This window comes from Peromyscus eremicus, chromosome 18 (genome assembly GCF_949786415.1).
Source record: "Peromyscus eremicus chromosome 18, PerEre_H2_v1, whole genome shotgun sequence".
NCBI lineage: Eukaryota > Metazoa > Chordata > Mammalia > Rodentia > Cricetidae > Peromyscus > Peromyscus eremicus.
In genome coordinates, this window is record NC_081434.1 from 3128661 (window position 1) to 3267713 (window position 139053).

Here is a 139053-nt window from a genome sequence, read left to right on the forward strand (position 1 = left end):
ATAATAATAATAATACAAAGGAGGTTTTTGTTTTTTCTTTTTTGCAAAGTATGTAAGTTTGGAGATTCTGTCTTTGGATAGAATGAAGGTTAAGCACACACTCTGAATCCCAAGCTGACTCATCCTCTTTTGGGTACCTTTATGGTCAGCAGCCACTTACTGCTTTGAGCCACAGAATCCTCCAGTTCAGTGGCTGGAGAGATGGCTCAGTAGTTAAGAGCACTGGCTGCTCTTACAGAGGAGCAGGGTTTGGTTCCCAGCACCCACATGGCAGCTCACAACCATCTGTAACTCCAGTTCCAGGGAACCAATTCCCTTTTCTGGCCTCCAAGGGCTCAGGCACGAGTGTGGAGCACATACCCATACAGAGGCAAATACTCATAAAATAAAAATAATTAAAAAACAGTATTGCAGTTTAGCTCCCTGCTCCTCTGCCTTCCCCCTCCTCCCTCCCTCCCTTTCCCCATCAGGCACTATGCCAGTCAGTCAGCTTGGAGATTCTGGAATCAAAGGTCAACACGGTAAAGGCAAGGGTGTCTGCCCTCTTGCCCTCAGCACTACAAGGACAATGGTGGCAGCCCAGATGGTCAAGGTCAGATCATACACAGGGAGAAGATGGGAGGAGGCATGTGATACACACTCGCCTTCCTGGGAAGAGCAGCATGGGCACGTGGGCACACACATTATCCCCAGGACTGCAAAGTAAACATAACGGGGGGGGGGGGGGGGGGGTAGGGGACGGGACGGACACCTGAGCCAAACCCAGAGCTTAGACAGTAGGTCACTGCACTCTTCACTCCAGCTGCTGAGGGAGAACAAATCCCCACACCCCTCCAAATATACCCTCTGGTCCAAGGTCCTCTGACCTCCTCAGTCAGCTTCTTTTGCTTTCTTCTGACAGTGGAGGGTCAAGAAAGCAGTAAGTCAGTGACGGGTAAGAAGGCAGGCTGCACCGTCTCAGGGAGATTGTGGCCTCTGCCCCACCAGTCTCGGAAGGCCTGGAATGGGGAGCTGATCTTTCTTCCAGTCACTAGTAGAGCGAGTCCAGCTAAGGCAGGGTAAGAAGTCAGTGGTCAGGCAGCGTGGGGTTGGGGGTCACCACCTGGAGGATGGGGTCCTGTATTCTTCGGAAGATGGCTGGGAAATTCTTCCCTCCATTGCGCAGAACTTTCTTTCCTTCCTCAGTTGACGTGCCTAGATGTTCCACGATGGGATCTTCACTCTGCAGAAAGAGTCCGGCATGTCCCTCTCTGCCCACCTTTCACACTGTCCTGGGTCTCTAGACTCCCATTTTCCTGGCCCTAAGCTAAGTTCAAGGACTATAGGACCACTCTGAATAGGGCTGGATTCTTACAACTTCCCTGGGGCATCTCACTTACTAGCTCTTCCAGAGACACACGCTCAAACAGTGGGTGCTCTTCGAAATGGGCGCACATCCACTGGTGCAGTTCCAGCACATCGGTGACGGTGTACACCAGGCCCTGTGTAGACAACATCGTCCTAGATACGGGCGGCACACCACTGAGCAGCAGAGCATGAGTGCCTAATGTGCCCCCCATCAATTCTTGGTGAAGATCCCCTGGGCAGGCCACCGGCACATCTTCCCTCCCAGCTCACCCCAACTTGCAGCACGTAGGCATACTCCGCCAGGAGCGTGGTGCTGATGATTCGCCATTTATGCTTTGTTCGCTTAAAATGCGGGTCGGGGAAGAGGAAGAACATCTTCTTCAGCTGTGGGACCGACCAAAAAAAGGGCCTGTGAGCGCCTGGCTGCCATGTTCCACCAGCCCCCACCCCCACCCCCACCCGGGCAGCTCCCCAGGCCGCACCTGGCCCTTGCGGAAGAAGTTGGGAAGGTGCTTCATGGCATTACTGCGCAGACAGGCGATGTTCTGGAATCCACCTCCGGGATTCGCACGGAGAGCCCGAATCCTGTCTTGCACGTAGTCTGACACCTTTACCCGGATCTCCAGACCCAGGATCAGGGTGTTTGGGAAGAGTGGTGACAGTGCCACTGGGGACAGAGACAGCGATGGGGTCGTAGTGTCAGATTTAAGGAAGTACAAAGAGGTTAACCCAAGAAAGAAAGTTTCTGTCTGTGGATGTCTAAGTCAGGAGTAAGGCAGAGATGCCCATTCCTGCAGAGTTCTCTGCAGAGGACAGAGAAGACACAAAACTGTCACGCTGTCACGGGAGCAGGGTATGGCCGCTCATGCCTTTAATCCTAAGCTTTGGAAATAGGGGAAGGGGGACAGAGGCAGGCAGGATCTCTGTGAGTTCAAAGCCAGCCTGCTCTATATAGCAAGTTCCAGACCAGACAGGGCTACATAGCGAGACCCTGTCTCAAAAAAATAAAATAAAATCAACAAAAAAAATCTGTTATATAGACTAGAATAAAAGGGCAGAAACTACAGTTTACATTTGCTTTAGCGCAGTGGTCCTCAACTTTCCCGATGCTGTGCCCCTTTAATACGGTTCCTCATGGTGTGGTGACCCCCAACCATAAAATTACTTCACTGCCACTTCATAATTGTAATTTTGCTACTGTTATGAGTCGTAATGTAAATGTCTGATATGTTACCCCCCAAAGAGTGATGACTCACAGGTTGAGAACCACTGCTGTAGAGTTTCCACGACAAAGTCTTATTTAATCCTTTTCACACTCTCTGCTAGACTGTGAAGGTTGGTTAACTGAGGGTCAGAAATGCTCAAGATCATAGATTTAAAGCAGGAGAAAGCTCGGACATGAGGCAACATTTTCAGTCTCTACCACGCTCTTCCTCTCTCTTATACTGTTATCTGTCTACGGGGCAAGTGGTTTGGCATACATGCTCTGGAAAACAAAGACAATATAACAGGAACCCCCAAACATGAGAGAGCGGGGCAGAATGTGTTCTGGTGAGGACAGGGGTAGGAGGGGGAAGCTGGTGGACTCCCCGAGAAAGAAGGTTCGGGATCAGTGGCCACAGTAGCTGATCTCTGACGCTTGTGCTGACCGGCTCACTGACCCAGCACAGGGCAGGTGATACGGCTCATGCAGGGACTGGAGCCAGACAGAACAGCCCAGCTTCTAAGACACATTTGAGGCGGCCCCCTCCCTTCTCCAGGGCGAAGGCCGCAGACCCAGAGGAGAAGGGAGATGGAGGCCCTGCACACTGATGTCATTGCTGTCTGGTGGCAGGAGGAAAGGTCAATTAACCCTGCCTCTAACCTGCTGAGACGGCAGAACCCAGGCCTCTCCTTGTCCCCGGGAAAGGGCCAGCACGTTACCTAACAAACCACCATAGCCACAGCCTATGTCTGCAAACTCCACTTGGGCCCCGGACTGCTGGTCTTTCTTATCCTTTGGATCATCATGGCTCTTATTTTGAGTTAGCGGAGCAAAGAACTCTGGGTAAAGCTCAGACCAGTCCATCTCCTCTGGCTTCACAGGGCTATTGGAAAGAAGACAGGAGACATGAGACTGTTGGACACATCATTGCAGATGTGCTTCTGTAGGCATGGAAGGCGGGTGGTAGATTTCGCAAAAAATCTACAGTCATGGGCCATGTGGTATCTAGAAGGCATAGTGGAAAGTCCCCTGGCTCCCAGGGTGTCAATCACAGTCCCTTCGTGAGGCTACGACTGCTGACGTGCCAGTCTCTACTTCTGGGTATTGACGTGTCAGGGAGCTCTCCTTTCTGGGACTCAAGGTTCTTTTTCCCAGAGACTGACTGACTGCCTAAGGCACTGGAACACTACTCTGTTTATGTGTTTTCTGTGGAGAGGATGAAGCAAGGAGTGTGTGTACGTTTATCGTTTTATAAATAAATAAAAGCAAATCGGAGCCCGGCGTGGTGGCGCACGCGTTTAATCCCAGCACTCAGGAGGCAGAGGCGGGTGGATCTCTGTGAGTTCGAGGGCAGTCTGGTCTACAGAGCGAGTGCCAGGACAGCCAGGGCTGTTAAAAAGAGAAACCCTGTCTCAAAAAAACAAAAATGAAAAAAAAAAAAAAAGTCGGGAGATGGACATGACAACTTGCTTCTTCATTTTAGTTCCAGCAATATTTTTTTTTTCTCTTCTCAGACTTGGTTGGCAAGTTCACCCAGACTCGATCCACAGCACCCCGACCCCTCCCAGGCCGGCCAACTCCGCCTTCCGCCGCATCCTCAACTGACGTGTCATCCGGACCGTGCTCCCGGGTCTCCAGCCCCAGCGCGGCTGCCGTCCCGGGCTGCCTGCGGCTCCCGCCCGCCCGCCCGGCCCCCGCCCGGCCCGCTCACTAGCACAGCGTGTGGTCCGCCATGGGGTTGGAGTGCGCGCGCTGCCGGTAATAGCGCTTCTGCGGCTGGGGGGCCTCGGCTCCCGCCATGATGCCACCGAGTCCACGTGGAGAGCCCGGGGCCGCGGGCGCAGGTTGATGACGCAGCCCGCGGGCCGCCAGCAGGCCCCGCCCCTTAAAGCACCAAGGACCAATTCCGCTGCCCCCGCGATGGGAGGACCCCGAAGGGAGCGGGCGCGGGGGATGGAGAGCGGGCGCGCTGCTCGTCTCTCAGCTGGCGGGAAGGCCAGCTCCAGGCACCCCGCCTTTCCTCTTTGGCATGCTTCTGCCTGAGTCTGAGCTCCCCAGTGCCCACAGGCACCTGTGCGCCCCACAGGTGAGCGCGCTGGGAGGGACCCGCCTCTGACAAGTCGCACCAAGCATCCTTTCTTCTCTCTCCTGGCGGTCTCAAACCAAGGCAGCCGGGTCTGACCCGTGTGGCGCTGCGTGGGTCCTGTTCTGTGTGCGCCAGTGGCCCGAGCTCGGGGGTCGTTCCCCGTCCATCTCCAGGAAGTCCAGCTGGAGGAAGGAGGGCGAAGTGGGGAGGCGGGGCCCGGTGCCTGGGAGCAGCCCATATGGCTGGCAGTCCCCAGCCTCAACGCAGCCAGGGAGGGACTCGGATCCCAGCGCTGGCCGAGGTGCTCGGGGGTGCTCTCTCTGCCTGATGGCCAGCTCCCGCCCGGATCCTGAACCCGAGCCCGAATCCGTGTTCCCACGCGAGGTCCGGCTCTTCACCGACTCTTACTCGGAGAGCAGCCGGTTCTGCTTCTGTGGGCACGAGCTGAGCATCACGCAAAACTTTGGGTCGCGCCTTGGGGTGGCGGCACGCGTGTGGGATGCGGTGAGGAAGGGGCTGCCCTAAGTGAGGGTCCCTGAGAAGTCCAGTCCCCGGACCCCGCCTCTCCCATATGGAGCCGTGACAGCGTCCCTCTCTCTTCCTTTCCTTCCCCTCGTAGGCTCTGAGCCTGTGTAGCTACTTCGAGAGTCAGAATGTGGATTTTCGAGGCAAGAAGGTGATCGAATTGGGCGCTGGGACGGGCATCGTGGGAATCCTGGCGGCGCTGCAGGGTGCGTGAGCTGGCATTGCGGGAGCGGGGCGGGGGTGGGGTGGGGTGGGCTGGAGTGTGGAGAAGTTAATACGTGGATTCCTTGGGGGTGGGCAGGGCTTTTGAACTCAGCTCACTTCTTCCGTTTTAGCAAACCCCTACTTTTCTGTGAGGGAGAACACCCAAGATAGTTGGTTCGAGGGAGGGTAAAGCAAATCAGATAGGGATTCCGTGAAAAATGCTGGAGACGCTCTTCCGTTAAAATGCATATGGGTGTTCTGAAGGGAGAAGAGACCTGGGGCGCAAAGCTTTGTAGCTTCCTTATGTTAGAGTCTCTTGAATTTTTCTTCTTTTCTTTCTTTCTTTCTTTCTTTCTTTCTTTCTTTCTTTCTTTCTTTCTTTCTTTCTTTCTTTCTTTCTTTCTTTCTTTCTTTCTTCCTCTCTTTCTTTCTCTTTTTTCCTCTCTCTCTTCCTCTCTTTCTTTCTCCCCTCCCCCTTACTTTTTGTGGAGAAGTGCAGTGGAGTGTGTCCGGTTGAGACAGGTTCTCTTGTTGCCCAGGCTGGCCTAAAACTCATTATATAGAGGAGATTAGCCTTAAATTCCTAGTCCTCATGCCTTAATTTTCCAAGTGCTGGGATTACAGGTGTGTACCACCATACCGAATATGGCCTTAGATTTTTATTGCTAGAACAAACAAGGTTATGAATTTTGGAGGGCTAGGGTGTGATGATTATGTATATATTCATTTTAGGTGTAGGGGGTAATTAATCAGCTGAGACTTGGGAAAGGAAAGGGTCAGGGAAATTCTGCTTCGGTTTTGTAAAGAGCCAGAAACTAAAAAGGTTCCTTACCTGTGGTCTAAGTCATGCAAACTAGGATGTCCTTGTTCCTAGGGACAGAACTGGGTCACATTAAGGGAAGTCTTTGCAGAGGCAGACATTTATTCTTCTGTTCATTCAGTCAACGTGTTTTCTAAGTCCTCTGTGTGCCAAGAGATGTGCTGGGGGCTGAGGATTTGACATCGAATAAGAAGGATTTCCGCTCTCCAAGGAACTTGTAGTCTAGTGAGGGACAGTGTGAGAAGACGCTATGGTACATACTCGTTTGGGAGGTATGTGTGGCATGGGTGTGCTCTGGCCAGAGCTATCACTCCTGAAGGAGGTCCACCCAGGAGAGCTCTGACAGAGGAGGAGTTGCGGGTGGGTGGGTGGGTGAGAGTCAGAAAGTTACGTTAAAAGGAAAGAAGCCAAGGATTGGGGTTCGTGCCTGTAATCCCAGTACTCAGGCAGCAGAGGTGGGAAGGCTGCTGAGGCCAAGGGCCAGCCTGGGCTACAGCGTAAGACCCTGTCTTAGGTAGGAAGGGAGGGAGGGAGGCAAGGAGGAAATTGTGTGTGTGTGTGTGTGTGTGTGTGTGTGTGTGTAAGAGAGAGAATGTGTGTGTGAGAGAGAACGTGTGTGTGTGTGTGTGTGTGTGTGTGTGAGAGAGAGAATGTGTGTGTGAGAGAGAACGTGTGTGTGTGTGTGAGAGAGAACGTGTGTGTGTAAGAGAGAGAATGTGTGTGTGAGAGAGAACGTGTGTGTGTGTGTGTGTGTGTGTGTGTGTGTAAGAGAGAGAATGTGTGTGTGAGAGAGAACGTGTGTGTGTGTGTGTGTGTGTGTGTGTGTGTGTGTGTGTGAGAGAGAGAGAGAGAGAGAGAGAGAGAGAGAGAGGGAGAACACCTGTCTTTATTACTGGTAGACCAGCAGCTGCTTTTTCGTGCCCTGTTCAGTTTCCAAGTCCAAGTCCAAAATCTGGGTGTCATCTCCTATTTTCTCACTTTGTATCCCAGAGATCAGCCGGCCCTCCCTTCTCAATACTTGCACAGCTGTTTATTCCTTGTCCCACTGTATTTAGTTAGGACACTAACTGCTTCCTGCCCTGATTTTCGTAAGTATCTTCATGCTTCTGGATGGGAAAAGGCTGGCACTCCCAAACTGACCCTGTGATTCCCCCCATCAAACCTATTTCTCCCCCAGGCTCTCCCATCACGAAGCCACCATCCACCCAGTGTGGAACCTAGACATCACCTCTGTCATGTCCCCGCTTTTCATCATCAAACCTTTCGTGTCCTGTGGGTTTTAACTCCTACAAATCTCTTGGATTTTCTTGTGTTTTCTCGACTCCGCTCCGGGCTCCCCAGCCTGATCCACCACCATCACCTGCTCAGACTTATAATAAGTCGTCAGACTGGTTAGTCTTCTTGCTTCTGGCCCCCACCTAGATCCTGGCCCACACCACCCTACAATCAGAATGGCTTTTTCAAAATGCAGCTATCATCATCACACCCCACCAAATCGCCTACTGGCCCTGACTTCTTTCAGGGTGGAAGTGACCCCTTTAACCTGGCTACCAACATCCTGCCTCCCTCCCTCGCCTCTTTCTGTGCCTCTCCCTGGCCTCTTCTCCTTGTGCTCTCATTACTCTTCTGTCCCTTCTGCAAACCTGCTTTCATGTCTCCTTCCTTAGGAACCTCACGGGGGCTGAACTTTCTGCTTGAAACGGTTTTACTGCCTGGTTAATGCAGATGTATTCTTCATTGCTAGGCTCAAACAACCCTTCCAAGGGAAGGAAGGCTTCCTCCCTCCCCTCACCCCCAGCCCAGGCTGGGTTAGGCCCTCTTAGTGCCCACACAATTGTACTCCCTAGACTCATTTTAAACTTGTTTTCACTGAGCTCAGGTGGGTCCTTGTGCTACCCAGCTAGTTTGCCAAATTTCCTTTACCCATTTATTCTTCCACGATCCTAGACATCTATTCTCTCTCTCTCTCTCTCTGTCTCTCTGTCTCTGTCTCTCTGTCTCTCTCTGTCTCTCTCTCTCTCTCTCTCTCTGGTATGAGTGCTCTATGTATGTAAACCTGCATGCCAGAAGAGAGCATCAGATCCCATTACAGATGGTTGTGAGTCACCATGTGGATGCTGAGATTTGAACTCAGGCCCTCTGGAAGAGCTACCAGTGCTCTTAACCCCTGAGCCATCTCTCCAGCCCGACATCTGTTTCTTTTCTTTTCTTTCTTTTTTTTTCCCCCCGAGACAAAGTTTCTCTGTGTAGCCCTGACTATCCTGGATCTCTCTCTGTAGACCAGGCTGGCCTAGAACTCACAGAGATCTGCCTGTCTCTGCCTCCCGAGTGCTGGGATTAAAGGCGTGTGCCACCACTGCCCGGCTCGATATTTCGATATTTGTTTCTTAACCTTACTATTCTTCAAACTGTGAGTGCCTCCTCTGCATTATCACTCTTATCTGATGACTCTCTCTCTCTCTCTCTCTCTCTCTCTCTCTCTCTCTCTCTCTCTCTCTCTCTCTCCACACACACACACACACACACACACACACACACACACACATACACACACACACACTCTATATGCAGACTGTGTCTATATGGGGCATTGTATGTCTGTGTATATGATATGTATGTACATAACAATGCTGAAATTCCTATTGTCGGGGAGGGCAGTGGCTGATCCTCCATCTCCTGAGCCATTTCTCTGCTCAGGAGAGAACACATCCAAATGTTAAGGTCACTGTAGGCGCTGGAGAGATGGCTCAGCGGTTAAGAGCACTGGCTGCTCTTCCAGAGGACCTGGGTTCAATTCCCAGCAACTATATGGTAGCTCACAACCATCTGTAGTGAGATCAGATGCCCTCCTCTGGTGTGCAGGTGTACATGCAGACAGAGCACTCGTGTACATAAAGTAAAAAGTCACTGTGGTTCCTCTCCTTCTGTTCTTCCCTCAGTCCACTCAAGGTGGACTTTCACTCCCTCTGTGTCCCTGCTGGGGTTCTGAGCTTCACTTCTAACCCCATGGTTTGAACTCAGAAGTCAGTTTCTAGCCCACTCCAGTCGACTTAGCATTTGACAATGATACTCTTCTCTCCTTGAAAAGTCCTTTGCTTTCTGGGCCAACACACTTCTGGCTTCCACCTACATCGCTGGCACACTTTTCCATTCTTTTTTTTTTTTTTTATTGATTCCTTTTCATGCTTACGACAGGAACTGTGAGTGCCCAGAGCTCGGGAGTAGGCCCTTTTGACCCATTATTTCTTTCTGTCTGTGCCCCCTCCCGAGAAGTCACATCATTTTGTGGCTTTGAGTGTCCTTTTTATGGTGAGGACCAGGATTCCGTCATCTCTATATCCAGACTCGTTTACATAACCCACTGCCTTTTTTAATATTTTCATGTGCTTGTTTGATGGACGTTTCAAACTTTGCTCACCAATGAAATCCCAAGCCTGCCTCTCCCGAAGCCCTCTGCATTTACATAAATGGGCAACTTGGCCTGAGTTAGGACAGATGTTCAAAAGACACCCTTAGTCAAAATAAAGTCTCTCTGTGTGTGTGTGTGTGTGTGTGTGTGTGTGTGTGTGTGATGGGGGGGAATCAGTTTGTTGACACTGACAGCAGCTTCAGAATATGTTCAGGACTTGACTACTTCTCAGTCACTGTCACTGCCCGATTTCCAACCAACATCGTCTTTCCCTGACTAACCCTCCTGTTTCTGTTCTTGCCCTGCTGCTGTTTTCTGTGTGTGTGTGTGTGTGTGTGTGTGTGTGTGTGTGTGTGTTTTCTGCCTGCATGTGTGTACCACATGGGATCTTGGTGCCTGAAGAGGTCAGAAGGCACTGGATCCCCTGGAACTGGAGTTACAGACTGTTGTGAGCCACCACGTGGGTCACGTGATGGGAGTCAAACCTGGGTCCTCTGCAAGAGCAACAAGTGCTCTTAACTGCTGAGCCATCTCTCTGGTGGCCAGGTTGTTTGTGTGTTTTTAATCACAGCCTTAAGTGCTGAAGTGTAAACCCTGAGTCAGTGTGGGCTGTCCCTCTGCTTCAAACGCTCCCCTACCGTCCCTCACCGCGGGGTGTGGCCCCTCTGTCCCCTCTAACTCTGCTCCTGCTGCTGTGTGGCCCTGCTGCTAGATCTCCACACCTTGCCAGGTACAGTCCTGCCTCAAGCTCTCCTGTGCCGCTGATCTGGTGTTTGGTAGACTTCAGCCAGGGAGAGCTCCGTCCCTGCCTGCCTTCAGGTCTTTCCTAATAATGCTTAAGGAGGATTTCCCATGAAAGGTGTGCTCCGTGCCCTCACCCTCAAAGGATTCATACCTTTCCCTGCTCGGGCCTCACTGTAGCACATACTATTTGATGTATTGTGTGTCTTATTTCTTTCTTGGCTTTGTTTTTTTGAGACAAGGTCTGATGTAACCCTGGTTGACCTTAAACGCCTCATCTTCTGGCCTCTACTTCCCAAGTACTGGGATTATAGGTGTAAGTGAGCAACCAGGCCCTGTTTTTTTTTTTTTTTTGGTTTGTTGACAGTGTGTCTTGCCACGTAACCCCAGTCTAGGACTAACAGTCCTCCTGCCTCAGCCTCCCAAGTGCTCTGATTGCAAACAGGTGCCATTGTGCTTGGGGTCATTTCCATTGTTCCTGTCACCGTTTCTTGCCAGTTTTTGTCGTTGTGTTTTGAGACAGGGTTTCTCTGTGTAGCCTGGCTGTCCTGGACTCACTCTGTAGATAGACCAGGCTGGCCTCGAACTCAGAGATCCGCTGTCTCTGCCTCCCGAGTGCTGGGATTAAAGGTGTGCGGCACCACTGCCCAGCACCACTGTTCTTTTTTTAATTGAAAAAAGTTACATTTGTTTATCGAGAGGAGTGTACTTGTCATGGTGTGCATATGGAGGTCAAAAAGAACATTTTGTGGGAGTGAACAGTTCTCTTCTTCCACTATGTGGGATTCGGAGATGAAACTCAGATTGTCAGGCTTGATGGCAAGTATGTTTTGTTTTGTTTTTGTTTTTTTGTTTTGTTTTTGAGACAGGGTTTCTCTGTGTAGCTTTGCGCCTTTCCTGGAACTCACTCTGTAGACCAGGCTGGCCTCGAACTCACAGAGATTTACCTGCCTCTGCCTCCCGATTGCTGGAATTAAAGGCGTGTGCCACCACTGCCCGGCAGTGGCAAGCATCTTTATCTGCTGAGTTACCTTATTGCCCCATTCCCCTTTTTTTTGAAACAGGGTATCATGTAGTATAGGCTGGCCTCTAACTATGTAGCCAAGGATGACCTTGAACTTCTGATCTGGCTGCCTGTTCCTCTCTAGTGTTGGGATTACAGGCATGTACTATCACTTCCAGTCTAAAAAATTAATTACTTAATTTATTTATTTGGTGGAATAAAACCGAGGGCCTTTTGAATTCTACCAACTGAGCTACAACCTCAGCCTGCTCCCTTTTTAAAATTTATTTATTTTTAAACATGATTTTTATTATTTTGAATTATCTGTAGGTGTGTATGTCTGCATATAGGTTTGTGCCCATGAGTGTGGGTGCCATCAGAGGCCAGAGGCTCATATTCCCTGGAGTTATAGTTCGGACCATTGTGAGCTGCTTGATGTAGGTGCTGGTAACCGAACCTGGGTCCTCTAGAAGAGCAGCAAGTGCTCTTAGCCACTTACCCGTCTCTCCAGCCCTCTTCTATTTCTCTGAGTCAGGGTCTTGCTGCGTAGCCCCAGCTGGTCTCCAACTGATGACTGTTCTGACTCCGCTTCCCTAGTGCTAACGTCCCAGGCCTGTGTTGCTACCATCACACTCAGCCCTTGGCACTCTTCTGTAAACTCCATAAGGGGTGGATTCTTTCTTTTTTTTTTTTTTTTTTTTTTTTTTTTTGGTTTTTCGAGACAGGGTTTCTCTGTGTAGCTTTGCACCTTTTCCTGGAACTCACTTGGTAGCCCAGGCTGGCCTCGAACTCACAGAGATCTGCCTGGCTCTGCCTCCCGAGTGCTGGGATTAAAGGCGTGCGCCACCACTGCCCGGCTTTGAGGGGTGGATTCTTACCTGTCTTGCTCACTGAGGTATTCCAGACACCGCCTGGCATCCAGACCCATGGTGAGGATGAGTGAGATCTTATTATTTCTGCTTTTTATACTATTAATCATGCTTCTGCTTAAGTGGTTACTTTTGTGGTATTGTGAGTGTTTCCATGTCTAGAATGAGACTTTAGGGAGGCCGTTAGCTTTGCTTTGCTTCCTGTTGTATCCCTAGCATTTAGCAAGTACTCAGTACACATGTTCATTGTGTGACTATTCTGTAATACTGATCTGATTGTCTTTACCCCAAATTCTGCTCTTAAAACCTATTTCTTGGACTGGGAATGCAGCTCTGTGGCAGAGTGCTTGCTTAGCATGTGAACACACTCTATCTATCAAGCCTGACTCTCTTTAACATGTCAAAGTCCTCATTTTGGGTCTTGACATTTAGAGCAAGGGTTCTCAACCTTCCTAACGCTTCGACCCTTCAATACAGTTCCTCATGGTGTGCTGAACCCCAACCATAAAACTGTTATTTTTTTTTGTTGCTTCATAACTGTAATTTTGCACTGTTACGAATCGTTACGTAAATATCTGTTTTCCGATGGTCATTTGGGGGTCGAGACCCACAGGTTGAGAACCCCCTTCTGGACTCTAGCCTTTCTTGACTATGCTGTTCCCTTTTCTGCCAGGCGCTTGTACTCTATTCTCTGCTTGGAAAGCCTCACCTGACTGATTTGTCCTTTAGGGCTCAGCGGAGGTCACGTCTTCTGAGTTTGGGTGGGTAGATGGGTGGGGGTGCCCAGCTCACCCCCAGTTTAGTCTTGCCCAGGCTTTTGCTGACATCTGGTTGTTGTGTGCTGGCCAGAGAGGTTGAAGATTAGCCCGGAGAGAATGTTGATGTTGTAGAATGTAGAGTAACGAGAGTGGTATGGGTGAGGCTGAGGTTAGGGCAACTAGGAGCCAGTGAACTTCGGGCTGTCGACAAGATGTGAGGCCCCGAGGCCTCTGGACCCTCCAGGCAGGAGTCATGAGCCCTGTCACGGTCCCTCTGACTTGGATTTCTCCTGCTTGCTCTCCCTCAGGGGGGGATGTTACCATCACTGATTTACCACTGGTCCTAGAGCAGATCCAGGAGAATGTCCGCGCTAACGTGCTATCTGGAGGCCGGGCGAAGGTGTGTGCCTTGTCCTGGGGAATTGACCAGCATGGCTTTCCTGGAAACTATGACTTGGTGCTGGGGGCAGATATCGTGTACCTGGAACCTACCTTCCCACTGCTGCTGGGGACCCTCCAACACCTGTGTGGGCCCCATGGCACCATCTACCTGGCCTCCAAGATGAGAGAGGAGCATGGGACAGAGAGCTTCTTTCAACACTTCCTACCCCAGCACTTCCAACTGGAGCTGGCCCAGCGGGATGAGGATGTGAATGTTAACATCTATAGAGCCAGGCACAGGGAAGGGAGACCTGCCCGACATCACCCTTCCTGTTGACCTCAGCCCCTGTCTCAGTGGAGGAACGGGCCTGTCTTCAGAGCCGTAAACATCAGGACAAAAGGAAAGGATGGCTTACCTGTCTTCTTTCTCCCCCTCCTCCAACTTGTTCCCCTAGGCATTCTTGGGAAGATGCAGGAGGGGGAAGGCCCGTTAAAAACAGCAGAGTCCTAGAAGCATTGGGTTTAAAGCCCAAAGAAGGTGCCCAACACTTGTCTCCAGAGGAGGAGGGTGAGAAGGTAGTCAGGATATCTAGGGGTAAGGGAGGAATAGTGGCTGCAGAGAGACGGTCACTGGTCACTCCCAGTTCTTTAAACAGAATGGGCTCTTCTGTTTGTTTGTTTTTTGAGACAGGGTTTTTCTGTGTAGACTTGACTCACTGTGTAGACCAGGCTGGCCTCGAAATCAGAGATTTGCCTGCCTCAGCCTCCCGAGTCCTGGGATCAAAGGTGTGCGCCACCACTGCCCCGGCCTCAGAATGACCTTTTTTAAAAAGCACATTCTTAGCCAGGGGGTAGTGGCATATGCCTTTAACCCCAGTACTCCAGAGGCAGAGGCAGGTGGATCTCTGGGAGTTCGAGGCCAGCCAGAACTATATAGTGAGACCCTGTCTCAAAAACAAAAACAAAAACAAAAACAAAAAACAATGTTTGACTTTTTTTTTTTAAAGGGGGAAAATGAGCATTAGTGATCCTCTTCTGCATCCCCAAACATGTAGCTATTGAGAGAGAGAGAGAGCTGGTACCAAGACCCCTCAGAGCCCCTGCTTCTCGCCTGCTGTGATATGACTCTCACTAAGACAAGTTCTTCTAGACCCGAGCCTGGGGACGAGCAGCAGAGCTGTCCCTTTGGGCGCTCCTTCATCCTTTGCAAAGTTCAGGACCTGATCACAGACTATCATGTTGTACCCAACTCTGGATTGAGTTCTGGGTTCTTCTGATCTCTGTTTTTTTCCTTCTTAATTTGTTTTACCTTCACGTCTCGTCTCTGCCCTCTGGGGCAGTCTGGGTAGGGCTCTTCACACGTACTGTCTGGGCACACAGCCGCCGCCGCCATTCTCTTAACCTCCAAAACTACTTCAGATTCGTGCACTCTTTCCTGACCCCGCTGGATTGGCTTCTGCTGCGAGAAGCAGTGTCTCTGCTTGGTACTCAGGCTACACCCGCGGCTCCCGCGGGCTCACAAACTTTGTATTTCATTTCCTATCCCTTTTGTATTGCACTTTTAGACAAATTGCAAAAGCCCTACTCTTTGCTCCCTAACTCTACAGTGGCATTCTCTTACATCTCCACTCTTTACCCGAAGGGCCACTGCTTCAGATAAAACTCACTCTTTGCTTCTAAAACAAAAACAAACAAACAAACAAAAAACCTTCTTTTCCTGACTCCTCTATTTGGATGTGATTTCCTTCTTGGGAGATCTTTTAACTGTTTAGGGACCTTATCTTGTCTTACCTGATCCTCATTTCCTGGCCAATAGATACCTCGGAGGACAGGGCTGTGGTACAACTCCGGGCACACAGGTGTTCAGCAGATATTTTGCTAATTCAGTAATTATTTATTCGGTTTGTTGAAGGAACTCCTTCACCTCTCCAGGTGACCTTGGAGAGTTTCCTGAGCCCACCTACCTACCTCCCGTTTGTCCTGAGTCCTAAATAAATGCTGAATATGAAAATTGGAAATAAAGAAACACAAACTGTTACCTACATGTCTTGTGTTGTTATTTTGTGACAACTTTATCGTGCCACTTCTCCGTGTCACCCAGTGAGGGGCTGGGTCTTTCGTGAAATGTGTTTTTTAAAAAAAAAAAGCCAAGCCAAAAAAAAAAAAAAAAAAAAGAAAGAAAAAAAAGAGGCGAGTATATTTCTCCAGCCTGCAGGTGGCAGCACCCCCGCGCGACACGTTCCGGGAGGAGTTTTGGCCCTCGCGCCACGCCGTAGGCCGCCGCCATCTCCCCTGCGCGCCGGGGCGGCCGGCGTGTCCGACTGCCGGAGAGGATGTCGCTGCTGCGGTCTCTGCGCCTCGTCCCGGTCGTGTGCACCGGCCGCTCGGTGAGGGATGCTGGCCCCGGGGCTGACCCGCGCGCGCTCCCGGGCGCCGTGTGCGTGCCCTGCCCGTCCCCCGACCCGGGCTCCGCTCCCTTCCCCGCCCTGCTCGCCCGCGGTCCCCCCGAGGTCTCGCCCTGCGGACGTGCTCCCTGCCTGGCCTGCTGTCCAGCCCCGGCCGCTCCCGGCTGCTCACCCCTCTCTCCTTGCTCCCTCCAGGCGAGGCCGGCCCTGCTGCAGCTGTCCCAGCCGTGGCACACGCGTGGTCTCGCGGGCCCCTCGGTGTCCTCGTCCGCCTCCAGCAAGGAGCTCCTTATGAAGCTGCGGCGGAAGACAGGCTACTCCTTTGTCAACTGCAAGAAGGCTCTGGAGACCTGCGACGGTGATCTCAAACAGGTGGGGGCAGGTGCCGCTCGGCCCGGGGCTCCGGCTCGACCTCGCACTTTCCTTCCGAGGGCCGTTCTGGGGGCCATAGACGCGACAGAGCCCAAAGAGAAGAACTTGGCTTCAACGATAGCTTTACCCTTCGATTTCGACTTCATTGGGAGCAGTTGACCCAGAATCCCAGAGTTAACTAACGGTGCTCCTTGTTAGAGGGCTGTGGGGTTTGCTGCTGTTTGGAGATCTGTGTTGGTGTAAATTTTTGAAGTTCAGCGCGCGCACGCGCGCGCGCACACACACACACACACACACACACACACACACACACCCCGTAACTTTATACATTGCAATTAATCCTTTAGAGCTGTGTCACTGTGTCTGTATAATGGAAACACTACTGTCTATCCCATAGTGGGGTTGTGAAGATTAAAGTCGTACAAACACTGGCTACATACAGTGCCAGGTGTAGAGCATTAAGTAGCCGACTGGTTTCTGTTATAGAATGCGGGAGTGAGGAAAGAATCAGTTGGTTTGGATATATTTGTTTGTTTGTTTTGTTTTTCCAGGCAGGGTTTCTCTTTGTAGTCCTGACTGCCCTGGAGCTCACTGTATAGACCAGGCTGGCTTCAAGATCCACCCGCCTCTGCCTCCCGAGTGCTGGGATCAAAGGCGTGCGTCACCACTGCCCGACTGGTTTGGATATATTTTATCTTTTTTTTTTTTTTAATATAGATTTATTTATTTATTATGGATAGTGTTCTGCCTGCATGTGTCCCTGCAGGCCAGAAGAGGGCACCAGCCCTCATTACAGATGGTTGTGAGCCACCATGTGGGTGCTGGGACCTCAAGACCTCTGGAAGAGCAGCAGCCAGTGCGCCATCTCTCCGGCCCAGATGTGTTTGAAAGGACCATTCATTTCTGATTTCTGTGACTGGCTCTCCTCTTCCTCTTCCGTTTGTAGGCAGAGGCCTGGCTGCACAAGCAGGCCCAGAAGGAGGGTTGGAGCAAAGCGGCCAAGCTCCACGGGAGGAAGACCAAAGAAGGCTTGATCGGGCTGCTGCAGGAGGGAAACGCAGCTGTCTTAGTAGAAGTGAGTAGTTGGGGTTCTGTATACGTGAAACAGCCGTGTCTTAGAATATAAGGTTTGTGGTAGACCCTTTGCATGCTTAAGGAACCTGTTTGAGACCACAGTGATATTTGGAGTTCAGTTCTCAAGGCCTATGTTTAAGTGTAGAAGTGCCCAGGTGTCTTGATGGGAAATGGCCTGGCCACCTAGATCATTTCTCCTCAGTGTGACTCCAGTGCAGCTTTGTTACCTGGAACAGATAGATTTAGAAACTAGCATCAGGGTGTGGTGGCTGTCACTTGTAAGTTCAACACTTGGGAGGCTGAGGCAGGAGGCTTACTGTGAGTTTGAAGGGCAGCTAGGCTACAATATGAAATTTTGACCCCTAAAACAAACTGATAAGAAAAGAAAAAAGATTTGTAAAGTCAGTAATTAACGTACTGCTGTGTATTGATGACCGATAAGTGGCGGATTTAGAGGAGGCTGGAGCGTCATGGCTGGTGAAAAAGCAGATGCAGATGAGGCTCCAGTAAAGGAATGAGATAAACAAGTGATACTAACGATGCTTTGGAGAGTGGACGTGGTGGTGCATTGGTGTAATTCTAGCACTTGGGAGGTAGAGGCAGGAAGATCAGTTCAGGGTCATCCACAGCTGCTTGCCGAGTTCAAGTCCAGCCTGAGACCCTTTCACAAAAAAAAAAAAAAAAAAAAAAAAAAAAAAAAAAAGGTTTGGAGCTGGAAGAGGTTAATGGACAAAGTGATTATGGTGTCTAGTACAGGCAAGTGGTGAACTTGTGGTGAGCCCTTCAGGCGTTCTGGGGTCCTCCTGGGGGTGCAGGTTGTTGCTGACTGGCTGCCACGGCAACAGTCGCTTCCCGGTTTCTGCCTCCCCAGAACAAGGAGCTGCCGCTTTGAAACCCGAGGTCACTTGTTTCTCTTGCGTCTGCAGCTTGTTCTGTGTCTCGGCTTGGTCTCCAACCTTCAGACACTCCTGAGAAACTTAGTCAACAGCTTACACAGCAATATCCGTTTGTTCCCACAGGTAAACTGTGAGACGGATTTTGTCTCTAGAAATTTAACGTTTCAACAGCTGGTCCAGCAAGTCGCCCTGGGAACCATGTCTCACTGTCAGAGCCTAAGGGATCAACTCTCCACATACACTAAAGTGAGTTTGAAGTCTCCTGCTGGCTGAATTTTTCACTCCCCATCTTAGGGGTCTGTTCTTCTTGGGGTGGCCATCTCTTTATGTGGGTGCTGGGGGGTCCAGCTCTCGCTGCCTTACTTGGTGACCCTGAAGAAACTCTTCCCAGAAGATTTCGCCTCAATGATGCTGATTTCTTACTAATCACAGCCCATTTCTCAGTCCTGGCCAGACGGCATCGATTGTCCCTGTAAAGCAAAGCTTTCACGGCAGTGGTCTTGGTCTCTTGTTAGTCACAAGCTGATGCTTCAGCCCCAGCTGATCAGAAAATCCCGTGAATGACTCTAATAGAGTCTTTAAAAGAACTCTTAGAAAAAAAGATAAGAGAAATCTTATTCACTGTTTTAAAGATATTTTTATTACATTATTCTTATTACTCTATACTTGTGTGTGTGTGTGTGTGTCTGAAGGTCAGAGGTCAGCCTGACAGGACTCTGTCCTTCAGCCATGGTGGTTCTGTGCAGCTCAGGTGGTCTACTTGGCCGCACAACTGAGCCGCATCACTGGTCCCGTCCTAATCCCTCCTGAAGCTCGTTATTTTTTCCTGCACAGAGTTTATTTTATGTTTGTTTGTATGCACCTGGGTGCCCACAAAGGTCAGAAGAGGATGTTAGATCCTGGAGCTGGAGTCACAGGTGGTTGTGAGCTGCCCAATATGGGTACTGGGAACTGAACTCAGGTCCTCCGGAAGAGCATTATGCCCTCGGAACCTCTGAGTTCCCTCTCCAGCTTTGAATCCCATTCTCCTTTCCTCTTTTAAGATTTATTTTTATTTTATGTGTATGAATGTTCTAACTATACAACCCACCACGTGTGTACAGTGCCCTTAGAGGCCAGGAAGGGCACTGGGTTCCCTGGAACTGGAGTTATCACCATGTGAGTGCTGGGAATTGAACCCGGGTCCTCTGGAAGAGCAGCCAGTGCTCTTAACCGCTGAGCCATCTTTCCAGCCCCCCATCACCCCACCCCACCCCCCACCCCCTATTCTTATCTACTTCTGTAGGTTGGCAGGCTCATTGGATCATGCTTTTACTTTTAAGTGATTTTTGTTGCAAAAGTAAGTGTAAATGTGCACTGATTTCTGGTACAGATGGTGACATGACTTGGTTTTTCATTTGTTGTGTGTCGTGGAAACAGTTCACAGCAGTTCATAAAGATCGTCCTTTGTTTGCGACGGTCTCGAGCAGGCTTGGCCAGCGTTAGCCACCCTGTGTAGCCCAGGCTAGCCACGAGCTTCTCGTCCTCCTGCCTCCTCCTCCCAAGTGCCGGGATTAAGGCATGCACCACCATATTCACTATTTCTTTGTCCTTTTCCTAACTGCATAGTATTCTGTTGTGTGGATGTGCCACGGATTATTCAGCCCGTCTCCGGCTGTTGCCAAAATTCAGTGACTAGAAATAATTGCCCAATGAATAATCTCATGTATATGTGCTTTAAGAAAAAAAAAACAAAACTCATACTCATCAAGCTGGTCGTGGTGATGCATATCTGTAATCCCAGCACTTGGGAGGCGGAGATGGGAAGATTTCCAGGAGTTCAGGGTCAGCCTGGGCTACAATGTGAGTTCCAAGCTTTTCAAGACTACAGAATGTGACTCTGTCCCCCCCAAATAGTAATAAAACAGAAAATGTGTCCTCACATCCTCAGCACTAGAGCCAGAGTCAAAAGCTGAGTGCTTAGCTGGACACTGCTCTGTCCCGCCTGCTTGGGCATCATCATGAGTTCCTGGCCACACGCCCCAAACCCGCTAGTGTCGATACTTTCTGATTGTGTAAAATCCCGGTCCCCGTTTCCAGGAAATCCTAAGAAGGTAGGCTAAGGATGAGGGTCCAGTGGAGTTGGGGGTAGTGCAGTAGAAAGTAAGATTTTTTTTTTTTTTTTTTTTTAAGATTTATTTATTATGTATACAGTGTTCTGTCTGCATGTATGCCTGCAGGCCAGAAGAGGGCACCAGATCTCATTATAGATGGTTGTGAGCCACCATGTGGTTGCTGGGAATTGAACTCAAGACCTCTGGAAGAACAGCCAGTGTTCTTAACCTCTGAGCCATCTCTCCAGCCCGAAAGTAAGATTTATAAGTGTGACGACGCTATCAATTTTTAACATCCTTGGCTTCGTGGAAGCTTTATCTATTTACAGATGGTCGTCTTTCTGCCTGTTCTCTGATTTCGGGGGTGCAGAGCCAGCTCACTTTTGTCTCCTGTACTTAGGGCTTCCTGAACTCCTCTGAGCTCTCTGAACTTGCGGCCGGGCCCAACCGAGAAGGCTCTCTCAAGGATCACTTGGCCTTAGCAATTGGTGAGTATCCGAGGGTTCTGGAAAGTGGACGTTAAGATCTGGTTTCCTTGGTGTCTTTGGTGTCCCTCCAAATGTCATTCATTGTGACCTCAGTTCAGGCGTTGGAGGCAGGTGGTGGGAGTGAATATGATGGAAACATGTCATACACATGTATGAAATTCTCAGTAATAATTAAAAAGAATTACAAGCTCATATGCCTCTGTGGGCAAGAGTATGTGAATATGGGTTGGCCTTTCTGGGGAGCAGTGGACACCCTGAAGAGCCAAAGGAGGCACCATCCCCAAGCTCTAACCTGTTAGTGTATTGAAGGAACTGTAGTTCCGGTATGGTCAGAATCCTGAATTACATAAAGGAGTTTAGGTTTATAAACTAACTCTCATGGTTCTTAGTGGTTTACAGCTGGTTAAAATGATTTTATCACTGTGCTGACTGAACAAAGGCAGAGACGACGTTCACTAAGGTGAAAAAGAACATTTAAGGGACTGGAAGGTGGCTCAGCAGTTAAGAACCCTGGCTGTTCGTCCAGGGGGCCCTGGTTCGATTCCCAGCAAATGGTGGCTAGCAACCACCTCTAATCCCTCCAGTCCCGAGGGGTTCTGGCTTCATGTGGTTTACAGACATACATGCAGTCAAAACACCATACACATAAAAAAAAGTAAATATTTTTTCTAAAGAAGTTTAAGATCATCTGTGTTCGGAATTAGATCGTGAGTCCTTGAGGTGTACATCTGTAGAAGCCACTGTCGGGGAACCACGCCCCAGTCACTGTGCTGGCCTCAGGGAGGATCTTGCTCTCTTTCCATGTCCAGAGGGAGGGAGGAAGGCAAGCTGGCTGTAATTGCTGGGAATTTTCTAGTCTTCTGCAGTGTCTAGTAAAGGCATAGTTCTGTCTAGTGAGTCATGGGTGAGCAGGCAGGCCAACAGCTGTGTTAAGAAATCCTGGAAGAAATGGGAGTTTTGGCCTTGTCAGCTTCTGGTAATTAACTGTTGGGTAGAGCTCTGCGCTGTTTTCATATTTACTCGATTTCTTGATCTTCCTCTTCATGACCTCTGGCTGTAAGTGTGGCTAACTCTGTGTCTTCTCAGACTCCACTGTTCAGCCTCTGTCCCTTCCTGTTCTTTATTTCAGCTTCTCTTGGGAGGGGATCCTGGGGGAGAAGGAGAAAAAGAGATCTGCTTTTGGTTCTCGTGAGGTTTTGGGAATGTTATCGTACTTTTGATGAGTGAGCGCAAGTTGAAACTGTCAGGTGACTGGGTTTGGCTCTCCTGGGGCTTTTGTTAGAGACCTTTCCAGATACTGTTGGTGATGGGAGTTGGGTGTGTTTGTTGTGGTTGTGTGTCGAGAGAGTGACTTGGTGGGGAGAAAATTCACTTAATTGCTTTGGGGTCCGTTTTGAGTTGTAATTCCAACTCTGCCACATATAGGTAGGTGGGTGAATCTCTTGAGTTCTCAGCCTGAGTTTAGTCTGATGAGAACAGCCAGGTTCTGAGTGCCCGCCATACATGAGAACCACAAGACATGCTGCTTGCATATGTCACCTTCTTTATTTCTCGCAGTAACCCTGACAGGTAGGTAGTGTCATTTCCATTGTATAGATGATAAATGCCCCAGGTCACAGAGCCAGGAAGAGGCAGAACCTGGAGGTGAGTCCGTGGCAGCCAGCCTCGCCTTAACTGGAGTGCTCTGCTCTTCTCCCTCCTCCCCTTCCTCCCTAAATACGGGCTGAGGCTGGGGTCTGTGTCTCATTGCAGATCTACTGCACGTACAGAAAGTTCGCCCTGCACGCCGGGCCCCATTTCTGCCACCGCGGCCATCGCAACCCTGTGGTCGTTTCTTGTTCTTTGCTCTTTTATAGGGAAACTGGGAGAAAACATGATTCTTAAGCGAGCTGCCTGGGTGAAGGTGCCGTCTGGGTTCTATGTTGGCTCCTACGTGCACGGAGCACTGCAGAGCCCCTCGCTCCACAACCTGGTGCTGGGGAAGTACGGGGCCCTGGTCGTCTGCGAGACCTGTGAGCAGAACAAAAACCTGCAGGACGTGGGCCGCCGCTTGGGGCAGCATGTGGTGGGCATGGCCCCGCTCTCCGTCGGCTCCCTGGATGATGAGCCTGGAGGAGAGACTGAGACCAGAATGCTGTCCCAGCCTTACCTGCTGGACCCTTCCATCACACTGGGACAGTACCTGCAGCCCCAGGGCGTGTCCGTAGTGGATTTCGTTCGCTTTGAGTGTGGGGAAGCCGAAGAGGCAGCGGAGGCCGAATAGGTTTTTGGCCTGGGTGGAGTATTTATTTTTACATCTGGGTTTCCTTATAAAAAGTTATTTTCTAAACCTCTTCAGCCCTCGAATTTGTTTTTTTCTTTTTATTTATAATGAAATTACAGACTCGCAGGTGAAGTTGTTAAGTAGTGGTGTAATAAAGTAGAAGTTTCTCGTTTAAACAATACTGGGTTTAACTACTTTTGAAATTTTAAAAAACTGTGTGTGAGTGCGCACACGCCAGGCTTGTGTCGTAAGCACTTTGACCCAGTAGGCCATCTCCTCAGTCCCCATCGTCAGTCTGTTACGTGGTCCCTAAGTTTCTTTTTTTTTTTTTTTTTTTTTTTTTTGGTTTTTCGAGACAGGGTTTCTCTGTGTAGCTTTGCGCCTTTCCTGGGACTCACTTGGTAGCCCAGGCTGGCCTCGAACTCACAGAGATCCGCCTGGCTCTGCCTCCCAAGTGCTGGGATTAAAGGCGTGCGCCACCACCGCCCGGCAGTCCCTAAGTTTCTTACACGCCCTGTCTTGTTCCTATGACTCTGCTTTCATGCTGTGATATCTTGGACATCTTCCCTGGAACGTGTCCTGCAGTGTTACTCCTGTGATCAGGACTTCATACGTTGCTGTGCGCTAGAGTTGTCCGGAGGATGTGGGTTCACTGCCTGATGACAACAGCAGGCCCTCTGAAGTGGTCCATACACTAGCGTGTGCCCTGAAATGCGTGTGGCTGCTGGGGCTGGGGGATTCCTGCATAGCTGTGAGGCAGGTTTTGACATTCCTGTGCCAGGACGGGAACGACAGTGGTTCAGTTAACTACACGGCTCTCAATGTTGCCGTTTATTGATTTGCTTTGGATGCTGGGGATTTACCTAGGACCTCAGGCGTACTGCCGAGATGAGTGTTTTACTGTTGTGTACTTTTTGTTTTTTAAAGATCTTTTTTTATTTTATGTGTATGAATGTTTTGCCTGCATGTATTCATATGTACCATGTACATGCCTGGTGCCTGCTTGAGGTCAGAAGAAGACATTGATTGGATCCCCTGGAATTGGAGTTACAGATGTTTGTGAACCACCATGTGGGGGCTGGGAGCTGGACCTGGGTCCTCTGCAGGAGCAGTTAGTGCTCTCAACCCCTGAGCCATCTTTCCCGCCCTACACTGTGCACTTTAAAAAAATTCTGAGACCGAGTCTTTGTAAGTCGCTCAGCTTGGCCTGGAATTCACCCTGTAGCCCTGGCAGGCCATGACGTCACTATGCGCCTGTCCCGGCTGAGCTGGTAGCTGTGATTACAGGTTTGTGAACCAGGCCCAGCTTCAGCATTGCCTCTGCACTTTGTCAGCACTGAAATGCCATTCCCACAGTAACTGAAGTCACCATAAGAAGGAACCTGGAAGACTAGAAAGGACGCCGATGTGCTCACGTGGCCTCTTTATTTGAAAAGTTGAACATGCTCTGGCATGTGGTAGACCTGGGTATTTGGAGTATGGCCTTTGAGTGAGTGTGCAAGTAATTCCAGTGCTTTGGGGGTAACAGGGTATAGTTTAAAAGCAAATGTGGGTCCTGACGCATTACACAGTTTAAGCTCAGCTTCTGGTTCTCTCTCTCAACCTGTCTACATTCATGCTTTCTGTAAAGGCCACGAAAGCCGAAAAGTGAGTAGTCAACATTTTCGTGTACAGTGACCAAGGAATGAAGGCAAGGCTGATGAGGAGGAAACGGGCGTGCTGGGATTTCAGATGGGTTGTAGCGAAAGCTGCCGGATGTCAGGCTCAGTGGGTGCGTGACGTCTCTGCTGATGTTGGCACCGTGTGCTTGCTCTCTCCTGTGGTCGGACAGCAGACATGCCTGGCTTTAGAAAAGCCCCCTTTCTTTCTTCAGCTGGAGCTGCTTCCAGCCAGGCAGAGCGGTAAATTGCCCTCTTGTGATGCCAAATACGGACACAAAGTCTTGTTCCGAGAGGTAATTCTAAGAGAAAACACAACTTGTAGTGAGAAGGCAGGCGGGCATTTCATGAGTGCCAACAGGGGAAGCGAGCGGGCAGGAGTGAGCCCTGGGGCCGGTGGAGGAGCTGCCCTGGGGCCGGTGGAGGAGCTGCCCTGGGGCAGATGGAGGAGCTGCCCTGGGGCAGGTGGAGGAGCTACGTAGCTCTGGGCTTGCTTACACGTAAGGGGTCCTGCCTGGCTTTGAGCCCTAGAGCCACAAACAGTGAACAAGTGGCTTAGGCAGGCCCTGGATGTTCGGGAAGACTGTAACAGACCTAAGTTGTTCATTGGCCATGGAGTCCCATCCGGGCCAGTGGGAGAAGCTGGCCGAGCTTACCACTCAGTCCTGGTTCCTTGCCCCGTAGGCAGTGAATGGATTTTTATGTTATGGATGAATTATAAACATCTGATTTTGGAAGGATGGAGAATTGAATGGAGTGTTCTTTGCTTCATGCTCTTAACTACCATTCTTATTGAATACTTTCGGTGCGAGGGAGTGAACCCAGGGGAACTCTGGGGAATCTGGGAATATGTTCCACCACTGCCCTGTACCCCTAAACCCCAAGAAGTCTTAAAGTGCAAGGTTGAGTAGATCATCCCAGCTTGGCGATCATGTTGAGATTATTTTTTTAAACAACCTCTCATCATAGCCCAGGCTGTCCTAGAACTCACTATATAGGCCATGCTGACCTGAAACCTGTAGTGACTCCCCAGCCTCAGGCCCCCTAGTGCTGGGATTACAGTCATGAGCCCCCAAGCCCAACCGACCTGTGGCCTCTGCTTCTAAGAACATTGGAGTCTAGATGCTGAAGACTCGGTCTCAACATCTCAAGACGTCACAGAATACCCTGAGTCCTTTAACCAGCTCTTTGAAGGGGAAAACCCATTCATTCATCTGTCCCTTCAACATGAATATATTGATTCACTTAACTAACACCTAAGACATGACAGTGAGTCCAAGTGTGTGCCGCAGGGAGGGAGTGGTCAGGGGAACGTCAGGGGAACTGGCCGTCAAGGAAGACCAACCAGAGCTGAACCCTGAATAGCAAGGGGCCGGCTCTGAGGTGTTTTAGGAGCAGTGAATTCTCACAGGAACACCAGTAAGCATAAAGACCCCATGGCCGGGTGAGCATGTTCAAGGGTTAGAAAAGCAGGCTCTGACTGAAGGGTGGTAAGTAAAGAGGGTATGTGAGACCCCCCCAAGGGGCAGGGCCAGACCGTGGAGGCCTTTGGGGTCTTCTGTAAGTACAGTGGGAGGTGTTTTAAAGTTTTCTATTACATTTATTTATTTAGTGTGTGTATGTGAGGGGCATGCATTTAGAGATAGAGGACAATTTGTGGGACTCAGTTATCTCCTCGCACTGTGTGGGTCCTGGGTGCCGAGCCTAGGTCATTAAGTTTGATGGCAAACACCTTTACCCTCTGAGTGGTCTCGCCAGCCCGTGAGGTGTCTTAAATAGAGCGGTATCATCTGCTTTTGAGCGATCCCTGGCTGTTAATGAGGATTATGCTTTGGGGAATAGTGGGGAAACAGATTAGTTCACAGTAGTGCACGGTGGCTGGACTGGACTAGCAGCAGAGAGGTGAAGGCCACAGAGAGGAAGACATTCACGGAGGAGGCTTCAGTTGACACAGTTGCGCAGATGCCCCCAGAGTGCCTGCAGTGTGCCCAGACTGCCCTAAGCCCTTTGTTGAGCGTGGCGCTTTAATCTATATGGACCCCCCCCCCCACGCAGTTCCACAGTCGCGTACCTCCTTTTTGGCAGGGTTCACATCCTCAGGCAGCTCCTGGTTCTGACTTTTCAGTAGAACTTCTATAGGGTAATACTTTGGCCCACTTTCATTAGAATTCAGGGAGAGGGTTGCATTTTTCATGTCCTAAGTAAGAATAATACAGACATGGGCAAAGATTGATGTCTGGCATGTCAGTTCTCTGCATGTATAAGGTTTACATTTTGGCTTACACCGCTTCACTCTTTGTCATCGTCTTTCAGACGGTGGTCCCCAAACTTGGATGCACGTCAGAACGGCCTCGGAAAGCTGATTCAGCAGGCCTCCTGTGAGTGTTTAGAGCCAGGTGGGCATACACACTGCACTTAGGTCTTTATGTAGCACTGGGATATGAACCCAGTCTCGTGTGTGCTTGGCAGGTGCTCTACCACTGAGCCGTACCTCCTGCTGCAAGTCTTCTGAACATTCTGACTCCATCCCTTTTCTTGGCATTTTTATTTAGGTCCTATGTTTCCAGTCGCTAAACACCTTGAGACTGAAGCCACGCTTAAGTACGGTTTAAAGACACTCACTGCAGCCCGTTAGCTCTAGGGTCTGACTTTGCAGAGCACAAAGGACAACATGATGTTGGAACGCCCTGTGCCACGCATCCTGTGGCACACAGGACAGGCCGCTGGCTGCAAGGTCCACCTCTTTTAGCTGTTAAAATAGGGGTCATCGGCCTGAGCTGCTGTGGGCACATTGTTGGAAACTATTCAGATATCATTTGGATTAGAGGTTTGTCTCTGAGAAATACTGACAATAATCTTAATCTCTCCTGAGAGGCAGAAAAAGCTGAATAATAAAGTTAGATTTCTCTCTCTCTCTCTCTCTCTCTCTCTCTCTCTCTCTCTCTCTCTCTCTCGGTTTGGTTTATGAGGCAGAGTATCTTGTATCCCAGGTTGGCCCTCCACTCAGTATGTAGCCAAGGATGACCTTAAACTCTTTCATTTATTCTGTAGATTATGTATATGGGGGGGTGGTATTTGTGCACACAAGTTCAGATGCTCTTGGAGTCCAGAGGAATATGTACTTCTGGAGATGTAGTTACAATCTCTTGTGAGCCACCCAACACAGGTGCTGGGGATCTGGGCGAGCAGCATGTGTTCTAACCGCTGAGCCGGGCTCTCCATGCCCTCTCCATATTCTGGAAGGCAGTAAATGAGCTTGGCTCTGAGACCTGCTTTTTTCTTCCCCCCTTCACTCCGCCCCACTCTTTTTTGAGATGGAGGTCTTGCCGTGGGTAGACTAGGTTGGCCTGGAACTCAGGATTCTCCCTCTCAAGTGCTTGAGCCCTGCTTTTCTAATGATTTAAAATACCTCCAAGGATGGGTGTGATTCAGCGGTAGAGCACCTCATTAGTTTGCACTTCAAACAAAACAAAAACCCCTTTGCATCCAAGGAGGGCGGGGTGCTTAAAGACTTGGGAGGGTTTGCCCTGTGGCATCTGCAGCCCCTGCTGTCTCAGACAAGGTCCTGGGGAGCCTTGTCTAAGGGTCAACCCCACTCACAGCGGTGATTCGCACGATCGCAGCAGCGTCTCCCAGCTCCTCCTTTAACTGCTCGTATGATTTTCCTGCCTGTGAAGAGAGAAACAACAGGGTGAGGTATTCACTGATAACAGGGAAGAGGCCTGGCGTGTATTTTCAGGAAAAGCAAAACGTGGTAGAATCATAAAGCATTTCGGTGTACTCGAGGTCCGCATAAGGTCCAAAGGTCTTTTACACATGATCAACAATCTCTGGTGGCAAGAAGCAGCAGGCGTCTGTCTGTCTGTCAGGAGCCCAACTTCTTCCTGCGAGCCCACTGTGACTCTGCACTGGCTGTCAGGGATGTGAATACGGTGTAGACAGGTACTCTCACTGCCTCCTGCCCACCAGCTTGGAATTATCTGACTAGACTCCCTGCCGTGTGGGTGAAGCCAAAGAGGAGGAATCAAGGCAAGGGATTCAGTGGGAGGGAGAGTGAGGCCTGGTTTTACTTGGCTCTTGAGTCAGTACCCCACCTCCCCCATCTGGGTTCCGAGCCCCCTGGCAGTCAGAGCGGCATCCCCAATTTCTTACGCTCCAAATGTGAGGGTCCCATGCCAGGAACCAGCCTGTGAAGGTAGGAGGCTCAAATCCCTGCTTGATGATCAGGATCGGTGTGTCGGGGTCTCGGCCACTGGGGTGAGTTACCAGGTACTCCTGGGCAGTTGAGAGGGCCCCCTCCTCCGTGGCGTTGGCCTCGACTCCTATCCACAGGAACACCTGTGGTGCCAGTTTTATATTGTCAGTGCGTTCACACCAAGGACTAAGGGCTGCTGTGCACGCTGCCCATCCCCTCAGCCAGTGAGAGCCACAGAAAATGCTCTCAGCTCTCATTTGTGCTCCGAAGAGGAAGGCTCTAGAAGCAGCTTGACTTTGTGATTTTAATTGCCGTGTGTATCTTCCAAGTCTTCGCCCCCTGACCTACGCTTCCTGAATTAACCGCCTACAAAACACCCATGCTGTCTCCGTGTACCTCGAACCTCAGCATGGCCAAACGTAGCCCTTCTTATTTAAGGGCCTGTCGGGATGTCCATTCTCGGTACACCTGAGCCTTCCAGACAGTCGCCTAGGCCAGAGCGTCCTGACAGTCAGGTCTATAGTCGATCTCCAGCGAGTCAGCGGACTCGCCAGCTTGACCAGAGCGGTCGTCCTGCCTGTCACCACCCCTCCCTTCCTATTCACTGTCTTCACGCAGCCAACAGCAGCTCCTTCTTGGCCCCCATCCTGCTCTCCAACGTGACAGGTTCTCAGCTGTCATCCCCAGGCTGTATCTTAGCTCTGTCTTACCATGTCTGCCTGCATGCTGTCCTGCTTCCCGCCATGATGATAATGGACTAAACCTCTGAACTGTAGGCTGCCACCCCAATTAAATGTTTTCTTTTATAAGAGTTGCCGTGGTCACGGTGTCTCTTCACAGCAATAGAAATCCTAACTAAGACAGCTGGTGAGTTTTGTTGTTTTGAGACAGAGTTTCTCTGTGTAGCCCTGGCTTTCCTGGAACTCTCTGTAGACCAGGCTGGCCTCAGTCTCAGAGATCAGGCTGCCCCTGCCTCCTGAGTGCTGGGATTAAAGGCATGTTCCACCACGCCTGGCCTTAGCTGGAGAGTTTTAAACATCATTCTATTCTGTGGTATACAGCAGTCTCTCTGGTAACTACTGAAGATGTTTCACTTAGAGAGTTGGTCCAGCACCAGCTCTCACCCTGGGTGGGGATGCCACATGGAAACCAGGCCAAACAGTGACCTTTGCAGCCATCCTGAACTCTGCGGCTGTGTCTTACCTGGTCCCAGGTATCCAGGAGCATCACGTCACCTGGGTTCAGGTCATCCTGGGTGAAGTCTGTGACCTCAGTAACAAGGAACCGGCCAGTCTTATTGGAACATTCGAAGAGCCGGACCTGGACGTCCAGAATTTCTTGCTGCAGCCTGCATATGAATCATATGAAAGGACAGAGGGCATAGGAATCACGTTGTGAGGGTCCCGTGAGCGTGCGCGTGTATGCACAAATGAGCACAGAGGGCGTGGGAATCACGTTGTGAGGGTGCCGTGTGCGTGCGCGTGTATGCACAAATGAGCACAGAGGGCGTAGGAATCACGTTGTGAGGGTCCCGTGTGCGTGCGCGTGTATGCACAAATGAGCACAGAGGGCATGGGAATCATGTTGTGAGGGTCCCGTGTGCGTGCGCGTGTATGCACAAATGAGCACAGAGGGCGTAGGAATCACATTGTGAGGGTGTCCATGTGTGTGTGTGTGTACATAGGAGCACAGAGGGCTTTGGGTGTTTTCCTCCATAGCTTCCACAGCCCCTGGAGTGTGTCAATTTGGCTAGACTAGCTGGCCATCAAGTCTGAGAGTTTCTCTTGTCTCCGCCTCCCCAGCAGCAGGTCTCAGGCCTGTGTTGCTGGTCTGTTTGTTTTGTAAGGTACATTCTGAGGGATGGAGCTCAGGTCCGCATGCTGCACCCCAAGGACTTTGCTGTGTCCCCAGCCCAGAAGTCATGTTTAAAACTGTGAAGGATACAGGGCTGATGTGTTCACGTACCTCTTGTCATTAGCATAGGGTGCTTTTCCTCCCAGAAGGTCCCAGAACTCAGGTGGCTCCTGGCCCTCAGCCACAGCGTCTGCGTTGCCGTCGCAGAGAAGCTCGACCAGCTCCTTAGCCATTGCCCGCTCGTCCCCACTAGACCCCTGAGTGGGTGAGGAGAGCATGGGTGTCAGAAACCCGGGGCGCTTTGAGAGGGGTGCCAGGCTTCTGAAACTGAACGGGGTCAGCTCTGGGCTGCAGCGCCCCAGGACAGGGAGAGGGAGGAAACAGGACTTGCAGGCAAAGGGTAGGCCTGCTCTGAAACCCACAGTGGTCCCAGACAGAAGTCACCTCTGTTTTCCCTTCACTTGGAATTTCAGCACACGAGTTCTCCCTCGTCATAAATACTGGGGTCTGGCACATGCGTCGTAGCAAACGCTCTGCCTCTAGAGCAAACACTATGTCCCCCAAACCTAGCATGTAATTTTCATTCTTCTTTTCCGGGGGAGGGGAGGATTTTCAAGACAGGGTTTCTCTGTATAGCCCTGGCCGTCCTAGAACTCACTCTGTAGACCAGGCTGGCCTCGAACTCACAGAGATCCACCTGCCTCTAGAGGCCTCCCGAGTGCTGGGATTAAAGGCATTCACCACCACCACTTGGCCTCATACTTTTTTAAAATTACAGTAAAATTGACTGTGTTGGGCTCCACAAGGCTTAAAAACAGAACCTTGTTGCCACAGTGCAGTTACAGTGACATCTCCTTAGTCTCCCATTTCCTGCCCCTTTGGAGTGAGTCCTGCGCTCCTGACCACTGCTACATCAAGCTGTTCTCCACTGGAATAATCTTCCGTCTCTGGGCTGTCTCAAGTGGAAGCAGGCAACATTCAACCTCAGCGTTTGCACACTTTCCCTTAGCATGAATTGGAGACTCTTCCACGCTGAGTGCATGAGTGGCTCTTCGTTTTTACCGCTGAGTAATATTCCATTGTGTGAACATACCTATGTTTACTCATTTTCCAGGTTACTTCTAATTTGAGAGGATTGTGAATAAATGTGCTGTACACGTGTGTACAACTCTTTGTGTACAGAGGTTTTTGTTTGTTGGTGTTTTTTTTTAAGATTTACTTTATGTATATGAGTGTTTTGTCCGTGTGTGTGTGTGTGTGTGTGTGTGTGTGTGTGTGCACAGTGCCTGTGGAGGTCAGAGAGGGCATTAGATCCCCAGAAACAAGGGTTACAGATGGTTGTGAGCCACATGAGGGAACTAAACCCAGGTCCTGTGCAAGAGGCATCTCTGCTGAGCCATCTCTCCAGCCCCTAAAGAGGTGGAATCTTTTGTTTGCATGTGTGTGTGTGTGTGTGTGTGTGTGTGTGTGTGTATGTATGTGTTTATGCGTGTATATGTTTGTGTTAGTATGTGTGTGTGTATATACGTATGTATGTGTATGTATGTGTGTGTGTGTGTGTGTGTACATGTGTGTTTTCACACTCACACCAGTGCCGGGTTATGGATAAGTACTCCCGCTCTCAGCCTTTCACGGTGCTGGGGCCAGGACCTGGATGCTTGTGCTGGTAGAGCGAAGCCCTTTACTGAGGGCGCCATCTCCCCGGCCGCTAAAGATGGCGTTTATCCTACTATAAATAAATACGCGGGGGAGCGTTGCTGGGTTGTGTGGCAAAGGTGGGTGTCATTTTATAGAGACTGTCAAACTGCTTTCTAAAGTGTGTCCCATTTTGCAGCCCTCCAAACGTGCGGGAAGTTCCTGCGTCTCATTTTTATATGGGGTGTGTGTGTGTGTGTGTGTGTGTGTGTGTGTGTGTGTGTGTGGTCAGCCAGTGCACGTGTGTACGCCTCACTGTGGCGTCCGCTGATGATGTCCTAATAATGATAGCAGGCGCTTTTCTTAGTCAACTCCCCCAGCCATTGGTTTTGTTTTTTGTTTGTTTGTTTGTTTTTTGATGACATGGGTCTTACTGTGCCAGGCTGTCCTTGAACTTGAGATGTTCCCACATCACCGTCCCAAGTAGCTAGAATTGCAGGTTTGTGTCACCACAGTCATTCCCTCCGATTTTAAAATTTAACTAATTGACTAATCCATTATGGGATGTGTTTTTATGCTGGAGGCATGCATGCTGGAGTACAGGCATTGGAGGGGCGCTCTTGGGAGTTAGATCCCTCCTCCCACCGTGGGATGCAGGGATCAAACTCACGTTGTTGACAAGTGTCTCTACCCCTCGAGCCACCTCGCTGGTACCCGCCTCACCCCGCCTTTTGGTGTTTTGAGATAGGCCCAGGCAGTCTGGCTTCAGACTCACAATCCTCCTGCCTCAGCCTCCCAAGGGCTGGGATTACAGCCACACGTCACCATACTTGACTTGAATTCTCTTTTAAAGCACTTTGTCCTTGTTGGCGCCTGACCTACCACAGGGGACACTGACCCAGCGTCCGCGCACCTGGGTGCGTGCCGTGTCTCGGGGCTGGCGGCACCGAGTTCTAATGGCGGTCTGACTAATGGGGAACGTAGATGCTTCCTCTGAAGACCCGGGACAGGGTCCACCGCTGGAGGACCGCACCGGCCCGCTCTTTAGTGCCTTTCACCTCGCCGACAGGCCCAGGGTGGAGCCAGGGCAAGCACACGAGCAAGCTCCAGGGCCCGGGACCCACCGGCCGCTTTACCTTGCCATACCACAGGTAGTGTTCTGTCTGAGTTCGCAGCAGAAAGACGTCGTTGGAGTTTAGCGAGGAAGCGAAGGCCGAGACCTCCACTGCTTTGGTATTGGATTTGTCGTTTCCTTGGATCTGGAAGAGTCTTACCGGAGGGTCAGGCTCTGCATTTCCCTTCCTGGAAGTCCCGCCCTAGGGAGAGAAAAGTGGAGGCCAGATCTGCAGAGCACCACATGAACAGGCTGTTGTGGACGGAGACGTTCTGGATACCATCTTTACCCCTCAGGGTCTCCTGGGCTGACAGGAAAGGATCTAAGTGAGAATGTCACCCTACGCCACTCGCTGATCTCAGAATAGATGCTGCTCCATCGTGTACGCTGAGATTGGGGGAACTTGACTTATCCATGGCAAGGGAAGGACCCCATGCCAGGCTCGTGTGGAACCCGACAGGTGACTGTGATGCCCGCCCATGCCTCCGCCGGGGCTCCATGGAAAAAGTGGGCCTTGGACTTGAAGAGGGGCACGTCCGGGGGGTAAGGAGGGGCAGCGTGGTGTTGGGAGGGCGCAGGGTGGGTAACTGAGGCTATGACACCTGTACAGGCGGCGTGGCTCAGACTGTGAGAGACGTGAGCACTGGCTACACGGGCTGGGGCTCAGAACCGTAGGCATTTGAGAGTCCCCTGGATGTCCCGTGCTAAACTCCTCTTTTGTCCTAACATCTAAGCTAAGCCTTGTGTTGTCCCCGCCCCCATCTCGCCCCGCCACACACACACACACACACACACACACACACACACACACACACACACACCAGCCCTGGCCTGGCCGGTAGCTCTTCACTGGCCCATCAGCCCCGAGCATCCCTGAACAGGCATGGTTTTGTCCGTAGGCCCTCACCTCATAGATAACCAGCTTTCCTCTGAAGATGGCCATGAAGTGGCGTGGCTCCTTCCCCATGCTCACCCGAACCTGCACTGGGGCCCCGTCAAACTGCCGGGACACCTCCACCGCCTGGTAAGCCGAGGCTGCCAGCTCATCCTGGGAGGCATGGCGGCCCTGCAGTGGAGAAAGGGGAATGATGGACCTGGGCCCAGTGCCCAGGGGGCATCTGGGTCCAACACCGAGAGCTGCCCGGCCTACCTGCCAGATGTACAGGATGTAATGGGGCTTCCCGTTCACCTCATACGTGTAGAAAACCAGATAGCAGTCTCCCCCGTAGAAGAAGCCATACCACTGCTGTTCCACGGGGACCAGCTCCAGGTTCTCAATTCTCCAGACCTGGGCACAAGAGGAGACACAGTCACCCAGAGAGGGGGCGTCCTGTTCAGAGAATTCCACCTCAACGCAACTGGGCAGTGTTTGACAGAACCCAAGTTGGGATGAAGTGCTAACAGCCATCCCAAGTACCCCCTCCCTCTCTGGGTCCTCTCTGCCTTGAAGGCTCATCGTATTGCATGATATGAATCCTGAGGATAGGGGTCATAGGTCACACTGGTCCAGTACCTCCCTTCATACAACCTAGGTCTTTGTAGACTTAAGTGATGGCTTAAATGTATCTTCCAGGTGATAGCCCATTGGGGGAATGTGTCTCTCACTTTCCTGAAGCGTTATGGGGAAACAGCCACCCCCACGCCTCTTAGAGAACACGGAAATGTGGAGTGGGGAGAGAGAAACCCGCAGAACGGGCTGCCCTCCTGCAGCAGGAACACCCCAGAGGCCGGTGTTGCCCTCACCAGACTCACCTCCATTTTCCCACTGCCGTCATCCACCATCCTCTCCTGGGCCGCCACTTCGGGCTTGGTGTGTAGGAGAGTCACATCAAACTTGTCCTGGAAAACTTTAGCTGCAGAGAAAGGAGTGGGAAAAGCCGAGTGAGCACGACACACGCGTGCCTCGGTCTAGGGTCCCCGGTGGAAGAACACACACGAGGGAGATCTCACCGATTTTACCAATGTTGAATATTTTCCCCAAGCCTGTGGTCTGGTTCTTCACTGACCATTTCTGGAACAGCTGTTTGAACATGGCTGACTCGGCACCATCGTTGACGGTCTCCACGTTGGTGCTGCTGGGGTAACCCTTCATCTTGATGAAGTCCTTCGGCCCCACCCCCAGATAAGAGACTGTCAGCCAGGGCATATACTGAGTGTTTTGCTCATCTCGTTATTCCTTCCTCCCTGCCCCTGGGAATCATAGCCAGTGTCTACCTCACTTCTGTCTAAGGTTCCGAGTAACCTGCCACCAGAAGCTGGGAACACGTTGGTATTTCTTCATTGGACTACCACGATTCTGACCATTATGGATCGACTTTGCAGACCTACCATGTAAGTCTCCTGATTTTTGTATCATAGTTATTGGTTCATTTATTGCACCTGGGTCATGTGGTATGTCTGCAGAATTTAGTAAATGCCCCTTGAAGACTGGTCCCCTAATCTGGACATGTGACATCCCCTTCAATGTGAACAGCACCTTCCAAAAGCAGGTTCTGTGTTCCAAGTATGGTTCTGAGTATTTTACACAATTTTTTGTTTTGTTTTGTTTTTTGAGACAGGGTTTCTCTGTGTAGTTTTGGTGCCTGTCCTGGAACTCACTCTGTAGCCCAGGCTGGCCTCGAACTCACAGAGATCCACCTGCCTCTGCCTCTGCTGGGATTAAAGGCGTGCACCACCACCTCCCGGCACGAATGGGTTTTATCTTCCAGTGGTTCTGGGAGACAGGGATTACCCCTTAGATATGGGGAACTGAAGCCCAGAACACTCGGCTGGAAAAGGTAAATCCTGCATTTGTAGCCCAGTTGGTCTGTGTACTTGGAAGTTCGTATGTGTCCCTGCTCTGTGCACATGTCCATGGTGCATGTCCATGGTGACACTGGCAGAATATTTGGGTGGTATCGCACGTGGACAGATCCTACCAGGGCTTTGGACATGGCTGCCTGTTTCTCCACCTTTGTGGCTCCTTTGCCTTTCCACACGTAGATCTTGGCTCCACTTTGGTCCAGAATGTAGCAGTCCTGAATCAACCAGGGATAAGCATGGTTACCGATCCGAGAGGCAGAGGGAGGGCTTTGCCCAGGGTCTGCCTTTGAAGTTACTTCTGGCTTCCTCAAGCAAAGTCCCCTCCAGTTCTACTTACATCATGGCTCAGTAGGTCCTGGACCAGGGGCCTTGTGGCCACCTCTGTGATCGCTAGCTGCCCAGCTGCATCCGAGACCCTGGTGAAGAAGGAGGTTAGCCTGTGCCTTCCCTCTGTAGAGCATCCTACAGCTAAGGTAATGCCGTAGTCGGCATTTCTGCACAGAGTCTGACTCTTTGAGACAGACATAGCTTGAATACAGAGAGGAAGACATACTCTGTTCTCTGGAGGTGATTGTGAGTCTCTCCCGAACTCTCTCCCATCCACATCCCTAGAGATGGATGCACTACAATACAGGAAGTCTCACCCAGAGGTCAGGAGGCTAACAAGAACTGAGGACAGCGGCCTCCTCAAGAGGGGCCGTACCTCAGAAGGATGGCCCAAGAGCAAAGGCAGACGCCTCCACCCGAGCTGAGAGCCTGGCTCTTCCAGGGGATGTCTCCCCACCCGCCGCCTCCAGCCCACAGCCAGGTTTGAGTACTCACTGATACAACATGATATTTGATTTCTGCTGCTGATCCATGATCTCATCAGGAACTGCAGGCTGGATGGTGGAGCGTCGGCCAAGGGCGTCCTGAAGGACCGTCATCAGCTCTGGGCTGGCTGCCTCCTTGTCTCCCTCAATCACTCCGATCTCAGCGCGGCCTCCCCGCTCCCTGTCCCGAATGTCCTTTGCCAGAAGCATAGCCTGCCAAAGAAGCCCAAGGACGCGCTCAGCTCACCCGGTGCCCTTTCCTTCCAGATGACTTCCTTCCGTGGGAGCCACCAGGATGGCAGACAAGCGACACACACACACACACCCCCCCCTGCTGCTGAGGAGCCCCAGGGCGAGGCACGCCCTTGGCCTGTCTGCGAAACAGGGTCTGCCACTCGGAGGCAGAAGGTGCCCAAAGAGCCCCGCTCAAGGCCCGGAGCCCGTGTGAGAGAGAGCGAGACCTTGAGTCGCTCCCCGCTGTTGCTCTCCGGGCCGTTCCACTGGATGATGACCAGCCCCAGGTCCAGCAAGAAGACGTCACCTCGGTTAAAACTGTCCCAGCTCATTTCCACCTGTACGGGAGAGGTCAGCGCCGTTTAGAGGGGTGGTCTTAGGCGCCGGGGCAGGGGCACCGGACCCAAGACAGTCACTGGGTGGGACTCACCTCAGTGGCCCTGATGTTTCTTTTCCCCTTTACGTGTAGCAGCCGCTTCACGTCATAGGCATTGGTCTCCACATGCTTCATCCCAGAGGCCACTCCCCCCTTTTTATAACTGAGGGAATATTAACCCGGTTACTTGTTGGGGAGACTATTGTGAATTAAATAGAGTGATAACATGCAGACGTCAGTCTCTACCCACGTGGGTTATGATAACAAATGTGCAAAGTCAATGCAGCTATGCCCCTGCTGCCGCAGGGGTCTGTCTTTTCTGAAGGGATGTTTGAGCTGAGATGTTATAACAAGGAGTCCCAGGAACCGCAAGAGCAGTGCTGCGGGCCGAGGGACCCTCACGAGTTTGGGTTACAGACATGTGCCACGCCCCTCATGTTAAGTCTGTGCACACCCACACCCACGTGCAAACCTCCTGGACCTCTCCCTGCCGAGACTCCTGCTCTGGCAGTTTAATGTCCCTTCTTCATTCTAGTAAAACGTGTCCCGCTGCCTGTGTGCGCGATTTTTACAAAGAAGAAGTTGGCATTCTGTGGTCCATCTCAGTCTGTGTCTTTGTTCGTGCATGCTTGGTGTGTACTCAATCTGCCGCGGCCAGTACACATTCTCTCCCCGTGGTGGACGCTTGCACTGACCACAGCCTACACACACACACACACACACACACACACACACACACACACACACACACATACACTCACTAACGCACTGTCAGAAACACTCTGGATCTCGGGGCCCTGGGTGTGTAAGGGGTTTAGAGCTCTGAGAAACGGGGCATTCACTTTAGCAGCCCCAGTTACGCTCCTAAACGCCGCTGTGCGGATCCTCACTCCCTGCAGCAGGTGTGAGGCCCACGCAGCTCTCGGCCCCACCCGACTCTGCTGGGGTACACGTGACTGCTTTGCATCTCTCGGGTTACTTCTTCAAAGGCCCCCCTGACCCTTGAGCTTCCTCCCTCAGAAACAGGCGTGCCCGGCTCCGTCCTGTGAGGGGCCACTCACATGATGCCCTGCTTGAAGTAGCCGCGGAAGGTGTCGGACTCGTGGTACTGGACCTCCCGGTGCTGCACGGGGCCGCCTCCCAGGTAGTCATCCAGCTGCGTGGTGTAGATGGCTGCACAACTCTGCTCGTCCTGGGAGGAGTCCTTCCCGATCCAAAAGTGAATGTCCTGGGAGAGGAGGCTGCCCACCTTCCGGGTCTAAGGAGGTAGCCAGGGAGGTGAGGCGAGGCCCACGATCACCTCTGTTTCCCGGTGTGGGAAGACCCCAGCACGCTTTCCTTCACACAAGCAGCCCTTCTCTATCTATAAGTGGGTGCTAGAACCAACCCCACCCATTTACAGGCCTGCTCGCCCATATTTGGGGACATCCACAGCCTGTTCCTAAAGTGGGGACTCTTCCCTTGTCTATAGGTCCCCTGCACCCACACAACAGTACAGCCAGCACTGTCCGTGTGTGGTAGTATTTCCTCTACTAGAAAGAGCACTTTTTAAAAAACAAAACGAAACAGGTTATCGTGTAGCCCAAGCTAGCCCAAACTTTCTGAGGCTGGCCCTAAACTCACAATCTTCTGGTTTCCCCCCCAGGTGTTAGAATTATAGGACTGGGCCATCATGCTCCACTGTTTTGGTTTTTGGAGACAGATGTTTGCATATAGCCCAGACTAGTCAAGCGCTCACTCTGTAGCCCAGGCTGACCTTGAAATTGTGGTCCTCTTGCCTTAGCTTCCCAAGTGCTATGATTATAGGACCATTTGTCTTGTCTAATTCTTTGACAACTTGACACAAGCTGGAGTTATCTGGGAAGAACATTGATTGAGAAAAAGTCTCCATCAGACTGCCTGTAGGCCAGTCTGTAGGGCATTTTCTTGATTGATGATTGATGGGGGAGGGCCCAGCCCATTGTGGGTGGTGCCAACCCTGGGCAGGTGGTCCTGGGATATGTAAAAATTAAAGCCACAAGAAAGCAAGCCAGTAAGCAGCATTCCTCTGTGTCTCTGCTTCAGCTCCTGCCTCTAGGTTCCTGCCATGAGCTTCTGCCCTGGCTTCCCTTGGTGGTGGGCTACAAGCTGTATGATAAAATAAAACTCTTCCCTTCCCAAGCTGTTTTTGGTCAGGGCATTTATCACAGCAATAAACACTAACTCCCCCCTCCCCCCAGACAGGGTTTCTCTGTGTAGCCCTGGCTGTCCTGGGACTCACTCTGCAGACCAGGCTGGCCTCGAACTCACAGAGATCCGCCTGGCTCTGCCTCCCAAGTGCTGGGATTAAAGGCGTGCGCCACCACCGCCCAGCAATAGACTCTATCTTACCTAGTTTACAGTGAGTACTTTGTGGCCAAAGGCAGACTGCGTATTTATCTAGCCTTCCCAGAACACTTTAGTGTGCTGCTTGGACCCTGGAAGGGGGAGTCGCTCTGTGTGTGTGTGTGTGTGCCTGGTGGTGGCCATTCTCAGTCAGCTTGGGGCTTTGCATGGCAGGAGGAAGAATCTAGACAGATACCGGGAACCCCACTTCTCTCTTGGTCAGAGCTTCCAACAGCCTGGGCACTGCCTGCTGAGGAAGGAGTGATGGACGAAGAAGACATTGCTCACCGAGAGGATGATGTAGCAGTCCCCCTCATAGAAGCTGCCGTGAGCACTCAGAGGCACCAGCACCAGCTCCATTTTCTAGAAGGATTAGAAGAGTATGTGGCTGTGCTCCCTCCTGCCTTTTCCCCAAAGCCTCCCTCTCCTGTCACTGGGCAGGGCCCCGGTGGAGGAGGAGCCGTCTCTGTAGGTCGCCAGCACAGCACAGGTCCGCTGCTCTGACTCTGGGAGCTCTCCCCTAATCTGGGTCTGGATCTGTTGGGGTGACTTCCTGTGTCCTCCCACCGTCCTTCTTGGTCTTGTCCCCAGTTCTCCGGAAAGGCCCGTGAGCCCCCAGGAGCCGATGGAAGGGGAAAGAGTTGGGGGCAACTGTCCAGGAAAAGTCCTCCTCTGGGCAATCCTGACAGGGCATCCAGCCCTCTGCTCCTGACTGACCGCCTAGAGCCACCGGGGGAGTCTGGGGAGCTGGGCAGGAGGGAGGCCAACAGCTCAGAGTGCCAGGGCATGGGCCACTGAGGCTGTGTGTTGGGGTCCTGATTTGCTCATCTTAGGGGGGCCACTTGCACAGCCTCACACGAAAATGGCACTGTCTCTTCCCAAGGAAGGCAAGCCATACTTGTGTATGCTTTATATATAAGATCTGGATGTTAAGTATGAAAAAGATTAGATATATAACTTTTTATGAGTCCAGTTTAGTGCCCCTTCCCCTCTCTCTCTCTCTCTCTCTCTCTCTCTCTCTCTCTCTCTCTCTCTCTCTCTCTCTCTCAACATTTATTTATCAGGTGTGTCCAAGAGCCACACGTACATGTGAGGATCAGAGAAACCTGAGGGAGTCGGTTCTCTTTCTCTTTATGTGAGTCCCAGGGCTTATACTCAGGTCCAGGCTTGGCTGCACATACCTATGTCCACTGAGCCACCTGGCCAGCCCTTATTCATTTTAAGTAAATAGGGAGTCTGAAACACTGGAGGTAGGCAGGGCTTCCCACAAGCCTCTAGAGGCTTGCCAGAAAGCAGTGACTCACACTCTGGAGTTGAGCGGAGCGAAGGGAAGTGTTACTTGTGGTGGTCAAGCTGCCGCCACTGACTGGGTAGAGGTGGCGTGTCCCGATATCCGGTAGGTGCACCCAGACCGGAGCTCAGAGCCACCCAGAGGAGACCAAGCCCACGGGGTAAAGGGATGAGCAATGGCCATCTGTACAGCATGCCCCCACCCCCGGAGCTGGGAGGGAAGGACCAGTGTTCCGACGATGATTATGTGATGATTATGTTCTGTTTCTCGGACCCGTCTTTCCGAGATGTTTACTGGAAGTGTAGACTCACCAAGCAGATGGCTGGATGAAGGGCAAGCTTGGTTCTGTGTGGGGACCTGCACTGAGCACAAGACTGGGAAAACCAGCCCTTGCTGCTGACCCTCGGTGGCCAAAGGCTCAGATCCCAGCGGTCAGGGTGGAAGGGACTCACCTCAATTCTCCAGGTGATGATCCCAGGGTCATTGCCCACAGCCCTGAAGGCACCGCTCAGAGACATAGTTTGTCCTCCTGGAACTGAAATATCACAGAGTGGGAGGTGGACGCCCCTCACAGCGGACAGGGACCCACCGCTTCTCCTAAGACTCTTCTGTTTCATCAGCCATTGCGCGGTGTGCCCTTTTGGTCTATCCCCCATCACCACACCATCTCACCAGCAGTTCAAGTCCACACAGTGACCTGGCTGGGTCATCCCTACCCCAAAGGTTTGTTTCCACTAGTTGAGAGAGCTCTGGCCGGTATGTTCTTTTTTTTTTTTTTTTTTTTTTAAATTATGTGTTTTGGTGGATATGTGTGTAGGACTGTGGGTGCCCTTGGAGGGCAGAGGTGTCAGATTCCTCGAAGCTGGAGGGACGGGATTGTGAGCCACCTGAAGCAGGTGCTGGGAATCAGAGCCAGGTTCTCTGCAAGGGCAGTGTGCCATCTCTCTGCTGGAAGCAGGGCAACACAGATTCCTGGAGGCGATGTCAGCCTGTGTTGATCCACTTTGCACACACTGTCTCATTCCCAGGCGGGGGCCCTGTCGCCTTGGAGGACAATGAGGTTTGAGGAGGTATGAAATACCTTGTCTATGGGCACACACTAGAATGAGAATCGTATCTGAGCTTTTTTTGTTGTTGTTTTATTTTATTAAAATAGGGTCTATCTACATAGCCCAGGCTGGTCACAGGCTCCTTCAGCTTCACCCCCGACTGCTGGGATTATGGGCTTCTACCACTAGACCAGCTCCATACCTTTTATTTTCCTATCTGACCTTAAAAGCCTGTGTCTTAGCCACTTTTTCATGCCTGCTACCCTTTCCCCAAACTAAGCTCAGTGGCTCCTAGAGAGGAAATCCAGTGAGAAAAAGTATTTCCAAATGAAGCCATGCCCTTCTAATCTCTGAACTCCTCTTCCCAGGTTCCTGGCAAGATCTTGTCACCCCAGACCTGCTCTCAGCTTTTATTTTTAATTTTGTAAACTGTCCTAGAACAATTAACATCCCTTTATCATGACTAAAACATTAGCTGCTCTTGCAGAAGACAAGGGAAGGTAGACCGGGCAGAGGCTGGGACAAAGGGCTTAGGGTGCCAACGGGAGGTGGGCGTGGTCTTCTCGCCCGTACCACACACGGCCCAGCTTCTCCAGAACTGTGCTCAGCGAACGTACAGGTTTCCAGCACCCACAGGGCTGAATAAGGCTGGGAGGGAAAAAGTGGTAGGAAGACCACGGGGACCGTTTTCTACGGTCAGAACGTGGCTTGGTTACTAACACACAGGGTTGCCCTACGGTAGTGTGTGTGCCTCCTCTCCAGTCCCACTCTCGGGGAGACTGTGCTCTGATAGCATGCCAAAGGACTTCGAGGCTGCTTTCTCCTAAAACTCAAAGTAGAGATGGGATGGATGGGTTTATGAAAGATTAAAAAGAAAAATCGCCTGGGGGATTGTGTGGATGTTTGCTGTTTGGTGATCGACTGGGCTGGTTAAGTAGAGCATGTCTGGGGGCGGGGTGCGGTTCAAATGGTAGACCATTTGTTATCCCTAGTACCGCCCCACCCCTTAAAAAAAAAAAAAAAAGGTCCGACCATTCTTTTTCTTGAGCCTTGATGTAAAACCAGGTTTGGAGAGGATGTGCGATTGCCACCAAAGACCAGGTCCCTTTGTGTGCAGCTGGCAGTAGACCCAAGCACAGCCATGATACGGAACTGCCAGTGTTGGATTTAATTTGATAAGTTGTGCTGCCCCACCCTGTGCTGCTCAGAGTCATCAGGAAATACTCGGGTTTTCTTCAGACCCCAGGTTTTGACTTGTAAGTCTAATGCAGGACCCACTCAGGAAAAAGAACCAGAGCCAACCTACTCCCGGTTAACCTGGTAACGCCTAACCAACTGGCATTAACATGGTGAGTCTCAGAGCCCCAGTACAGTCCCATTTCCGCCACGAACTTCAGAATCCAGGAGCTGACTAGGGACCCAAGATTCAGGAACTGCCACACCCAGAAATACCAATCAAATGCACCCACCACATCAAAGCCTCCCAAAACTTGATCTGTCTTCCCAAGTCCTAATCATCAGCACTTCAGGGTCCTTAGAGGGCTGTGACAATCACGGGCACAGGGCGTGGCTTGGGAATTCCAGGTTAAAAGCTAGTGTTTAAACTTCTCTCATGCCTCATGGAGGAACAGGCGGGCGAGGGGGTGTCTTTTCTCCCCCTCTCCCCCAACCCATCTTCCTCTGCCTTGAGAACGTGCTCAACTTACTCAGTGGGCTCTACAGGTTCTTCTCCCAGTAAGAAGTTTGCAAAGCTGGCCACAAACTCCTGGCTCAGTCTTTCAAAAGCTTCATCCCAGAAGATAAAAACAAAGCAAGGTCCGCTGACTCCTTTACTTTCTGCCCCACCTACTCAGCGCTGGACTAAAGGTATACGTACAACGGACCTACCTTGCCCTTTCTGTCCCGTCTTCGGCAAAGCAGCAGGTGAAGTACTGATGAGCTAACCCAAAGCAGACAGCTTCAGGTCCTGCAGCCTCTGTTCAGCAATGGCCGCACGGACACCGGGTTATATTTGCTTGTGTTTGCATCATAACCACATTTTCCTAGCTCCGGCCAATCATAGCCAGCCTAGCCCTGGGCTTGACTTATTCAAACCAGAGGGGAAAGCTCTATGCGCTCCTATTCAAAACAGCAGAAACAACAAGAGCCGAGTTTAAAGCTCCACGCCCTGGTCTATTGATTTTTTTAAAAAGTGCACAGCCCATCAATAATTCAGCGAGAGGAGATGAAATCTGCCATATTGTAGATATGAATGCATTATGCTGATACAGAGGACTGGCTGGGGCTGGCCACAGTGCCTGGACATCCAGGGTGGGGGCCGCCAGAGGGGGTTCTGGGTGTTTTTTAGGGATTCTTCAGTGTCACACCGTGTGCCTGGACATCCAGGGTGGGGGCCGCCAGAGGGGGTTCTGGGTGTTTTTCAGGGGTTCTGCAGTGTCTCACCGTGTGCCTGGACATCCAGGGTGGAAGACTCCCCGAGATGGTTCTGGGTGTTTTTCAGGGGTTCTGCAGTGTCAGAAAGGTTGTTTCTTGGAGTCTTTGCTTGTCATCCTACTATGTGCCAGCAAACCATGGCGGGCTCTGAATCTCAGGGCTCCTGGTTTGGCAGCATCAAGAGTGAACCCAGAAGCACCAAGTCTCCAATTCCCCTAGGGCTTTAGTTTATGCCCAGCAGTCGACAGGACACCAAGCATATGCTTGCTAAGCACTCGGGGACGACGGAGTCAGCCCCACATGGGGCTGGAGAGGAGCTAATGCAGTCCAACCTCTGTAACCTTGAAGAAACCCATTGTGTCCTGTGGGTCATGTGGGAAGGACAGTGGCCGTGGGGTAACAGCAGGGGCAGTGACAAGGAAGACAGACAGCTCCACTCCTGCACAGGTCTTAAGACCAGCCTTTATTAACTAACTGTAAGTAATACAAATAGTCCAAAAATATAAACAGACTCTTAATGGCATCCTACATTTCAAGTTTTTGAATACAACAAATGTATCAAATCATGAAGCAAGGTGGTCAAGGATCCCATAGCCCAGTCACAGTGGGACGCGGACCCCTCCCCTCCAAATGGCATCTTAGAAGGGTAAATAGGCAAACCTGGGGTAATTACAGGCAAAGAACATCACCAGCCTGAGAGGGGCCATCCCAGGCGCTGACCCTGCACTAGGGGAGCGGGGCAGGACAGGTGGCCGGACTTGTTACCTCTTCTCCCTGGGCATTTACTAACGGTGTTTTCTAAAACGAGAAAAGGGGCCCTGGGGATGGAGCTCAGTCGGCGGTGCTGGCCTAGCATGCATGCAGCCCTGGGTTGTCGCCAGCCCCCCATGAGCCAGCACGGTGGTCACACCTGTGATCCCAGCACTCGGGAGGTGGAGGCAGGAGATCAGAAGTTCAAGATCATCCTTGGCTAAACAGTGAGTTCAAACACCTGCCATTCATGAAACCCTGTCTGAAAAAAAAAGACAAAACTAAGGTATTAAAAACAAAAAAACAAGAACTGAAAAGTAGCCGTGGTTAAGTAATCGTTCTCACACTTAGCCAGGCTGACATACTGGATGCAGAACAGCCATGATCAGGCTGCACCGCTAAGAGGCCTCTGGAACAGAACAGGGCAGGGCATGGGATCGCAGGGGATCCATTTCCCAGGCACAGCTGCCTGGAGAGCCCCAGGCTTTTAGTACAAAGCTTTTTCTGAGCCACTGTTTACACATTTACACAGAAATCTTTGGGAGGCAAGAGGGAGTGAAACAGGTCCCCGGTTAAATGAAGGCAACTTCACTCAACCTCTTTAATTCGGGACCTCGGGCCTACAGTGTCCCCTCTACAATGTGCAGAGTGGAAACCCTTACCTGGCCCTTTATCAAACTGGTCCTGTGTCCAAGGCTCCCCCTATAAGAGGGACACGAACATCAGGCTTTTGATTTAGAAGCCCAATCAGAGAGACACACTGTGTCCCTGAAGAGGCACCGTAAGGAGCTGAACCTGGCAGGTGGGCAGATTCCTGGCATGGCTTGAGCAGGTGCTGGCACGAGGCCAGGTGGTCTATTGACTCCTGAAGACTCGCCTGTGGGAAGGCTGGTGGCAAGCCCGGTGACAGACTCCAGGATGAGCGGGCTCCCTCCAGCCTTGCCCTTCTCTATGCCTGCTTGAGCTCTCTGAGAGGCACCCCCAACCATCACTTGCCCCTAAGACATGGAACTCGTAAGCAGGACAGGTCCTGTTTAGGTTTGGAAAGAGCGGGTGGCATCTCTGTAGCAAGTACAGGTGGCAGGAGAGATTCTGGGGACAGACAGGCCCAGAAAGCTGCGGCTTCTGTAGAAGCAGCAGGGCTCTTCCATGAAGCCACACTGGGTTCTGGTCATGGATCAGACTCCAGCGAGGGCTGAGCACAGGCTCTTCCTCTACAAGGTAAAACGTGGGTGACGCAGAAAAGGACCTTGACGGTCAACTCCGAGGCTCTTATTGCTTAGTCAGGACTAGCCCTCAGAGCAGGCCTTGCGAGGACCCCTCCTGCAATATCAGGGTGGCAGTGAGACCAGGACCTGCACCTGAAGCCACAACCAAGCTCCAGTGTTCCTGGCTAGCACCTGGAGCCCTACCCCATCACCTTGGCAGAACCCCACAGGATGCTGGGGAAATGGCCTGAGCTGGGGAGCCTGTTCTGTGTGTCACCAAGCCAAAGCTCCACGGCCGGGACTACGGAGACTGCACAAGGCTGGATGGATGCCAGACAGGAAGCTCCCACTCAACCGAGCTCCACCACCAGGCTTCTTGAAACCTGTTAGCTCCTGAGGCAGGACCTAGTGTGTGGAAACTAAAAACTATTGTATGACTCCTGAGTGGGCGGTGACCACACCTGAAACAATTCACAAATGCTGGCGCACCTGCCTCCAGGGAAAGCAGGGATGGGGCGGAACTCCAACCAGCTCTGAGAGGGAGGAGAATCGCACCCGCCCTGGGGGCAGGACTCAATTAAGGCAGTAATGCTGAGGTGGGCGCCTCAGGGGCCTTGTGCTCCTAAGGACTGCAGCACTTCCCTTTTGTCTGCACTCTGGGGAACTTCCTTTCTGGACTCACTTTACAGCACTTAAGATTGAAAATTTAGAGACCCCCGAGTGCAGGTCTGTGAGGACCTCACTCAGGCCTACAGCCACCAGAGGCAGGGGCTATTTGCCCACTTGGCAAACCAGTGACAGCAAGACCTGCTTTTCCCCTCAGTCCTAGGGAAGCAGTTCTCCCAAAGCCCTGGGGAGGAAGAGAAACAGGCGGAAGGATGAAGGCTAGATGAGCAAGACCACAGGACAGGACACCAGGGAAGACACAATACGATAGAAAAGAGCTCTGCCGGGGAACCAGAGGACGGGGCAGCCTAGCAACCCTCCCCATCCTCTGGAGCTAGTGTCTGCATCAGCACCAGCAGCATCCCTGAAGAGCAGACTTTCAGATCTACCAGCAAGGAGCCACGCACTCTGCTCTGGACATTTGTGTTTCCCCATACCCTAGCACCTCCCGCATGCATCTGAGGCCCAGGACTGCTGCTCGGCCGGATACAAACCAGGCCCACCACTCCATGTTTAGAAAGAGAATTTTAAAGAGTTAGAAGAACAGCAATCAGCTCTCTGTCCTCTTCCAGGGCAGGGAGAAGACCTCCTTCCCCATGGGAGTCAGACTATGGCTAGGGAGTGACAAGGCTGGCTTGGTGCTGGGGCCTAGGAGACAGCAGGCCCACGCAGGCAGAGCCAGACGCAGCCTGGGGGCCACAGGACCTGGTGATTTTGAGTACTGGTTCTGCAAACACGCTCTCATCTTCCTGGGTATGTCTGCAGCTGCTGGCTAGTATTTTAAGTTTTCAGAAAGGCGTGTGCCTTGGGCATCCAAGACAGCCTCTGGCTTCTCCTTTCTCCTTGGCACGGGCCTTGTGAAGTTGAGGAAGGCCATGGTTTGGCAAGAGTGCCTGCGATAGTCTCCGCCACTGTAAAGCCCAACAGCTCGTGGTCAGCAGTAAAGGAGACAATCGACCAGCTTCTCCCCTACGGAACACTGGACACCCTGGGCCACAGTTCACTGGATGGGCGCACGCACGCACGCACGCACGCACGCACGCACGCACGCACTCACTCACTCACTCTCCTGGGAACCAAACACAGGGTGCAGACAGCTCTGGATAGGTCTGATTTGCCTGCTCTGCACCTAACCTGTCCTAAAGCTCGTCAACCGCTTTCCAGCTACTTCCAGACCCTTTGGGCAAGTGCTCCAGCGTCTCGGCTAGGTCAGTCAGGCTGATCAGAAAGGCACAGTGTAGCAAAGTCCCCTACTGGGATGGCCGTTTCTTGGAAGCAAGAGGGCTAGGGGGCCCGCAGCTGCCCGAGGCTGGTGTAGACGTCATCTGCTCCGCTCAGCTCCTCGAAGATGGGAATTAGGTTCAGCAACTCTGTATCTGCCATGTCATCAAACCAGGACTGCACAGGCACCTGGGACAGGAAAAGGCGATGTTAGTCTGACTTTTCCTTTCCTGGCCAGTGCACTGTGGAGAAGCCCCTCGTCCCAGCCCGAGGCCTTGGGGGCGGTCTGGACCACTTACTGCATTCTCTGGGTGGAAGATGTAAGATGCGGGCGAGTTGTCCAGGATAAGGGTTTTCCTCAGGTCCCTGCCTAGGCGGCTGAGGTCCTTGACGTAGCAGCCTTGGTGGAAAACACAAGACTCCCGGAACAGCCGGGCCCGGAACACCCCACAGCGGTCCAGGAGGTCTGTCACAGGGTCGGCATACTGGAAGAAGAAAAGAGGCCTTAGCGTGGATGGGGCGCTGGGTCCCCTGTGATGCCACATGGTCTCCTGTTTGCTCCCTCATCCTGCCGTCAGGTACCTTGGCCAGGCTGGCAGTGAAGAGAACACATTCAAAGAGCTCCCCCATCCGTCTCAGGAACTCATCAACGTAAGGCCTCTTGAGTACATATACCTGGAGAAGCAGAGAGGACGGTTGGAGGTGCCCCACGAGGCCAGAGGAGGCAGCACCAGCTACCTTCCCAACGACACAGACGCAATCAGGCCTGGGTGCTCATGCCAGGGCCCTGGGAACCTCTGCCCCACCAAGGATGGTTCCAACCAGACTTGGGCTGGCTCACCAGGCCCAATCCTAAAGTGCCAGCCAGGAGAGCACACCGTGTCCCAGGAGCCATCTTCACTCAGGGGTAGACCATTAGCTGCCTCCAGAAACAAGTAATCAAGAATAGGCCTCACAGATGGAAACAGCCTATCCTGGATTACTTGAATCCAGCCACAGCCTCCATAGCCGCTTCGGGTCTGGATTCCAGCAGGACAGCCTGTGCGGATCCCCATCTGGCAAGGACCCCAATACTTCCTGGAACACATGCCTCCCAGGGCTTCTGTGAACACCACACAGAAGGAAGGGCACCCCTTTGAGGACCTCGCTTGCATGGCTCTTTCAAGCTCCTCAGCTGCTCACACACACACCCCACCCCACCTGTCTACAACCTTCCCTTGCTGCCTCAGCCTCCATTAGTGCCCTCCCGTGCATTTCCTTAAAGTTCCTTCTGTCAACACGCAGCCCAGTACAGTATGCTGTCACGATTTCCTCCCAGCCTGAATTAGCCACCAGCTCACCAGGAGACCCCTCCCAGTTTAGCAGCAGGAACCCTTCATACAGCCACAAATTGTTCTAACCACCCTGCTATCCCTCCACTTCACTAACAAGCCCCGTCCTCAACCGTTACTCATCCAACATGGCCTCTCCTCCCCATCCTTTTCTCAGCCCCACACTGGGCAGGCTGCCCTCCTCCCCTTAAATTCCATCACTCATTAATTCACGCCTCTACTAACCAGGAGAGCCCCGCACGGATCTGCCTATTTGAGGGCACGTCCCATGAAGTCTGTACATTTCTACTTCCTTGACTAGACTGCAGGGGATGATGGGCCCAGCAGAGCACCCAGCTTTGTGGCTGTGGCACAGCAGCCTGCAACGGGAGATGGATTACGACGACAACCCACGAAGGCCTCAAGCTGTACTGTCCCTGTGCCTAACCAACTACGTGACCAGCCGGTGAAAACAGGTGTCATGCCCGCTGTGACATCAGCACCAATGGTCCCTGACCGTCAGGTCAGCTGTCTGGGCCATGGTTCTGAGCACGTGGTCTCTCACCACCAACGCTGCATGATCCCTAGCCCCAGACAGAGCTGGGCATGCACGGCTAGAGCCTGGTCTTGGGCTTCAGCAGATGCGTACTGAGGGCAGGAGGTCAGGGAAGGCGGCATCGGAGAGCCCTGGGCTGTGGGTGCATGGAGGAGCCTCCCAGGCAGGGAAGAGCAGCTCTTGGTTTCCTGCCTCTTACAGGCAGAGACACCGTGACCAAGGAACTTAAAGAGTAAATCCTAACAGTGCTGTATAAAAACGAGGCTTCTCTCCACTTGGCAGGGATGGGGATTAAGAAATGACGGCCATCGGGCTGGAGAGATGGCTCGGTGGTTAGAGCACTGGCTGCTCTTCCAGAGGACTTGGGTTCAATTCCTGGCACCTACATGGCAGTTCACAACTGTCTGTCACTTCAGTTCCAGGGGATCTGACACCCTCACACAGATATATAAGAAGGTAAAACACCAATGCATATTATAAAAAACAAACAAAAAAAAAAACATTAAGAAATGACAGCTATGATGACTATTATTTAAAAATGTAAACAGGCTGCCAACAGTGGCGCACGCCTTTAACTCCAGCACTTGGAGGTAGTGGCAGGTGGATCTCAGTGAGGTCGAGGCCAGCCGTTCCAGGACAGCCAAGACTAAATGAGAGACTCTGTCTCAAAGACCATTCTCACAGCCTGACTCACAGAGAAAGAGGAGCGTAGACTCGCTAGAGGGCGTTCAGATGAGAGCCGGAGTGTCAAGCCACTACTGAAACAGGAGCGGCTGAAGAAAAGGAAAGGAACAGGTCTCAAAGGCTGGGTGGCCTGGCAGACAGCTCACCTGGTGAGTGGTTCCCTCAATCTCCACAGGTACTATGAAGTCAGCGTTGTTGATTGGCTGGAAAGCAGAAGTTAACCGAGTTAGGATGGCAGCTGACAGGAAGGACCCCCCCACCCCCCAGCCCACTAAGCGGGTCCTAGCCAGCACCGGATGAAGTAGCCCCATCTGTCCAACCTGCTGAATTCCAGCAGAGATAAGGTTCAGGGGTCTGAGACAGGGTCTTGCTACACAGTCCAGGCTAGCCTCTAATTCATGTTCCCATGAGCCAAGGACTTACAGGCATGCACCACTGTATGCCTACCTAGCTTTTTTCAAGACAGCCTCTTACTCTGCAGCTCAGATTATTCCTGCCTCAGTTTCCCAAGTGGGATTGTAGAAGTGCCTCCATACCCCACTTAAGGCTCTCTTGAGTTAAGAAACATACTGGTGAGGAAAGCCGACATGCCAGAACCGATATGCTACTCTTTCCATGCTAAGGGGAGACGGTTGCGCGCGTGCACGTGTGTGTGTGTGTGTGTGTGTGTGTGTGTGTGTTTGGTAGGTTCTTAACACTCTTCGGTATGGCCTCTGGATATCTGACTCCAGGCCTGGCTCCTTCCCCCGTCACTTCCGCTTCCCCCTTCCCTGCAGACCACCTCACACACTTGTTATACAGTTCACAGACAGTCCTGGGGAAGGAGGGCCGCGTGCGGACTCACCTTAAAGGAACTATGCACAAGGGTTTCATCTAGGTCGATGACCACGCAGATTCTTCCTTGATCTTGCTCTGTCACCTCTGGGAGCAGGCGGGTCCCAGGGATCTAAAACCAGAGGCCGGCTGCTGAGACGTGCCCACCAAGAGGCAAGCCCATCATTCCCCTGAGCAGAAAGCTAGGAAGAACCAGGCTGTCTGGAGACACAATTACCACCCCAGGAAGGCCCTGCTTAAAGGCAGAAAACAGAGGCAGCAGGGTCGGTGTGTGCCTTAGGAGACTGTTAAAGCAGTGGGAGCGTTTGGTGTCGGTCAGGGTTGGTGTGGGATACACAGCAGAAACACGAAGAGAGCACGCGGCTTCCCCCACAGCGTTACGGGGCCCTCGGCAGATACTCAGCACGCACAGCTTCCCAGGGTGGGGAGGTGAGGGTCAGCCAGATTGACATACCTGATAAAACTGGTACTGGAGACATTGCAGCAGATCCGACTGGGGGAGAGAGGAGGTGGTTTAGTGCCCTCTGTCAACTCCACCCACTCTGTCAACTCCACCCACTCTGTCAACTCCACCCACTCTGTCAACTCCACCCACTCTGTCAACTCCACCTGCTACAACCCAGCCACTGCTCCTGCCTCTCCGAGACCCCAGCAGCTCCTCACGTCCAAAGATCCTTTCCTGGGAGCTGGGCAGGAAAGGGGAAGGCCTCCTCTCCACAAAGTGAAAACAGAACCGCAGGGACTCAATCTGAACTGCTCTGCGGTTGACCTCCACTTAGTCCCTTACACCTAGCTTCTGGCTAAGAATGTATGTCTCCTCTTGTTTCTGTGGGGCACAAGTCATGTGGGGTGCTGAAATGCTGAGCGCACCAGCATAAAGCACTACTGGGCTGCCTGAGAATATGAAGGGAGATTGGTAGAGATCGATCACAGAGACAGCATTACATATGTTATAAAGTGTACTAAGTGTTCCTAATGTAAATCTTGAAGGAAAAAAAAAAAAAAGTAAAATTCTGAACTTTGAAAAACCTAAGATTGTCTGTCATTTGAGCATGTTTCAAGTACAGGCTAGCATTCCCTATGGGAATATGTGATTTTACATTCTGATTTAACTGTGCAGGTAAGCATTTCTTTATTTATGTATTTTTTTAGGTATGAGTGCTCTGTCTGCATGTATGCCTGCAGGCTGGAAGAGGGCACCAGATCTCATTACAGATGGTTGTGAGCCACCCTGTGGTTGCTGGGAATTGAACGCAGGACCTCTGCAAGAACAGCCAGTGCTCTTAACCACTAAGCCACCTCACCAGACCCAGATAAGTATTTTTTTCTTTTTCTAGATTTATTTATTTATTATGTATACAGTGTTCTGCCTGCACCAGAAGAGGGCACCAGATTTCATTACAGAGGGTTGTGAGCCACCATGTGGTTGCTAGAAACTGAACTCAGGACCTCTGGAAGAGCAGCCAGTGCTCTTAACAACCGAGCCATCTCTCTAGTCCCTGTATTTCTTTTCTTTCTTTCTTTTTTTAAAAAATAATTTATTTTTATTTTATGTGCATTGGTGTTTTGCCTGTGTGAGCTGCCATGTGGGTGCTGGGAATTGAATCCAGGTCCTCTGGAAGAACAGCCAGTGTTCTTTGTTTTGTTTTGTTTTGAGACAGGGTTTCTCTGTGTAGCTTTGCACCTTTGCTGGAACCTGCTTTGGAGACCAGGCTGGCCTTGAACTCACAGAGATCCGCCTGCCTCTGCCTCCCGAGTGCTGGGATTAAAGGTGTGCGCCACCACCGCCCGGCCCCAGCCAGTGCTCTTAACCGCTGAGCCATCTCTCCAGCCCCATCCCAGTATATCTTAATGTTACTAAGAATGCACCATAAAAATTAACTGCTTAGTAACACTGTTGGGTTGTATTTATTCAACCATTCCTCAACTTAACAAAAGAGTTCTGCATGATGCTCATGTGTACAGCGTCACCACTGGCATTTCGAGGAGAATCCTATCTTGTTTCTTGGGGCTGGAACGCTAGCCTTCTAGTCATGTGAGATAAAAACTAGTCACACGTTTCCAAGTGGTCACAGGGCTGGCAGGGTTTGTTTGTTTGTTTTGTGTTGAGAAAGGGTCTCACTATGTAGCTCAGACTGGCCTGAAACTTGCTATGTAGATCAGGCTGGCTTTGAACTCAGGTCCACCTGTCTCTGCCTCCTGAGAGCTGGATGCTATCGTGGTTACTAATAGCATGAGCCTTTTTAATTCCTTGGTTTCTACAAAGGAACCCACTCAGAAGACAGTTTTCAGAGCCAGAGACTTAGTTCTAATCTCACCACTATCCATGGTTAACATGGGGTACACTTAGTACATCATGGACCTCAGTGTCTGTATCTGCAAGGCATCTTTCAGGGGTCCTGGAATCTGCAACATCTCGACAGCCCACCCCACAGATGAGAAGTATCAGAAAGGAGACAGGTTACCAAGGGAAGAGAGGAAGGGCCTTTGGGCCAGGGATCTTCATGGCTCCAGACCAGGCCAGAATGCCCACCCCAGCCCGCTACCTTAGCAATGGTGTTTGTCTCCTCCTTGTATGTGAGCTCAGTGGGAGAGCTTGACTGGACAACATGCTGCGTCTGAAAACAGCAGAAAAGGGCCTTGAAGATGTTCCGGCCACGTGGCTTCTTAGGAGAGGACTTGGAGACTAGGCCTAGAGAAGAAGAAGCAACAAGGCCATCAGCTACAGCGGCACCAGTCTCGGCCAGCAGCTGCCCAATGCCCACACACCCTCAAGTCCAGACTCTGCTGGAGCACAGTGCACACTGCTCACTCAACAGCCACATACAGTATCGATGAAATGTGTGCTTTCCAGCATCCTCCCTTTAATGAGGAGGCAGTAGTGCTCCCCACTCTGTTTGGGAATGGGAGACCTGAGCTGCACAGGGTTTATCTTCATACTATGGTGGGTCTCAAGGGTATCAAGATGGACTGGATATTCCATGATCCAGAGGCAACACACTGCCACCCAAACAAACCTGGGGCCCTAAGTTCTCCTGATCCAGCCTGTAGGAAAACTACCAGTTCTAGTAAAGAGAGTAACCCAGTCCCCTGGGAGTCGGTGGCGCCGTGATTCAGCTCCATGCTGGCTTCTTTAGACCCTGATCAGTGGCAACAGATCTGAGCCCAAGTTGCCTAGAACCTCAGAAGTTCCCCCAAACGAGTTGGTTGAGATGCCAGTGGGTAAGGTGCTTATCACGGAGCCTGATAACCTGAGTGACGATGCCACGTTGGGAAGAAAACACACACACACACACACACACACACACACACACACACACACACACAACAACAACAACAACAGAATTCCCTCCCCCAAGCTGCAGCTCAGGAAGAAGGCATGCTAGTTGTCTGTATCTGTTTCCTTTCCCTAATATTTCACTGCCCACCCACTCTCCTCTCCCACTCCAGGGAGCTGGTTGGAAAACAGGATTAAGACCCTAGGTCATGCACACCCTGCAACCTTCAGTCTTAGACTGAGGCCTCTGCTTCCCAGACCACAGCTGTTCTGCCCTACCTTGGCCATCTGGGCTTTGGAAATACAAAGCTGCTTTAATGAGAAGCTTGCCAATGCAGCCCCAGAAAGACCGAACTGATACAAAGCAAAGGCCATTACAGGGCCCAAATGGACGTCAGATTTTTCCTTTGCAAGTTCCCTGACTCCAGAAACTGCTCTGCTGTTACGCAAACAAGGAGCCGCTGTGCAGGGCACCGTGTCCAGGAGGTGGCGCTGTACAACCAGTTATGGAATAGTCCCCAGCCACAGGTCCTGGGCGCCTGAGTGTCCCAGAGCCTGGGGCCTCTGTGAGAGAAAGCACAACAAACCGTGAACCCTATGCTGAGTCCGTGAGTTTCAGCCAAGTCCATGAGTTTTTGGACTGAAACCCGTGAATTTCCCTATGCTGTTCTTAGGGAGGGGCAACATGGCGGCGCAGGCCACCCATGGGCTCCTCCTGCTCCCTCAGCTCCTGCGGGAGGACCCTTAGGGAGCAGGTGACGGCAGAGCCTGACCTGGCTGCCTGAGACCACGGCGAAGAGGAGAGAAAAACCAAGCCGTGCCCTGGACAACAGGCTATGGTGAAGTGGCAGCAGAGGGCTGTTCTCACCCGACTGCCAGGGCCTCCCTAGTGGGGACGCAGAGTTCTCCCCCCTTCTGGTTATGGCACTGAGGACCCTCTCTGAAAGCAACCGAGCCTTTCCAGGAAATGGCCTGGAAATCTGGGCATCACTTTTAAAAACTGTGAAGTTAGAGGACAAATGTTTATGGAGTTCCTCCCACGTGTGTGGACTCCAGGCTGTCAGGCCTGCAGGACAGCAAGCAGCCCCTGGACCATCTTGCTGACTGGCCCCTCTGGCATCACTTCCAACCTCTTGGCTACTTAGGAAGAACCAAGGTTTCTTGGGGCATTTTGTTGTGAAGTACTTCTGCCAAAACCTTCTCAAAGACCAAACTCAAAGCGAGGCCCAGTACTTAACGATGGTGGGGTAAGGAGTTTATTCCTCGGAAAGGACCACCCTCCAGACACCTCTTAGCCATCTCTGCCGAAACCAGAGGGAAGGGGCTGCTGACCCACCTGCCTGCTGGCCCACATGAAATCCCACTTTCAAGGACTCAGGATGACGCAGACACAAAGCCTTTGGTTATGGTTTCTTCACACACAACCACAATTGGAAGCTTAACCCAGGCACAGAGGCTTTCTTAAAAGGCCGCCCAACCCAGGCCTTTCCTGGAGAGGCCACATCAGAAATGTGCTCCACATCTTAGTGTGGTGACAGGGACTGTGAAGGCTGAGTGATCCCGAGAGGCAAGGGTAAAGGAGGCAGCTGGCTGGGGCCACAGAGAGGCCCAACAGACACCAGCTTCCCAGGCCTAAGCAGGGACCTTGAACTTCGCAGGGCAGAGGAGGGGCTTCTCCAGAGTGACCAACAGCCTCTGCATTTCAGGAGGTCACAAACACACTGACCCCGAGAGCAGGCTCTCAGAGCAAACGCCCCACACCCACACTGTGAGGCTGGCCTAGCCGCCCTTCCCTCACAGGCCCAGTTCACAGCAGCCTCACTCTTACAAGCACTACTCCTGAGGGTCATCGGGGCTGAATTCGGCTTCCCCAACATGGCTCTTCCCCTCAGGACTAACAAAGGCCTCGCCTGTTACAGTCCACTGCCTTTGGCCCCTGCCTGGCAGGTGTTTACTAATTCCACCGTCTGACTGACTACAAGGACCTGCTGCTCCCACAGAGCTGGGTCCTGGAGAAGCCCACACTCTTCTGTCATATCCCAGCGCACTAGAGACGGAGTGCCTCCCTGTGAGGCAAGAAGGTGGCTCCAAAGGAGCCTAGGGACTGAGGGAGGCTTTCCGGGCCACAGCCACGCTCACACAGCACAAGAGCCATGCATCACCACCTCACTGAATTCTCACTAGAAATTCCTTTGTAGGTCCTGCCTCCCAGTGTGCAGTTTCCCTCGGGGGGTGGGGGGGGGTGGGGTGACGACTAGGTGTGCGGTGTCACGTGGTGATACAGCAGCAGAGTCAGAATTTGAACCCAGAGCCAAGGCTCTCAGGCATTTCCCAGCAGTCCTTGCAGCACTACTAGGCTTTTCTGCCCCAGGATGAACTGGTGAGCGATCGCCTGGAGCCCACCCCCTGCTCTCTTCAGGGTCCTTGGGCATTCAGTGAGACCCGGAAGGAATCATTAGGCTGAGACTCAATTCCGATCCCTCCCAACCACGTATCCTTGGACTGAAAACTGTGTCAGAGAATCTTTCGTTGGCTCCTTATACTCCACACTCTGGGCTACATCCCTGACAGCCGGGTGCAGGCCATTCTCCCGACCAGTTAGTTCATCATGGGGTGGACACCAGTCCACCTCTCCAGGAGAGGAACACGGGCAGGCACAAGAATGCTCAGGGCTGAAGGGATTTTACAGTGCACAGTACCCGACAAGGAAGGTAGATTCCCACGGAACGCTGCTCATCCTCCTCCTCCACCCCACCCCTCTCTCCCTCTCCCAGCCACACCCTCTCTACGGATCCTGCCTGCTGATACACACCTGCTCCACGCGCCCCAAACCTCTGGATGTCCACAAAGGCCACCAAAGGCACAATGGGGGAGCCAGCCCTAAGCATAAGGAAGAGCAGGGGACTAGAAGCCAGCTCTTGCCCACCACCCCTCCAACTCCAGGCTAGCTCGTCTCCCTACTGAGGCAGACTCTGGAGAGAACCAGCCAGGGAGGTGTCCCTCCACTTGGGACAGGCTGGGCTCCAGGTTCTGCCAACTACTGATTCAACCATGCAGCCTTGGTTTCCTTATCCCTAAGTTGGGACAGCAGCAAGACCTCACTCAGGATAAACAAAATATATGAGTAAGGTCCTGGACAGCCTCTAAAACTAACAGCTACACTAACTGGCAATAGCCTGGGCCTTGTTTGTAGGTCTCAAGATGAATCACTAATCAGGGATGACATGGCTCTTGTTCCAGAATCCCAGCAACAGGGGATTTAGGGTCCTCCTACCCCCAACCCTATGGTTCAAGTTCAAGGTCAGATGAGGGATGAGTGCCTGGGAGAAATCCTCCCCCCACCTACTCCCCAATCCACCAAAACATTTCATTCCCACTCCAGCTCCCCTAAATGGTACCCTGAGCGTGACAAGCAACACCTGACATGAACACTGTCCTTGTGCACCCCACAGCCTCAGTAAGAAGCATGTGTCTGCACACATGCGTGCACACGTACACATGAACCCTGGCCTGACTGGGATGACATTATTTTTAACCTTCTGAAGGTCAGGTTCAGATATCACGGTTGCCAACAACACAGTTCTGTATCCCAGTAAAGGAATGCCTCACAGGAAATCCACACAGCCCTGCACTGGGCAGAAGGCAACTCCTTGAGCTATGGGAATTTAACAAGACCATTCACATACAGGATGCTCTCTTGGTCCACTCTCTCCAACACCCCCACATACCCCCCCCCCAGAGCAGGGGGCAGGGCTGGCTCTCACTATAAAATGGCCTCTCTGGGCGGCCTCCCTCCCTTGGCTGTCGGAGGAAGGAGAGATTTGGAGCATTTCCGGCCCTTCTTGGCCTGCTGCCTGGGCCCTGCAGCCAAGACACATCTGATTGGAGCTCCCTGTGGAGAGGAGTCCTCCCAGGTTGTCAGCAAGAGGCATCTGTGTCTTGGCTAAGGACAGGCTCTGAAGCACCAGGTGTATGGAAGGACTCCTTGGACCAGCAGGTGAGTGGGCAGGGAGACAGAAGAGGGTAAGAGATGCCCAGGCAGCCCCACAAGCAGAGAAGACCGCAGACATCGGGAGGGCACACTTCTCGACCCATGCTGCCCAACTACAGATGTGTTCTGCTAACAAGGCAGGCAGCACAGAAAGTCGATGTGTGAATCTCACTGCATGGGCAGGTTACGTCACAGGGCTTGGCTCACACTGGCATGGCCTACGCTGGGCTCCGGTAGTCCTTCATCCAACAGCTCTGTCCCTCATCCCTGGGCAGGAAGTCTCCTCTCTTCTTTCTTCTGTGTGTATGTATTTGAGGCATGTAGCTCAGGCTAGCTTCAAACTCAGCCTCTGGCTGTCTCAGGGAGGAGTCGGTCTTCTGCTACCATGCCTCACAGCCCTGCCTCAGCCTTGGTCCTCTCAGGTCTCTGATCTCAATTTTAGGGACCTTCCCTCAAGAAGATCTTGGTTTTGGGAACAAGGATTCCCAGGCAACTTGATTTCAGAAGGGGCCTCTAACTGAATTATTGGGCAAGAAATACAGGCAGCTTCAGTATTAAAAAAATCAGTTAGTAAAAAGTTTAAAGGTATGCTGGAGTGGGGGTCTCCAAAAGTTGCAGGTTCTGGGCCAGCAGGGACAAATGTGAAAGGTCATTCACAGAAACGCTAAGGGCTGGATCCCACCTTGCTGCACCCAGGGCCAGCTAGAGCAGGGGGGACACTGCCAGGTACCAGAGAGCAGCCGTGTTGGCCCCCTCCTCCTGAGGAGGGCCAGAGCAGGCTCATGGGAGGTGGGCTAGCTAACAGACCCGACAAGCAGGACAAACACCTCCTCAGTGGCCGTTCAGGGCTAATCTGGGATCTCTGCCCCAACTTCTGGAACTCCTGGGCTTTGTAGAGAACCAAGAAGAACCCAGTCCCCTGACTCCTTCACTGCTTTAGGCTGACAGACACAGCAGGGGAGCAGGCAGAAACAGGGTGGAGGCTCAGGATGGAGCAAGCGGCCTGTGGATCAGCAGTGGTTACCCAAGGTGCCACTGGCTCTGAGGGCAGGGGTGAAGTTCAGTGGGTTGGATCTCCACCAGCAAAAATCAAAATAATTCTGGCTTTGGCACAAGAACTACATGTGGTCAGGAGCCTCAGTTTTTCCATCTATAAAATGGGAAGAGTTAGTCCTCTTCTCAGAGGGTGAGGATTTTAAGGGCTTTAGAGTGTTCTGTTGTAGTGGATGCTGCCTGTCAGCTGCCAGGCATCAGGAACAGAGCACGTTCATACTTGTACCTCGGTCTCAGGATGTTCACATGACACCACTGAGATTTACTTCAGAGGCCACACAGCAGAACCAGCAGGACAGGGACAGGCCTGGGAAATGCCTTTCCTGGAACTCCAGAGGCTGGCCAACCTGCTCCTTCCTCAGGGTCTGGCCCCACAGTCGTGTTCTGCCTACGTCCAGGACCCTGCTCCTCCCCCACGCACCCCTGCTTCCCCTACTGGACCCAGCCAACAAGAACACACCCTTGTGTTCCTCAGCAGTTCTTCGCAGTAGCTCTGGGTTCCTCCGCAGGCCAACAGGAAAGGCCTCCCTTGCGAAAGTGACTTCAGAGCATTTCAACGACACCATAAACAAGAGCAGGGCCTGGGCAAGGGTGGCTTCCACAGCCCAGGCCAAGCAAGAGGCTTCAGCCCGCCTAAGGTTGCTGAGACAAAAACAGCCACAGGACCGTGCCCACAGTGGTGTTCTGTAAATACTGGCTGTGACTATCACTGAGTAAGCAAGGACAATTACTCTGTCCACTCACTCAGAAAACGCTAAGTTCACCTAGAAAAACCGCAGGCTTCCTAACAGTGACTCTGGACCCTGAGGGGAATCTGCTCGGGGCTGAGCGGCAGGCAGTTGGCGTCTCTGCCGAGCTTCCTGGCTCTTCTCCCAGGACACCTGTCAGGATCAGGGGGAGCATTTGGAACACACATGCCTGGCCCACCTGCCGCGCTCTGAGTCAGTGGGCCCCAGGTGTGTGTGTTGGGGGTGGGGGTCTGTATTTTTAGTAAGTGTCATAGGAGATTCTGATGTGTGTGTCCCTGGCTGAGAGCCAGAGAATTCTAAACCCCTTCCAGGGCAGTTCAGCCCCAACCCCGCCAGTCCCTCTCCACATCACGTCTGACGGGTTCAGACCCTGGCCTGGGAGGAGTTGGACTCGGCCGTTTGCCTCTAAGGCCACTTGTTTTACTCCAAGAACAAAAAACCAAACCAAACCCCAGTCAAGAGATCTGAGCTGGCAGCCTCCCGCACCTCTCAGCCACTAGGAGGAGGGGCCGCCTTCCACTGCTGGAGACTGACTGGAGCCATGTCTGCTCCCTGGGAACAGTGCAAGTGGGTAAGGGCAAACTCAACAGGCTGGACACAGTGGCCCTCCCTATGATCCCAGCATAGGTAAGAGGAGATGCTCACCACCACCACCACCACCAAGGATGAAGAAAAAACAGCGTGGGGTGTGTGTGTGTATGTTAAGAGCCACTGGAAGGGAAAGGAAATGTCAAGTCCACTCAGATCAAGTTCAAGGCTAACTGGTAGGAAAACTAACCAATAAAGAGAACATACACCCCTTCTGCCCAGAGGGAGGCTATGATGACCACAGGAGCCCTGCTGAAAGAGGTGTCCATGAAGGCTCACTCTAACCTGAAGGGCTGGATGCTCATCCGGGAACCTAGTCTACTTAGCCTCTGATTCTGAGTCTTCCAGTCTTCCATTTCAAAGAGATCCACGTCTCCCCTTTGATCTCTACTAGTTTCTTCCTAAGATCTGCCTGTTACATGTTCATCTACATCCCAGCTGGGCACCAGCTTTCAGTGCTGAACATGCGAGAAACCCATAATCAGAGACCCATCCACACATTTCCAGACATCTCAGAGCCGGCCAGCTTTAGACACGATGAAAAGCAGTTTAATGCTCTTCACGTGCTCTACGCTCAGACCAAAGCCATAAAGGCAAAGATTAGGAATATCTACTTCTTAGAGATGAGATGGCTCAGTGGTTAAGAGCACTGACTGATGTTCCAGAGGAACCGGGTTCAATTCCCAGGATGTCCAGTGTCTGATCACGCCAGGACTGAAAAAGAACATCTACTTCTTGCTGGGTGGTGGCGCACGCCTTTAATCCCAGCACTCAGGAGGCAGAAGCAGGCGGATCTCTGTGAGTTCAAGACCAACCTCATCTACAGAGCAGGTTCCAGGACAAGTACCTACTTCTCTACAAAACCTACCTTCTCATTCTTAAGAGTACCTAAAAGAAGTCCGAATCTCACTGAGGTCATTAACTCCCAAGGCAAATGGAGACAGTAGTGGCTACCGTTAGTCCCACTTCTAAGAAGCCAAACTGCTTCCAAGGTTTAGCAGGACTTCAGAGACTCAGGAGGCACAGGATTCCAGCCCCCCACCCCCACCCCCACCCCAGATGCTCAGGCACTGGCTGGAATGGCTGAGGCCTCACCGCAAGTCACACAGGCCAAGAGGCACTCTACGGGACGGCTGTGGAAGGCTCAGAGGCGCAAACCCCTCCACATCAGTGTCCCCTCTGACCCGGGGGCACCGGTCTGTTGCAGCAAAGCCCACATGACTGGGTACTGTTTACACAGTGTGTCCTTGGGGGAATGGAGAGGGAGGACAGACAGCAGACAAGCTGCATTCAGGAAAGACTGACATTTACCACTCATCTACGAAGTCTGCGTTAGACACGGGCTAACATTTATGGGTCGCGTTATTCCCATTTCACCAGTAAACTGCCAGGATCTAAAGTAACAGCTAGTCTCACTGCAAGTAAGAAGAGCAGGGATTTGAACCCAAGTCTGAAGCAACCAGTTTTGCTGCTGCAACACTAACAACAAATACCAACCTCCCTACATCACCACTGGTCCCACTTCCTCACCAATCCAAGAATCAGACATCCCAGACAGAAATAAAGGTAACATCCCACAGGTCCTCAGAGCCGGCAGAAGGCAGTGAAGGACATGCTCTGTCAGACTTCACACCCCACTCTCACTTTCATGGTGTCTGGTTTCCCTAGACTTAAAACATTCTACTCATTCTCCACAGAAAGCTTGGGAGCACCACTGTTCCTTTGTCTAGTACCCCCCCCCCCCTTTTCTCTTTAGACAGGGTTCTCCTTGTGACAATCCTGGCTGTCCTGAAACTCAGAGACCCGCCTGCCTCTGCCTCCCGAGTGCTGGGATTAAAGGCGGGCGTCACCACCGCCCGGCTCGTATTTCCCTTCTTAATAAAATTCACTACAAGACTGACTGGGAAGGCCCTCAGAGAGCTAGCTGCCACCTTGTTTAACTTTCCCTCCTTCTCTAGCTGGGAGGAAGGACACAGGCCTACCCACTCACCGCCTCTCCATCCCCAGGGACTTTACACTCAGACTCTCCAAGTCGGCTGCCCAGCCTCAGGGTCTGCACATTTACAGGGTCTGTTGTGGAGTGGAACCACCCTGGGGCTCTTCCAGTGGAAGCAAACACCAGCTTAAATGGTCTCAGTCCACCCAGCCCACCCAGCCTCGTTCTACCAGATGGGGGAAGTCCAAAGCCCAAGGCGACCCTCAGCATCGGCAGGAGCAGGGCTGAGGCTGTCACCTCCCAGCCTGCAGGCCGGCCGAGAAAGGCCCTACCCACCAGAGGTGCCAACAAAACTCCTTTCAAAGCTCCTCCTGTTAAAGGCTTAGCTGCATCTACAGGGGAATGTGTTTGCTTGGCCTCTTAAGGGAAAAGAGCAGAATTTCTCCTTTCTGTGGAGAGCAAGAAGAAAAACCTGTCACCATGGGGCTGGAGAGATGGCTCAGAGGATTGGCGCACTTCCGGCTCTTTCAGGGGACCTGGGTTCAATTCCCAGCACCTACATGGTGGTTCACAACTATCTAACTCCATCCAGTTTCAGGGGATCAGATGCCCTCTTCTGACCTCTGTGGGCACCAAGCCCCCACGTGGTACACACACACACACACACACACACACACACACACATACACGCAGGCCAAACACATACATAAAATAAATCTAATAAAAAGCTTGTCACCATTCCACATTTTAGGGACAGCAGTCTTCGAGAAGAATCCTCTGGATAACTAGCTACCAGACCCCGCCCAGTTCCAGATGTGAGGAGAGCAAGCCAAAGCTTAGGTCATTCTCCGAAGACTGGGCACAGGGTCTCTCCCAATGCAAGTCATTTCTGACTCCTCCTCAAAGTCCTGATAGGTTACTGAGCTGAGGAGGCCCCACCCCACTACCTCACATTGGCCTATCACAGGGCGGAGCCCTGCTTCCTTGGCTTCCCCCACCAAAGCCCAAAGCTGGGCACGACCTCCGTGGATCTGGGAGACATCCTTGCCCGAGGCTGCAGCCCGAGGCTGCAGCGGGTGCCCATTCTCGCCACACGGATCACAACCAGCCCTTGCTGTACCGGGGAGCCATTTCTCCTATCTGCCTGGAAAGATGATCCAATTCTGATGCTTTTATCATCAATGATTTCAGCAACTTGGTTCTACTTCCCCTCCTGTAATTACTTTTGAATCATCAACACACCAGGCAGCCTTAAAGCTCAGGGAACAGAGTGAAAAAAAAGAAAAAAACCTGCAATGGTAAACAACTTCACTAAGAGGAGGCCACTCCAGCTAGAAGCAGCTTGTTTCTGTCCAGAAATCAACTCACTAATAAACTGTTGTTCCACAGTCCTCCTTCACTCTTCCAAAGGTAGATGAGGAGGGGTGGGGGTGGGGGCGGGAGGGGCAGGAACTCCTAAAGGAGAGGAGGAGGACATTTGCTCCCTCCCACTCCTGTGTGTTTTCAGACGCAAGTTCTGTTTGTAAATGATGTGCAACTCAGTTGGCTGGGTGGCTGGGTGCCCCAGCAGCCCAGAAGCAGGCATGCCTTCCCCTGGAATGCAATCAAATTACAGGGGGAGGGGACGGAATGACCAGGAGGCTGCTGCTGGCTGGAGAATTCAGATTCCTCCAGGGAGAAGTCTGAAGGACACAAACCACACACAAAATAAAAAAGAAAAACAAAAACGTAACTCCAAGAAGATCAACCCACACTCAGCAACCTGACGCTGTCAGGAAACCAGCGGCTCCGCTCTCTGCTGCCTGTCACTCATCCTGCTGGACGAGACTTCGGCTCTGATTTGCTCCGCGCTGCTGCCTGCCACAGCATGGTCCAGATTCCTCCTACCCTGCCGAGGCCTCGGGACACCCACCGCAACGAGACCCCGAGTGGAAGGAAGCACACGCCGGTCCCGGTTCATCCCTATGCCCCCCTCCTCGTATGTCCTGGTCCATCCTGATCTCTTCACCCCTGTCTGAAGCTTGGGTCCTTCTCCTGGGATGGGGTTGTGAAGGGAGCTGGAGGGCTCCGGCCGTAAATTATCAACACAGGCAGCCGCCCTTTGCAGTCCCCGGCGCGAGCGGCAGAGCAGAGGCCAGCAGAGGCGGTAAAGTTGCTGCTGGATCGCACAGCTGGGTCAGCGACGACGCAGTGGAGAACAGGGGCCCTGGCAAGGAGGAGGGGCCTTCCTGGGGCTCAGATCTGAGCAAGCAGAGCTTCGTCTCTCCTCCAGGGCCGGCCGCTTCAGAGGACCAAGAAACGCGAACTGCTCCCCTCCCCCCCCCCCAATCCTACTAAGGAATGCCAGGGAGGCTGGGACACCACCGCGGCGGCTTTGCCCCTGGGCTACGCAAGTTGGGTAGACTCCCTGGAAAAGTGGACCCCAGGAAAAAGTGACCCGCTGATGAATATTAATCAACATACCCAGGCCCCACAGCTGGCAGCCTTCCAGGACCAAGGCCTCAGTCTACTCAACTGTGGCACAGGCCTTTCATGCCCCGTCGGAGAGGAAGAGCAGCCTGGGATGTGGTCCCAAGAGCGTGCTCTTCCCTCAGCCTCGGAGCCAAGTGACCGCAGTCCTGAGTTCTCTAGAAGGGGGAAGGGCGGGGGGGGGGGGGCAATGCTAGTCCTCGCACTCGGCGGAAATTTCTACCGGCTATTTTGGACACAATCCTCCAGGCCAGATGAACGTAGGGGAAGGGGAATAGTTTCAGGGGACCCCCCACTGCGATCATATCCAGAGCGATTCCATCTTCCCGGCCCCCAACCTCCTCCCCGCCCCCGCGGGAGGCCGAGGCCTCCGCTCCGGTCCCCAAGCGCACCCCAGAGAGAGAGGGCCTGCGACACCCCTGTTTTCTCCATCCCGACCCTCTCTCCCCCCCCGACCTCCCCAAGAAGGCAGGGGTCGCCAGCCTCTGCCCACAGACAACTCGCACTTTTTTTCGCTGCGCGATTCGGGGGAAAAAAACACGCCGGGTCCGACTGCCATCCGACGAATTATGTAACCAGGGACACCGCTCCCGGGCTAAACAAACGCGGCTGTGTGTGTGTGTGTGTGTGTGTGTGTGTGTGTGTGAGCGCAGCGGCGGCCCCCGGGGGAGCGCACCGGGCAGGGAGGGGCTCCGGGCAGGGTGTGGGGGGGTCGGGCTTGTTTGCTCCCGCCGAACCGCCCCAGAGTCCCGCGCCCAGCCGGGGGACCGCGGCCCGGCCCCTCCCCCACCGCCGCCCCCGCCTCGGGCCGGTGAACTTCGTCCCGAGTCCCCCCCCCCCCCCGCGCGCCACCGCCGCCCCGGCACCCCGGGGGCTCGCGCGGGCCTGCGTGGGAAGAACTCCGGTCCCGGCGGCGGCGGCGTTGCAGCTCGGGACCCCCCCCCCCCGCCCCGCCTCGTCCTCCCCTCCTCCCCGCGGGCCCCGGGACGGGCGCGCGGCGGTGGTGGCGGTGCTGGGGCGGGGGGAGAAAAAGTGACCACTCCATCTCGGCGGCGCGGGCGGGGGCGGCGCGGGTGGCCTGGCGCGCCGTGCGCCCCCCCCGGGGGGAGGGGAGGAGAGGGGTGGCCCGGCGGGTGACAGCTGCGCGGATGACACCCTCCCGCTGGGCGCTGGCAGCCCCGGGGCCTGGCTCGAGACCCCCCCCCCTACCCCACGGGGGTCGGAGTGCGGACGGGTGCGCCAGGACTGACCGACCTTCTCCCCCCCCCCCATCACCACCACCGCGCGCGCGCCACCCCCGGGTCCCGCCGGATTCTCCCGCCCCCTCCCCTCCTCCTCCTCCTCCTCCTCCTCCTCGCCCAGGGTGGAGGGGGGGGCGACGCAAAGTTTTGGGAAGTTGCGCCCCTACCTTGCTTGGTGAGCACCAGGGCGTCTTCCCTCCGCGCCTGGGTGATGATGGAGCCGTGTTCCATCTAACAATCCCGCGGGCCCCGGGCTGGCTGGCTGGGCGGGAGGACGCGCGGGCGGGCGGGCGAGCGGGCGAGCGCGCAGGCGGGCAGGGCTGGGGGGCCTGGGCGGGGGCCCGTCGGGCTCCGGCTCCCGAAGACTCCCGGCTCCCGCAGCTGTTCACATCCCTCCCCCACCACCACCACCACCACCACCTCCTCCTCGCGTTTCCTCCCCGGGCCGGGAAGGGAGGAGGCCTGCACGGAGGGCGGACGGGCCCAGGCAGCGGCTCTCCCGGTGCCCCCAGCCCCCGATCCCCCGGTGGCAGCTCCGGGCTCCTCAGTTTGGGTCCAACATGGAGAATCCGGAGCGAAAACAAGAGGAGGAAATGGGACACGGGGCGGTTTCCAGGCTCCCCCCTCCCCTCCGTACTCCAGATAAACAACCCGCGGCTGCGGCGCCCACCCCCGCGCTCCTCCCCGCGCTGGAACCGGCCTCTCCGCCGCCTGCCGGCGCGTCCCGCTCCCGGCCCGCGTCCTAGGCTCCGAGACCCTCCCGGGGCGAGCGGCGGGGGCTGCGGACCTCGCCGAGGTTTGCTATTTTGTTACGGAAAAAGCGAATCCCCGAGGGGGGTGGGGTGGCGGGCGGGCAGGCTGGCGGGGGAGACTTGAAACCGCTCCGGCGCTCCGATTGGTCCTCCCGCAGAAAGGGGGCGTGGCCCCTTCTTACTATGCGGTGCAAGGACCCAACAACATTCCAGCCGCCGCGGCCCCGCCCCCCGGGCCCCGCCCCGCCGGCTGGGCCGCCGCCTCCCGGTCCTCTCGGCCACACCCCCTTCCCAACTACTTAAAAGGCCGCTCCAGCGCTCCGCTTTCCCTGTTCGGTGCTGGGGTGTCGGCGTTTCCGGGCTCCGCTCGGGAAAGGCTCAGTGGTTCCGCCCTAGGAAACCTGGGCGAATGGAGAAGCCAGCCAGCCAGACCTGGGTTCGAGTCAGTTACGGTATTTCCTGGTTAGAACCCAGGGCCTTACATAAGAATACAGCTCATGAATCTTGGAAGTGTGCAGGGGGCGAAACCAGGACTCCAGAGTGCAAGACATGGAATTGACCTCGAGACTGGGTGACCTCCACACTAAAAATGACACTTTATGGGCAAGGCCGGCCACCTTCGGTGCCAGCCACTCCCAAACCTGCCATCCCATTCTCCTAGCCCAGCTCCCCACCACCATCCCATAGTTCCATCCTCGTTGTGAGGAGGATGGAGGGGACTAGTGGACCCAGACAGCCCTTCTCAGTCTTGAAGGCCCCAGGCCTGGGTTTGAACTGTCAAACGGCTCCGGGTTTCACGGGAACGGTTTCCACTTGTCTTCTAGGGGGAGCAGCTCCAAAGGAGCGTTTTCAACTCCTTATCAGGTTGTTTTAAGAATGATTGTGTGTTGTGTGCGCGCCCCACTGCGCTGGAGGCCGTCTGAGGACAACGTCTTTCCAGACCTTCCACAGTGGGCTCTGGAGATCAAACTCATGGAGGCTTTCATGGGGAGCGATCTTACTGGCTGAGCCATCTTGTGGCCCCATTTCAAGTGCTTTTTGGTCATCTGCCCTCCATGAGGTGCCTTGGGAGAAAGGGATCTGCCCAGGTCGGGGCTGATGAGACTGATAACGCAGTCATACAATGGATGACTGAAGTAGCTTCCTGTGAACTTCAGTGGAACTCACCCTGCTAAGGAAGGCCAAGACCTTAGTTCCTGGGGTGCAGCTGGTGTGGTCTCCCTACCCTACTTCTCATAGCCTGACATTTGTCTCTCTTAATCTTGTCCAAGGAGGTCAAAACCTACAAGGTACTATCATCGTGATGCGTATACACCTGTGTTCCTTAAGTGCGCATGCTTGCCTGTTCCTACACACACACACACAAAATACTTTTTTACATAACACCATTTTAATGAAAATGCTGTTTTTTCCAAAATGAAAGCCGCTGTTACAGAAGCTCTGAATGATGCTTATGTAACTCTAAACGTCTGGGTTCGGGTAGACTCTAATTCATTAACGGAAAAGAATTCTGACATATTTGCCGGAGGAGTTCTGACATATTTGCCTCCCACCGTTAAAACAATAGGATTGGTAAGGTGAATCTTAATGGGTTGCTAAGGGACCTTGTTGGACTTTGGCCCTGTCCTCTTGCGAGGTACTTCCGTGGCAGGGGGACAGTACAGGCAGGACTGAGTGCTCCGGGAGACCTGCTTTTCTGTGACGTTGGATGAAACCTCTCCTGTTCATTTCCTCGTCCATAGATACAGTCTCTCCCCTCTTGTATTTACAAAGTACTTCCATATATATCATCTGACTCACTTGATTTTTTTTTCAAGGTTAGCAGAATAGATATGTTCATCTTACAGAAGAAGAAGCATGGTCTGGAAAGGTTAATTGATTCGTCTGAGGTCTCCCCGCTTATGAAGAAGCAGCCACAGTGGGGTGTGGTGACATACACCAGTAGTCCCAGCCCTAGGGAAACTGAGGCAGGGGGGACAGGGGTGTCATGAGTTCAAGTCCTTCCACACACCTTATTTAGGAAGTGCTTGCCAATTAAAAGGCCCCCAGAGACTGGGAATTGTCCGGTTCATTATTGGCTCTCTTGTGTATAACCCTGACAGAACAAGAGGTATGTTTCCCTCACATGTGTCCACGCCAAGTGTCAGTCAGTGTTCTTTTGTCCAGGGGTGCAGTGCCTCAGCCAGAAATGCATGTGAGATGACTCGTCCTTGGCATGTGAATACAGTCTGATGTTTTCTATCGCGAGTGTTGTCTTCCATTTCTTTGAGTTTTGTTTTTTAAAGTAGGGTGTGGCCGTTAGCCCTCGTTGGCCTTGAACCTACATTGATTCTCCTGCCTCGGCCCCCCTGAATCGTGGGATTACAACTATGTCTCCGTGCTCAGCTTCTGTTTCCTCTTTCGAGGTGGTCTCTAAATGGAGGCCCTGATCCGTGTCTTCTATGTATTGAGGTCTGGACATCTCTGAAAGAAGCAGAGGAGGGGGCCTCGAGCACTCCTTGCTCAGAAGTTAAGGAAAGTTCGTGGATAACTAGTGAAACGAACCAAAACAAAGCCGGCGGGCACAGACTGTGCACACAGCAGGGAGGGAGGAGGTGAATGAGGGAAGGTCCCTGAGAGACCTGTCTGTCGGGACCCGTCTGCCCATGAGTCTAGAAAGGTAGTGGTAGCCTCACTGGAACCCCCAAACCCAGACAGAGAAAGTTTGGGTACCCTTCTGTTCATACATTTCCACTCCAGAAAGCCCTCCAGGGTTTCAGTGACGGGCCTCTTTTCTTAGTTACCATGGTGGGGGAGGTGGGAGGCAAGTGGGCATTCTAGCTTTTGTCTAACAGCCTTACAAATAATCTCCGGCCTACAAATCCCGGACCAGATGCCCAGGGTGTAACTTTCACTTAGTTCAAGAGTGACGGGTGGGGGCTGGAGAGATGGCTCCTCGGTATGAGCCCTTGTTCTTGCAGAGGACCAGGGTTTGATTCCCAGCACATGTGGGGTGTTCATAACCATCTGTAACTCCAGAGCCAGGGGCTCCAATGGAGGCCTCTTCTGGTCTCCGGGGCACTGCATGCGAGTGATGCACACACATATATGCAGGCACCCCCCACCACCACCACCACACACACACACAATGAGAAGTGAAGCTGGACTCTCTAGCCCCAAATACCCTCTCAAGAGGGGGCCTGTGGACTCTCTCCTGGTCACCTACCTGCTCCAATTTCCTGCCCTGACTCTGGAACCCGCATGTTGTTGAGAAGCAGCTTGGAACAGCGGTACTTCCCCCAATACTGAACAGAGGGATGGGGGGCGGGGGCGGAGGGGGGCTCACGTGGAGCGGCTGTCTTACCTCCTAAAGCGATTGAGATCCTGTAGGTGTTCTTGGGCCAAGACTGAACCAAGGGAGGTAGAGCTGGAAGGGGCTGAGAGCTTCCTCTGGACCTACGTGCTTACGATGATGCCCTTCTATAAAAAGCGAGCAGGAAGACCAACAGAGGCCTTCCATGGCCCTCTCTGAAGTCACCGGAATGTTTTATTTGCTTATTTTAAAGAGCTGGAAATGGAACTCAGGACCTCTGGAAGAGCAGCCAAGAGCTCTTAACTGCTGAGCCCAGTCCAATCTAGCCCAGAAATATTATATTCGGAGACAGTCTCTCATGTATCCAGGTTGTCCTCAAACTCACAAGGGTGGCTCAAGATGACCTTGAACTTTGTTCGTGTGTGTGTGTGTGTGTGTGTGTGTGTGTGTGTGTGTGTGTGTGATCTGATTGTCCCCAAGTCTCCATTCTGTTTTGTGTTGTTGCTGAGTCCTCAACACCAGGGATGCACAGCCCTGTGTTCTCTAGTCCTAAGGCTTGTGCCAAAGTGAGGTAGAGGGAGGGAGACCAGAGGTCGGGGAAATCAGACAACCGGGAGGGGGTAGGGGGGTGGGGCTGGTGTAGAGAGCATGGCTCCCCTGCAGTGCCGCCTGGGAAAGCGCCCAGGGCCTTCTGATTCTGGATGGTGCGGTCTGTGCCAAGCTGGAGGCTCATCACCCAACCCCTCCTCCCCCTTTCTCATATTCCAGGAAAGATAACACAGCCTCCCTCATGGCTGGTTGTGAGGATTTAGTCAGAGAACAGGTGAAGTGTGGGGCCCTGAAACACCACTAATAAAACCACTTCTTAATCCCAGCACTCGGGAGGCAGAGCCAGGCGGATCTTTGTGAGTTCGAGGCCAGCCTGGTCTACAGAGTGAGATCCAGGAAAGGCGCAAAGCTACACAGAGAAACCCTGTCTGGAAAAACCTAAATAAATAAATAAATAAATAAATAAATAAATAAATAAATAAAACCACTTCATCAACCTGTTCATCAGCCCAGGGGGGGCCCTCACACCGGAGACCTAAGTCACCCAGTTCACAGCAAGTCCGCCCCTCTCAGCTCACATCCACCTACAGTGAGTCCCCAACACCGGTGGCCCCTCCTCCTCCATTCACGCTGCTCTTCTGTCAGGGGAGGCTGGCAGCAGGTGCCTCGTCAGCCGTTTTCACTCCCAAATCCAAATCCATCCTGCTCTCCCGGATGCAAATCGGATGCTGTCTACATGGAGTGATGCAGCAGTTCACCCAAGGCTTCCGGGATGAAGCTGCTCAAAGGCTTGGCCGGGCACACGAGCCCCCACCCACCCACCCACCCACCCACCCACCCACTCACCCACTCACCCACGTGGCTTCCCCACCTCATCCCCTCCACTTTCTTACATTCCTGGAAGCACTCGGGACCTGGGGCACCCTGTGCCTCCATGCTTTAGCGAGCGAATGTCTGTCTGCCTGGAGGCCCTCCTCTCTTCGTGGTACCCGCTCACCGTAGATAAGGTTCAAATGCCAGCCCTCCAAATCCTCCCAGGTCGCTGGCTGTGTGACTTAGGTACTGGCCCACTACAGCCAAAGCTCAAGAGCTACCTTGTTTCCTATGCTCCCCTCAGACTGGCGGGGAGGCTGCTTTCCCACCCGGGACCAGAAGAACCCAGAGCCCCAGATCTGAGCATGCCAACAACAACCCTGCCTGCCACCTAGGTGTGGTGGTGCCAGTGGCACCAGAATCGGGTCTACCATCGAATTTCTGTATCTAGACTCAAACCAACTGAGGCTTTGCCCAAGCATTCAGAAAGGGCACATAGGCCGGGGAAAGCCAGGGCAGGCCAGACATGCCACCCTGGCACACTTCAATCAGTATGGGGGCAGAGGGAGTCAGTGTGAGCTAAATGCTGGACTTTTTGGTGGTGGTGGTGGTGGTGTGTGTGTGTGGGGGGGGCTGCACCTAACTCCCCTCCCCTGATCTGCACCCATCGGGAAGCAAAGGCTCGTCTATCTTCCCCTCCCAGATTCTGGGAGGCCCACGTGAGCTGGGCCCCCAGCAATGGGGGACCTAGCCTGATCTTAAATAAGGGAGCCAGAGATGGCAGATCAAGTTTCCCGGAGTCCAGTATTTACAGGTTCCCTGGACCAGACCAGTCCTCCTTCTCCTTAGCGGCTCTCGGCTTGCCCAGTGGGTAAAGAATAGCAGGGGCCCCTTCTGCGCCCACCCCCTCCCTCCCTCCCTCCTTGCGGCTCGCTGGCCTCTCTGGGAACACTGCTCTGGTCGCTGCATTCCAAAGCCCCGGCCGGCGGTTCTTTGAGGTCACGTGGTGCAATGGGGTGGGGTGGGGGGTGGGGGTGGGAAGGCAGGACGCCCCTGACCTGGCAGGCAGCCTTGACGCCACACGGTGATGCAGAATCTGGTCCCTCACCACCATCACCCCCCCACACCCCACCCCACCCCGACCTCCCCAGGGGTCAGCTTCGGTCTGCCCTCTGGCGCGTCCAGGGAGGCAGATTGGGTTTTTAACCCTCCCTGGCGCCTGCGGCGGGTCCTCGGGGGTCTGCGTCCCTTTCCAGTTCCAGGACCTCGGTGGGAGTCAGGAGGGTGCGCCCACCCACCGGAGGGCCTGGCCTCGAGGCCCTGGGCCTGCAAAATGGTCTGGGAAAGTGAGAAAACCGGATAGAGAAACCCGCTTAGCCGAGGCCACGATCTATCCTTGTCAAGCAAGGTCTAAATCGGTACCGTCTGTTTTTAAGTCTGGTTGGAGGTTTTCTGAAAGCTGTCTTTTGGGACGGGGGGAACCGAGGAATCCGAGAGGATCGATCGGTTTCCCTCCAGAATGGGCCGACAGATAACTCCCAAGCCACCGACTCGGAAGTAAACTTAGAAAAACCCTGCCCTGGAGTTGACCCTGGTCGCGGGAAGGGGCCCCGGCTTCCTCTCGGGGGCTCGAGGCTAGACAGGAATGGCTTGGGAGTGGACCACAGCCTACCGCCAACTGGCCCGGGATGCACGACCTTGCAGGAAGGAGGGAGGGTAGACAGCGGAATGCGGAGGGGAAACCAGGGCTCTCATGGTGAGAGGGGAGTACTCTCTTCGAGAATCATTAATTCACTCATTCGAATGTTTATGGAGCCCTTAGTAAAAACAAAACAAAACAAAACAAAAAACAAGGAGACATGCGTTCATCCAGGACTCCACCGAGCAGCAGCAGGCCTCCAAGGGATCTGGCCCCTTCGCACTTCAGAGTTCTGCGGTAGATGGAAATCGAGGGCGATTATTATCCTGTCTGCTAAAGGCCACAGCTGGAGGCAGGGAAGGGAAGAGGAGACTGGGGGAAAAGGCGATGGTTGGGAAGGAAATATTACCTGAGGCGTGAAAGGGAAGCCAGAGCCCATCCGCTGGGGTGAGAGTGGATGGGGGGAGATAAAGAGAGAGGCGGTTCTTAAGAAGCCCAGGGGCATGGGGACTTAAATAGTTCAGCCGGCAGCCGCGGATGGCCACCACTGGAATGGGAGGAGATGGGAAAATGGTATTGGAGAGAGAAGGATAAGCTGAGGAATGGTGCCCGCCCTGGAGGATGAGGGGGACATCCCCGCCCTCCCAACTCCACTGAATTCTGCAGGCATGCGGCAGGGAGGCTGTGATTTCAGCACTATAGCTGCTTTGCAAAATTAATATTTATCTTATCAAAATAGCGTGCTCGAAGCTTAAAAATCAAACAGTGCCAAAAGGCTTCCGACAGGATCAGAAATCCCCCTGGCTTTTCTCCTAGCCCCGATCCTCGTCCCCGGGGACCACCCCTTTTCATTTCTGAGCTGTCTCCCTCGCTGTTTTTGAATAATCTATGCACTGCCACTCCAGATTCGCCTCTAATTTGTTCCCTTCTTGTTTTGGTGGTGGTGGTGGGGCTTTGGCTCTCTGCTGGCTTCCTTCTCTGTGTCCATCCCCTTTATGACTTCCTGGTCATTGCTCCATCAACTTTGTTAAATATTGTTAGCTCTGGCGATGCAAGTGTTCCCGTTACATTTCCCTTTCTTTCTTTTTTTTTTTTTTTTTTTTTTTTTTGGTTTTTCGAGACAGGGTTTCTCTGTGTAGCTTTGCGCCTTTCCTGGGACTCACTTGGTAGTCCAGGCTGGCCTCGAACTCACAGAGATCCGCCTGGCTCTGCCTCCCGAGTGCTGGGATTAAAGGCGTGCGCCACCACTGCCCGGCACATTTCCCTTTCTAATGTGACTTTTTGTTATCCGCCGCGTTTACATCTCCTTCCCATTACAACTGTTTTCATTTTCATTTTTTTTTTTTAAGTCGGTTGTCTCATTTTGTATTTGCTTGGTTTCTTTGACTATCTGGCTCTGTCTTCCCACAGCCTTCAAGAGCTCTGAAAAAAAAAAAAAAAAAAAAAAAAAAAAAAAAAAAAAAAAAAAACACGCCCTCAGCACAATTCCACATATGGCCAAAGCTGTCAGAATTTTATCATGTTTTCCTCCCCTCACAGACGTGTGTCCCGGGACACTGCATCCTGGCAATTTTATTCTAGGCTTGCTTAGTAGGCCTGTGGCTCCCCTGTCTTTGTAGACTTCTCATTGCCATGACTGAACAATTGCGTGTTCTCTCCTCCTCTTGCTGTGGACGGACTCTAAGGCCTCACACATACTAGGCTAATGTGAACCACCTCACTGTGCCGAGTGACCTCACAAACGCATCTCTTTTCCCCGTTCTTGGACTCCGTGTTTTCTTCTTGCTGGTTTTACTCTCTTGTTTTACACATCCTCCGGTAGCTCCCTGAGAAAGACTGCCTAAGAGGTAACCTTTTTTTTTAATAAGACTTCTGAATATTTTAAATATTTAAATATTATTTTTGCATATTTAAAATTCCATTCTTGTACTTGAGTGATAGTTTTGGCTGGGTAAGGAATTTTAAGTTGAAAATTACTTTCCTTCAGAATTTTGAAGACATTGTTCCTTTATTTTTTCAGCTTCTGGCAGTTGAGTTCTTGCTATTTCCTTATTTTTGAGACTTTGAATTCATCAATTCCCCTCCTTTTACTTATTTATTTTGGTTTTTTCGAGACAGGGTTTCTCTGTGTAGTTTTGGAACCTGTCCTGGATCTCGCTCTGTAGACCAGGCTGGCCTTGAACTCACAGAGATCTGCCTGCCTCTGCTTCCCAAGTGCTGAGATTAAAGGCGTGTGCCACCACTGCCCAGCTTGTTCCCTTACTTTTATTCCCCACTTTCTTTTAAGATTTTTTTTTTTTTAATTTGAGGTGGGATTTCGCTATGTATCCCTGATTGTCCTAGAACTTGCTTGGTAGACCAGGCTGGCCTCAAACTCATAGAGATCCATCCGCCTCCGCCTTCAGAGTGCTGAGATATGAATGTGCCACCATACCCATACGTGGGAATTTTTGTCTTTTCATCTATAATATATTGAAAGGTCATTGACACAGCCCAGTTTTTCATTCACCTGTCTTGACATTTGGTGGCTCTCGTCCATCCAAAACTGTGCCTCAAACTGTGCTCTTCAGGACGGCAGCATCAAGATGGCCTGTGGGAACATGTTAGAAATGCAGATTCTAGGGCCACCGATCTGTCTCAGCAGGTAGAGGCCCTTACTACCAAGCCTGATGACCTGCATTGATCCCGGGACACACAGGGCAGAAGGAGATTCTCTGATCTCCACATGTGAGCTTCCCCAAACCCCTCCCCTCATGCAGCTTATGAAAACAAAACTCTGGCCCAAAGCCCGTACCTACTGGAAAGAAACTCCAGCATTTGGCCTCTGCAATCTGTGCTCCAATAAGCCCGCCTGACCCACACTGACATGTAAGCCCCTCTATTCTACAGTTTATGCTTCTTGATCCCAAGAACTTATTTATTTAAATATCTCCATTACTGTTTTCCTCTGTTCATTCCTTAACTTTTAAATTACATTTATTTATTTATTTATTTATTTATTTGTTTGTTTGTTTGTTTTGTTTTTTCGAGACAGGGTTTCTCTGTGTAGCTTTGCGCCTTTCCTGGAACTCACTCGGTAGCCCAGGCTGGCCCCGAACTCACAGAGATCCGCCTGGCTCTGCCTCCCGAGTGCTGGGATCAGAGGCGTGCGATTTGTTTTTTTATTGTCTCTGGGCTTGGCGGCCCATACCCTTTCTCTCTGAACTGTCTTATTAGCCCTTCATCCTTTTCTTTTTTGAAACAGGGTTCTCAGGTTGGACCTGGTGGCACACACTTTTAATCCCAGCACTTAGGAGGCAGAGGCAGGTGGATCTCTGAGAGTTCCAGGACAGCTAGGGCTATGTAGAGAGACCCCATCTTAAAAAAAGAAAGAAAGAGGGTCTCATGAGCTCTCTTTGTAGTCATAGATGACGTTGAACCCCAGATCCTCCTGCCTCCGCCTCCTCAGTGAGGGAAGAATGTAGGCGTAGGTACCCCCATACCCGGCTCTGCCCATTCTTTCTGTGACTTACATTATCTGGATCCTGCTTTCTCCAGATGGATCCTCTCATTTTCTCCTTCTCTTTTGTTAAAGGTGCCTTTGTTCTGTTTCCCGGGACACAGTTTCCATGTAATGTCCCAATCTCTTGACTCAGTATATTGTTATAACCTTTTTTTTCTTTTCTTTTAAATTTTATTGAGTGTTTTCATACTTTTTGGCTATATTTTTCTTTCTTTCTCTCTCTCTTTTTTAAATGGTTTCACGTTCTTTGGATACATCCATTCCTCTCTCTCTCTGAGGCTATGACTTTGACATTTTTTTCCTTTGGTCAGTGTTCCTCTTTCCTGTGGTTTCATGTTTTCTGCTTCTCCGATTTCTATCATGTGGACGACATGATAGTCCAGCAGTCTGGTACCTCTTTGCTGCCCGTTAATCTCTGAGAGGAGACCTAGAGCCAGGTGGAAACGACCCACACAGGTTCATGGCCCAACAGCCCAGTGCTTGGGGACTCCTCTCCCTGGGAAGCCCCATTAGCCCTATCAGTAGCCATTTTTCTCTGGCGCAGTTTGCTTTTCCCAGAAGACCTGTCAGTATCCTGCCCTGCTTAGGGAATCGATGGTAGAGCACTACCCAATATGCTCAAGGCCCTGGGTTTCATCCCGAAACACACACACACACACACACACACACACACACACACACACACACACACACACGAACACGTGCATACCCTTGCTCAGAGTCCTAGGGCTGGGATGTGAGTGATAGGCTTATTGTGTGTATCTGGGATTGGCGATCTGGTTCAGGATGCTGGCTTTCAGTTTTTGGTCCCACTCCTTTTTCTCTGGTTCCACATCTCCGACAGATCGCCCATCCTGTCTCCTATATGAATATTGACCGGGAACAGGGACACAGGAGGTCCCCCGATCATGCTGGATATGACTGGATTTCCTGACGCTCCAGCTACTCTTTAAACAGATCTTCAGGAAGTCCCCATGTTTGAGCGTCACTCCATCTGGAAGAGAACGGTCTGAAAAGGGCAGAGAGAAGGGACGACTAACCCAGGGAGAAGGAAGTGTCACTCAGTAAGCAAACACCGCTGTGTGGACACCCTGAAGTAGACTAGGACACAGTGGTGGACAATGAGGAACGCTCAGCCCGGGTGCAGTGGTGAACATGAAATAAACAGGAGAAGACACCGGAAGGCGATTTTAGGAGGCGGCTTTTTCTTCATTTATTCCCTCTCCTTTCTTACCGTCCCTTCCCATTCTGTTTTATTTCAGACAGGGTTTGGCTATGTAGCCCAGGCTGGTCCTGAACACATGACCATCCTGATTCAGTTCCCATACATTATGGTATCATTAATTTGCTAGCTTGTTTTTGAAACAGGGTCTCCCGTCGCCTCGGCCAGCCTCAAACTTGCTGTGCGTTTTAGGGTGACGTAGCTCCCTTTGCCTCTGCTCACTGAGTGCTGGGATTATGGGCGCGAGCTACCACATCCAGTTTGATTCAGTGGTTGGGATCAAACCCAGGGCTTCCTGAGTGCGAAGCAAGCACTGTACCAACGGAGCCATAGCCCCAGCCCTGGGTGGTTCATCTGGTTGCCAGGAAAGTCCCTCTAAGGAGACCCAAAAGATGGAAGTCGCTAGCCCACGAGGAACCACACAAAGACTGCATAAAGACATGTCAGGAAGCAGCTGGCTCCGTCCTGCCTAGGGCAGTTGAAGTCCAGTAGTCATTCAAGGATGGGGAAGAGATGTAGGGGGCCTGCCATGGAGGCTCCTGCAGGCAGGGGTGATAGCAACGGGAGACTCTAACTCCCGGACCTGTGTAAACATCACCCCCCTGAGATAGGTCAAGCTGGGGACCCAAGTGTCAGTAACTTTCTGGAGGCTGGGAAAGTCTGAATGGAATATGAGGAGGAGGAGGAGCCTTGGGCTTAGCAGATGACCCGTGTCTCTGGGACCCAAGCACCCAGCTGCCCCTTGTCCTCCCCACCTTCACATCCACCTGGCCACACAGCGCTTCTGAAATGTTGCTTCTTGAGCTACTTTTGCTGGTGTTTGTGTGGGGCAGGCACCATGACTCAAAGCCAAGAGCCGGCTTCAGGGCTCTTTGTAGGGCTGGAGAGATGACTTCAGTGGGTAGAAGTGCCTTCGGCCAAGCCAGATGACCTGAGTTCCATTCCCCATGACCCACATGGTAGAAATAGAGGACTGACCCCTGCAAGTTGTCTTCTGACTTCCACATGCTATCACACACGTACACACACGTGTACACACACACACACACACACACACACACACACAAATGAGCCTTCTACTCAAGATCCTAAGACACTACATCAGGAACAGAAGTTTGTCACCCTTGTGCGGTGGTCCCAGCATTTAAGAGGCAGAGGCAGGAGAGTCAGCAGTTCAAGATTATCCCCATTTACATATGTCCGAGGGTATACAAACCCTGTGCAGAGTTGTAGACTGTGGGTGGCCATCACACATTGCGTATTGTATACGTCTGCTGTCTACTGCATTGGTACAACCTTCCAGCCAGCTGCCCACAGCCCTTCCCTCCTCACCCACCACTCCTTTCTTCGGCCAGATCCCTTTGGTGGAATGGCAAAGTCTGGCACGTGATTTCTCTCATCCTGTGTGTCCTCCCTCTGGTTTCCTAGGGATGTGGAGGGACCAGTCAACCAGGCTGGGCTTTATCAGAGTCAGACGGTTTGAGGATCTTCCCAGCACAAGGCCCAAATTTTGGATGTTTCTGTAGCTGAACAGACAGGAAGAGTGTCTTTCTTGTGCTGGGCCCGCAGAAGGTAGAGAGCACCAACACTTGTATTATCCCATTAGGTTCACATACCAGTGTTCTGTGGTGGGATCTTTTAATTGTTTCAGTTTATAGTTGAGGCAGCTAAGGATCTGGGGTGGTTTGAATGAGGATGGACCCCATGGGTTCATATATTTGAATGTTTGGTTCCCAGTTGGTGGACTGTATGTTTAGGAAGCACGTGGCCTGGATGGAGGAGATGAGTCACTGGGGGCGGGCTTTGAGGTTTCAGAAGCCCACACCAGGCCCAGTCACGCTCTGTCTGCTTGCTGCTGGGATGTAAGTTCTCAGCGGCTGCTCCAGCACCACGCCTGCCTGCCTGTCACCGTGCTCCCCACCGTGATAGGGACTAACCCTCTGAAACTGTAAACAAGCCAGTGAGCTGAGCGGCACCCACCCACAGCCTCTGCATCTGCTCTTGCTGTCAGATTCCTGCCCTGACATCCTTCTATGATGAAGTGATGTGGAATTGTAAGCAAAACAAACTCTCTCTTTCCCAATTTGCTTTTGGTCATGATGTTTCATCACAGTAATAGAACCCCTGCACCGCACCGCCCCCTCCTAGACAGGCACATAGAGGTTAAAAAAAAAAAAAAAAAAATCTCTTGCCCTACTCAAACAAACCAGTAAGTGTTGGAGCCGACATCAAATGGAACCAGAGCGGAATGACTGCTGCATCCTGTCTGTCCACCGTGCACACGCCAAATGGCTTATTCTAGGAATTTCCCTTCTCTGTGCTTCAACGCATTAATAACTGAGCTGGGGGCCATTTTGAGCAAGGACCAACCCCTGCTCCCCACCGCGAGAGGGAGGAATTCCAGGAGAGATACTGCCGCTTGGGCTGTTTTTCTTGAAGGCTCCTCAGTCAGAGAGCTCTCGCCTTTCACATGCCAGGTGTTGGTCGTTGGGATGTTCAGCAGAGTCAGCCTGTAGCTGGAATCCGTGACCCTGCACTTGGAGGCCAGCCTCTCACAGAGGACATGGTTGGGGTGGAGTTCCCTGGGCCTCATCCATAAAAAGCTCCAGCGTGAGCTATCATCTTTCTGGTGAAGGCCAAGGAAGCAGCGTGCAGGAAGAGGAAGATCCAAGCTAAAACAGCTCCTCTTTGCCTCTCTGGATTTTCTTCCAAAATGCTGTCAGCGCTGCCAGTTGGAAAATATTCTTCTCCCTCTCTTTGTCTTCTTTCTTATTTAAAAAAAAAAAAAAAAAGCCATCTGGTGTCAGATTCACTCCTGGCACATCATAAAGGGTAGCACTAAAAATGTCCCTGAAAGACTAAAAGCAAAGCCACAGCCTTACACATGAATTTAATTGTGGCATCCCATAATTTCAGAGTTGCTAGGAGCCCAGAGATCAAACCCTTCCTGTACACAGGAAGAAACTGAGGCCGAGAACCATTAGGTCACTCAGAAGGGTTTATGGTGGCATCTACCATGTTCAGAACGCTCCAGGTATGAGAGATAAATATCAATCTCTGCTGCCTTGGAGTTCTCAGTGGGAGGGAGGTTCCTGGGCCTGAAACAGGAGCCAAGTCCTGGTCCAGTGGCAGCAGCAGTACATCTTCTGCGTGTGCCCCCTTGACTGCCATTAACTGACTCCTCTGGAGCCCGCTGCCTCTGAGCAGTCCCCTGTGAGGCCGGCCTGTCATTTCCCTGGCTTCCTCTGGTCTCAGCTTTGACTCCGCATTCCTCAAGGTTGAGCAACTTTCCCTCCCAAGGCTCTAGGCTGAAGCCAGGCTTGAGCCTTGTGCTGGGCCTCTCTCAGGATGCTTGGGCAGGAGAGCGCAGTCACCCAGCCCTCCCCAGCCAAAGCCTGCCTGTGTTCTAGGCACAGAGTTCCTGTGTGTTTGGGGGACCGTAGGGGGTAGGGGGGTGAGGACAAATGACATCCTCTCCTTCCTGTGGCTTTGGTAGGATGGCTGCCCAGACCAGTTGGTGTGTGGGTCTGACCTTGACCTTGACTGTGGAGTTCTAAATTGACTGAGGCCAAAGCCCGCCCATACCGGGGTGCTGGGTGAACCCAGAATGTGTATTTGTCTCAATTTTTGACTCCAGTCTCTCTGACAGACAACTGAGGAAGGTTTGTAGTAACGCCAGAAGGGGGCTGCCAGCTCAGTCCTTGGTTCCGAATCTAACCATTCGTTCCAGCCACATGACTACAACCATGTTGTCCTTTGAGCACGCTCTCAGGTCCACAGAACTTCAGCCTGTCTCTGGAAGAATGTTGGCTTCTAGTTGCTTTCTTTGTCAATGAGCCCTCTCTGACCCCTGGGAACTCAGAGGCACACTCTTCGCAAGCTCTGGAGCCCCCTCCAGCCGCCCGCTTCCCTTCCTGGCCCCACTTTCAGCTCCAGAAGCCGGGCTGTGGGGTCTGTGGGGTGGAACCGGGTTAGATAAGCCGATAAAGTGGAGACTGTTTGGCTGGGCCACTGCTGTATCCAAGGCCCCGGAAACAATGCTTGGTACCTAGTCGGGGTTCAACAAGGAGCTATTGAGAGGATGAATGGTTATAAAGGGGTCTTCAGATTCGTAAGAATGCAACCCCTGGGGCTGGAGAGATGGCTCTGAGGTTCAGAGCAGTTGCTGTTCTTACGAGGGTCTAGGTTTGGTTCTCAGCACCCCAATGTTGGTTCACGGCCATTGGTAACTCCAGTCCCAGGGGATCTGACACCCTCGTCTGGCCCCCAACGATACCAGGCATGCATGTGGTATACATACAGACATGCAGGCATATGAAATAAAAATAAATATTTTAAAAAGAAAAGAATTAGGTCTATAATCTCCTTCTTGCTCTTGACCCTTTATTTACCTATTATTTGTTTGTTTGTTTGTTTATTTATTTATTTATTTATTTATTTTTTGAGACAAGGTTTTTCTGTTTCACTCTGTAGACCAGCTGGTTTGAACTTAGAGATTGGCTCGCCTCTGCCTCCTGAGTGCTGGAATTAAAGATGTGTGCCACCACTGCCCAGTGACCTTTTATTTTAATTATTTATTGATTGATTCATTTTGTTTTTTTTTTTCGAGACAGGGTTTCTCTGTGTAACAGCTCTGGCTGTCCTGGAACTCACTCTGTAGACCAGGCTGGCCTTGAACTCCTGAGTGCTGGGATTAAAGACGTGAGCTACAACTCACTAGTTTGTCATGACTCTTTAAAAAATTTTTATTTTTATTTTTATGTGTGTGAGAGTGTTTTGCCTGCATGCATGTCTATGCCACTACCTGCATACTGTGCATCTGGAGACCTGAAGAGGGCATCAGATCCCCTGGAACTGAAGTTAACCAACAATTGTGAGCCTCCCCGTGGGTACTGGGAATCAAACCTGAGTCCTCTGGGAGAGCAGCCAGTGCTCTTAACCCCCTCCAGCCCCTGAAGTGTTATTTAAAGATGATTGATTAATTTTTGTTATTGTTATTTTGAGATACTGTCATGTAGCTTAGGCTGGGCCTCAGACTGGCGATGGAGGTGAGGATGACCTTCACCTTCTGGTCCTCTGCTTCCACCCCCTCCTGGGATTATAGGCTGCACTGGGATTATAGGCTGCATCACCACCCTGGCTCCCCCTCCGGTCTGTGCACTGGGATTATAGGCTGCATCACCACCCTGGGCTTCCACCCTCTCTGGTCTGTGCACTGGGATTATAGGCTGCATCACCACCCTGGGCTTCCACCCTCTCCGGTCTGTGCACTGGGATTATAGGCTGCATCACCACCCTGGGCTTCTGTGGTGCTAAGAATCAAACACAGGGCTCTCTGTACATGCTAAGCAAGCACTCTGCCAACAAAACTATATCCAAACCTCTCGTTTCAACGAACAACCTTTAGATTGTGTAGCGAAGGTCGTATACAGATTTCATGCAAGCTTTTAAGCCCGTTTCCTCAAAGTGAACATCTCCACGCAGCCATGGTACACTTGTCGAAATGGAGAACGTTGACATAGCGACCTACCACACTCCTAGCCGAACTGCAGCTCTTATTTGGATTTCGCATTTGCCCATCCGTGTCCGCGTGTGTCAGGATCCCTTCAGAGATACCCTCTTGCCTTAGGGAGCTAAGCCTTTCACTGTGTAATCTACTCTCCCTGGGTGGAGGGGGGCATTGTCCCTGGGGATGAGGCAGGAAGCCGAGTCATTGGCACAGACTGAGCTCCCCTGTCCTGAGGCCTAGGAAACACCTTGAGCCCAGGATTTCCTACTGGTGCTATTAAGGGATGCTGGCGCTGAGAGCCCCTGGTACAAATCCAGGTTCCCAGGGCCTCCCTGTCTCCTTCCTCCAAATAGATACACACCTGAAAGAGAACGGAGACGCTGTTCCAGCTTGCCGCCATTTTCGCTGGACCCGATTCATCTGTGCTGCTTCATCTGACTCCTGTTCCTTCCTCGGTCCTCACGAGGGGCAAGGCCCCATCCACACCTTCTCAGCTTCGCTCCTCTTTTCCTTGGTCCTGAGATCATCTTCTGACAGTTTCTGGGTGGTCCCAGCTTCCCAGGGAGTTAGCCTCAAAACTACAAATGAATGAAAGACAGCTCAGTCGGTCGCAAAGATGCACAGCTAGGGTCCCTGCTCTCCAGGAGCTCACGTCACAGAGCGAGTGACACGTGATGAGAATGAGTGATCGTGTGTGCCTTGTGGGACGGGCCCTGTTGGAGCGAATGTGCGGATGTAGTATACGCACACACACAGACAGCTCAGAGACAGAGCCGGAGGCTGGGACAGTGAGGGGTGGCTGGGACAGCTTCTCAGATGAAGTCATGCCGGAGTTGGGACTTAAAGAATGGTTGTTGGAGAGACAGGAAAGAAAGCCACCCCAGGCAGCATCATTAGCAGGTGCAAGGTGCAGGGGCCTTTGTGAGCTGCGTGGGGGAAGCAGGGCTGTGGGGAGAAGAGCTGCAGTCCTGTCTTTTTTTGGGGGGGTGGGGGAGGGCGGGTTTCGAGACAGGGTTTCTCTGTGTAGCTTTGCGCCTTTCCTGGAACTCACTATGTAGACCAGGCTGGCCTTGAACTCACAGAGTTCTGCCTGGCTCTGCCTCCCGAGTGCTGGGATTAAAGGTGTGCGCCACCACCGCCCGGCTGCAGTCCTGTCTTTAAGAGAACAATGGTCAGTGGCGGCCAGAAGCCACCAAGGGTCACGAGCCATGGAATTCTTAGCTTGGCCCTTTGGGAAGCCCTGTGGGTCGTGGACTGGAGGCTGGGGACAGCTGGTGGGCATCTGCATGGGAATCTAAGAAACAGTGTGACCTGGGCCAGAGCAGTAGGGTTGGGTGTGGGGGACAGACCAGGGGATGTAGAGGGTAGCGCTTAGAGAATGGAGTGGGGGCGGGGATGGGGGTGGAGGGGGAGGGGGAGGGGAGGCTGAAAGGAGGAGTCTAGTGATTTCTAAATTCTGCTTGCCTGGTAAAGAAAAGAGACCGAAGGAGAAGTGGAATGGGTGGCGTGGTCTTCCTCCAACACCCAGAAGAGCATCTGGAGTGGGTATGCAAATGAGCTGTGGAGAGACTGGGCTGGCCGCTGGGCCCTGCCTTCACTTCCAAAGGGGGTTGGTCCCAGGGTAGTGAGGGAGAAGCAACCTGGCTTTTGTTCCTGAGGTCCTGGAGGGGGTGGGATGGTGCATCCAGGGAAGAGGCATCTGGGAGCGACTGGGGTTGGAGATGGAGAAAGAGGCATAGTTTGGCCCTAGGGAATCAAGAGGAGGCATGAATTAGATCAGTTCAGGTGCAGGAGTCAGAGCGGAATCCAGTACCCTTCTCTAGCCTGGATGTAGACAGGGAAAATCATGGGATTTCCACGGGGACTCTGAGAGTCGAGGAGGTGAGCGGGCCCATGACGCCATCTTTAGACATTTCAAGACCTGCTATGTGTTATGTCCTGGAAATGGTCGTCTGGAACAAAAGACACTCGGAGGAGGTGGAAGAATGGCAGAGAACCATGGGAAATTTTCTCCCTCCCCCCAAAAAAAAAATACGGTCGTAGAGAACCAACATCACATTCCCCTATCCTTACTGCAGCTAGGTGTAGCGGCGTAATTAAGCCACTGTCTCTTAGCCTTTTCTTACACAGAAACTTCGGGGAAATCTCAATGGCTGTGTCCACGCCTGGAATGCGGATACGATGTTGGAGCTTCAGCAGCTATGTTGGGTCAAGGGTAATAACGCCCAGAACTAAGAACGGCAGAGGAGCAGCAGGTGGCCTAGGTGTCTGCCGGTGGTGGGAGTGACCAGCTAGTATACCAGCTAGGTACTGGTAACCTCTGGGCTGCTTTTCATGACAGAAAAATTTCCATCTTATTTCAAGTTTTAAAATTTATGCACATCAGGCTGGGTAGCAGTGGCCCATGCCTTTACTCCCAGCATTCAGGAGGCAGAGCCAGGCGGATCTCTGTGAGTTCTAGGCCAGCCTGGTCTACAGAGCGATATCCAGGACAGGCACCAAAACTACGCAGAGAAACCCTGTCAACAAAAACAAAAAACAACTATGCACATCAGAACTTCATCCTAGCTGATGCAGAGCTAAATCAAAGCGGGGGAGGGGAGGGATGAGGTTGTGGGGGTGGGGTTAAAGCCACCAGCAGAGAGAAGGGTCAGCAGGACACTCCCTCCCCAGCCCCCTCCCTTCCTGATAACCCATTCACGAGGGAGCCTGGCCGGCCCCACAGACCAGCAGCATCCATTTGAAGGCGGGCGAGCAACAAGCTGGCCCCATTCACAAACCCTGTCCTCCTTTGAAAGCCAATCAGCGCGCGAAGCGTGACTGGGTGGTGGCCAGCGTCGGCCCATCTGTCACGCCCTTTCATCGAGCCGGGCAACCGCCGCGGCCCGGGATGATGATGAGCCGGGCCACCCCACCCCCCACCCCCGTTTCCCTTTGTACCCCGGGGACACGCGGTGCGAGGACATCACAGCGCCTGCTGCATTATTCAGGACTGCCCTCCCCGCCAGTTTTTTTTTTTTTTTTTTATTACGAACATGCAGATCGCTCCAGGTCCCAAACTTCCCACCCAGGAGCCGGGGACCTCCCTCCAGGAGTCGCGCGGCTTTGTCCCTGTGATTTCCTGGGGGCTCCGTGGCCTGATTTGCCTTTTGAGTGGCTGCTGCTGGCTGCTGCTAGGCGCTAGGCCTGGGCTCCCTCTCCCCAGCGAGTCTTTGGGCCCTAGTTCTTGGTGGAGCAAGACCGTGGTCGTGACCCACCCCAGCCCGCCAGTCGGTGACATCAGCCTCTTGCAAGGGCGACTAAGTCTGCCCACTGTAGGCCTCCCAGGCTATAGCCCCATCTCAACTCCCTGTCCTCCACAAGCTCCTGACACACAGGCTATTGACTGCTCCCCTCCCCGGGGGTGGGGGGTGGGGAGGGTCTAGAGAGTCTCCCACCCCCCTCCCCAACCCCCAGCTGGTAAATGAAGGCATGATGGTAATGCACAGTTAAGAGTAATGGAATGTGGTGATATTTCGGGCCTGACAGACCTATTTCTGGAAGCCTCAGAAATTAAAGTGTGAAGCTTTGTGTTTGCAGCTGCTACTAGGAGCCTCGCAAGCTCTTCTAAAGCTATGAATAAAGCTTGGGGGGCCGCAGCTCGGATCACTGTGGCTATTTATCCCCGCCGCCGCTGATGCTGCTTTCATTTTTGCGCCCTTCTTTTATTTGAGATGTTAGAGCTTTTCAGATGAAGGGGACGCAGCAGCCAGCGCGGAGCACACAAGACATCCCAGTGGGGGAAAATGTCCCCGTTTTCCTCTCGATTGTCCCTGCGGCTATAGGGAGGAACCGCTTGCTCATGGGGAGCGTTGCCTCTGTCTCCCCTTTGAGTGGGCTCCTGGAGGCTGGCCACACTGCTGCAGGAGGACAAGGGGCTTTCTGAGAGAACATGCCACCCCCTCATGGCCTCTGTCTCTCTCTGTCTCTGTCTCTGTCTCTGTCTCTCTGTCTCTCTGTCTCTCTGTCTCTCTGTCTCTCTCTCTCTCTCTCTCTCTCTCTCTCTCTCTCTCTCTCTCTCGTGTGTGTGTGTGTGTGTGTGTGTGTGTGTGCATGGTAAGAGCTGAGCTTGGTTGGACCAGATGGCAGAAAGGGGTAGGCCATCCTGGGCCTGTTGCAAGCTCTCTCCTGTACCCCAGTGAGGAAAGACAGCTTGCTGGTTCCCATCTCCTGGTGCCGCCCCATCTACGGCTGCTGGCGGTTGGTGCCATGCGTGGGAAAGGGCTACGCAAGGGCAGTGGGGCAAAGCATGGGCTCCACCGTAAGAGTCACCTGGGTCCAGGTGAGGCCGGCGCTGCTCACCAGCTGCAGGGCGTGGGGACAGGATGCTTTCCCTTTCTGGACCTCGGTGTTCTCTCCTGAAAGGGGGGGCATTAGCACGCCCATTGTTTAGGTCAGGCGTGAGGTACCTGGCACACATAAAATCACAATGTCTATTAGAAAATTGAAGTTATCCGGGAACTCAGGAGAGCTAGGGCTTCCTTCCTGTGGCACTTGTTCTGGACCAGCGGAGGGCCTCAGAAAGACCAGGTTCCACTCTGTTATCTCCTGGTTTTGTGAGATGGGTGGGTTATGTCACATCACCAAGCCTCAGTTTCTTCATTTGTGATACATGCTTCCCTTGAAGGGTTGTTGGGAGGGAGGATCGAATCAATGTTTATAAACAACCCACATGAAGGGCTGCATGGGAGGGCTCACCGGAGAAAGCGTTTGATGTACAAGGATGGAGGTCTGAGCTCAGGTCTCCAGCACCTATGTGAAAAGCTGAGTGTGTGCTAACCACACTTCTGGGAGGAAGAGACTGGGGATCCTCGGAACTCTGGCCAGCCAGTTCCAGCCAGATCAGTGAGTTCTAGGTTCAGAAGAGACACTGTCTTAATTAAGCAGAGAGCTGGAGAGATGGCGCAGAGGTTAAGAGGGTGCCCTTCTAGAGGACCTGGGTTCAATTCCCAGCATCTACATGGCTGCTCTGTAATTCCAGTTCCAAGGGATCCCACGCCTTCTTCTGGCCTCTGAGGACATCAGGCATGTACAGAATGCATGATGCACAGGTGTACATGCAGGCAAAACACACACACACATTGAAAAAAAAAAAAAAGGTGGAGGGATGGAACCAAGTCCATCCTCCAGCCTCTGTACATGCAATCAGGAATGCTTGTACACATATACACAGTAATAATAAACAAATGAAAATTAAAAAAAAAGATTTATAAATAATTGTTCCTGAGGGGCTAGGAAGATGAATCAGTTGGTAAAGTGTTTGCCTGGAAAGCTTGAGAATCAGTCTTCAGTGTGTGTGTGTGTGTGTGTGTGTGTGTGTATGAATCTTTGGCAGTATCATGCATGCACTTGTGATTCCAGAGCTGAGAAGGCAGAGACAAGAAGGTCCCTGGAACTCACTGGCCAGACAGCCCAGCCTGCTTGGTAAGTTCCAGGCCAGTGAGAGATGCTATTTCAAAAAATAAAGTGGATGCCACTTGAGGAACACCAGCTGAGGTTGTCCCCTGCCTTCCACACACACAAAATAGGTGTAGGATTTTTATTTTTTTTAAGAGGGAAGTTTTGGGGCTGGAGAGATGGCTCAGTGGTTAAGAACACTTGACTGCTTTTCCAGAGGACCTGAGTTCAATTCCCAGCAACCACATGGTGGCTCACAACCATCTGTAATGGGATCAGATTCCCTCTTCTGGTGTGCGTGAAGACAGAGCACTCATACAAATAAAATACATGAATAAATAAATCTTTTTTTTTTTTTTAAAGAGGGAAGTCTTAGGTCCGGTTACCAGTTTACAGAAAATATTGGAAGAAGGTGAGCATGCTAACTGATACTAGGGGATTCAATCAGTAAGATTTTGTATTTGGGGAATTCTGTAGGACAAATGACCTCTAATCCTGGCGGCTGGGGTGAAATGTGAAGATTTTGTGTGCATGCTAGTTCAACAAACCGACTGTGACCATTAAAAAGACCACGGGGAATTTTATATTAATGGAATGTTTTTGATAACTCTGGCTGGCCTCGAACGCTCAGAGATTCATCTGCCTCTGTCTCCCCAGTGCTGGGATCAAAGGTGTGTGCCTGGCTTGGGGTCAGTTTTTATGTGCGATGACAGTAGACACTTTATGATTTAGACACATATTGAAGAAACTACAGTCTGAGGTGACAGATATGTGCTTTGTGAGGATCTCGTGGGGTGGTGGTGTAAGTAGATGCGTAGATGAGGCGGTATTAGTCACGTGTGCCTCAAGGCTGGCTGCCGTGATACTGGGGTTTGCTAAACTATCTCTCTACCCTTGTTCCTGTTCGAATATTTCCACAAAGGTGGAAAGGCGTGTGGGAGAGCAGTCCTCTTCGGGTGGGAAGGGCCCTCCTGTCTGTCTCCTCCCTGCTAGCCTGGACTACTACAACAGCTGTCGTCTCCCAGCCCTTGGTCTCTCCCCTGCTAACCTTCCCATTGTGCTGCCAAAATTATCTTCCTAAATTACAAGTCAGATTATATTATTTTCCTGCTTAAAGCTCCTCCGGTGGCTTTCCTGTTGCCAGGAATCTATTTAGAGTATAAAATGTTTCCTATGTAATTCAAAGTCCTTTCCCATCTAAGCTCACCTTTCCTGTCCGGTTCCGAACTCCAGCCCAGCCCCCAACTCCTTGTGAAGAAACTTTGGCCGGGTTTGCCAGGTATTGTGAAGTCTTGGTGACTCTTCCCTCACACGGTTCCGTCCAGTAGGCCCTCCTCCTGGCCCTTCACCTCATCTATTGAAGACAAATATTTGTCAAAGGTCAGTTCTCCATGATGGTCTCAGAAGGTTTTGCACTGTTAACCAAACATCCCCGCTTCCTTGCTTTCTGACATATGGTAGGATCTGTCTTTCTGGCCCTCTGTTGTTGGATGGAGCCATCTGGCCGGCTTTAACCAGTGGGCTGTAAGTGGAAGACATGCATATCGCTTCTGGGCCAGGAATTCAATTGCTAATTCAAAAATGCTTCCGAGCTCTCTTTTCCTCTGACTCAGCGATGGGCCATGTGCAGATAAAGACTGTTCCATCAGGCTGGGTTCTGGAGTGAGTACGGTGCCAGTCGGACCTCCTGGGCCTCTGCGCAGGCTGGGTCGCATGGGGTAAACCAATCTGGGTCATTGTTTCTCTAGCATAATCTAATCTATCTGAACTAAGTCTTCCTTGGAGTTGGAAGAGAGCAGGCTAGCCTCTGCTCTTTTACATGGGTATCAACTGTGCCTAGCCGGGCAGTGGTGGCGCACGCCTTTCATCCCAGCACTTGGGAGGCAGAGGCAGGCGGATCTCGGTGAGTTCGAGGCCAGCCTGGACTACAGAGTGAGATCCAGGAAAGGCGCAAAGCTACACAGAGAAACTCTGTCTTGAAAAACCAAGAAAAACCAAACCAAAACAAAACAAAAAACTGTGCCTAGATGACACCACCTTCAGCTTAGGATAGGTATATTGTATTCGTTCATTCTGTGCTCAGGCTCCAGTTCCTTTTGTGGTGCCAGATAGATGGAAATACAAACTGTATGTGTCCTAAGCCTTATGGTTATGTGCATGGGGTTGAAATTTTCTTTTTAATTATGTGTAGATGTGTTTCTCTGTATGTGGGTATGTGCATGTGAGTGCAGTACCTGCAGAGGCCAGGAGAGGGAGTCAAATCCCCTGGAACTGGAGTTAAGGTGGTTGTGAGCTGCCATGTGAGTGCTAGGAACCTCTCTCAGGTCCTCTGCAAGAGCAGGAAGTGCTCTTAACTTCTGAGTCATCTCTTCAGTCCAAAAAAAATGTTCCCTTCTTGCCAGAAGCTCCTACACTCATTAGTCCTGGTGATGATGGGCCTTGGGGGTGGAGTCGGCACCTAGCATGTTCCCTTCCGTGGATGGTAGCCTCACCCCAGGGGTGAAGCCTGACCCTCTAAGCCACTCATAATTCTTCCCCCCGTGACTGTAATCAAATTAGATCTGGGTATACCAGCCAACTCTGGGCAAGCTTCCTAAATGCCCCCTCCTCCTCCTCCTCCCCCCAGTACGAAAGAGTAAGAGATGAGAAACATAGTCAGCCATTTTTTTCCTTTTAAATTTAACTCCCCTCCCCCCATACAGTATATTTTGATCATGTTTTGATTTCCTGGCCGCCAAGTCTGAGACAGGAGTCATGTGTATCTTCTGTATGGGAAAGAGCCAGGAAGCAGGGGAGACAGAGCGGGGGACGGGGATAAGAAAGAACGAGGGAGGACAGAGGGAAAACCAAGACGGGGTGGACTTCGGATCTTGTCATTTCCTCCCAGGGACATCTGAATTGTCCCTCCAAATGGCAGAAGGTGGAACATTTATCCCACGGCTTTCACTGGGTGCCTGCCAAACCTCAGTTTGCTGGAACTGACTCTTCACTGGTGGCTTCCGAGTGACAGGAACCCAGTGGGTGTTTCTCTGCCTAATTCTGTCCTTGCTGGACCTGCCCGTGGCACCCTGCTTTCACACACTCATCTCTCCTGTTTCTCGGCCGCTCCTCCCTCCCGGGCTTGTCCTGTTCCTGGTTTCCTTCCCAGTCTCCTTTCCGAGACTCTCGGTGACGAGCTCTTGGATTCTGTTCTAGTCTTCCTCACTGCTACCCACTCTCCCTGGGCAGACCACTCCATGAAATTGTTCCTCCTTCTCAATCCTAGCTCTCTCCTGAGCCCTGTATGCTGTCATCCTGTCTGTCTATCTATCTATCTATCTATCTATCTATCTATCTATCTATCTATCTATCATCTATTCATCTATCTATCATCTCTCTCTATCTATCATCATTTCTATGTACCTATTATCTATCTATCTATCTATCTTCTGTCATATATCTATCTATTTATCTATCATCATCTATTATCATTTATCATCTATCTATTTACCTATTTGTCTATCTACCTACCGATTTATCTCTCCATCCAACATATCTTTTTTTTTTTCTTTTTTTTCTTTTTTTTTTTTTTGGTTTTTCGAGACAGGGTTTCTCTGTGTAGCTTTGCGCCTTTCCTGGGACTCACTTGGTAGTCCAGGCTGGCCTCGAACTCACAGAGATCCGCCTGGCTCTGCCTCCCGAGTGCTGGGATTAAAGGCGTGCGCCACCACCGCCCGGCTCCATCCAACATATCTTGATTGAGGAATATGCCGGGGTTGGGGAGAGAGAAAACAGGCGTTCGCCTTCTGTGAGTGGTAGCCAACTTGGAGCCAGGGGACAAGAGCCAAGGAAACAAATAAACCAGGTATTTTTAGAGAGTGGGAAGCATATGAAGCCAAAAAGCAGGTCAGTGTGATAGAGTGTGTGCACACGTGCAAGTTATCGGAATGACTGCTCGAGGAGGTGACGTTTGAACAGAGATCATGTCGTGGCATGCGTCAATCATTACCGTGCAAGAGTGGAAGTCACAGAAGTGTGGAGGACTTCCTAACATGTTTGTTTAAAGAAGAAAAAGAAGGCCAGTGTGGCTGGGGCAATGTGAGAGCGAAGGAATGTGGTTGGAGATAAAGTCAGAAAAATAGCAGGGACCTGGTCAAGCAGGGCAGGGAGTTTAATAAGATCGCCGGGTGGTGATTATGTAAGCCTCTGTACATTGGAGAGCCACTGGGTAGACAGAGAAGAGAAGAGTTGGTCTGTGCAAAAAGCTATTCTTAAAAACTATTTTGGAAAGTCTAAAACACACAGAAGGATAGAGCATGGCTCCAACCTCCTATGTACCCATCACCCGGCTTCAGTACCACCCACTGTATTTTACAAAGGAAACTGAAAATAGTAGCCAGGATGTGGGAGGAAACCCAGGGAAGTATTGTGTCAATAAAGGATGTCTAAGGGAGAGGGGTCAACAGGGGCGGATGGAGGCTGGAGGTTCTGTAGTTTGAGGAAAGGCCTCACCTCTGCCATCTTGCTGCGGAGGCTCGTGATAAGGACAGGTGACCACGGAAGCGTCCCCTCGGCCACATGGGAGGAGGTCTTGGGAAGGCAGAATGAGGGTCTAAGGGTGAGCAGGCAGGCGGCCAAGCAGGAGGGTTGTGGCGCTGAGTTCTGGGCAGCTGGGGCTTAGCTGGATGGACTGTGAGGAAGCGTCTCAGCTAATTCTGAAGAGCAGGAGGCTCGGGAGCCTAGCCCATGGTTCCTTACGCCATTTCTTAGGACTATGCTGAGCACAGTTGTGACTACGTTGTCCTGTGTGCAGGCTGGATGGTTTCCCAGGCTACATCCAAGGTTGCGGTCTGGCCGTGTGGCGTCCACGGAAGAGGGCTGCTGACCACATGGTGCTAGTGGTGATGTGGGCCGCCTTATGGCTGCATGTGGCTCTGTGGTGGGTGAAGATGGCGAATACAGGACTCTTACAGTGTTTCGTTTTGAGACGGGGACTCCCTACTTGCCCCTGGCTGAACTGGAACCCGGTATGTAGGCCAGGCTAGCTTCAAATTTGCAACAATCCTCCTGCCTCTGTCTTTCAAGTGCTGGAATTATAGATAGGCTCAGCAAGGCTTGTCATGTGTATACTAGGATCTAAACACTGAGTATCCCTCTATTGTCCAGGCCAGGAGCACAGAAATCATTCTAAATGCTTCTGCTCATCCGTCTCAGCTTATGTGGTCCTATCTGGAAGACACTTGAGATAGCCTCCTTATCTGGTGTTAAGTGACACACTTCCTCCAACAAGGCCACACCTCCTAATCCTTAAGTAGTGCCACTCACTAATGACTAAGCATCCAAATATATGAACCACCGCACTGGTGAAGAAGCCATTGAGAGACCGTGTGGGGAGGGAGGAGGGGTCTGAGTCTTTTGGGACACACTCTGAGCTCTCTGATCAAGCTTGAAGTCACCTCTTCCCCTCTACTCCACAGAAACATGAGGTGGTGAGTGTTTTGCATTGCTTAAGCCAGTTGAATTGGAGTTTTGTTTATTCTAGCCTAAATATTCCCAACTGATAGAGAAACTAGTTCATGAATAAAGCTAGGGCCCTAAAAGTGGAACTCGCTCCGTTAGAAGGGTCAGGATGGAGGGCTGTGAGGCCCTGCATCTGGAGCTGGAAGACTGCGGTTGATCAGAGCTGGCCACTCAGGCTCCCAGGCTCCTCTCTTACTTCTTGGGATGCGGGTCCTGTGCCTGTTGACTGTAGCAATAGCAACTCCGAGACCGTTGGACTGGATTGGCTGTTTCTTGTTACTGTTAGTAAACTGCTATAAATAGGTAACTTCATCATCAGACTAAACAGAAGAGAAGAAATACATCATGGAGAAGAGGATGTCTTGCTTTAAAAACACAAAACAAAACAAAACTGAACGGGGTGTGATGGCACACACCTTTAATCCCAGCACTCAGAAAGCAGAGGCAGGTGGATCTCTGCCGTGGGATGTTCTGTATGTTAAATGTGCTGCTCTGATTGGTTAATAAATAAAATACTGATTGGCCAGTAGCCAGGCAGGAAGTATAGGTCGGGACAAGCAGAGAAGAGAATTCAGGGAAGTGGAAGGCTGAGGAGAAAGACTGTGAGCTGCTGCCATGACAAGCAACATGTGAAGATGCCGGTAAGCCACGAGCCACGTGGCAAGGTATAGATTTATAGAAATGGGTTAATTTAAGATAGAAGAACTAGATAACAAGAAGCACGCTGCGGCCATACAGTTTGTAAATAATATAAGCGTCTTTGTGTTTATTTTATAAGTGGGCTGTCGGACTGCCAGGGCTTGGCGGGATACAGAGAGGAAACTCTAGTTACAGATCTTTGTGAATTTGAGGCCAGCCTGGTCTACATAGTTTTATTGTTTGAGATCAAGATACAACTACATCATTTCTCCCTTCCCATTCCTTCAAATGCTCCACTATACCCCTCTAGGCTCTCTTTCAAATCCACGCCTCTTTTCTCATTCACTGTTGTTACATGCATAGATGTATATGTACATACATATATATATATATATTCCTATATATACAAACCAGCTCGGTCTGTATCATATTACTTGTGTAGTTGTATCTTGATCTCAAAACAACAAAACAAAACCAAGCAGCATAGATTCCAGAGCCCAGAGAGTTGGGGGGAGCACACAGATCGAAATGCCAGGGGCTCACCAGCCCCCAGTCTCGGGTCTCCCAGCCTTTCATGCTACTTTGCTCTAAGGGGGCTGCTGGTCCAGCTACGGAGTGTGCAACAAGCGCGTCTGGGGTCTTCACTTGGTGTCCCTTGTACAAGCAAGAGAGGAGTTGTGTGTGTGTGTTTGTGTGTGTGTGTGTGTGTGTGTGTGTGTGTGTGTGTGTGTGTGTTAGGCATGCATGCATGCATGAGTGTGAACGATTTCCAGCCTTTTCTGTGTATGTATTCTTCTCTCCCCCACACTTGGTGAGAGAGTGTTCTGAGAGCCTCAGGGAAGCAGTTTTACTTTCTTGGCACCTTGGGTGGCTCCGTGTCAGCTTCACATGCCCTGGATCAAAGGCTCTAGGGTTGTCAAGGTCAGGATATTTTAAGTCACATTCTTGGGAGTGCTCTGGACACTGGGGGTGAGAAAAGTGCACAGGGCACGGCTGTCAGTGTCACAGCTGCTGTGGGCGGTCAAGTCCAACAGCACATGCCCGGCACAGGTGTAGCCTTGGGTTTTTGTTTTGTTTCCTTGTATTTTTGAGACAGGGTTTCTCTGTGTAGCCCTGGCTGTCCTGGAACCCACTCTGTAGACCAGGCTGGCCTCGAACTCACAGAGAGCCACCTGCCCCTCCCTCCTAAGTATTGGGGTTACAGGTATGCTCCACCACACTGGGCTTATTGTTGTTTCTAGCTGGTAGTGTCTAAGTGCCTACTTATTTCTCTTTATTTATTTTCCTAAATACTTAGTTCAGCAGCATTTTATTCATTTACGCACTTATTTTTGAGATAAGATATCTCATAGGTCGGCCTGGCTTCCACCTAACTATGTAACTGAGGATAACTATGAACTCTGATTCTCCTGCCTCTGCCTCCAGAGTTCTGGATGACAGGTGTGCACCATCGCGTCTGGCTTGGCACCTACTTTATGCCAGACATTAGGATACAAAGAAATATAAATGTGACCCTACCACCAGTGAATTCAGAATGGAAGATGGAGGTGGAGGGGGTGCGGTTACAGGGAAATCTTCCAAAAACAGGACCCTGACATGAAGACATATTTAAGTAGATATTACCCAGCCAATGTCTGTTTCTGCCTAAGATGGAATAACAGAAATGGAATTTACCCTCTATCCTCAAGTAATTAAAAAAGTTCTACAAAATAAGCAGGGTATGGCTGTTCGTATGTACAATCCCAGCACTTCTGAGGTTAAGGAAGGAGTATTTCCAGGAGTTCCCAGCCAGCCCTAGACTATAGGATGAGACACAGTTGTCTTGCTAGGGTTTCTATTGCTGCGAAGAGACAGCATGACCACATGGCCACGGCAACTCTTATAAAGGGAAACATTTAATTGGGGCGACTCGCTTACAGTTTCACAGGTTCAGTCCATTCTCATCATGGCGGGGAGTGTGGTGGCCTGCAGGCAGACATGGTGCTGGCTACATCTTGATCTGAAGAAGGCAACAGGAAGTGGACTGTGACACTGAGCAAGAGCTTAAGCAAAAGAGTCCTGGAAGCCCGCCCCCACAGTGACACACTTCCTTCAACAAGACCCCACTTCCCAAAGGTCCCACTTCCTGTGAACTTATGGGGCCAATGACATTCCAACCACCACATGATCTCAATAAACAAAACAACAACCAAACAAAACATGATGCACACAGAGTGTATGAAGCAGTGTCTCTGGTCAGGAGTAGTCCAGAGCACCCCCAAGAATGTGACTTGAACCTAATGGTGACAATCCCCAGGACTTTGATGGAGGGTGTGTGGAGCTGAGAAAAGAGGGCCCCAATGTAACAGGCAGTGGGCCTCATTTTGGCTCCCACTTGCTGCCTTCAGATAGTTTTCAGGACAGAACGCAGGCAGGAGGCAGATGTGCAGAGAGTCCAAGAGTCTCTCTGAGTTGAGGGAATAGATCAAGATGACCAGGGACCAGGGAGGCCAAAGCAGCTGAAGTCTGGAGGGAGGGAACCAAAGAGGAGAGAGCTGCAGAGAGGAAGGAGAATGATGGGGGTGGGGGAAGGGTCAGAAGCCTGCAGAGGGTCCGTCCCTCTGAGTCTTTAGCTGAGATTGACCAGAGCATGTATGTGAGAAAGTCAGGAAGAGGAAACAGTCCCTGGTGCTCACACAGACAAGGAATAGATTACGTTCTTACCCCATAAATCACAGAGTCAGCATACCCAGAGGGTGATGCAGTCACAGGCAAAATCGCCCTTAGACCAATGGATATCATTCCAAATAACAATGCATAAGAGAGAGCTTTGAAAACATCAAACTATTTCCAGATAACTGAACTCTGACCCACAATTTATTCCCAGAGCAGTCTGACGGGAGCTGGAGATGGCTCAGCAGTTAAGAGCACTTGTTGTTCTTCTAGAACACCCTAGTTTGATTCCCAGCATCCACAGAGAGGCTCATGACCCTCTATTATTCCAGTTTCAGGGGAGCCACGCTTTCTTCTGGTCTCCATGGTAACCAGGCATACAAGTGATGCGCAAATGTATTCAGTCAAAACACCCATACGTATAAAAATTTAAGAAGAGTGGGACATGGTGGTGCAAGTCTTTAATCCCAGCACTCAGGAGGCAGAGGCAGGCAGATCTCTGTGAGTTCGAGGCCAGCCTGGTCTACAGAGTGAGTTCTAGTACAACCAGAGCTGCACAGAGAAACCCTGTCTCAAAAAACAAAACAACAACAACAACAAAAATATTAGTCATACAAATAGCTGGGAAAAATGCAACCCACAATAGGAAATTAATCAGTAAAAACACCCATAAATGAGCCGGGCGGTAGTGGCACATGCCTTTAGTCCCAGCACTGGGGAGGCAAAGCCAGGTGGATCTCTGTGAATTCGCCTGGTCTACAGAGCGAGATCCAGGACAGGCACCAAAACTACACAGAGAAACCCCATCTCAAAGAAAACAAACAAACAAAAAACAACAACAACAAAAAACAAAACAAACAAAAACAAAAATCCATAAATGACATAGAGCTTAGAAAAAAGATATTAATAGACAAAGACATTAAAAGTAGTTGTTGGGGTTGGGGAGTTAGCTCTGAAAAAAAAAAGCAGTTGTTATATGCTCAGAAAAGGAAAGTGTTAAACCTATTAAATGCTAAAAAACCTAGGAAGGATCTCAATCAAGCTTCTAGATATGAAAAAATAACGGGAAAGTAAAAAAATACACTGGGTGAGATGGATAGCAGATTACACAATGCAGCAGGATGAACACATGAACTTGAAGCAGTAGCATAGAGACTTTTCAAAATGGAATCAAGCCTGGGGCTGTCGCTCAGTGGTAGGAGGCTTGCTCGGCATGCACAAGGCCATAGGTGTGAGCCTAAAGGCCGGGAAAACAGGCAGACGGGAGGTAAGAAGCCTGATAAACTGGGAAGGGTGGCACAGGCCTGCAATTCCAGAACTTGGGATGTAGAGGAAATCAGAAGTTCAAATCCAGCTCATCTAGAGAGAGGGAGAGGGAGAGAGAAGGGGAGAGAAAGAGAGTTTGAATTTGGTCTGGGTTGGAGACTTTGCCTCTTAAAATAACAATGAAAATCAGCCGGAGGAAAAAGGACCCCTTAGGATTAACAGGAATTTGTTTTCTGAGATAACAAAAGCCAGAAGACAATGGAACAGGGTACCTAAAGTACCAAAAGAAAATACCTGCCATACTAACGTTGTATATTCCATACAAACAGAAGGTGAAAGAGAAGAATTTTCAGGCCTGGCAGGATGGCATGTGCCTGTAAACCTCAGCATTTGTGAGGCTGAGACAGGAGGATTCCATGTTCAAAGTCAGCGCAAGATAATCTAGGGAGACCCTGATCTTAGAAAAAAGAAAAGGTCAGAACCAGAGCAAGTCTTTTCCAGACACCGGAAGTGTGGAGGAGTTCGCTGCCGACAGACCTGTGCTGACTGGGGTCTTCTGGGAGGACAGCCACCCGTCAATGAAGCCTGGGTGCTGGGGACTTAGTGGCTCAGACTCGTAACCTAGCTCCAGGTTCGGGAGAGACCATGTCTCAGTTGAATAGGGCGGAGAATGATAGAGAAGGATATCCCATGTCCTCTCCTGACTTCTGCACACACATACCCCATACTCCACACTACACCACACACACACACACACACACACACACACACACGCACGCACGCACGCATGCACACGCACACACACTCACAGGTGCACCCATACACACACACACCACTGGCTGAAACCAAACACGAACACATAGCCCTTGTAGCAGCATACTAAAAATGGGGAAAGTTGGCCGGGCGGTGGTGGCGCACGCCTTTAATCCCAGCACTCGGGAGGCAGAGCCAGGCGGATCTCTGTGAGTTCGAGGCCAGCCTGGTCTCCAAAGCGAGTTCCAGGAAAGGCGCAAAGCTACACAGAGAAACCCTGTCTTGAAAAACTAAAAAAAAAAAAAAAAAAAAAAAAAATGGGGAAAGTTGGATCTTGAGAAATGGCTCACAGTGGTTAAGATCACCTACTGCTTTCGCAGGGCACCAGGGTTTGGTTCCCAACACCCACGGTGGGCAGCTCACAACCGTTGGTAACTTTGGCTCCAGGGGGATCTCCTGACCCTTCCTTAGGCCGCTGCTCTCCTGTGCACATACCTACATGCATCCCCCACACATACAAGCAATTAAAAATAATAAGAGTAAACTCTTTAAAAGGGGGGAAATCTGGGACATTTAGAAAGCGTGACCACTGATAGACATTTAATAACATTAAATATTTCTTGGGGTAAATAAAGCTAGCCCACTCCAGAGGGCAGGAGGCCCATTGCAGGGTACAGGGGCCCTGGCTGCGGCTTCACCAGGGGTGGCTAGACTATGTGAAGTCGTGACTGGCTTGGCCTCCTAAACAGCAGGTGGAATACTGCCTCCTCAGCCCCAGGCCTACAGGCAATGCAGGAGGGAGAAAGAGAAGTTTGCTCGGGGACCATAGACCGAGCCAGGGAACTTGGCTTCCGGTTTACCCGGGACCACCCAACCCTGACCGTATCTGCTCTGTGCCGCCATCACTTGTGGTGCTCTGCTGTGTCAATATCGCCCGTCAGCTGAGGGGTCTCTGACCGAAAACAGGTCAAGTGCACCTACCCCTTAGTGCGCAAAGCTAATCACTGGCCTTCAACCCAGAGGCCTATGGCACTGCTAGCCACCCTTTGTGGCTGAACCGGCTGACTCCGTGTGTCTGCTTGACACAAGCTGGAGTCATCAGAGAGGAAGGAGCCTCAGCTGAGGAAATGCCTCCATGGGATCCAGCTGTAAGGCATTTTCTCAATTAGTGATCAATGGGGGAGGGCCCAGCCCAGTGGGGGTGGTGCCATCCCTGGGCAGGTGGTCCTGGGTTCTATAAGAAAGCAGGCTGAGCAAGTGTGGGAAAGCATCACCCCTCCATGGCCTCTGCATCAGCTCCTGCCTCCAGGATCCTGCCCTGTCTGAGTTCCTGTCCTGACGTCCTTCGGAACATGAACAACAATGTGGAAGTGTGAGCCAAATAAACCCTTTCCTCCCCCCGCTTGATTTGGTCATGGTGTTTCGTCACAGCGATAGAAACCCTAACTATGACAGTGGCCCTACAACTCAAAGCTATGCTCCGGAACTTGGACCTGTAGGGCTTCCGTACATAGCCTTGCTTCTTCACAGCCCTTTGCTCTCCGTAGTGTCTGCATCTAGCTGTTCTTGGAAACTCTATAGTCTCGTCTGGCTGCTGCTGGATGTGCCTGTGGCTGGTAGGTCGGGGGAGGGGGCTGCCTTCTTTTGGGGTGACCATCTCAGTCCAGACCACAAGCAGGCGATAAACACACCGGTGGACCTACACTGACGCTTGGGTTTTAGCACCAGGGAGGGCGGTGCGGGAGGCCAGTGAGAGGCGCTCTGTTGAGACACCTAGTCATGTATGCACTAGCTGTCACGGGGGCAGAGAGGCCGTTCCTTCCTGTCTAGACCGAGGATTGCTGTGAGGAGGTCTGGGATGGCCATGGGTGGGGCCATCTGAGTGGGTGCAGCTGGGATGGCCTCAGGTGTCCTTTGAAGCCATGGCCAAAGTGAAGTTTTCCTGAAGCAAAATCTGCCCGTGGAGTAGCGGCCGTGACAGGTGCCCTGGTGCCTGTGATCAGCCAAGACGTCTGAAATAGCCTCAGCGCTCAAGATGGCCACTCAAGAAAATGGCTGCTTGAGTGACAGGTCCCTTGCTGTCTGTGAAAACGGCGGTGTTAGAGTTGCGGCGGCCATCCATCACCCCAAGGGGTCTTTCAAGGGCGGCAGCGGCACCATTCACAGTCTCCAGAGACCTGGGAACTTTTGAGAGTAACCCGCAGCCAGTTAGCCTCCATTTCTTCTCAGCTGTGGCGCTGCTGCCCTTGCTTGCTGCTGGGTGTGGGACGGTCTGACCCCTGTCAATCAAGGGTCCAAGCTTCTCATGCATGACAACTTCAGTCATTAAAAAACAAAACAAAATAAAACACCACCAGCAGCTACAAAATCACAGGAGGGCCTTTCATAAAGATCTGTCACGAAATTAACATTTGTTTTGTTTTGCTTTTGAGACAGGGTTTCTCTGTGTAGCCCTGGTTGTCCTGGAACTCCATCTGTAGCCCAGGCTGGCCTTGATCTCACAGAGATCCTCCTGTCTCTGCCTCCTGAGGGCTGAGATTAAAGGCGTGCACCACCACGGCTCGAAAATATTAATAGTCTTTAAAATTTCATTTTTATCATTTAAAATTACACGTAGGGGTGTGTGTGTGTGTGTGTGTGTGCCTACATGTGGGTCTGCACACACGAGTGCAAGCGTTCACAAAGGTCAGAAGTGTCAGAGTTCTTGGAGCCAGCTGATAATTGTGAGCCACGTGCCTGGGTGCTGGAAACCCAGCTGGGGCCTCTGCAGAAGCAGGGGTTGAGGGTCCCCAAGCCCTCTAAGGAGTTTAGGATCACACAGGTTTATTAGGCGTCCTCTCTGTAATTGAGCATCCTCTTCACAACCGTGTGGCACGACAATGGTGCCAAGCTGATTGATCTCTTGCTCCCGAGAAGAGTTTTAATATGTACTGCCTCCAGCAACTGGGACCCAGGGCTGGAATGGATCTTCCTACAACGCAGGAAGAGACCCTGGGCCACACTAGCTTAAAAAAAGAAAGAAAGGAAGAAAAATTACTCTGTACGGGAAGGACCATTAGGGCCCCGAGGCCGGGGAAGAGTTAGCCAAAGGCAGCAGCATGTCTGTCCCAGACCGGTGTCCAGCTTCACGACCTGGAGGCCAGGCTGGGCTGCCCATGATTCTTATCCGTTCTCCAAGTTGTACATTCTGCAGTACCAGCCTTCCAGCCTCAGCCTGTGCCTAGGCATGGTCCCCAGCAGCACCCTGGCAGGGGGTGAGCTTGAGGACGCCCATATGTGAGTTCCAGCCTGGCTTTTGGTGGGCATCTGGGTCCCCTCCCCAGGTTCTGGCAGAACACCCTTGAACAGTTTAGCCTGAAATAGCGTAGGGGCTTCTTTCCTATTTTTTTTCCCCCTAGGCTTTTGGATGAAATTATATTTTACAAATGACTCATTATTATATTTATAGCTTCTCCCCAAATGATTCAAGTTGTGGTTTGTCACCTCCCTCCCCGTCTCTCGGTCTCTCGGCTCCCCCATCTCCACAGGAAGAAGTGCTGTTTACTGTATGGCCAGGTGTGGCTGGGGAGAGTGGCTTTGCCTCTCCCTGTAATTACGCTACGTTCCTTCGCCTAAGCCCTGACAAGCACCCCAGCACATTTAGTCAAGCAGCTTTTGTTCCAGCACGCTGTTGGGAGACAGTATCTGACATTAGCTCTGCTTAGAACCTGTTCCTGTAGGAAGCACATGTGTGGGGGTGGGGGGAGAGCGGGGGGGGGGGGGAGCCTTGTGGGGGCCTGTTCTCAGGGAGGCTGTGACGGAGGGGGCCTTTGTGAGGGCGGAGGCTGGAACTGCAGTTCTTCAAAGCTCCCTGTGAGAAGGCAGGGTGAGTCTCCACCAGCCAAGGGCCCCAGGGCCTCTGAGGGCCTCTGAGGGGACACTACTCCTCCTGAGGAGCAGAGAGGACAGCTGGTGTTAGAGGTGGCCGGGTGGAGGTGGCTGCACCCACATTCCAGGCTGCTAGTGTCTTGTTGTGGGCCCTTTGTAGCTCCTCCTGAGGAGACTTTCCCAGCCCTTTCAGGAATGGGAGAGCTCTGGAATTCCCCTGCCCCTTCCTCAGAGCTCAAGCTCCAGGGTCCTTGCAATTCCAGCTCCCAATGTGATAAAGTTGGGTGGGCACTGGCTTACCCTGACATAGGGCACCCCCGAGAGAGGGTGAGGAGGCTGTGGTGAGACCCAACTTACAGTAACATTTTATTCCACCAGGTGCCCATGGGTTCAAAGTCCTCTTGATCTGCCCTGCCTCCATGCCGAGAAAAGTGAAAAATCCTACACAACAGATAAGAAGGGCAATTTGGAATTAATAATGTGACATTCTCAGAGCCCCACAACAACCCTCTTCTGGGGGCCTTTGAATCTGGGATGTGGAGATCTGTAGATGCTCCCTGATGGTTGTGAATGGAGGACTGGAAGACCTGGCAAGAGCAGACCACCAAGAGTGTTCTGGGACAATGGAGGAAGGCTTCGTGGGAATCTCTCCACACTCTTCGTGGTTAAAGTGAAAGGCTGGCTACTGGATGTTACAGCTTTTGCTTCAGAGGTGAGGCAGCTGCGTGGGAGGCAATGCTGGACGAGGTAGGGGCCTGAAGTTGTTCATGGTCCAAGTCTTTGGCCCATGTTGTGTCCCCAGATCCCCTGCTGGGTTTCTGGGTTTCTGCATCTTGGCACAGCCTGGCTGAGTGGGAAAGGGACTCGGAAGGAGGTGATGTGGGAATGGGTGTGGACAAGTATAACGTAATTATTGGTGAAGTCAGAACAAGGCCTCAATCAGATGACTTCCATCTGCATGGAGTTGGGGCCCTGTGAGGTGTGGGACAAGTCCTGAGTATTGTGTGCTGAAACCAGGAGGCCCAGAACCTTTCTCTGGAAGGCTCCATGTTGACCGTTCTCTCCGATGGAGAGGACAAGAGGGGTCATGGTGATGCAGGAGTACCCGGGGAGAGAAATGATGTTTTGGCATTCACCTGGGTCATGGTGATCTGAACCTGTTCCTTAGCTCTGAAAGGAAGAACTTTTATTGAAGAGAAAAACTGCCTCCTACGTCCTGTGGAAAGAGCCAGGGCAGTAAACCCAGGCAGTGGGCAGACTGAAAGGACAATCAGCACTACCCACAGGAGGCACCTTTGGACCACCTTCTCGTGAGATTTTCGATCTGATGTGTGCCGGCATTTTTTTTCACTAGTTTGTTGACAGCATGTTAGGGTGCTCTGGGCATCACTGGGAGGTGTCATTTTTCTGAACATGAGTACTTGGGGTACGATTCCTCTTGGCCTGTTATTGTCATGGTCTACCCCGAGCCATGCTCCTGCTGAGAACCCTCTCAGTGCCTAATCAGAACGGTACGATGGGCAACCTGTGGGCAAAGCTGGACACTGGCTCAGAATAAAACTCAGTGTGGGGCTGGAGAGATGGTTCAGTGGTTAAGAGCACTGGGGACTCTTCCAGAGGACCCGGGCTCAGTTCCCAGCACCCACGTGGTGGCTCACAACCATCTGTAATTTGAGTGTCTGGGGCTCCAACACCCTCTTCTGGCTTCCACAGACACCAGGCACACATATGGTATACATACTTTGTGGTGATATATTGTGTACCTCAATAAAATTTGCCTGAGGATCAGAGAGACAAAGGAACAGGCCACCTCTTACCTCTAGGACTCCTCAGCCTGAAAAGCTTTACTCAGCCAAAAGACTTGAGTTCCTGTCTCCTCAGGCCTTATATACCTTCTCTGCCCACCATATCACTTCCTTTTCAGTGCTGATATTAAAGGAGTGTGACTTCCCAAGCAAAGACATGAGATCTCAAGTGCTGGGATTAAAGGTGTGTGCCACCACTGCCTGGCTCTGTTTCTCTCCTAGACTGAATCAATCTCATGTAGTCCAGGGTGGCTTTGAACTCACAGAGATCCAGATGGATCTCTGCTTCCTGAATGCTAGGATTAAAGGTGTGTGCCACCACTGCCTGGCAATTATGTTTAATCTAGTGGCTTGTTCTGTTCTCTGATCTTCACGCAAATTTATTAGGGTACACGACATATCACCACAGGACTTATACTGGCAAAGCACTCCTCCTCTTCCTCCTCCTCCTCATCATCATCATCATCAAATATATTTTAAAAACATCAAAAACAAAACACTCCATCATGAAGTGTCTTGGCAAAATGAGGGTTTTCACTTGGGAGGCAGAGGCAGGTGGACCTCTGTGAGTTCGAGGCCAGCCTGGTCTACAGAGTGAGTTCTAGGACAGCCCAGACTATATAGTGATAGCCTGTCTAAAAATAAGCAAATACATATAATTAAATTAAAAAAAAAATGAGGGTTTTCTGGTGCAGTCCAGGAGAGGGCATCCTTCCGTCTTTGCTAGGTTGATAGCTGAAGGATCCTGGCTGAAGTTGTCTTTACTGAACGTTGCAGGCTCTCTCTTTATTTTCAGGTAGCAGCTTCCTTCTTAGGTTTGAGATATTTCTTGTGTGATAAGACTCAGTGAGATGGTAAAACCAGTTTGCACACACTTCTCAAAGCACATTCACCTCCATTATCTTGATGGGGGCTGGCTATTATCTTCCTGCTTTCCTTTATAAGCATATTGAGGTAGATAAAAATCACGCAGCGAATTTTAATGACAGATCTAGGTATAGGACCAACAGCTAATGCTTCTTCTTCAGGTCTCACGGCTCTGTGGTGCTAAAGCTTCCCTTAGATTAAAAAAGGGACCTGTAGCTATAAGGGCAGGATTGTCAAAAAGGTGGTAGGCTACTGGGTCTGAGAGCAGGTGAGGTGTTCTTAGCTCAGGAACATGCACAGGGTTTTCAGGGCTGTGTTGTGACTGAAGGTCGAGAGGGAAAGCTGCTGGGGGGCTAACCCCAAGTCCCTCTTGAGGTCATGCTCAGGGTTAGTTTTTATTTATTTATTTTTAAATTATTTAACTTTATTTTATGTGCATTGGTATGAAGATCCTTTGGAACTGGAGTTAGAGACAGTTGAGAGCTGCCATGTGGTTGCTGGGAATTGAACCCAGTTCCTCTGGAAGAGCAACCAGTGCTCTTAACCCCTGAACCATCTCTCCAGCCCCCCAGGGTTAGTTTTTTTTTTTTTTTTTTTTTTTAAAGATTTATTTATTTATTATATATACAGTGTTCTGCCTGCATGTGCCCCTACACACCAGAAGAGGGCACCAGACCTCATGTGGTTGCTGGGAATTGAACTCAGGACCTCTGGAAGAGCAGCCAGTGCTCTTAACCACTGAGCCATCTCTCCAGCCCCGCAGGGTTAGTTTTTAAATTGTAGTCAAGTACACGTTATATAACACTTACCATTCCCAGTTCCAGCTTCGGTGACACATGCTGCCTGGCGTGACCGTCACCAGCACCCACCCTCTTCCTCACCCCACACAGAAACCGTCCACCCCGCTCCCCTTCATCCCACCTGTCCTGAGAACTTGAGTGCGCTAAGACTCCCCGGGAGGGAGTCGTTTACTGTCCTTTTGCGGCTTCTATGCTAACTCACTTTCACTGTCATTCTCTGCTACAGAGGGGATGCTGATTCTCGGACCCCACACGGCGGAAGGAGGGAACTGACGTCCATGAGTTGTCCTCTGACCTCTGACCTCCACCCACGGGATGTGGCACCTATGGGCACCTCCCACCCCTGGCTACTTAAATGCTGTTTTGTTTTATTATTTATTTTTCGATTGTTTGTTTGTTTGTTTTTAAAAGATTTATTTATTTTTTAAAAAAACCAACCAAACAAACAAACAAAAAAGATTTATTTATTTATTATATATACAGCATGTATGACCGCAGGCCAGAAGAGGGCACCAGATCTCATTACAGGTGGTTGTGTGAGCCAACATGTGGTTGCTCAGGACCTCTGGAAGAACAGTCAGTGCTCTTAACCGCTGAACCATCTCTCCAGCCCTTTTTTAAACCTTTTTTTTTTTTTTTTTTTTGGTTTTTTGGGACAGGGTTTCTCTGTGTAGTTTTGGAGCCTGTCCTGAATCTCACTCTGTAGCCCAGGCTGGCCTCGAACTCACAAGGAGGCTCTGCCTCCCGAGTGCTGGGATTAAAGGCGTGCGCCACCACCCATTTTTCTTGGTTTCTGTTTGTTTGTTTTTGTTTTTAATGTGTTAAAAAAAAATCACCAGGAGCAATTTGGGGTAGATCGCTTGACTATCAGGGGTACCAGATGTAAGAGCTGGGGTGAGGCAGATGGGAAAACAGCATTAGCTGGAACATAAAATGCCGAGCTTTGTCATTCCAGGGGAGAGGGCTACCACTCTCCAGGAGAACATGACTCTTTTGGGGGAGCAGGCTACGAAGAACCCCCTGAGGGAGGGCTGTTGGGAGGGAATGAGGACTCTGGGGTGCTGGAGGTGAGACAAAAATCCAGCAGGGGAGACCCGTAGGAACCGGAGTTTACCCTGGATCATCGGAAGGAGAAGAGAGAGAAAGAGGAAGAAAACTGAAGGTGGGGATCAGGGCCGGCCGGAGAGATGGCTCAGGGGTTAAGAGCACTGCCTTCCAGAGGACCCAGGTTCAATTCCCAGCACCCACGTTGTGGCTCAGTACCGTCCATATCTCCAGTTCCAGGGGATTCAATGCCCTCTTCTGGCCTTGGCAGGCAGTAGACATGCAAGCGGTAAATCGGACAAGCAGGCAAAGCACCTGGACACTTAACATGATAAAATTTAAAGAAAGAAAAGAACCGAAGATTGGACACAGAGGAGCCCCGGGAAGTTTTGGAGGTACGGAATCACTGATACATTTTCAGAAGAGTAATGTCTATGAGTAACTTCTTTTCTTAGGGACTGCAGACCTTGAGAAAAGTCTGCTGCTGTGTGAATTAGAGCAGCTTGGAGACTACACCAACAGGGCAGAGCCCGGGCTGGTGAGGTGCTGCTGGGAGACAGACAGACAGACAGCCACTGAGGGGGAAGGTGCTTGTGAAGGCTGGGGAGCAGAAAGGCAGGAAATCCGAGCCAGTGGGAGCCTAAACCCTCTGACAATCTTGGGGTGGTTGGTGAGGGCAAGTTTTGGAAGGGACTGTGAGGTTAGGGGGACATGATGATGGAGTTCCTGCAAGGTGGTGCTCTAAGCATTTACTAGGGTGTTTCTTGGCAGGCACGCAGTGGCTGGAGGGGCTCTTCTTGGAGGCCTTCTGACAAAATCTGGAGCAGGCACAGACTGGGCAGTTTAGGGGGGCCCTCAGCTGAGCTCCCTGCCTTCAGAATATCTATAAACACAGGGAAAGGTACTGGTTATGAGACAGAGATTAAGTTAGAACCAAAGCCCAGCCTAGAATGTACCCTGAGCATCCACAACAACTCTCTCCTTCTTTCTCTCTCTGTTTTGTTTTGTTTTTCAAGACAGGGTTTCTCTGTGTAATAGCCCTGGCTATCCTGGAACTCACTCTGTAGACCAAGCTGGCCTCAAACTCACAGAGATCCACCTGCCTCTGCCTCCTGAGTGCTGGGATTAAAGGCATGCCTTTTAAATCCGGCTCAGAACAACATTCTTTAAAACATCTGATCCCTCCTTAGCTATGGGGCTGTGGTCTTCTGCATTGGGGCCATGTGCTTTTCGGACTTCCCAGACATAGCAGGAACTCAGAGGGTCCACCCCTCCATGGGTTGAGGGTATATACAGCAGGCTGCATCCACCCAGAGACCTCAGAGGTTTCCTGGTTTGGAAAGTGACTGTGCCTTGAATTTTTGGGAATACTTGTTGATTCCTGGTCAGGACCTGGGCTAAGTGTGGGCTTGGGCGACAGAGCCCTTCCTGGAACTGTTGATTCATCCAAAGGTCTCTGGATTGGCTCGGCTCCTGTGATGGTGAGAGACATGGAGGCTAGCTGGGGACGTATCCTTCTGGTCCTCTCTAGCCTTGGCCCAGAGAACCAAGTCTCTGGGTTTGTCCAGTTGGATTCCTCCCACCCGCTGCCTTTTTGTCCCAGGATCATTCATTAGTTAGACCCTGGGAAAGAGGCCTGGTGGGGCTCATATTTGGGGAGGTGGTCAAATGTGCTAGTTGTCACTAAAAACTTGTAAATGGGGGTTCAGGACGCTGGGGCCTGGACTGGCTGAAGTATGCGCTGTTCAGAAAGTCCAAAAGTACTCCCCCCCCCACACCAGCTGGGAGGGAGGAATGTCTCCACAGAGTCAGAGGGAAGTCTGCACTGGGGCCTGGGCCAGCTTTCCCCTCTCCTGGGCCTCTCTGCTCTGGGGGAGTTGCAAGCTCACTCAGGCAGCTTGGGAAAGAGCAGGGGCCCTTTCAGGGAAGCAGGCCCGAGACGCTGTGAAAGCCGGATTCTTAGCTTCAGCTGCGGCCCCAGGCCTGAGCCCCCGATCCATTTTCCACTCTGTTGTGAGCATCTGTTGCTTTCTCAAAGGTTGTTTAGGGAAAGGCAGAGTTTCAGGGCTTTACTGCTTGGAGGACCCCGGAGGCCAGTCAGCACAGCACCCCCATTTTACTGGAAGTCTAATTTAAAACAGTTGGATTTGGCAGGGTCTAGGCTGCCTTTTTCTGCAGAGGCCCCATTTCCTGAAAGAGACAGTGTCCATGGTGAGCCGATTCCACTCATTCACCATCACCCTCCTTTGGAAAAAAAAAAAAAAAAAAAGCCTCTGAGGTTCCTTTTAAAGGTAACAGAGTTTCCAGGGTGTTTTCAGTTCAGGGCCTTAATTTGTTTGTTCATTTGAAATCTTGGCTCACTGCAGGCTCACAGCCTGGGTCTTCCTCTGAGCATCATCAGGCTGTGCCCAGGATGGGAGGAGGAAAGCTGGACATAGGGGAAATGTTTGAATATGGGAAATATTTCGATAACACCGAGAAGGCGGCAGGGGCTGATATGAGGTCTGGCAGGTGTGGTAGACAGACTCACAGTTATGATTTGGTGGAGCCCCTTCCGTGAGCGGTCCTTACAGCAACAGAGGAGACCGGACACTTCAGGTCCAGTGCGGTGCCACGGGGGCCCAACACCCTGGAGATAGGGTGCAGTTGAGCTGTATCGGTTAGGTGGTACCTGGTTCCCCAAGGAAGGCTCTGAGATGGGCAAGTCCTTGGCTTAGGACGCTTTGGAAAGAAGAACCCTGTAAGCTGGATGGGCACACCAAAAGGGGCGGGGGCCGGAGGAGGGAGGGGCGGGGGGGGGACATTGGGTAGAGAACACAAGCAGGTGGGGGAGATCCAAGTGGGGCCTGAACTAAATTATAATTTACTGGCTTGTATCCTTTTTTGGGAGTGCCTCAGGAGGCTGCCAACTTTGATCTCACTTTTTGGACAGATCTTTAGGTTACTTCTTATAGCCACCGCCCAAACCCTAGAGAGTTAGAGCCTTCTAGAAGCGGTTCTTGGCAAGAAACCATGAGGCATACACAGCCTGGGTCGGGGCAACACCTGCAGGGGGGTGGGTTGAGAGGAGACAGGCATGGCAGTGGAGGACAGAAACGTCTTTCTTTGCTTTTTCCTGTGATGCAGGATCCAGACTCAGGGAGCGGCTGTCCTTACATTGCACACACACACACACACACACACCTCCACTACCCAGCTCTGTGCCAAGCACTCACTAAATAACCCAGTAACTGGATGAATGGTGTTAGTATGTGAGTGCAGTGTGAGCCTCTAGAATCCTGTTAACCTACAATGTGTTTCTTTAGGGTTCGCAGAATAACCAAAAACATTCGCTCTCCGGGATGGGTCTGTTCTCTGTGGTGAGTCAGGACTCCAGGGGCCTCCCTGAGCACAGTGTGAAGAAAGACTCTTCAGGGCACACAGCAGGGGGGGGGGGCTGGGGGGGGCTCAGAGAAAGGCCCAGCAGGCCCTTAGCTGCACAGGGCAGGCTTGTCTGAGGTCATGGTCCGTTGATATGTTTACAACCTGTTCACTAGCATCAAGTTTTTCCTGCAGGAGAGGACACCCATCCTATACTTCATCTATCCCCTGAAGTGGAAAATTAAATAGAACCTAGATCAGTGGTTCTCAATTTGTGGGTCCCGACTTCTATGGAGGGGGGTGAAGCGATCCTTTCACAGGGGTCGCCAAAGACCATGGGAAAACATAGATATTTACATTACGATTCATAACAGTAGCAAAATTACAGTTATGAAATGAGAACGAAAATAACTTTATGGTTGGGGGTCATCACAACGTGTTAGGGACCACTGATCTAGATGGTGTCTCTGAGAGGCTGAGGTGTCTGTCAGGCCTTGGTTACTTTGCGAAGACCATGGCCATCTTTCTAGGGGTCTTTGGGACCCATCTTTGTGGTTTCTGGGCAGGATGAGGTGCTGAGAGATCCCTGTCTCTCCCGCTCTTCTCTCCTGAGAAAGCCCCTCTACTTCTCTCGGGCTTGGTTTTGGAAGAGTGTGTCTACCCTGTCCCGCCTGCGAGTGTGGCCTTGCCCACCCCTTTCCACCGGGGAGTGACGCCTTTCCCTTGCTCCTGGAGACCGAACTCCTGCGTGGGTGGGGGCTCCACGCAGAGACAACACCTCTTTTTTTTTTTAGGGTTGAAAACATCTCTGCCGGTTCTCAGGCCCTCCCAACCACACGTCCTTCTTCTTTGGTTCTGTCTGAAAGGGCCACATGAGGGTTTTGTTTTCTCCCCTAAAGCTGGTGGCCTGTACACTGTCACTCTCGACTATGGGAATGGCTAACTTTCATCATCTTGCCCTTCCCCAACCAGATTCTTTCCCCAAATGCTCTCCCCTCCTGCTGGGTGTTTTGGGACACAGAAGCCACCTTGTGGGGCCCCCGGTTGGTTGTCCTTTTTTCTGGGAGAAGTTGGGAACAGCCTGGGTGTCTCAAGCCATACTTGGGCCTGATGCGGGCAGGCCGAGTTGGCCGGGGCTGGGGGGTGGGGGGCAGGGGTGGGGCTGGACCAGGGTGGCTTTTGTGCGACCTCAGTGGCGGGTCGAGGAAACAGGGGCAGTGCCGGGGATCTGCACTCCCAAACCATGACAGCCCCGAGGCTGAGGACTAAACTCTGGGGTGCACCAGGGGCTGCCACCGCTGGACCTCCCCCTGGCCCCCCGCCCCGTGTCGGAGGCCGGGGCAGAGCTGCCCCGAGAGGCCCCCAGCGCCCCACCCGCACCCCGCGCCCAGCAGCCCAGCTCCCGGTCACGCCCCAGCCCTCTGGGCCGGGCTCACAGGCGGCAACGGGGCGGGGGCCGGGAGGAGGGAGCGTTCCTGCAAATCACATGATTTTCCCGCTTATATAAATCACAGCTTGTTTTTCTGAACTGGCTGTAGACTTAAAGGTGCAGTGTCTTCTTTCTCTCCCAAGGGCAGGGGCTCCCTGGGTGCCCTTGACCGCGGGCGGGCAAGCTGGGCAGGAGTGGCTTCAGCTAGGGATGTGACACACACAGTTCAGGGTTTATGCTTAGTTGGCTCTTCCTCCATGCTTGGAATATTTCCTTGTGCTGAGGACCAGAGTCAGGCAAGGAAACATTATCACCAAGTCAAGAAACCCTCAAGGGGTTGGGGCAGCCTCTCAGAGGTGGGTCAGCGGCCTCCGTGGACAAGCAGAATCCCAGAGCAATGGGCTGAAGCCCTGGGTGCCTGTTTGCGCCCTGAGCTGAGAGGGGGCCAGGAGGAAACTGGCCTGTGGGAGAATTCTGGAGTCAGGGTTATAAAGCAGGTGCTTACGGTTCTCATCAGCACGGGCTATTTTGAGACCAACGTATGTAGGAAGAGGAATCCATCTTCGCATATATCCAGCCGTCTACTGTCTACCTGCTAGGCACTGTGGGGGAGAAACGGCCCTTAGAGAAGCACTTGTCCAATGTTTATGATGAGGTATGCAGACAGAGGCAGGAGCTGGATCAGGCGGCAGTTTCCATGCTTGTTCCAGACTAAACAGCAGAGGGGATGAATAGTCTGGATAACGAGGTCCTGCAGGCTTTGGGAGGAGGGCACCTCTGGAGGCCTTGGCTGCTGGTGGGCATGAGCAGAAGGCAGAAGGGGGACGTCCTGCTGGGTGATTGGGGTGCCAGAGTGTGTTGGGGCGTGGGGAGGAGCATGGTGTTGGGAGATGAATAGAGTGGGCGACCTTTCTGTCAACCTGGGGAAATAGGAAGTGAGGACTGGGGGTTGGAACTCTGCAGGGTGGCCACTCCAAAGCGCTTCCAGAGTGGGCTGAGACTCAACGGTGATCCCATGAAGGTAGAGGGTGCAATACCCCACCCCCCTCCTCCACCCCCCCAGCCAAACAGGAATGCGCGTTCACAGTATTTCTGGGGACCAGCAAGCCCACAGCAATGTGTAGGGAGGCCCCTGGGGAGAGTGGAAGGAGGCCACCCTCAGGTCTCAGTCCTGGGATGTTGGGAGAAAAAGAACCAACCATGACGAGTAGGAGCTGCTTAGAAGAAAGAGTTAAGGTGATTGAATAAGTTGTGTGTTTGGGGAGGGAGGCCTCCAAGTGATGTTGACTGTTGGTGGGAGGTGGAGAGAGAGGGACAGCTTCTACGGAGGGGTGTGGGGGAGGGGAGGCCAGGCACCCTTTAGATGGTGTTTTTCTGGACACTGGGCTCAAACAGGAGTACCCGGAGGCCTGGAAGCCGGGGAAGAGAATCCGCATAGAAGATGCCATAGAGGGAGGATGTACTGTATGTCTTCTGGGGAGCCAAGAGAAAAGGAGAGAGAGCGAGGTTGGGGAACACCCAGGATGGCGAGGCTGTGCGGTCCTGTGTTCTTGGAGGTAGGCCAGGAGGCTGGCAGGGCTGCTGTCTGCCAAGCTGTTTCTTCTTTCTGAACCAGGGTGATCTCATCTGGAGAATGAGGCTTAGAGGAAATGATGGATCCATCATCTCCCAGGCTTCCGTCCTACTTGCCACAGCCAGGCTGGAAACAAGTGTCCTCCCCCTCCACACTGGCCTATCACCCACCGGCAGCTTCCACTTCTTGAAAAAAACTAAAATTAATTTTATGGCTAGGGGTGTTTTGCCTGCATGGATGTCTGTGCATCCCTGATGCCAGAGGATGCTGGAGAGGTACCCAGACCCTTAGAACTGGAGGGACAGCTGGTTGTGAGCGGCCCTGTGGTTGCTGGGAACCGAACAGGGTCCCCTGGAAGCACACAGTGGTGCGCTAACAGATGAGTCATCTCTCCAGCACGCAGCCTCCTCTTCAGCCTCTGGAGTTCAGCTACGCTTGCTCGGTTTTAACTGCAACTGTACTGCATGTCGGTTTCCTTTTTTATTATTCCTCCTCCTGGCTGTTCCCTCCTCCTCCTCCTCTTCCTTCTGGGGAGATGCAAAGCTGTCCTGTTTGTATGACGCCTGAACTGGAAATGCCCTCTGTTATAAAGGAAGGAAACATCAATTAGTTTCCTAAGGACCTGCTTATGAAGATCATTGTTGCTGCATTTGACTCTTCCGGCCCCGGGGCCCTGCCAGACTCAGGAGAGTGGGTATCATGGGATGGTCCACACAGTGCACAAAAGGGAAGAATGTTGTCAGAGTTCTACTGTTCTGTTGAAGAACCTGACGCCCATCGGCCTTTACTCTTGGAAGTTTTGTGTAGTAGTCAAAATACATTTGGTATAAGCAGTGCGGTTCTGGCTTCAGTGCGGTGGGACATTCTGGGTCACAATTACTTGCCTTTGCTTCTACTCCTGGCCCAGGGCCAGCTGGAAAAATGGGGCTTGGCTTCTGGGGTCATTCAGCACCCAGAGAGCCCTTGGCTCTGAAGGCAGCTTCCTGCCTTTCCTTTCAGCCACAAATTTGCTGACTGCGAACCCTGAGCTCAAGAAGGCCTTCACAGATCCTTATTGTGCCTGTGGTGTGAGCCCAGTGCCGGCTAGCTGCAATGCCAACAGTTCAGTCTCCTAGGCTGCAGTGGGGTGGACCCTGAACCAGCCGAGCAGGGCCAGCTGCAGCAGGCAGAGGAGAGGCTGGTCTCAGCTCAGTCGGATGAACCTTAGCAGGCCCGACAGTACTGGAGCCCTGGAACCTCCCTGGCTGGGCCACTCTGTGAACGTGTTTTGGGCCCCCATTTCCTGTTTGAATAAATGTCATTAAAAAATGAACTTCTTAGCTGGGGTGGTGGTGGTGGCGGCTCATGCCTTTAATCCCATCAGGATTAAAGAGGCAGACGAATCTCTGTGAGTTCAAAGCCAGGCTGGTCTACAGAGAGAGCTAGTTCAGCCAGAGCTGTCACACAGATAAACCTTGTCTCAAAACAACAAAACAAAACCAAAAAAGTTCTTTTTTAAAAAAAATTTCTTTATTTTTATTTTGTGTGCATTGGTCTTTTGCCTGTATGTATGTCTGTGTGAGGTTGCCAGATCCCCTGGAACTGGAGTTACAGATAGTTGTGAGCTGCCATGTGGGTGCCGGGACCTGAACCTGCGTCTTCTGGAAGAGCAGCCAGTGTTCCTAACCGCTGAGCCATCTCTCCAGCCACCCCCCCCCCAAAAAAAAAGAACTTTTTAGATGAAAAGAGCTTATGTCTGGGTTGAGGATGCAGCTCACTGGTAGAGTTCTTGCCTGGTGGCCTTGAGGTCCTGGATTTGATCCTCATCACCACCCCAGCTCACACCCCTGCCCCAGCTCACACCCCACATAGGAAAAATTCACGCCTTTAACAATTAGATTATTCAAAGTAAACAGCTAACATGATCTGCAAAGTAAACAGTTATCACATGTGCCAATACATATGTGAGAGAAATAGCTAGGAAATTGAGGGAAAGTTTATGTACATTAACTTTTTTTTTTTTTTTTTTGAGACAGGGTTTCTCTGTGTAGCTTTGCCCCTTTCCTGGAACTTTCTTTGGAGACCACACTGGCCTCGAACTCACAGAGATCCGCCTGGCTCTGCCTCCCGAGTGCTGGGATTAAAGGCGTGCGCCACCACCGCCTGGCCAGTACATTAACTTTTTAACTTTTTTTTTCTTCCTTTTTGCTGGTGGGGGTTGAACTCAGGGCCTTATTCATGTGGAACATGAAACTACCACTGAGCATGCCGGCCCCTGGCTCATTTTTTTTCTTTTTTTTTTTTTCTGAGATAGGGTCTCTTTGTGTAGCCCTGGCTGTCCTGGATCTCGCTCTGTAGACCAGGCTGGCCTGGAACTCACAGGGATCCACCTGCCTCTGCCTCTCGAGTGCTGGGATTAAAGGCATGCGCTAGCCACGGCCTGTCTTCCCCTAATTCATTTATTTATGAAATGGGGAGCATGGCCGAGCTGCTGCTTAGGGGCTCTGAACTCCTGCACTCAAGTAAGTAGCTGAGACTAGACACACATCACGGTATCTAACTTACACAGAAGTTATTCTGCACTGTTTAAGACACATGAAAGACTAAAGAAGGAAAACATGGATGGATGCTTGCTGCTGCTCTGGAGGCCCAGAAGCCAGGAAGGGTGGCTTACGGCCATCTGTACTCCAGCTTTAGGGGATCTGACACCCTCTTCCTGCTTAAGTGAGAAGGCACCCACACATGTGTGCACAAACATGCATATATGCATGCATACACAAAAATGGAAAATCTGGGACTGGAGAGATGGCTCAGAGGTTAAGAGCACTGACTGCTCTTCCAGAGGTCCTGAGTTCAATTCCCAGCAACCACATGGTGGCTTACAACCATCTGTAATGAGGTCTGGTGCCCTCTTCTGGCCTGCAGTCATATATGCTGTATACATAATAAATAAATAAATCTTTAAAAAAAAAAGGAAAATCTTTAAAAAATGAATAAAGACACCTTTGAAAAGCCACATTGTCAATCCTAAATGTCCCTCTAACAGGTAATCTCTCCCCCGAGATGCATGGGTCCTGAAGTTGGTGTTTATCTTTCTGATGCAATGTTTCAAATGTCTTTACTGGATGAGTTTTTCTGAAACTTGTGTGTGGCTCGTTCTGTCTCTCTGATCTTCCAGTGTTCACCCCAATACTTGGCTCCGGGTTTGTTTTATTAATAAAGACTCTTTAATATTCATGCTACATTTTCCTGCATGTGACATTTCAGAGTTTTCATGTTGATAGCTTTTCAGAGTCAACTGACTCTCTCTGCAAATTATTTTAATAGACCACAACTTAAGTATCCATTTTCTGGTCGGTGCACACTGAAGTTGGGCCAGATTCCCCCTGTTGCAAATACTGGGAACATCCCTCAAACACCTCTTGATGTTCTCACATAGGGATCTCTTAGGATTTCCTAACAGGGGCAGAATTGCTGGTTCATAGAATTTGGAAATCTTCCATAATTCTAGAATTATTCCTCAAAGTGGTTGTTCAAATTGACACCCTTACCCACAGTTACACCCACCAACCCGAGGTTCTGTCAGACCTTGTACTCTTGGTGACTTTGATGTGAACGGCTTTCTTGTGGTTTTGTTTCCCTTTCTCCGAGGATGCAGGTGAGATCAGCTTTTTTTTTTTTTTTTTTTTTTTTTTTGCCATGCAGGTTTCTCTTATGAGAATTGCTTTTATCCACGTTTTTTTTCCTGTTAGAATGCTTTGGGGTTGGGGATTTAGATCTAGCTCACAAGCACAAGGTCCCAGGTTCAGTCCTCAGCTGGGTGGGGTGGTCAGGGATTACAGAAAGACAGCAAGAAAACAAAAATCAAAGTCAAGACAACTGTTAGAAACAGTCAGAGTTTGTTCTTTTCTTAATAGACAATTCATGTTTCACAAATATCTCTTCCTCTCTATTTTTCTATATGTGTATGTGTATATATGTGTGTGTATGTGTGTATGTGTATGTATGTGTATGTGTCTGTGTGTGTGCATATGTGTGTGTGTATGTGTGTGTATATATGTGTGTGTATGTCTGTGTGTATGTGTATGTGTGTATATATGTGTATGTATATGTGTGTGTGTGTGTGTGTGTGTGTGTGTGTGTGTGTTTTGCAGGGGGTCCAGCTTAGCGCCTCACACAGCCAGACAAGCACTCTGCTACAGAGCTATCTATGTCTTTAATCTCTTCTCCCTTTCTCCACCTAGGCCAGGGATTGAACCTAGGGCCTTGCAGATGCTAAGAAGTCAACAGTCTGTCACTATACCCTAGCCATCTTCTTACTAAAAGAAAAAAATACTGGGGACAGGGCCCCTCCAAGTCAGTTAGGCTGGTTTGAACTTACTCTGTAGCCCAGCCAGGCCTTGAACTGGGGGTCACAAGCCTTTGCTAACGCTAAGGCCTGGCCTTTCCCTCTTTAAAAATAGATAGTACTGACTGATAGATGAAGTTGAATTTTGCACTTGAATGTTTTCTTTATTACGTTTATTTATTTGTGTGTGTGATGGCAGCTTGCAGCCATTGGCTCTTTCCTTCTATCTTGTGGGTCCCCAGGACTGAACTCAGGTGGTCAAGCGTGGCCGCCAGTACCTTTACCCACAGAGCATCTTCTGGTTCTTGTTTTTTCTTTTATTCTTTTCAGACAGGGTCTTTTTTTTTTTTTTTTGGTTTTGGTTTTGGTTTTGGTTTTTTGAGACAGGGTTTCTCTGTGTAGCTTTGCGCCTTTCCTGGGACTCACTTGGTAGCCCAGGCTGGCCTCGAACTCACAGAGATCTGCCTGCCTCTGCCTCCCGAGTGCTGGGATTAAAGGCGTGCGCCACCACTGCCTGGCTTCAGACAGGGTCTTAAGCAGGCCAGCCTGGCTTCAAACTGTAGCAGTAGCTGAGGGTGATGTTGAGCTTCTGGTCTTCGGTTGGCAACTCCTGAATGCTGGGATTCCAAGCCTGTAGCGCCACACCCAGTCTATACAGCACTGGGGATTGAACTCAGGGCTTTGTGATGCTAGACACACAACTGAGCTCAGTCATGTATTTAAATTTCTGATGCTGCTAGTTGCTCAGATCACCCTTCTGACCCTGGTGTACAAGGGTGGTTGATTCTCCACCCTCCTGCCGACCCTTGGCATTGCTGATTTTGATTTTTGTTAATCTGACAGATGAAATGGTGTCTCTTTGTTTTGATGCGCCTTCATAAGCAAGCCTGAGTATGCTTTCGCAGGTTATTGGCCTTTTACCTTTCTTTTTCTGTTTTTTTTTTTTTTAATTATCCATCTTTCTTTCTTTTTTCTTTTCTTTTTTTTTTTTTTTTTTTTTTTTTTGGGACGGGCTCTCTCTATACAATCCTGATTATCTTGGGAACTCACTCTGTAGATCAGGCTGGCCTCAAACTCACAGAGATCCGTCTGCCTCTGCCTCTGCCTCCCAAGTGCTGGGATAAAGGTGTGCATCACCATGCCTGGCTCATTCTCATTTCTTAAGTACAGTGTTAACTGTTTAAGCCTCATGTGTCTTGGGTAGACTGGAAGAAGGACAGCTCTGTTCCGAGGGTCCAGTATATATCTGGCACACACTTTATAGGCAGGTGCCAGTACAGAAAATGGAGGCTCCCATGCATGCCAGCTTGTTCCAGGTCACATGGGTGTGAGAGGCTAAGCTGGGACTCGGCTCTGGGAGTCCTCACTCTCTAGCCCTGCTCATTCCGGTACATGGTGGCTCTACCATAATTAAGTTGTATCAGGAGAGGGTTTGGCTTTCATAAAGATTTATCAGGAAGCCCTTCTAACAAGTTGCAATTAGGACATATTTAAACAGATTGCTATCTCAGCAGTGAAATTTTTCATTTCTATGTTTTAATGTCTGTAATTGGCATAAGTGGTCCTTCTTGGAGAACACAGGTAAATGAGCAGTAATTAGAATTGGGCTCTATTGAAAAAAAAAAAAAAGAATAGTCTTAATAGTCCTGCTTGTGTGTGAATGCTCAGCCCAGAAGCCAGGCAGAATTCCATTCCCCTTTCCTGCATTCATAGACCTGGGTGACATTAAACTTTCTCTTTGCTCATTTATTCATTTGATAACTATCTTTCTAAGTATGCATTTTGTTTAGAGCTGGGAGAGTGGTGCATAGACCCATGTACCGCCATCATGGAGTCTTTCGTCGAGGAGAATAACAGTCAATAAATAAGGGAACAAGCAAAATATTTAAGCACTTGCTGCAAACACCATGAAGTGCTGTGACAGGGCGGTGTGGGGGCAGATTTTAGTTGGCGAGGAGCAGTTAGGGAAGGTCCTATACATTTTGTGGGTGACTAGGCACTGACATACTTATTTTAAAAAATGTTGAGACAATGTCTCCTATAGCCTCAAACTTGTGATGTAGCCAAGGATAACCTTTTTCTCCTTCCTTTTGAAAAAGCTTTTTATTATTTTTACTATGTGTAGTTATTATGTGTAATATCTGTGTGTATGGGCATACCATGTGTGGATGCAGTGACCAAGGAAGCCAGAAGAGGGCACCAGATCCCCCGGAGCTGGAGTTAGAGGTGGTTGTGAGCCACCTGACATAGGCACTGGGAACTGAACTCGGGTCCTCAGGAAGAGCAGTATGTGCTGCTAACTACAGAGCCCCCCCCCCCTTGCATTTCCCATCTTCCTGCCTCTGCCTCCCAAATGCTGGAGCAACAGATGTACAGAGTGTTTATGTGGTGGTGTGTGTATTAGAAAAGTACTAACTGAGCTTCATCCGCTCACCTAACATTGTTGTTGTTGTTAAAAGACTTTCTATAACCATCCCCTGTGTAAACGGCTTTCTGCCAGAAGAGAAAGAGTGTCAGTATATGAAGAAGAACAGGAACAGGCTAGTCATGGTCTTCCCTCTGTCCATTGCTCTGTAGCTCACACTGGCCTGGGATTCCAGAGCCTGCTGCCCCTGCATCCCCCGCGCTGGGATTACGGGCGTGCACCACTGCACCTGGTTCTTTCCACATATTCGTATTTGTTATTTTGAAAATCAAAACACCGTGGACGTGCGCCTAAAAAAAGCGAACCTTGATTCTCCAGGTCTCCGAGATCATTTCCGGTCTCTTTCCTCTCCAGTTTTGTCCTAATGCTGCCCCTTTCTCTTTCCACATTTTCCTCTTCCCACGCAGAGCAGAAACTTAGTGGCATTTGGTCACCCGTGGGAGCGGTGTCATGTCACAAGGGGTGGGGAGAGAATAAAAGAAACGGATGTTGAAATGGCCCCAGAACCCGAGTGGAGACCCTGTCTTCTTTAAACTGGTATTTGGGTCCACCTGGTGGCCACGAGCGTCTTAACACAAACAAGGCCCTCGGTTTCCCCCTTGTGGCAAGAGCTGGGAAGACATCCTGGGAATCCCTGGCTCTTAGAATGGAAGAAGTGCGTTCACAGTTCCAGGCCGTGTCTCCGCAGACACGATACCCTCAGATTCCGCCGGCCGGTCATGGCAGACTTAGGATAATCCCAAATATGAACATCCAAGGTGGAGCGGAGCAGGGTAGAAACAGATTGCGTGTTCGCATTTCAAAGAGACGAGGCTTGGAAAGCAGCTCAGTAATAGTCTCTGCTTAGCTCCTGCAAGGCCCTGGTTCTGACCCCCAACACTGCGGAACAAAACTGAAAACAAGACAAACGATGAGAACAAAATAAGGAACAATTTTGATGCGGAGTCCCAAGCCTTCCAGAGATGGAGCCTGTGGAGTTACAGATGCTTGTTAGCTGCCGTGTGGGTGGTGGGAACCAAGCTCCTGTCCTCTCCAAGGGCAACAAGAGCTCGTGAGCACTGAGCCATCTCTCCAGCCTTTGTTTTTATTAATTTAAAGAATCATTTATCATGTATACAGTGTTCTGCCTGCAGGTATGCCTGCAGGCCAGAAGAGGGCGCCAGACCTCATTACAGAAGGTTGCGAACCACCATGTGGATGCTGGGAATTGAACTCAGGACCTTTGGAGTGCTCTTAACCACTGAGCCATCTCTCCAGAACTCACTATGTAGCCCAGCTTGGCCTCCAGCCTCCTCTTTAGCTAAGGATGACCTTGAACTTCTAACCTTCCTGCCTCCACCTCCTGAGCAGGGGCATTGCATGGGTCTTACCACCATACCTGGTGTGTGTGGTACTGGGGATCCCACTGGGGTCTCTGTGCCTGGTAGACGAATATTCTGCCAGCTGAGCTACATCACCAGTCCCGGATTTGTATTTAAAGAGTGATGTTGGTAGCAGTGAGGAGACAGAGAAGTAATCAGCGGATTACTCTGGTATCTCAGCAAACGGGGGAAGGGGGGGGGGTTGAGTCTCAATGTAGTAAAATGGGAATGCTGAGGAAGGGAGCCCCAGGACTGCTGGGAGTATGGGATGGGGACAACTCGGGATGAGAGAACCGTCTGGACTCATTGTCACCCAGGGTTCTGGCTGGGGTGTTAGGAGCATCGTGGAGCCTGGGATGTATGTATGTGTGTGCCAGGCAGGCATCTGAATAAGGGGGTCAGGGCTTAGCTTTGTGTAGTGAAAGCTCCGTAGAGCGTGTGGGGAAGTGGGACTCCAGTGGGGAGCTGACAATGGACTCTGGTGGGTAAGGGGTTGATGGGCAGCGGACAGGAGGATCCCAGAGAAGAGAGAGGGGCACTAGTCCGCTGTGGGGCATGTCCTTCGGGATAATGGGAGGGGCCAGCAAACTCTGTGAGCACCTTCTCTAGAAGAATCAGAGGTCTGGCCTCGAACTCACAGAGACCCACCTGCCTCTGACTCCCGAGTGCTGGGATTAAAGGCGTGTGCCACTACTGCCTGGTGAGGTGGTTTCTTATTATTAAAGATATTTATTTATTTATTCATTCATTCATTTATTTATTTGTGTGTGTGTGTGTGTGTGTGTGTGTGTGTGTGTGTGTAGGAGTGTGCATGGGTGCATGCCTGTGTGTTTGCAGAGGCCCAAAGAGGCATCATATACCATGGAAGTAGAGTTAGAGGTGATTACAGGATGCCTGGCTTATTATATAGGTTCTGGGATCTGGACTCAAGTTACCAGGCTTGGCGGCAAATGCCTTTAACTCTGGCCTGTCTTGTTGGCCCCCTTGTTACTGTTTTCAATGAAGAAACAAGGCACAGAGATGAAAATCATCGCCTGTCCTGAGGAACAGGAGAAGTAGTGTGCTCCTGGGCCCAGGCCTGTGGACTCTGTAGGGGAACTGAGTGGGGGTGGGAGTAGGGTGGGTGGTGGTGGTGGTGGTGGTGGGTGGTGAGTAGGTGGGGGGTATACTTCAATAACCAGTGACAAAAAGGCTGAGAACAAGCATTTGTCTAATCATGTTACTGATGGCCACCATGCATGAAAGCTAACCACCTGCCTCACCTTCCCCTCCCTTGCGGACAGCACACCCTGAGTAGGAAGGAGTAACAGAGGGAACAGTAACCCCCTCCCCTCCAGCGAGGGGTCCACATCTTAATCCTAAGGATCTGAGACCACGTTAAGTCACACAGCAAGAAGACTTTGCAGAAGGAATTAAGATTGTGAACTCGAAAACAGGGAGATTATCCTGGATTATCCGGAGGCCTGTGTTATCTCACACGAGGCTGTAAAAAGAGCCAAGGAGAGGGCCAGAGGAGGAGGAGGAGGAGAGACTCCAAGCTTGAGCTGGTCTTGAACTCTAGTTTTAACATTTTTTAAAATGTTTTATTTATTTTAACTTTAAGATTTAATTGTGTGGCTTTTTTTTTTTTTGACAGTCTCTATGTAGCCCAGGCTGCCCTGGCTGGAACTCTCTATGTAGCCCAGGCTGGTCTCAAACAGGCGTGAGTCACACCCGCTGCAGCCATGCTCTTAACCATGGAGCCATCTCTCCATCCCTCTTGAACTCTGATTTTGAGGAAGGAGGATGGGCCTCCTCAGCTGCCAGGAACAGCTGAGGAACTGAGGCCTCTGTCCTTCAAGGAAGTGAGTCTTGTCAACCATCTGAAATAGCAAGAAACTGATTCTCCTCTCGTGTCCCAGGAAGGCCAGATTTGCTGACCCACACCTTGACTCCAGCCTGATGAGGCCATGGTACTCAGTTACTGTAGCAGAAGAAATACAGAGGGCTGACCACCGCTCAGCTTAGCTCAGCTGAGAATCCTATGCAAGCCTTGATTCTTCCCCTAGAATTCATATACCAGAGGAGAGGAGATAGAAGGGGACTGGGCAGTGGGTACCAGGGCCAAGGATGCTAGAAGGGGATAATGGGTACCAGGGCCAAGGATGCTAGAAGGGGATAATGGGTACCAGGGCCAAGGATGCTAGAGGGGATAATGGGTACCAGGGCCAAGGATGCTAGAGGGGATAATGGGTACCAGGGCCAAGGATGCTAGAGGGGATAATGGGTACCAGGGCCAAGGATGCTAGAGGGGATAATGGGTACCAGGGCCAAGGATGCTAGAAGGGGATAATGGGTACCAGGGCCAAGGATGCTAGAAGGGGATAATGGGTACTAGGATCAAGGATGCTAGAAGGGGATAATGGGTACCAGGGCCAAGGATGCTAGAAGGAGCAAGTTCTAGTTGTCTGTAGTAAACAGGGTCCCAAATAACCTCATATATTTTATGAATAAATGGAAAACAGGAACTTGAAGGCTTCAAACCAAAGTAAGGTTAAGGGAAGGGAAGCGTGGCTTACCCTGCGGTATCACACCCTGCATTCATGTATTGAATCATCACTCTGTACCCTCTGCATAAGTACAATACAAATAATTGATCCTCCAGCACCTTACAAATGAGTGAAAGGGCAAACTTCACACACACACACACACACACACACACACACACACAACTTTGAATACCCTCGGGAGAGTGTGGTAAGCCCACGAGAACACAGTCCACGGACTGGGGCAGAAACCTTTGTGGAGGGTAAGACGGAGGAAAGCCGTGCCCCGAGGAGACAGGAGACGGCCTAGTTAATGCTGTGTTATCCCCACTCTGGCTGTCACACTACCCAGGAGAGCACTTAGCTGGGCTACACTGGACTAATGCAGTTTTAATGAGATGAATCTCCTTGACTCCTAGACCGTTTCAGATGGGTCTGTGATTGATGGGCTCCTGGAACGAGGCCACACCATCGAGTGTGACAGTCAGTCTTCATCAGATAGCCACTGATACCTGGTGACTGGAGGGCCACTCTGAAAAATTAAAGCCACTCAGAGTAGATGTTGATTTTTTTCACCAGCGTGTGCAGGGGAAGGAAATAGAAAACACGTAATTATTCTTAGTAAATTGACTTTACACAAAGTTGGCCGTGACAGTTTTGGAGATCACTAATGTTATGAGGGTTTTCTATGGCATCTTTAATAGGAATGTGTCAGCTGCTTAGGTGGTTCTAGTAGCCACATTAAAAAGAAAAAGAAGGGCTGGAGAGATGGCTCAGAGGTTAAGAGCACTGGCTGTTCTTCCAGAGGTCCTGAGTTCAATTCCCAGCAACCACATGGTGGCTCACAACCACCTGTAATGAGATCTGGTGCCCTCTTCTGGCCTGCTGGCATACTTGCTGTATACATAATAAATAAATAAATCTTTAAAAAAAGAAAGAAAGAAAAAGAAAACGAGATGGGCATGGGTGGGGTAGCACACGCCTTTAATCCCAGTTGAATGCTTTAAGTGGGGCTTGATGGGCCATACCAGTAGGAGCAGGAAGACAGTGGTGCTGAGAGCATCATAGATTATGACGGCCCAGCTCCAGAGGTTTCAGAGAAGAATATTAGTAAGGGGTGAAGAATGGAGCTGCTTTTTGTCCTTGTCCAAAAAGTCTGCCTGAGGCTGAATTGAAGAGTTTTTGGATAAATGGCATGGGCGGAGGAGATTTCAAAACAGCGTGGTTATTATTGGCCAGTTTTATGCAGATCTGTAATGAAAAAGAGCAAGCTGAACGAGGAAAAACACAAAATGTACAGTTTGAGGAGAAAAGGAGCACCAGGAGGTATAATGGAGCTAAGTCCAGTGCTCAAGGAGATAAAGTTTAAAGAAAAGCCTGATCCTAAATGGAGTAAAGGGAGTTGTGGCCTCAGAGCAAGACCCTACTCAGCTAAGTTTTCAACTTACGGAAAGGAATTAAGGAACAGTTTAAGGTCAGGTATGGTGGCAGATGCCTTTAGTCCTAGCATTTGTGAGGCAGAGGCTGGCTGATCTCTGAGTTCAAGGCCAGCCTGGGTTACAGAGTGAGTTCCAGAACAGCCAAGCTTAGGTAGTGAAGGTAACATTACTGAAAACAGAAAGCTGGTAGAAATGTATTTGAATGAGGGGGCCATGTTCCAGCCCCAATAAGCAGAAGAATTTGGCATCTTTGGCCATGTGGTTCTGGCTTTAGAGTCCAGGATAGAAGAAAGAGGTTGTGGAATCTTCCTCTGTGAGTGAGGAAGGCCACTGAGGCCAGGCATGTGTCAGGGGTATCCTTATGTAGAGGCCCAGAGAGGTCATTGTGTGAAGCTGGGTTTTATTGGTGACTCCAAGATGTTGGAGATGCCAGAGATGTGGGAAACCTGCCAAGAACAGGTGCTAACAGGGAGAGGAACCAGCCCAAGAGAGAGAAGTGTGTTGCAGTCAACAAAGCTGAAAGGAGTTGGAGATCTGAAGAGTGCTTTGACATTAGACCTGGAGATGCAGTTTGGAGTTTGTCCAGCTGGTTTTAGGTCTTGTTTTAGTCCAGTATTTCCTCATTATGCTCCTTTTCCTCCGTTGGAACAATGATGTCTATCCTGTGCTGTGATGTATTGTAAGTACGTGATCTGCTTTTCATTTGTATTTTATAGGGCATTACAGTTAAGGGATTGCCTTTAGTCTCAGAAGAGACTTTGAACTTAAGACGTTTAAACAATGTTGAGACCGTGATAGACTATGGGGACTTCTGAAGTTGGACTGAATGTATTTTTGCGTTATGACATGGCTACAAGTCTGTGGGTGCCAGGGAGTAGAATGTGGTGGTTTGAATGAGAATGACCCTCATAGGGCCTTATATTTGAATGCTTGGTTATTAAAGAGTGGCACAGCTGGACAGAATTAGGAGGTATATATATCTACATATCTATGTATATCTATCTGTGTGTGTGTGTGTGTGTGTGTGTGTGTGTGGTGTGTGTGTGTGTGTGTGTGTGTGGTGTGTGTGTGTGTGTGTGTATGAAGGGTCCAGATCCACCAGATGCAAACTCATGGACACAAGGTGCTTGAGATCCACAGACTCCACCTAAAATTTGGGTAATGCATACATTTTAGGATGTATAGACTAGTATAATGGTTGTAGATGTGTTTCCTTAAGTTAGTATTAAAAATGGTTGAAAAACTTGTGAAAACAGAACATGATGGCCTATGCTGGCACTCAACGCTTGGGAGGCTGAGGCAGGAGGACTTTGAGTTTAAGACAGCCTGACTTACATATGAGACTTTGTCTCAAAACAAAACTAAACACAAGGCCGAGTGGTGATGACACATGCCTTTAATCCCAGCACTCGGGAGGCAGAGCCAGGCGGATCTCTGTGAGTTTGAGGCCAGTCTGGTTTACAGAGTGCGATCCAGGACAGGCTCTAAACCTACACAGAGAAACCCTGTCTCAAAAAACAACAAACAAACAAACAAAAAACTAAGCAAAGCAATCTAAGAGAACAATCACAACAACCGTGAAGGTACAAAACCAGCATGAACTCAATGTGTGGGCAATGCAGGCATTTCAGTTCCTTCTGGTATGAGTGTAAAATGGTCAGACTCCTACAAGAGAAGAAAATCGGCAAAGTCTAAGAAAATTACACACCGTTTACCCTTTAACCCCACAACCTCACTTTTAGGGATTTACCCCAAGAACATTTCTAGAGGGCTTGGGAGTATAGCTCACTTCTAGAACACACGCTTCCTATGCAGCAGACCTATCCAATGACAGGGATGAACACATGCCCATGGTAACGTGGCAATATCATTTATGTGTTTGGAGACTATGGAGTTCTTAGCTCCTTTACACTCTGGCCACATGCTGATAGGAACTTAGCTGTTCCTGGTTTCAGTTCATCATGGTGAGCATGGCTGAGCATGACTTGGCAGAGTATGTAAATGGATGCTTCCTGTCCCGACTGCCCGGTCCCAAATAAACACACAGAGGCTTATATAAATTATAAATGCTTGGCCAATAGCTCAGGCTTATTACTAACTAGATCTTACATTTTAAGTTAACCCATATTCCTTATTTACTCTCTGCTATGTGGCAGTATCTTTATTAGCATGGCACAAACATTTCCTGCCCCCTCTGCATCTGGCTGGCGACTCCTGACTCCACCCTTCTCCTTCCCATCATTCTTAGTTTAGTCGCCCCATCTATACTTCCTGTCTGGATACTGGCCAATTAACGTTTTATGAAACTAATTCAAGTGACAAATCTTTACACTGTATGAGAGGATTATCCCACAACAAGAGTAGGTCTCAGCATGGCATCCAGGAAACAATGTAGGAAAAGGGAAAGACCCAGTGACTACTTCTTCCAACTGGGGTCCGCCTTTCACAGCTCCACCACCATCCCATATCTGTTTAGATGGCATCCATCAGTGGACTAAAGCACCGATTTCTCAGAGCCTTTGTGATGGCTCTCTGGGAATGCCCTTGCACACACTCCCACTGGTGGGCTTTATTAATCTGGGAGCTGTCTCTCAATTTAGTTGTGCTAATATGACAGATTAATTATCACACAGAGTGAATTTCTTACATATAATAGAGTACTAGGTAGCTTTTATAGAGTGATTTTTTTTTCCGGAGCTGAGGACCGAACCCAGGGCCTTGCGCTTGTTAGGCAAGCACTCTACCACTGAGCTAAATCCCCAACCCCTAGAGTGATTTTTTTTATAAAAGCAAAAAACCAAAGAGAGTATATAGTATGCTACCTTTTAGGTAAAAAATGTTTACTTTTCATAAAAAGATACATTGGACACACACATACAATAATAAGCTGGGTGGTGGTGTCACTCAGGAAGCAGAGGCAGGTGGATCTCTGAGTTTGAGGCCAGCCTGATCTACAGAGAGAGTTCCAGAACAGCCAGGATGACCCAGAGAAACCCTGTCTCTGGGAAGAAAGAAAGAAAGAAAGAAAGAAAGAAAGAAAGAAAGAAAGAAAGGAAGAAAGGAAAGATTGGCAACACACCACATTCACGGATTTAATGAGAACTGCAGGATGCAGTGTGCACTGTAGAGCCATATAACATTTAAGACAGAGAAGAAAGAAAAATAAAGTTGATGTAACCTCTGCATTAGTGTGTGAGCAAGTGACCAAAATCCAGGTAAATTCCATATTTAAGTATAAAAGAGTTTATTGGATCACTTGACTGGGAGACCAGTAACAAATCTAGAGTTTTGGGGTGTGTGTGGATCCCTAGGTGCAGACTCTGTCATTAGATTGGTTTCTTTAGCTGGAGACGCTCCATTGCTATACGGTCTTTCATACCTGAGCCATTGGAGTGTCTCTTTCCTGACAGCTTCCACAAGTGTCCCATGGAAGGTTCTCATTGGCCAAGTCTGGGCCACACCCTGGAGTGGGAATTAGGAGCTGCGGCTTTGTTGGAGTAGGTATGGCCTTGTTGGAGGAAGTGTGTCAGTGTGGAGGTGGGCTTTGAGGTCTCATATGTGCTCAAGCCACACTAGTGTCCTAAATCACTTCCTGTTGCCTGTGCAAGATGTAGAAAGAACTCTCAGCTACCTCTCCAGCACCATGTCTGCCTGCAAGTCGCCATGTCCCGCCATGATGATAATCAACTAAACCTCTGAAAATGTAAGCCACCCCAGTTAAATGTTTTTCCTTTATAAGAATTGCTGTGATCCACAATTGAGCCTGTATGATAATGAGTATTCAGAGACAGGTAATACCTGGGGGGTGCTCACCAACCTAAGACAGAGTGCCTGTGTGGCCTGGGCAGGTGTCTCCATGACGGGTAAGGTGACCCGCTGATGTCCCATGCAACCTAAGTCAGAAGCTCATTTATTAGTAAAAGGGGGACCTGTAGGGCCCTGGCCCCCATTTTTGGTAACTGTTGCCTTGCTTGCTGACCTTGACCTTGATATCCTCCCTATGCTAATTCCCTGCTGGGTTCCACCCTCTTGAATGCTTAAGGGAAGTTCCTTGTCTGTGTATCCTGCATAATGGGCGTTAACAGCTTAGATGCAAGATTGTAAAACATCAGTAGCAACTTCTGCCCTCCAGGGTTCTCCCATTGTGCTGTAAGCCTGTATTCAAGACCTCCTCCTTCAATAAAGGCATTCGGCATTAAAAAAAAAAAGAATTGCTGTGGTCATGGTGTCTCTTCACAGCAATGGAAACCCAAACTAAGACAGTAGCTGACATGTGGGTTCTGAGAACCCAACTCGAGTCCTCTCAAAGAGCAGATGGAGCTCTTAACTGCTCAATGTCTCTCCAGAGCCCCAGTTGTTTATTTGGTGACAGGTTCTGTGTAGCTGTATAGATCAGGTTGGCTTCAAACTCAGACATCTGCCTGCCTCTGCCTCCTGAGTGCTGGGGTTGAAGACCAGGGCCACCTCCCCTGGCCTATGGAGACAGACATAAAGTGGTTGTAAGCGGCTTAGTATGGGTGCTGGGAACATAACTTGGAGCTTCTGGAAGAGCAGCAAGTGCTCTTAACCATAGAGCCATCTCTCCAGACCTCAGGCTTTCATTTCTTTTTTCTTTTTCTTTTCTTTTCTTTTTTTTTTTCTTTTTTCTTTTTTTTCCGAGACAGGGTTTCTCTGTGTAGCTTTGCGTCTTTCCTGGAACTCACTTGGTAGCCCAGGCTGGCCTCGAACTCACAGAGATCCGCCTGGCTCTGCCTCCCAAGTGCTGGGATTAAAGGCGGGCGTCACCACTGCCCGGCGGGTTTTCATTTCTTAACAACCACAGCCACCTTGACATCCTGTCTCCCAGGCTCGCTTCTAATGTAAGCTAACTCATGGACTTGATGTATGCATCTCACCCGCCCACCAGCTACCTCTCTTTTTTTTTTTTCCACATCTTTCTGTGGGTCCTTTCTTCCTTTGTACTACGCATCATTGTCTCATTCTCTATAAATAGGAAAAATTCCAGTTTCTTTCTTTTGCTTGCTATTCTTCACAGGCTACTGACACCTCTTTTCCTTTACGGCCAAACTTCTTGAAGAATTGTTGCGGGGGCAGAGGAGTCCAGCCTGGTCTACAGAGTGAGTTCCAGGACAGCCAGGGCTACACAGAGAAAACCCTGTCTTGGAAAAACAAAACAAAAATGGTCTTCACATACTGCATCCAAACTCGGGGCAGATGAACACCAGGGCCTCAACGCCTTCTTGTCTTGAAGATTTTAATATCAGAATCATTCACATACATATACGAAAGCAGCAAGATACAAAATAGTTTTCCCCAAATGGACCTGATTATGCAAAAATATTTCTACAGAGGAAAAAAAAACAAAAACAAAACTGATAGGTAATATGTGAAAATTTTAATTTGCCTCTGGGTACCTTGATAACGATTTTCTTTTTTTTTATTTCTAATTTGCACAGTTGGAAAAAGAATAATTTACCTTTACATTAGCACACCCTGCTATGTAACTTTAAAATTCTCAACATGTGTTTTGAAAAAGGAGGCGGAAAACTACACAGTAACAGCTCAGCCTTTCCGGCTCGCCTCCGGTTGCCTTGGCAACAGCCAAAGCGCCGGGTCAACCACTCTTCCCAGGATGCCGCGCGCCATTCTACTTCCGGTTCTGGGGCTCGGGTTGACTCCTTCCGGAAGTGAATCCCGGTACGCCGCTTTAGGGGACCGGAGCGTGCGTGGCGGGGTCCTGCGCAGCGCTGGGGCGACTGAGTTCGTTCCCGACCTTCGGAGGCCTCGGCGATCGAGGGACGACGTTACACTTTCGCCCAGTTTTTGTTGACGCTGCATCAATGGATCGGATGTTAGTTACTAAGCAACCGCGAGGGGCGTGGAGTGGCGGCCCTGATCCCAGCGGGGCGGGGTTCGAGACCCGTCTAGACCGCGGTGTGACGTCTGGTCTCGGAAAATGCGAACACTCAATGGCAGAGCGCTTGCCTGGCGTGCGGGCCGCCCTCGGATCAATACTCAGTTTATTTTATTTTATTTTTTTTAAGGTTATTTTATGTGTATGAGTACACAGTAGTGCGTGCAGTGCCCGAGGAGGCCAGGCGAGGGCGTCAGATCCCCGGACAATTACAGACTGTTGTGAGCCACTGTGTGGATTTTGGGAATCGGACCTGGGTCCTCTGCAAGAGCAGCAAGTTCTCTTAACCACTGACCCATCTCCCTAGCCCGCCAATTAAAATAAAAGAAAAATAAAGTCCTTAATCAAAATCAGACCAAACCCCGACTCCCTAAAATAGAAGGATTATATGTAACTTCACTTAGTGTTCTGGAGTGGAGATACAGTTGCTGTACGCCATAAAAATGATTTTTGTCAATTATAAAACGGAATTAAATGTTAAAAAGTTAAAATGTCGGGCTGGAGAGATGGCTCAGAGGTTAAGAGCACTGACTGTTCTTCCTGAGGTTCTGAGTTCAACTCCCAGCATCCACATGGTGGCTCACAACCATCTGTAATGAGATCTGGTGCCCTCTTCTGGCCTGCAGGCATACATGCTGTATACATAATAAATAAATCTTAAAAAAGTTAAAATATTATTATTATTATTTTTCTTTTTTGTTTTTTTCCGGAGCTGAGGACCGAACCCAGGTCCTTGCGCTTGCCAAGCGCTCTATCACGGAGCTAAATCCCCAACCCTTATTATTTTTGCTTTAGAAAGATAAGTTTTTTGCTTCAGAAACTGAAAGCGAGCATAAGATAACACACCCCCCCCCCTCCCCCCGGGGGCCTGTCTGCATAGAGACAACCACTGTGATTGGCCACTTTGAAGGGAGTCTTCCTCTTTTTTTTTTTTTTTAATTTATTTTTATTTTATGTGTGTTGGTGTTTTGCCTGAGTATGTCTGTGTGAGGGTCCCCTGGAACTGTAGTTACAGACAGTTGTGAGCCACCATGTGGGTGCTGGGAATTGAACCCGGGTCCTCTGGAAGTACCCTGGAAGTAGCTAAGCAGTCTCTCCAGCCCGGAAGGGTGTCTTCTTTTTATGCAGTTAGTAAATAAAAATCTAGGACAGAATCAACTGTGCTATTTTACAATGTAAAACATATATTTAATTAAAAAAGACTACATAGTTGCACGTGTGTCTTTATACCTCTTCCTGTCCTTTTCACATACTTAATTAGTGCTGTAATGTAGACATGAAAAGTTTTAGAGAAAGGACCTGCTCTCTTTTCCTTTTTTTTTTTTTTTTTTTTTTTTGAGAGAGGGTCTCATGTAGCTCTGGCTGGCCTGGCACTTGGTATTGTTGACCAGGCTATCCACTCACAGAGAACCGCTGGTCCCGCTTCCCGAATTCTGGGATTACAGGTGTACACGCACACACAGAGAACCGTGAGTGTGCCGTGCGACACCATTCCTGGCCTCTTGCTCTGTGGCATTTTCTCCTTTTAGCTGGTTCGTATTTCCCCACTTCTCACAGAATACCTTTTCACTTCTCCCCTGCAGGGGAAGTGTATGGGAAGTTAGACACGCAGCACAGGAAAGCCCACTCTACCTCTTACAGTTAGTTTTTGTGATTATTAAGGTAACACTTGCTTATTGTAGGATGTTAAGGAGCTGGGGAGATGGCTCAGTGGTTAAGGACCGTGGCGCAAGCATGAGGACCTGAGTTTGAATCCTCGGAGTCCATCTAAAGCTGGGTGCGGTAGTGTGGACACCTGAGATTGTCCTTGGACCTCCACACGTGTGCTATGGTGCATGTGCACCCAGACTCTCAAATGTACACACACATACACACGTGTGCATACCCCCTCTTATCCATAGGATGAAAATTCAGGAGAGGGTAAATAGAAGAATCCAATACTTAGATGGCACTGATATTTTGGTGTAATTTTATTTTCTCTTTGTTACTTCAGAAGCAAGCACTGAGAAATGTTTTCTGGAATAGTATTGCAGCTATCTATCATCTATCTATCTCTCTGTCTGTCTATCTATCTATCTATCTATCTATCTATCTATCTATCTATCTATGTATTTAATATATGTGAGTGACCTGTCTTCAGGCACACCAGAAGAGGGAATCAGATCCCATTACAGATGGTCGTGAGCCACCATGTGGTTGCTGGGAACTGAACCCAGGTCCTCTGGAAGAACAGCCAGTGCTCTTAACTGCTGAGCCATCTCTCCAGCCCAACATTGCAGCTTTTAGTTTGCATTTTTGATTATTCATGTAGCTGAGTAATATTTCAAATAGTATTTCAGATCTTTTCTAGGTATGCCGGGTAGTTCTGTTGTCGACCCAACACAGCTAAAGTTGTCTGAGAAGAGAGAGCTCAGTTGAGGAAATGCCTCCATCAGGTTGGCCATAGGCGAGTCTGTGAGGTATTTTCTGTGATCAGTGATTGATGTGAGAGGGGCCAGCCCATCATGGGTGCTGCCACCCCTGGCTGGTGGTCCTGGGTTATCTAAGAAAGCAGGCTGAGGCCTGGGTATGGTGACACACCTTTAATCCCAGAACTGGGGAGGGAGAGGCGGAGGCAGGTGGATCTCTGTGAGTTCGAGACCAGCCTGGTGTACATAGAGAGTTCCTGGCCAGCCTGGTTGACATAGTGAGACTTTACGTAATGACGGACTATGACCTGAAAGGTGAAGTAACCCTTTCCTCCCCAAGTTGCTTTTTTGGTCAGTGTTTGACTACAGCAATAGACAAATAAACCAGGACACTAGCTTACAGTCTGTCCCAGGCCTTGCCACGTCTAGTTAGCTTTCTTCTAGCAGTCTAAACTAACTGAGCTGCATTTTAATGGCTTAGTTTCCACAGGTGTCTGATTCGCTTTTCTAACTAAACATTTTTTAAAAAAGATTTGTTTATGTTTTATGTGTATGGATGTTTTGTCTGCATGCATCTATGTGCACCACATGTGTGCCTGGTACCTAGAGAGGTCAGAAGAGGGTGTTGGATCCCCTGGAAGTGGAGTTACGGACATAAGCTACTGTGTGGGTGCTGGGAACCGAACCCAGGTTCTCCACAAGAGCAACAATTGCTCTCAACTGCTGAGCCATCTCTCCAGCCTCATTCTAACTCACTTGTTTCTTAAGATGTGGTCTCATGCATCCAGGCTGGCTTTCACCTTGCTGTGTAGCCATGGATGACTTTGAACCCCTGATCCTCCTGTCTCTACCTCCTGAGTACTGACATTACAAGCGCATTTTGCCATGTCTGTCTATGTGGTGCAGGGGACAGAACCCAGGACTTCACGCATATCAAGCAAGCACTCTCACAACCAAGTTACAGCTTCAGCCTTCTGCTGTAGCTGGATTAATTATTTAGTTTTGCTGCGCTCATTTCTATCTGCAAATTAGGGTGCATAATATTTTGTAAGGTTGTAATGAGGAGTGGAAATAATGTACATAAATGGAGCTCAGTAAAAGCAATCTAATTTTTGGGTTATAGCTTTATTAGTCTGTAAGTACAGGTGTTCATATTTGTATAATATTGCAAATGAGTGAATGCCCTCTGCTTTCCACTCAACTCATGTTTACTGAGCACCTGTGACATCTAAGTGCTGTTCATAATTCTTAAGGCCTTGTACGCCCATTTTTCTTGGATATTTTCCCTACAATTAAAAACATACGCTGTGGTTCAACTTCAGTAATTTTCTTATTCATCTTTGTTTTCTCAGACTCTACCATCCTGCCTGGCCTATGGTAGCAGGTGCTGAGTAAATAAATGTGTGAGCTGAGCTGAATAATTTAGTGGGGAAAGAAACACACACACACACACACACACACACACACACACACACACACACGAATTATATAAAACCTGGACGTCTGTCATGAATGCACTAACACGTACAAAGTGCTCTGAACTGCAGACCAGACAACATTAATTTTGAGTAAGTGTTCTGGCAATACCCTGGGGAGCAGATAGGCTTAATCTGGTCCCTGATTATGGATACTGAGGGAAAAAAGCTTTCGAGACAGACACCACCGTGTGAGTTGAGGTTTGGAGGTAGAAGTAAACTGTTTATCTCATCAGTTATTTGTGCTGGCCAGAGAGTGGGGTTGAACAATGGGTCCCGATGAGCTAGATTTTGAGGTGACCAACCCGTCTTTATTATAGTTTCCAAGCGCTTCTGAAAACACTGCCTTTAATTTGGTCTGAGCGGGTAGGTGGGAATGCGAGAAGTAAGAGAGGCCAGGGAACGGGAAGATGGCAGAGACCTCCAGCAGCAGAAAGGAACGAGGTGGCCAGCATTGGCCGGGAAGAGAAGATATGTCCAGGGGTGGGTGGGTACCGTTAGCAGCTCAGGAGGTAGCAGGAGGCTCAGATGCACTTACCGAGACAGGCTAACCACTCCAAAGGACAGCCGCAGTAGACCCGACGGCCCTGAGGCCCCGCCCCCGAAAACCACGCCCACCCAAGCCCCGCCCCGAGCTGCTAGCCGCGAAGCTCACACTCTGCAGGGCTGAGGGCTCGCCCGGCGGAAGCGGCGTCCCCGGTCGGGGTCGGCTGAAGGGAACGAGCCGGAGGAGGAGGCGGCGAGGCCGGCGAGGCCTGCAGGCCGCATGGCTGGAGCTCCGGGCGGTGGTGGGCCAGGCCCCGCGGCGGGGGAGCCGCTGCTGCAGCGACGCGACTCCGGCCAGGGCTCGCCCGAGCCGCCGCCGCCGCCGCCGGCCCCCCGGAAGCCCCGGCAGGGCTTCCTCTCCAGCCTCTTCTCCCGGGACCAGAGTTGCCCGCTCATGCTCCTGAAGACGCTAGAGACGAGTAGGAGCGGTGACCCGGAGGCTGGGGTCGGGGGTGGCATCAGATCCGGGGCCCGGGGAAGGGCGGGGACCCCACTGAGTCCCGGGGGCTCCGCTACAGCCCCGGAGCGGCGTGGGCCTCCCCGCACCACTCTAGCTTTGCGATCGCACGGCTAGGATGTGACCTTTTGGGTCACACTCACTGGTGTCTTATGTAAGTCACGCCGCAGCACCGGCTGTAGGGTAGCGGCGAGAAGAGCTGGAAAGAACTCCGTTTATAATGAATGCACCCCTTCCCGGGGCGGGGCGGGGCGGGGCGGGGTTAACCTTCATTCATTGCACTAGGGACAGAGGAGACACTTTGGAAAAAGCCTGGGTTTATGCACCCAAGTGTGTGTTGCTGGGGAGAGAGCCTCTAGCTTCGTGCTCTCAAAGAGGCCCGTGACTTCTAAAAGGTTTCTTATCATCGCGGCGCGTCAGGCAGGCACACAGGCTCCCGCTGAGCAGTTTCTCGCCAGTCCCAGGGAGACTGCTTTAGATCCTTGCTCCTTTGCAATCGGCATAGGTTGCCTGTCTACTTCAGATTCATTTAGGAAAGTCAGAGTTAAATGTATTTGTCCCAAATAATACGGTTACCGTTTCATAGCCGAATCGGTCAAAATTCAGTAGTCATCCTGTCA

At 51.0% G+C, this 139053-nt stretch overlaps 6 protein-coding genes and 1 long non-coding RNA gene across 9 annotated transcripts in view; 4 read left to right on the forward strand and 3 right to left on the reverse strand.

Annotated features, from left to right (window-relative positions):
- Window positions 1-755: 755 nt before the first annotated feature.
- Window positions 756-4374, reverse strand: Mettl1 (methyltransferase 1, tRNA methylguanosine). The gene is made up of 6 exons (XM_059245380.1): window positions 4263-4374; window positions 3271-3434; window positions 1830-2014; window positions 1618-1731; window positions 1380-1481; window positions 756-1222 (listed from the first exon to the last, which is right to left on the reverse strand). The coding sequence occupies exons 1-6, from the start codon at window positions 4349-4351 to the stop codon at window positions 1067-1069; spliced, it is 810 nt and encodes a 269-aa protein (XP_059101363.1). The 5' UTR covers window positions 4352-4374; the 3' UTR covers window positions 756-1066.
- A 590-nt stretch (window positions 4375-4964) lies between these two features.
- Window positions 4965-14710, forward strand: Eef1akmt3 (EEF1A lysine methyltransferase 3). Its single transcript, XM_059245590.1, has 3 exons — window positions 4965-5141; window positions 5257-5368; window positions 13275-14710. Exons 1-3 carry the CDS (start codon window positions 4965-4967, stop codon window positions 13682-13684), a joined length of 699 nt encoding a protein of 232 aa, XP_059101573.1. The 3' UTR covers window positions 13685-14710.
- A 920-nt stretch (window positions 14711-15630) lies between these two features.
- Tsfm (Ts translation elongation factor, mitochondrial) lies at window positions 15631-23008 on the forward strand. Its single transcript, XM_059245312.1, has 6 exons — window positions 15631-15734; window positions 15948-16124; window positions 17071-17199; window positions 18218-18340; window positions 20588-20675; window positions 22532-23008. The coding sequence occupies exons 1-6, from the start codon at window positions 15681-15683 to the stop codon at window positions 22936-22938; spliced, it is 978 nt and encodes a 325-aa protein (XP_059101295.1). The 5' UTR covers window positions 15631-15680; the 3' UTR covers window positions 22939-23008.
- Window positions 23009-24726: 1718 nt separating this feature from the next.
- On the reverse strand, window positions 24727-41791 carry Avil (advillin). The gene is made up of 19 exons (XM_059245448.1): window positions 41726-41791; window positions 40271-40345; window positions 38680-38876; window positions 37673-37781; window positions 37470-37580; window positions 37019-37221; window positions 36534-36612; window positions 36313-36411; window positions 35345-35498; window positions 35147-35247; window positions 34545-34682; window positions 34302-34460; window positions 33417-33596; window positions 30757-30902; window positions 29995-30139; window positions 28749-28934; window positions 28197-28265; window positions 26668-26793; window positions 24727-24898 (listed from the first exon to the last, which is right to left on the reverse strand). The coding sequence occupies exons 1-19, from the start codon at window positions 41789-41791 to the stop codon at window positions 24785-24787; spliced, it is 2457 nt and encodes an 818-aa protein (XP_059101431.1). The 3' UTR covers window positions 24727-24784.
- Window positions 41792-47885: 6094 nt separating this feature from the next.
- On the reverse strand, window positions 47886-67590 carry Ctdsp2 (CTD small phosphatase 2). Of its 2 annotated transcripts, none has more exons than XM_059245242.1 (8): window positions 67456-67590; window positions 54531-54676; window positions 52439-52477; window positions 51995-52096; window positions 51297-51353; window positions 49183-49275; window positions 48900-49085; window positions 47886-48789 (listed from the first exon to the last, which is right to left on the reverse strand). In XM_059245242.1, exons 1-8 carry the CDS (start codon window positions 67517-67519, stop codon window positions 48664-48666), a joined length of 813 nt encoding a protein of 270 aa, XP_059101225.1. In that variant the 5' UTR covers window positions 67520-67590; the 3' UTR covers window positions 47886-48663. The 2 variants fall into 2 exon arrangements, with proteins under 2 accessions (XP_059101225.1, XP_059101226.1); XM_059245243.1 differs by lacking the exon at window positions 67456-67590 and adding an exon at window positions 64315-64501.
- Window positions 67591-68148: 558 nt separating this feature from the next.
- On the forward strand, window positions 68149-70280 carry LOC131895005 (uncharacterized). The gene is made up of 2 exons (XR_009375075.1): window positions 68149-68492; window positions 69858-70280. It is a non-coding gene; the product is annotated as an uncharacterized LOC131895005 (long non-coding RNA).
- Window positions 70281-138086: 67806 nt separating this feature from the next.
- Window positions 138087-139053, forward strand: part of Atp23 (ATP23 metallopeptidase and ATP synthase assembly factor homolog) — a 15769-nt gene continuing 14802 nt past the window's right edge. For both annotated transcript variants that reach the window (XM_059245293.1, XM_059245294.1), the window contains exon 1: window positions 138087-138395. In XM_059245293.1, the coding sequence (XP_059101276.1) occupies window positions 138197-138395 (199 nt within the window). In that variant the 5' untranslated portion in view covers window positions 138087-138196. The remainder of the gene's footprint in view (window positions 138396-139053) is intronic.

Excerpts from the sequence above, each read along its gene's own strand:
- Ctdsp2 (XM_059245242.1), bottom strand. The coding sequence starts at position 67,519 with ATGGAACACGGCTCCATCATCACCCAGGCGCGGAGGGAAGACGCCCTG. Across the intron at positions 54,677-67,455 it reads CCTGGTGCTCACCAAGCAAG|GCCTAGTCTCCAAGTCCTCT; the intron begins GTAGGGGCGCAA and ends CTTCTTCTCTAG. Across the intron at positions 52,097-52,438 it reads TCCAGTACCAGTTTTATCAG|ATCCCTGGGACCCGCCTGCT; the intron begins GTATGTCAATCT and ends CTCTGGTTTTAG.
- Tsfm (XM_059245312.1), top strand. The coding sequence starts at position 15,681 with ATGTCGCTGCTGCGGTCTCTGCGCCTCGTCCCGGTCGTGTGCACCGGC. Across the intron at positions 15,735-15,947 it reads TCGTGTGCACCGGCCGCTCG|GCGAGGCCGGCCCTGCTGCA; the intron begins GTGAGGGATGCT and ends TGCTCCCTCCAG. Across the intron at positions 17,200-18,217 it reads ACGCAGCTGTCTTAGTAGAA|GTAAACTGTGAGACGGATTT; the intron begins GTGAGTAGTTGG and ends TTGTTCCCACAG.
- Eef1akmt3 (XM_059245590.1), top strand. The coding sequence starts at position 4,965 with ATGGCCAGCTCCCGCCCGGATCCTGAACCCGAGCCCGAATCCGTGTTC. Across the intron at positions 5,142-5,256 it reads CGGCACGCGTGTGGGATGCG|GCTCTGAGCCTGTGTAGCTA; the intron begins GTGAGGAAGGGG and ends TTCCCCTCGTAG. Across the intron at positions 5,369-13,274 it reads AATCCTGGCGGCGCTGCAGG|GGGGGGATGTTACCATCACT; the intron begins GTGCGTGAGCTG and ends GCTCTCCCTCAG.
- Avil (XM_059245448.1), bottom strand. The coding sequence starts at position 41,791 with ATGTCTCTGAGCGGTGCCTTCAGGGCTGTGGGCAATGACCCTGGGATC. Across the intron at positions 37,581-37,672 it reads GAAACATCAGGGCCACTGAG|GTGGAAATGAGCTGGGACAG; the intron begins GTGAGTCCCACC and ends TCTCCCGTACAG. Across the intron at positions 28,266-28,748 it reads GGGACCCTCACATTTGGAGC|GCAGGAAAATCATACGAGCA; the intron begins GTAAGAAATTGG and ends CTCTCTTCACAG.
- Mettl1 (XM_059245380.1), bottom strand. The coding sequence starts at position 4,351 with ATGGCGGGAGCCGAGGCCCCCCAGCCGCAGAAGCGCTATTACCGGCAG. Across the intron at positions 1,482-1,617 it reads CCTACGTGCTGCAAGTTGGG|GGCCTGGTGTACACCGTCAC; the intron begins GTGAGCTGGGAG and ends TTGTCTACACAG. Across the intron at positions 1,223-1,379 it reads GTGTGTCTCTGGAAGAGCTA|AGTGAAGATCCCATCGTGGA; the intron begins GTAAGTGAGATG and ends CTCTTTCTGCAG.